The sequence below is a fragment of the Pituophis catenifer genome, unplaced genomic scaffold (genome assembly GCF_029215685.1).
Source record: "Pituophis catenifer annectens isolate HBS135680 unplaced genomic scaffold, rPitCat1.0.hap2 SCAF_2, whole genome shotgun sequence".
Taxonomy (NCBI): domain Eukaryota; kingdom Metazoa; phylum Chordata; class Lepidosauria; order Squamata; family Colubridae; genus Pituophis; species Pituophis catenifer.
In genome coordinates this window covers 77,491,627-77,613,522 of record NW_027256882.1, presented here as the reverse complement: position 1 = coordinate 77,613,522, position 121,896 = coordinate 77,491,627, and the positions used below count along the sequence as shown (strand labels likewise).

Below are 121,896 nucleotides of genomic sequence, written 5' to 3'. Positions count from 1 at the left end.
TGGTACGTTGTTGGGCTTGTGGCAGAGGTGAATTCCAGCAGGTTCTGACAGGTTCTGGACAACTGGTAGTGTAAATTTTGAGTAGTTAGGAGAACCAGCAAATACCACGTCTGGCTGGCCCCAGAGTGGGATGGAAATGGAGATTTTGCAATATCCTTCCCCCAGGAGTGGGAGGGAATAGGGATTTTGCAGTATCCTTCCCCTGAAGTGGGATGGAAATGGAGATTTTGCAGTATCCTTCCCCTGCCATGCCCACCAAGCCACACCCACCAAGCCACACCATGCCCACCAAGCCACACCACGCCCACCAAGCCACACCCACCAAGCCACATCCACAGAACTGGTAGTAAAAAAAATTGAATCTCACCACTGGCTTTTGGCATTATCTGAGCTTGGTTTTCTTGTTAGAGATATTTCATTACATCATCATCATCAATACTCTGATGTATACACTAGAAATGATGTTTGTTGGCAGTTTGTATATAGTAGGAGCTTGGTTTTACCAACTTTGTGTGGATTTGGGCAGGGATGAGTGTTTTTGTTTTTGACACAATTATGATGTTATATAGGGTGATTGGGTGCTAGTTCCTACTTATCTGGATCTAAGCTAATGGCTGTATGATAAGAGAGGATTTACCCCGGGCTCTTTGATCTTTCTTTGACCTTTGAATAGATGATCTATTCAATGGTTTATAAATGGCATGTATTCCTGTATGTCTATCAAGGACTATTTAAACAGAATGGCCAGCTTCTAAGAACTTTCTTGCTTTGTTAGATTTGGCTTAATCTAAAACAGTGCTTTATAACCTCAGCAGCTTTAATGTCTGTGAACTCCTAGAATTTTTAGTGATGGCCATGTTGCTAAGGAATTCTGGGAGTTGAAGTTCACACATCTTAAGAATTGCGATAATTGGGAAACACTGCCTCCAATTGAAATGGTGGTGTCTTCATTTTGTGAAATGAATGTTCATATGTCTTTTGACTGTCAATTGATGATGGTGGATGTGTTCTGCTAATTTTCTACCTATTTATTCTACACAGTGGTCTTTGCAGTCCTTACATTGTGATAAATGACTCCTGTTTTGCCATTTTGGCTACCGGATCTTTGAGTTTGCTTAGGATCTTTGGACGTATTTTTTTGGTTTGTGAGGTAAGATGAGGCAAGGAATTGCAATAATCTATTAGTGGTTTCTGAGATGTTTCTGGTGCGTGGAAGGTGTCCTGTGACAATTATGCTGTGATTGATTGCGTGTATACAGATAATTTTATAAAATTGCATAGGTATCCATTGTACTGGAAGACTATCATATGTGTAATCTGTTTCTGCTTTTTGGAGTTCTGGATGACTGCAAGGCATGTTTGCTCTTCTGAACAAAGTTCTTATGCAATTTCTCTTGTGTGCTTGGTTTGGTCAATGTTCACTGAAAATATTGTGACATTGTTTTCTCTGCTGGGGATAATGTCCAAGAAGAGCTGAACTTTTTGCTTCTACTAATTCACAACTCTTTGCCAAATCTACTCAGAATATGAATATAGGTACATGTCAATCGTGGAATGTATGAAATAAATGATTCCACACTTAGATTCAATTTGTAAATAGCATTCAGTCCAAAGCCTTAAACTGCAAGTGTCATCCTATAGTAATCTAATCCTTACTGTCCTTGTGAGCCAAGGCTAGAAGATACTGAGGGCTCCGGTGCAGTCTATAGTCCAATTCAGTTTTACAGATTTGGCAAAATGGATCTATGACTTTCCAGATTAGAAGCGAGAGACTCTGCTCATCCAATCCTTTGTATTTTGCAAGACAGAAAAGTAACCTGAATGAAATTTAGATGTTCTTTTTGCTACCGAGTTGAAACAAGTTTCATTCCATTCCATTTAGTAATGCTGAGCAGAACACTATCCAGTTTTGGGATGAAAGATCGTCAAGACTTTCAGGACTCTTCCTTCTCAATTTTGCAGTCCTGGACATGACACAGAACAGGAAAATAGCTGAAAGGCAAGAAATAGCACCAAGCTGTTCCTCCCCTTGATATGGTTTTAGTAAATGCTTGCTGCCTTGACTAAGCTTTATCATTTAGTTCAGGCTATAAATCCTTCTTGACAGTTATGAAATATTCGCCAAAGGGTTAGAATGAAATTGTATACACCAATTTAACCATTCTCAGTGGATGAAAACATAAATCCAAGGAGAATTTTAATTAGATGATATAAGAATTTCAGATCCTGGATGAATTTAGATTGAGAAAAGACACAAGAAGTTCACTCTATTAGTCTTGGATAACTCTTCCATTGTTACCTATTTAAAGATCATGAATTAATTCTGGTCCAGCATTGTTCTTGATCCCATGCCAGCTGTAACTCAGTAAATACTTTCAGTTTTATTACCATGGCATTCTTAGGCCTTTAAGGAAGGGATTCTTTCAAAGACAGATGTTACAATTTGACTGTGATAATATATTATTTTGAGGTAATCCAGGCCAATATATCTACTGTAATTCTGATGTATTTTCTTTGTAATGATAAGTACTTAATAAATATCCTAAACTTGGAAGAGCTGTTTTGCAGTTCACTGTGACTTTCGTACGTCAATATCTTTTTTAGAAAGTGTGACAGGGTGATGTTTTACTGTACAAAACAGAGAAAAATTATTAATTTATATTTAGCTATAGTTTATCTACATCAAATGTACTTTCTAGCTGGAATTCCTTGCAATAGATGCTCCACAAGAAATTACTTTAAGCATTGGTATACATTAAAATTGAGAGACTATACTAATACAGTTGTATTAGTTTATAATTAAAATACATGGCTCTGCAAGAGCAGAGTCAACGACTGAAATGGAAAGAAGAGCCAGTGAATGAATTGGCTCCCTGAAGTCCTCTCTGGATTAAGGATAGAACCTGGGATTGCCCATAATGCTTCCTTCAGATGCTCCCCATGATAAAACAGTAAAACAGTGGTTTCCAGCAGGTTTTAGAGCTTTGGAAGTCAGGAGAAACAATTTGGCTCAAGCTGTGGTCCGGAGCCTTCAAGGAGCCACAGGACTTGCCCATTTCCTTTCTTAATCAATTTCATTTGAAAGGGCTTGTAAATTGCTGTATGAATAGTTAAAAACCTTCAGAAGGACAGGTTTTATTATCCTGACTTTTTGTTCAACTCTCAGCAAAAGACGTTCCATGTAAATTTAAGAATTTAAGGGAAACCTTTTGTTTTTAAAACAAAATAAATACATAGCAAAAGGGTGATTGGTACATTGATTTTAGAAAAATTTAAAATGAACTAGCAGGGCAAATTGACTGGATATAAGATTATGAAAAAATTATAAAAATACTTCCTGTGGTTTGTTTAAATCTTATTAAAAATATATGAAGATTTTTAAATTAAGTATAAGAAACCTTTTCCTGGGAAAATGTGGATTAGAGAAAAACATGATAACAGGAGACTTTGATGGCTGGTTACTAGAGGCAATCAGAAAGAACTGAAGATTAAATTTAAAGAAAACCCACTTATACAGAATGAAGAAAAGTATTTTAACTCTTGAATAATTCAAAGATATTTGGCAACAATATACTCAGAACTGCCCCCCCCCCCCGATTGTTAGTATGAATATGGCTTCAAAAGACAATACAAATACTAGGGTGAAGTGTTGAAGATTTTGACCTAAGGCTGGGGAGGTCTAGACTTAAGTACATCTTCAGATTTGGAAATATATTGGGAAACCTTTGGCCAAACCTTGTCCCTCGGCTGAATTTACTTCAGAGATTTGCTGTTGTAGGAAGAAAGAGCCCCATGTAAATTACTTTGAGTTCCAGGAGAAAAAGCAGGATACCAATCTAAAAATAAATGTAAATATGAATTGGAATTCATGAAAGTCAGTTTTAGAAATAAAAGTAAGAGAAACAGAAATGAATTGGTGCTAGCAGAGCTGAAGGTTCATCTTTAGGAAGTTTGACATTTGTGTGCAGTGTAACCCTATCACAAACTTATTTCAAGTTACTTTGATGCAGTGGTAGGATTCAGCCAGTTCGCACTACTTCGGGAGAACTGGTTGTTAACTTTCTGAGCAGTTTGGCAAACTGGTTGTTGGAAGAAATTATTAGGGCAGAGAACTGGTTGTTAAATTACTTGAATCCCACCACTGCTTTGATGTGAACATACATGTAGACTATAGGGCGAGCACTATGCTGCTCCTATAGGAACTGAATCGCTAAAGTATGCATTTAGTCATTCTGCATATGTCAACTTTTCATACCCCATTTATTGCACATTATTAAAACTTTGGCTAGGTATAACTCCTCAAGGAAATTACTTTTCTTTCCCAAGGAATTAGTACCCCTCAGATGTTGTCAGAGGTATTGATGTCAAATACTTCTGGCATAGAGCCTGCACTAGAGGTCAAATTTGAATGTGGGATCATATCTGTTGTATCTCTGGGACCCAGGCACTTTTAACCTGTAAAGGCAACTTATGTTGCACAGCATGACATTATCCTCAGATCTTCTATTGGAGTATGCTTTTATCTAGTAATGTGTTCAACTGTATTTTTGTAATATCATTGCCAGAGTTGGCTTTCAATCAGAGAATGAAGAATAACTAATACTGCAGTATTAGTTTGGTGTACGTGAAGTCTGCCTAAAAGAATGTTCCAAGAATTCTTGTTTTTATCTGTGAAATGTCATTCTTTGTAGATGTAACCATTTATGTCAAAGAAACAAATTCTAATAACCGTGCATCATGAGCTACAAAGTTTGTGTGGGAAGTGTAAGAGAAAAATAAGTGACAAATCACAGAAAGCAAGGAGTTAGTTCCATGGTCACTAAAATGGTTGGGGTGTAGTTGAAGAATATAAAAAGAAAATTGTATCTTATAAGCTGTGTTCTATCAGTAATCTTTTTTTCTTAACAATCCTTCAGAGGTACTTATTTTACACTGAATTCTAGCTGACCACAGCTCAAGAGCACTTATGTGCAATTCTTTTGTTGAATTTATTGTAAAAACACTGAAATTGAAAGAGTAAATGTGTTTGGTAAGAAAAAAACCCTGTACATTGTGATATATTGTATGTGTGTTTGTGTATAGACACCAACCAACCAGTATCTTGATCATCAACCACCCACAACACCAATAAGTGAATATGGTGCATTGTGATTTGAGAAAAGCAACATGTCAGCTTTCAGTAATAGCGAAGGAAAAATGGAATCTGATGAAGACACTTTGTCAAGCAACACATACAAAATCAACACTGTACAGATTTACCCCTAGAATCCTGATAAAGCAGCTTTTGTTTCCCAAAATACTGAAGACAAGTTTTAAGATACTATACAATCGAGAAATACTATGTGTTTCTGTTGGATTGTATGTGACAATCTGTTTGCTGATACAACTTTATGTGGAGGACTCCACCAAACTGAGGAACTGTTTAGAAAAAGGTTTAATTATTAATGTGTTTTGCCAAGGTATAACTTTAAAAAAATAGTTATTACTCTAGCTAGAGAAACAGTAGCTATACTTTCCATCCCATAACACCAATCTGCTTGGATTTTTAAGGATACAGTGCATAAATGACAGCCAGTTTAGTGAAATGGTTAGACAGTATGCTAGAAACTGGGGTGCTTTAGCCCTACTCGGGCATAAAGCCAACTGGGTGATTTTAGATCAGTCACATTCTTCCAGCCCTAGGAAGAAGACATAGGCAAATATGTTGCCAAAAACCTGCAATAAATCAGAGATAGTTGCCAGGAACCAAGGGTCACTCAAATATACCCATGCACATGCTAACTCATACAAAATGAATAGCGGTCTGGGTAAAAGGCAATGATCAATGCCATTTTTGTACTCTGGTCAATTGGAAGAGTGATGATTGGTGCATCATTTTATTGGTACTGTATTTTGAGAATACCTAGTAAGGAAAATTAAAGACAACTGCAGAACTGCTTCAACCTGGTTTTGAAAAAGTCTATAGAGTAGTTGCTATGTCTGTATGACATGATAGCAGTGTTCCAATATCTCAGGGGCTGCCACAAAGAAGAGGGAGTTAAGCTATTCTCCAAAGCACCTGAAGGCAGGGCAAGAAGCAATGGATGGAAACTAATCAAGGAGAGAAGCAATCTAGAACTAAGGAGAAATTTCCTGACAGAAAAATTAATCAATGAAACAACTTGCCTCCAGAAGTTGTGAATGCTCCAACGCTGGAAGTTTTTAAAAAGAGATTGGACAACCATTTATCTGAAATGGCACAGGGTTTCCTGCCTGAGCAGGGGTTCAACCAGAAGACCTCAAAGGTCCTTTGCATCTATTCTATTCTATTCTATTCTATTCTATTCTATTCTATTCTATTCTATTCTATTCTATTCTATTCTATTCTATTCTATTCTATTCTATTCTATTCTATTCTTTCCTATACCTATTCCATTCTATATTATTATTTTCCATTCTATTCCATCCTATTCTTATTCCTATTCTATTCTTCTCCGGTTTATTTTCTGTGAAATAATGGATTATTAAAATGTGAATACTGTCTCAAGAATTTCAGACAATACAGCAGTGACACCACGTAGTCTTTTTCTTGTGCTCATTTTTAAGTCAGTCTTCTATTTAGGATAACTTTCATTCATGTAAATACAATATTTGGAAAGATGAAGAGGAAAAGGAACACCCATCAGCAAGGTGTTCCAGCAGTATATTAGAAGATGTGAAGGATCATGTTGGGAACAGATTTTCCTACAGAATAATTTATCTATAATCAAATCCAGTATTTATTATATTTAATAATTAAAACATAATAACCTTCAAGCAATTTATTTGTTAAAAAAACATCTTTTTATTTGTGCAAGTCAGAAATATAGAAAAAAATGGCTAGTCTTTTTAAATAATAAAGTCAAAATCTTTATCAACACTGGGAACTTTTGATTTCTATGAAATGTCTTCACAGTTCTGTGTTCATATAGTCCATATATACATTCACAATTAAGCAGACTCAAAATCACAATTCTTACAGTGTTAGAATAAGAGAACATGACCAACTGGAGGGGTGCAGTTATAATGGCAACCCAGGCTCACCTATGTGGAAAGTTCTTATCAAGTGGTATGGAAAATCCGGATCGGCTGGCACCATTTTGTAATATGTTTAATCCATATTTTATTGCTAAAAGAGTTTCTCATTTATAATCTCAAAGCTGAAAACTGGTCCCATCACCACACACATGCTTCTGGGCTGATGTGAGTACCAGGTAGATGACCAGCTTTGCCATCCTTTTGTGAACCTATCCAAGATTATTCCACAATACTTTTCAGAATCTTATGGTAAATAATGCAAAAAAGAAAGAAAGAAAGAAAGAAAAAGAAAGAAAAAGAAAGAAAGAAAGAAAGAAAGAAAGAAAGAAAGAAAGAAAAAGACATGATAACAGACACTGTTTTATAGTACAAATAAATATCTTTAGAATATGTTTTTCTTGGAATAGTTTTTCAGTTGTAATCATATAATTGTAATGTGACAGCTATGTCTGAAAAAGGGGTTCTTTGTACTTCATAGGCAGTTTTGTTTTCTAGTAGGTTAATATTTGCAGTGACCCACACTCCGGCCTTATAGAGTGGTGATGTGTTGGTTTTTCTTTTCTTTTTTCTTTTTTTGTAAATCTAGAAAAAACCATGGAACATGGTTTTATAAGTCACATTTTTGACTTGGCTTGCACTGATTTTTGAAATTCTTTACTGATGTAACTTTCAGCATCTGTAGTTATGTTGCTGCAGCCAATGGATGGAAATATGCAAAAAGGAAACAGACTCTGACAACAGTAGCTGAGAAAAAAAGGCTTATAAAAATAATGTTCATACTTCAGACGGATTGCTTCCGAAAAGCAAATTTTGTCTGCGTACCCGTACGTGTTCTCATTTAAGACCTAATCTAATTCCTATTGTTGAGTATAATTAGTTGGCTTAGTATTAATTGTACCAGCTATATAGGTCATCAGGATATCTATACATGTGTTAAACTCCTTTCTGAAATGAGCAATAACTCTGATTTCAGTGGGAAAGGTAGCATTCACATTAACTCAGTAGTGCAAAGATAAAGTTCCCTGATCCAAGTTATGTTTACAAGTCACCAGTTGCATATGGAAAGTCTGCTGAGGTATTTAACACTACTAAAACACATAAAATGCAATCTTCTCTTTGTTAGGCTAATAATATTTTTTTAAGAAAAAAAATGATTAACTTTTTTTTTTTTAAAAAAATGCAATTTGCTATAATAAAGGATTTCTTTAACAAAAGATTGTGCAGTATCACCTGATTGAAACTATATTAATAATTTTATGGGAAATAACACCCCCTCTCTCACATACATATACACACGTGGTCCCTATCTAAATCTACCTACCTATATATTGGTAGGTAGGTATACCTATATATTTGTTATATATATAAATAGGTAACATAGCTATTGCAGCAAAACTACTTCCTAAAGCCAGAAACTTCAAATGCTAGTACTAAATAGTGCAAAAAAGGTATCAGTGCAGAACATGTCATCCCTGAGCCTCAAAAAATAAAATAATATAATCTGAATTGAAACAAAAAAATTCTTTTTCTTTTATGTTGGGGTTTATCCTTTCATTATGTCTCTGATATCAAGCCTTCTTATAAAATCATAAAGTCATTATTTCCACACAGTTGTCACGCATGTATAGCAATTTGATTTCCTAGCTGAAATTAACTGAAGCAGGTAAGCAAGCAGAGTGGCTCAACATAGGTACTAACTGAATTTTCTTCCCCTAAGGTTATCATGAATCTAAAGAAAATCTTTATAAACCAAGGTGTTACATGTTATGCTTCAAATGTCCATATTACTTAAAATCGAAACTTTTTATTTGTCAAAAAGATTTTCATTGTGAAGAATATGGAGGACTCCATAATCTGTTGGGAGAACTGTTTTGTTGACTTGAAGATATAGGGCTGAAGTGAGTTGTAGGAGTAACAGGCGCTCCAGTATCTGTAAATAAGCAGAATGATGAGTATGCATCAAAAATCATCAATGTAAGTGACTATGATATCTGGTTCAGAGCAATTAAAATGCAGATATACAGAAAAGCCATGCTACTGCAGTCCATGGATAAACACCCACCAAACTTTACACTAAAACTGCAAACTACATTTGTTTTTAATTTGGAGAAAATGCAGATGTAGAAGGCCTGACCCAGAGCATGTTTAGTGGCTGAACTGGAACAATTTAATGATTTTGTGCTAAGAATTGTCCTCCACAAAGCGACCTTTGCCACCGAAGATCTTGCAGCAAACAGCATTTATCAAGGGCCAATGGCTTATCTGGATTGGAACATCTATAGCTTTTACCCTTCCCAAATTGAAGCAGACAGTTAAAGCTAACTGTTCAAATGTGGGATTGATATTTTCCATTTAGGCCTTCAGGTAACTAGAAGCAAGCAGCCACTGAGAAAGTATGACAAAGTGGGAGCCCACAGTAGGCAATGCTCTTGGTATACATGTATCTCTGTGTGATATTTTGATATTATTGTATCTTATTTCAGCATCTTACTAGAGTTATGTACGATGCACACTCTCCTGAGTATTCAGAAGGCCCTTAAAAGGTGGGCCTGTTCCCAGGCCTCAGTTTGGAGTATTGATGGAACCCCTGTTGTGTTTTCTGATTGTTATGGCTGCTTTTTAATCTGCAATGCTGTGTTTTGTTATTACAATAATAACAATTACAATAAAATCTCTAACAGAATCAATTTAAATAACAATAATACTGTGTTTCCCCGAAAATAAGACCCTGTCTTATATTTTTTTGAACCCTGAAATAAGCGCTTGGCCTTATTGCCATGCGCTCAAAAGCCTGATTGGGCTTATTATCAGGGGAAGTCTTATTTTGGGGGAAACAGGGTAAGCAGTACATCTCTTTTCATCACATGTTTACTACCTTTACATGAAATCTCTACCATTTACAAGTAGAGAGGATTTAGGTCCCCATTTGGCTCTGATTTGGTTTTCTCTTTTCCTTTTACCAATTTAATGTCACCATCAACTCAGGTGAGAGCTGTACATGATGATAATACAGTTTCTTTAATTATCTTATAAAGTACAACTATAGCATTTATCTCCAACTTTAGATGCAACATTATTAATTACCATGTTCCTTATAGCACAAAGTTTAATGAATATTATACTTACGTGGTCTTTGAGGACTCGTCTTTGTGATAAAAGCTGGATGTATTTGCTGTTCATTTGGTGAGAAAAGAGTATAGTGCACTAAAATACATAATGGAACAAATATATAAACTTGGTTCTATTTAAAATTGCTATTTTTTTTAAAAAAAAATTGAATTTGAAATACTTCAAATTCCAGTTGATATACTTACCTATGATCATAACAGCCATTCCAGCCAAAAGTGCAAAAGCCGTAAAAAACATAACTTGATAGGAATCAAGAAAGTGTTGGAATAGACTTGTATTATCTGAAGAATAAAAAATAGGAAATGTTGACTTTAGTCTTTAAATTGTACTCTAGGTGTACTTTTTTTTTTCCTTTTGGCTTTAATTTATTACTTTTTCTCATACATTTTTATCTAATTTGACCCAATCTGATTCAATCCTACATTTTCAAACAATGTTCAGAATTTGCTTGTGAAAACCCAGTACTATAAAAACAAACGAATCTTTATGAATAGTGGACCAATATGTTGAAAAATCAGTCTGTAATAAAATCTCTATGTCAACAACAGGTTACTAGTAAAATTACAAATGTTAGCAAGTGAATATAGCATATTGGTTATAGTGCTGGTGAGACCCTCAACATGTTAGCTCACTGGCTGAATTTGAATTAGTTACTCTTTCTTAGTCTATACTAAGAGCCGTGGTGGTGCAGTGGTTAGATTGCAGTACTGCAGGCTACTTCTGCTGACTGCCTGCAATTTGGCAGATCAAATCTCACCAGGTTCAAGGTTGACTCAGCCTTCCATCCCTCCGAGGTCGGTAAAATGAGGACCCAGATTGTTGGGGGTAATATGCTGACTCTGTAAACTGCTTAGAGAGGGCTATAAAACACTGTGAAGCGGTATATAAGTCTAAGTGATATTGCTAATACTATCTCACTGGATTTTTGTTGTGGGGAAGACCTGGAGGAGAGAGTACTATGAATGCAGCCTTGTCCCTCTTAATGGAAAATAGAATATAACAAATAAATAAAACATATAACTTTGTAGATAAAATATACCAATCCAATTCTAAAACAAAATCTCAGAATGCATGAATATTTTAGAGGAATAAGAACTTACATTTCATTGACAGTGTTCTGTCAGACCCATAAGTAACTGTCACAGGGATAGTAAGAGACTGGTCAATCATTGTGCTGGATATAGTAAGTACCGCATTTAAATTTGTTTTACTTGCAATTTCTGGGTCTGATAAACTCACAGTGTAGGTTACATAACTAGGCAAGTCATAGGATCTGTCTTTCTCAAAAACCACCACCAGAGGTGAACTGGATCTCACCTGTAAGATAAATATTTGGTATCATTTACCAAAAGCATAGTTTCTCCCTCAAGTCTTATATGATACACTATTTCAAAAAATAGAATCAAATATATCATTTAATTTCTGATTTATTTGCAAATTGCTCACTTCGCCTCAATTTGATCATTTTAAATGGAGTTTTTCATTTTGGTATGATGCCGTTTTTCCTTTAGAAAAAGTTCATTATTGAACATTAATTGATTATTTACCAGGGATAGCTAAACTGCTAGTGACAATTAACTAATTACACATATAAAGGTATGTGTTAACGGTTAACACATATAAAGTTGAACTTTGTCTTTTATTTTCAAAGCTTTTAAACAGAACTAACAGTAAATCTGTGTTAGATGGCCTAGAATCATCAAATCACATGAAATCAAAAAAGAAGGAATTTACTTTTTTAATTAATATAGAAAATTTATTTGGGCAATCATCTTACATTTGAACTCTTTTGTTAACAGCAATTAACAAAAACAATCTAATAACACCTCTGTAAACCAAGTGGAAAAGAATTAAATAATCATAATTCAATAACAGAGGCACCATATAATAGATTCAACACACAAACCACACTTATAGTGAAATATTAAATAATGAGATGAAAGCCAGAAGCCAAACTATTTAATGAATGTTTTGATCTTCAGTGGCATCTCTAGATGAATAGAATACATCTCAAAGAATTGGCAAATTTAGTTTTAATTTTTGTTCAAAGGCAAGCAATATGAATAAGTTATTACTTTTTAAAGTCTGGTTTCTATCCGTGGCCAAAATCCAATTTGCTTTAAATTTTTCATCACAGCTAAAATATTCATATGCTTTATTTAATCGATTTACTACCATTTATATCTCACCCAGCTCTAGAGATTCTGAGTCTAGAGACTACGAGGTGGTTAGTATTTAATTAAAATCCATTAACAAACCAACAAACATATTGACATAAATAGGAAAAACACAAAGGTTAAAAAGAATCCACTGTGTATCTTCCCATTCTTTTAAAGAGTCAGGTCCATGCTCTATTTTAAAATGATAACACAATATCATTTGTGTCTGGAAGTGAGGAAATTCTGGAAAAAAATACAAAAATGGATCCAAGAAATATTAAATGAGGACATTAACTTTCTGCCTGAAATCTATCTCCTGGGAGTGCTAAAATGAAAATTTGTTAAGGAAAAGAAATATCTGATTATTCATATTGTCACAGCTGCTAGACTCTCCTATGCCAGTTGCTGGAAAGAGAAAGGATGTCCAATTGAGGAACAAGTAATCAATAAAATATTGGACTATGCAGAAATGTGCAGATTAACGTATGTGTTAAACAGAAAGGAAGACTCAGAATTCTACACGATTTGGGATCTGTGGTATAGGTGGTTGAAAAATAAATGCAAAAGTTAACTTTTATTAGGACAATGTATAATTACTAATTAAATCTATATATTATTGTTGTATTCAATCTTAGAAATTTACGTATAAATTGTATAATACTTAGATAATTGATTAGATTCCATATTTGTAAATATACAAGATGACTACACGTTGCCGAACCGTAGAGTTTGAAATGTAATACATTCTTTATTCAATAAAACTTCATTAAAAAAAAATAATAATAAAAAATAAATAAATAAAAAGAATCCACTGTGTATCTTCCCATTCTTTTAAAGAGTCAGGTCCATGCTCTATTTTAAAATGATAACACAATAAGTCAGCTTCACAAAAGATAAAGGAGAAATTGTGTTGAAACTTACTTCAAGATTTTTAAGAACTTCAGCAGCTCCAAAGATCTTCACGTCAGAACTTGTGTAATGATTATTTAGGATAAATTCAGTTTGATTAGCATAGAATCCTGGATTAAATGGCACTTCAGTGCTAATTTGCTCTAAGGAATGGCTGCCTTGGAGAGAAGGTGTGATTGTGATGGCAGTTTTGCTCATGGTGAGTTGTTTTAGATGCTTGTCGGCTAGTCTGAGCACTCTGATGGAACAAGTATACTGTCCTTATAGAAGAAGACCAATCTGAATGTTAACATCTTTCTACTTCTTCATTTTGTAGATTATTTTATTGCTGAACATTCTTCATGCTAGTGCTAAACCTGGTCACTTAGAGGTAAGTGGCAATTTTAATGACGATTAGACAACATCAGTAGGAAGACATCACAAACAATATTATATTTACAGTATAATTGCTAATGACCCTACACATTCACAGTGGGAGGAACAGGTGACAGAAGGTGACAAATGACATGACTTACATAGTTGCATCAGAATCATGATACAATTACATAATGTCAATTTGATAACATTATGATATATTTGTCACAATGTTGGCACCATTGTGGCTTCTTACAGTTCTGCTGCAGATAACAAATGGGACAATATCCATTCTTTTAAATTTCATTGAAATATTTTTTCAACATGCTATTTTTAAAATTTTATTTTAAGCAATAATGGAAGAAATGGATGTTTGTCAAGATTAATTATTAGACTTGATACCAGTTCCAGTTCTGCCTTGATTGTAGGCCTTATTATTAATAAACTGGTCTGGCATTTTTCTATCTTTATTTTTGCAGGCTGCTCATAATTACTTCATTACTTACTGTTTGAATTATTTTTGCTCTTTCAACTAATGATCTTTTATTAAATTAACAGGAGAAATAGCAGAAGGTATGTATCAGGAATCCAAGAGTGATTCTGAGATTCTTAAAGTCTACCATGAATTCCTCTTATAATATAAGTTAAACATTGTAGTAATTTACAAAGCCAGCACCAACAAATAACTATTTACATGGCTATGTATAGGAAAGTTGAAGCACTTTTGCTGGAAAGAATGCAAATTGTCCACAGAATGAAATAAGTTTAACTAAACCTGGATTTCTGATTGGAAAGGGCCAATTTTGGTGCCAAATCTTTATATTTTATGCAGAACTAAGAAATAAATTCAATTAAGTGGAAAGCATTTTCAAGGCTTACAACCTTTTAAAGATTTTTAATATACCATATCAATATGATGGGTCACAAGTTGCTGAACTTTTGCTAGTTTAAAAGATTATGCAAATTCCTGAAAGACAGTTCTATGAGTAAACATTGCCCATTATACTCAACTGGAAACAAGCAATGCAGAAAACTCTGAATATTCTCAGTTTTTCTTCTCATAAGATTCTCAATCTAATGACCACCATTAGAATTCATAGTTGTATTCTTACTACAGCTCTGTCCTTTTATCTTACCTAAAGCTGTATCAAACATGGGTTCAGCTGCAACAATTTCAGAAGCTTGGAAATCAAATACATTGTTGTTGAAATTAAGCTGACAGTTGATCATAGATTGAGGTTTCATTTTTTCAATTACTTCCTTTTGGGCACTTGAACATTCTCCTAAGAAAAATTGAATAATAGAATTGAGAATTAACAGTTCCACAGAAAGTAGACGTAACACATATATTATTTGAATGTCATATATATAAGAAAGAGATCAATACCCTAGACCACACATTAGAAAAACAACCCACTGCTATCCTTTTATTAAAACAACATATTTCATATGCAGTCAGAATTTTAAAAATTACATATATTATATGGCACTTTATTTGAATAAAATGGTTCAGTTCAGACCTGCATATGTGCATCTAATTGGGGTAAATTGTATGAATGATACAGAAATACGATTTGCATTCTTCATTCTCTTTTTTTTTTAAAAAAGAAAATTGTTTCATTTTTATATATGGTCTTATTAATCTTGTTTTATTTTCTGTATTTTGATAATGTTTAATGAACAATTACCTATTGAAAAATTATAAACGAAAAATCTATTCAAAATAAGCTGTAGCAAGAAATGTAATATCATGTAGCGATTTCAGAATTTTTAAAAAGTGCCATTGATTAGAGCAATAACACTTAAATGGACAAGCTTTCTTTCCTGTGTTCAAAGCACTTAATAAAAAAAACTTTTATAACAATATTTGTTGAGAATGAATTATATATAAAGCATTTCCAGGTGATAGGTTATACTGAATGACATGTAATCTCACTTTATTTAAACTCTGGATAAAGACATAGTAATCAAGAAGTGTGAGTATTCTATGGAAGTCTCATTAATGTGTTTTTCAGAGGTTGTCAGGAAGATAAATTGTGTCATTTATTATTGAATTGTAATGGGACATTAGTTCTTCTGAAAATATATTCAATAGATCAGAAACTGCTGAGTGTTCTGCAATGTGCTGTTGAAATACACATACTTATAAATCATTCAGTATTTGTTATGCCATAAAAGATATTATTTATGTCACAAATTGAAACATAATTTGAACCTATCAAGGATGAATTTAGCTGGGGCATATACACTTAGACTTTACTGTATCAAGCAGGCATGTCTAACCTGTGGCCTAGGACAGCTACTAAGCAGTCCCACAAGATTGTAAACTTTTAACATTATGTGATTTATATATAGTAACTATATTATTTCTCAGTTGCAATGTATGGTTGTGAAAGTTGGATCATAAGAAAGACTGAGCACCAAAGAATTGAGGCCTTTGAACTATGGTGCTGGAGAAGACTCCTGCGAGTCCCTTGGACTGCAAGGCGATCAAACCGGTCAGTCCTAGAGGTGATAAACACTGACTGCTCTTTAGAAGGCCAGAGCCTGAAGATGAAACTCAAATACTTTGGCCACCTAATGAGAAGGAAGGACTCACTGGAGAAGAGCCTAATGCTGAGAAAAATTGAGGGCAAAAGAAGAATGGAACAACAGAGAATGAGGTGGCTGGATGGAGTCACTGAAGCAGTAGGCGTGAGTTTAAATGGACTCCAGAGGATGGTAGAGGACAGGAAGGCCTGGAGGAAAATTATCCATGGGGTCACGATGGGTCGGACATGACTTCGCAACTAACAACAACAATTATATTATATATTTTATATGCGGTCAAGACAACTCCTCTTCACTTAGTGTGACTCAGGCAAGCCAAAGGTTAAACACTCATGGTTTAAAACATACGTAATTATGATTTAAATTATCTTGTCTACTATTTGGTAAAGGAAAGTGTTCAAGTAAGTAGAATTTCTGCCTACATAGTTAGCCAATTTACTGATTTGTTCATCTTATACCCAGATTCTCAATATATCTTGCATAGACTGCAATCCTGTGATTTACCATGGATATTAAATTCAGTGGGGACCTCTGCACAATATTAGACTCTTTGTGGCAATGAGTTGGGTTACAGTGTACATGGCAGTTATGCCATTTAAGGTTGGAATAAATGTATATTAACATTCATCTATAAAACATGTCCAGGAAAATGTCATATAGACTTATTTCTAGTTCTTCCATACATGTTGAAGTTCAGCTTCCAAAATTTCCATCTTGCTGGGATTTCTAGAAGCTAAAATTCAACCCATATGAAATAGTAGTTTGGCAAAGACTGCTTAAATGGGTATCCATAATTAAACATTAGAAGTTATGCAGAATAATAAAAAATTAGACAAAAATATTTATTGTAAAAGTAAGCTTAAGTTTAATAAGTATACCTTTCAAATTTTTACTTCTATCTCCAATTTGAAGTATAACTTTTGAAGTATCCTGAAGATTTGTTTTCATTCCACTTATATGTGTTATCACAATCCTTTTAGGTTCGTTAATTAACACCTAAAGGGGAAAAAAAGATTACACAATACTCAGTGACAATTGTTTGGACGGGTCTAATTTTCTCTTGAGTTTAGAGCTCATAAAATCTGGCCACTTGGGTATTTTCTGAATTAGCCTGTGTCTCACTTTAATCTCAGTGGTATATAAATTTAAACATGCTGTCTTATTATTTACTTTAAGCCTTTGAAAAACTTTGAATCAAACAAATCATGTTTATCATTTAACAATAAAACATTAACAAAAAAAAAGAACACACGTGCATACACATACACACTCTCTCTCACACACACACGATTGCCTGTACAAATACCTGCAGTTTTCTTGCCATGATTTTCATAAGTAGTTTGCCACTGCCTTCTTCCTAGGGCTAAGACAGAGTGGCTGGCACAAGGTCATCCAGCTGGCTTGTGCCTCATAATCTCCTGGTTTCTAGTCTGGTGCCTTAACCACTACAGGAAATTAACTGTATTTTATATATTAAAACGTTCTAATTTATACTCATGCTCTTGACTTCTGTTCATTTTTCAGTTATGTTGAAATAACTAAGGATAATAGTATAAACTAGTAGTCCTTAAACTCCTTGACTCAAATATCTCTTTTCATGCTGTTGGATTGGATTACTTATAGTACTGTTTGAATTAATCTCACCAACACCTCCCCCCTCAGAATCTTGTTTTAGCCAAGCATTTCAGCAGTGACAGTCCCAAATTGGATCACTGACTCACAAACAAGCAATTACAAATTGCTGCATTACTCCAGGGATATCCCTGGTTTCTCCCTTGGGTGTAATTATCCCTGTTTAAGAACTACTGGCATAAACATTAATTTCTTACAATTTTCAGTATCTCTTGCTCTATGGATATATTCAACATATCAACTCTTATATACTATCTGTCCTAATATACCTTTCTCTCACACACAAAATCAGAATTTGAAAGACATAACTACAATACTGTCGGATATATGATTTCGAGTAATCTTCGATTTATGCCACAGTTGAGTCCAAAATTTCCATTAGTAAGCAAGACAGTTGTTACAATCTTTTTTTGCCACAGCTGTTAAGTGATTACTGCACTGGTTAACAAATTGGTTGTTAAACAGATCTGGTTTCTTTCATTGACTTAACTTGTCAGAAGCTGTCTGAGAAGGTTACAAATAGTGATCACATGACTCTGGGGCAGTGCAAGTTATCATGTGAACATGGGATGTCTCAACTGGTTCTGAGCTGGCAAGCAATAAAGCCTCTGCTTCAATCTCCTGTTTAGTTCCACTGGCTCATTCTATGCAGATAAAGTGACCTATGTTTTGCTGGTTGATGTTTTAGGAGATGCTGATGCAGAAATCTGGAAGATCCATGCCATGAATCAAGGTACATTCTCTGCAGAGTTGTCAGGAATTGTTTGATCTGTGAATATTGTGGCTTACTCTGCACAGATTGATGCAATTTGTGATTTCACATCGGCTTTTGGTTGGTCCCAAATTAATATTAATGATCCATTCCTCTGATTTATTGCTGTGTCATCATGGTGGCAGCAAAAATCATTGGCAATCTATGACTAATGGGTCTTCTAAAAATCATGAGGTTCCACGAGAAAGGATGATGTCTCTTCAAACAATTCGTTGCAATTTTATGATTATAAATTATTCTTTTTTTATTTTAGGAGCTATAACCTCTTTGGCATGAGCCAATAATGAGTAATTTTAAAATATTTGCTGTTATAAAATAATACATCTTACAGGGGTGGCATAAATATTTCAGTTATAATAATATAAAAACAACTCTAAATATACAATAAAATAAAAGTGTAATGATGAGGAATTTCAGAAGTGACTTACCTCCCTATATGTCTTACACAACCCAGATATGTCATAATATATTATAACACTTCCAGAGTTCCTTGCTACAGCCACTCCGGCTTTTGAATCAATCTGAAGAATACTGTTTGAAGAAGAACTCCATGTTCCTGATAAACCTATGAAAAAGAGTATTTGTAAAAATAATCATACTGCAACTGCCAATCATAAGAGACTTATTTTCCACATAAGTAGTATTTATCATGGGTATATCCAGCTTTTTAATTAAAAAAAAAGGTTTCTAATATATTATTCTACTTTTATAAATTCAGTTGTAGCATTATGAATATTCTTATAAAATTGAATACACATTCATAAATGCAGATATCACATTACAAAAATCTTTCTTTTGGAATAGAGGTAATCTGCTCCCTACAGTGAAGTTGAAGCATTCACAGAATAGTACTTCAGGATCTGCGTCATACCTATTTCTTTATCATTGTGCTAAGGCCTATAAAAGACCTGCATCTGCCCTACTGGAATTATCCAGCATCCTAGGAAAAGCGCCTTTAATCCATTGCTTTATTCAGCTAGCATATCAAATCTGTCACGTTGAACAAAGGATTGCTTTGCTTGTAATGACTGTGGCATTAATATTTATTTGAGGGACTGCTTCTTTCTGATTATGTCTGCCTATGTCCAGCAGAAGGAATATGTAACAGGTCCCAATTACTAATGAGTTATATCTGGCAACACTCGGGAGAAATATCTTTTCTTTCAGGCACCTACCCTCTGAAACATCATTCTCCCTGAGGTGAGACTGGCCCTTTTTATGCCAAAATCCAGAAAGCCCTTAAAATGTGGCTATATAAGCAGGTTTGGGAACCTGACGAAAATGGTGAACTTGTAGAGGACTACACTATAATCATATCAAGATGCTCTCCCTAGTCTTGTTAGTTAGTGCTTTTTCATAATAGTAGTCATCCTTCTGAAAGCAGTATTTTTGTATATAGAAGCGCTTTTTCTTCTGATAAAGCTGACATTAGGTTTTAGAAGGTCCAACTTTCTCCCTGCTTTGCTCAGTCTGTGCTACTGCTGCTAGACTTTCAGACTCAAGCCCAGAGATGAGACAGTGAGATCCAATCATGTCCAATTCTTTATTTGATTACACCTATTAGACAGAACTTTGCCAGACTAAAGCTAAAAACGTCTAATTTAATATTTCCTGAGAGATTGTAAGATATGGCTTCTCCAAACCTCTTACCATCTCATCCCTTCTAGCTTGGGACGACACACTCTCTTGATCTGTGTCTCCCTCTGGGAAAGCTCCGAGTTGACCAAATCCTTCCTCACTGCTGCTGCAAGTGCACATTCGATCACACAGATTGAGCAATGAGGGCATAGAATACCTTCCAAATAAGAAATCCAGTTGGGCAATACTAAGTCTTGCTTTCATTAGTATTTTCATATCTGTGCATCAGTTCTTACATCAATTCTACAGAGGTTATTAAAACAAGGTCCAGCAAATTATTCTTAGTATTCATAAAGGGATGCATTACCAAGTATAAATGCTGTTCCCTATTTCTTTCACATACCAATTGTGTTGTATTAAACATAACTTTAATACATTTTATATATTATATATGGTTATTTTGAATATGTGCCTTGCATACAAACACAAAAAGTTTCCATGACAACTTAGTTTTTTTTTAATTCTCCGTTAATGCCCATTATTATTCAAAATCATCTTACCATCTTGGTTTACCAGTGAGGAGGTTAAACATATGACATCACCTACAATAATATCGGTGAGCTCAGGGGAGATGGCATGTTGGACAGGAAGAGGGACATAGTCTGCAATATTGTGTTCCGCATCCCAAACCTTAAGCAAACTTAGTCCAACGTTCATTGTTCGAAGTACCAAAGTATTGTTAGAGGTCCCTTTCCCAACCTGTAAAAAATCATCTCTGTAGACAAAAACAATTTATTAAAATAAATAAATAAATGAATAATTATTAAGTCAAGAGAACAGAATTGTGTGAATGTCATAGATACAAAGTGAAAAGTTAGATCACTTATACCCATCTACTGTGGTTTGGAAATGTTTTTCATTTGTTCCAAGTAGCCCAATTTTTAAGATAGTTTTTAATTCCAGCATGTACAGTGTTACACAGAAATTCACTACACTATTACAGAATGTTTACTGTATATAAATAAATATAAGATCAAATATCAGTCATGTATTAATTGCTTGTTGGGGCGACTTACAGATTGTTTGTTTAGGTCCACTTACAAATGACTAATACACTTGATCATATGTGCTTTTCTTGTAAGTACTATAAAACAAATGGGATTTATTCCAGCTAAATGAGTTTAATTACTATTAAAAGAAACTGGCATGAGTTTTAAACACAAGAGCCTTGGTAGTACAGGGGTTTAAGGCACCCTGTTATTAAGCTGGTTATTAAGACCAGCTGCCTGAAATTACTGCAGGGTTCGAATCTCGCCAAGGCTCAAGGTTGACTCAGCCTTCCATCCTTTCTAAGGTAGGTAAATTGAGGACCCAGTTTGTGGGGGCAATAAGCTGACTTTGTATAAATATACAAAAGGATGAAGGCTATTGCTGAGCACATTGTAAGCCGCCCTGAGTCTTCGGAGAAGGGCGGCATATAAATCAAATTTAAAAAAAACAAACATAATACAGATGCATTACCTTGATTTACAGGATTATGCAAATAATCTTGAAAAGATGCTTTGAAGTGCACTGTAGTCTGAATATAACATTTGCCTACAACTCTTGAAAGTAGCAGTAGCTTTTCTGGCATCCTGCAGCTGCCCTTGTGGTTGCCAAATGGCCCTAGGTAAACACTAGGCTGATTTAAACACTTTGATGACAAGTGCTACATTTATTTCCCCATACTCCAAAAGCACCTTTCTGAACCTAAAGCACTGTCTGGTATATATTTTCCATCCACCAATCTTGTAGGGCCCCATGTACTCTATCAATATGTTAACTGTAAACTACATTCATCAGTTTCTTCATCCAACTCATGGATGTTGGCTATACAGCGATACAACATTAGTACATACACCGTTCTACTGATATATATCAAGCACCTGACAATTGCCGTAGAACAATCAAACTAACATCAGGTACCATAAATGATAATTAGAATGTTCTCTTTCACTGTGTGTCTTCATGTAGAGGCCAAGTAATAGTCAAACTGAAATGCTTTAGTAATGTTCACGTAATTTATGATAATCAAATGCTAATCAAATTACCTGTTGACTGCAAAGTGAAGCATGGAATTTTGTGAGTGGAAAGTATTTCCATAATTGTCATGGAAGTGGATAGTCAAACTCAAAGTGATGCCCAATGGTAATGCCAGTAAAGGTTCATGATTTTTTGTATGGAAAATTGGGTTCATGGATATTCTCAGGTAGGAAATAGGAGCTACCTGCATGATACGTTCAGTAAAAAATTGAAGGTGAAATCAGTTTCCCATTGCTCAAAATACATGTAAGCAGTTATATTGTATATGATTATCTGGATTACTTTTTACCCTACTAATAAACACGTTTTTGATCTTACTGCATTGTTTGGGATTTTGACTGTGTCTCTCAGAAATATGAGTTAATTGAAGCCAGTCCAATTTTTCTGACAGATGTGCAGCAAAAAAGACATCTATCCCATTCTTTATTTAGAACCCAGGACAAAAATATCTTTCCAGCTTTTGGCAGGATAATAACAACCCCCACTGAAAATAGTTGGTGCCTTTTATAACACTTAAGCTCAAGTGCCTGAGATAACCACCTCATACTATCCAACTGCTTCATTTGTCCATATTTTAACCATTTAAGGATAGTTACTCAAGAAGCACTCTTCAGTTTTTCTACTGTTATCTTCCCCAAACTCTACAGAGAATAACGTCAGTATTAATTGCAGCAAACTCTTAAGGGAGTTGCAAGTGTTTTATGAAAGGTCAAGTTTGCTTGAAGACCTGAAAGACCAGATTATGGAGAAAAATCTGTCTTCCTGGTTGCTAAGAGTCAACACCACCTCATGGCAAATAATGAATCAATGAATGAATGAATCAGTCAATCAATCAATCAGCAACATGCAATTATATTTTCTAAACTCTGCTCATCACTACCACATTATGTATTTTACAAAGTTAATATCAGAGAATAAAATGAAAACAGTACTTTGTCATCATCTTTAAGTGATTCAAAGCTTCAATTATTTTCTTGAGCTGGAGTAATGGAAATTTTAATTTTAAATATAGCAAAATGCCTTGAGCAAGTTAGCATTCTATTTTCATTCAAAGGAACTGAGACATAGTACCTTGACAGCAACAACAAGGGTCTGGTTGATTCCAAATGATTCTTGGGAAATTATTTCTATTGTTGATAATCCAATGTGAGAATGGGAACTAAGATGACCACTTTCATCAATTTCTACCACAGGAACCCTGTCTTGACTATCCAGTACATGGTAAGTTAGAGAAGCAGCTCCATCCCTTGATTTTTAAATAAATAAGAAATAAGCAAATAAGCAGGCAGGCTGTAGATCTCTGAAACTCAAATGATAGAATTCAAAGAATAACTATACAAGATACATTCCCATTGTCTTGTTCTTACAGTATATACCTCCAAAGCATTTTTAAAATCTAAGATGAATTTGAAATTTATTTTTTCATTTACTAAACATATTTCTGTGTTACCAGATTCAATCATAATTTGAAACACACATTTATTTTGTACCAAGTTTCCTTGTAAGCTACTTTATCTGAGGGCCTTTCTCCATTTCCATCTAAATACCATATTTGCCTGTCCTGGAAATCTCTTTATTTTGCTAAAGATTAATGACATTGCCTTATTTTGTCCCAATCCATGAATGTGGCCATCCTTCTGTCTCTTGATTTTAAAGTTTCCCATTAATCTAGAAGCAATCAGCAATTTTATAATGAGATGGCCACTGTGAAAACAGATTACTGGTCTAGATCAAGGGTGTAAAACTCAAGGCCTGGGAGCTGGAGCTGGCCCGCCGGGTGCTTAGATCTGATCCACAGGGCCACCCTGGAAACAGCCAAGGACTGGTCCACAGTGCCTCTGCCAGCAAAAACAGAGCTTAGAGGGCTGCATGCGGCCCTCCTGAGCTCTATTTTTGCTGGCAAAGGGTTGCAGAAGGCCATCGCTTGGGAACCTGTGTTCTCTGGCAGAGTGCTCGGTGCTTGGGCCACCACATGCGCCCCAAGTGATGTTGAACTGGCCACACCCACCTCAGCCACACACATACCCCAAGGTCAAACACAATGCTGATGTGGCCCCCAATGAAATCGAATTTGACACCCTTGGTCTAGATGGACCAGGAGTCTAATCCAGCAGAGTGCTTCTTATGTAATTATGTCCAAGAGAGGATATTCTGATGCTTGTGGGTGATTATTTGTTGTTGGACTGGTCTAGTAACCCTGAGGTGGAGAGAACTTGAGGCCTACTGCAGACATGGCTCTTCCGGGGCACCTTTCTTTTGGCACCAATCTGTTTTTGTTCCAGGCAGAAAGAACTGGGCAGAGCTGCCAGATGCCAAGACTTTTGTAACTAATCAGCAGCTGATTGGTTTGTTTACTTACCTGTTTGTTTGAACTTTAAAAAAGGAGTTTGTTGACATTAATATCTGCCCTACTTCTATTCCCAGAATAACTAGTTTCTCAAATACCTAGAAACAAAAATTAGATAAGTTAAATAGGTATTAGTGTTATCTTCAAAATACTTAACATAATAAAGAATGGAATGCACTAAGGCATTTATTTTAAAATGAAACACACACATACATACATACACACACCTCTGCAGAGATTTAATTCACAATTACAAGGGACAAAATATATACTAGGTTTGCAGGAAAATATCTCCTAAATCACAATTAACTTCCCAAATTTTATAAGTTACAAAGTTTAGCAAAAAATGTTTTTGTTTTTCTTTCAAATGATGCCCAGGGTTATTAGCAAGCAGTTCTGGAAACCAGAGTCTCCATCTTTGGCAACAGTCTGAGAATAATATTGGGCAAAGAAAACAATATGTGTTCTTGTGCATATCGCTTACTTCCTATTATTTATTCTGGGAAAATGTAGAAGCACACTAACATTTAAGTGAATATGTTGGTTTCCTTATATTGTGCATACCTTAAAACTTCATTTGAGCTAAATAGTGAGAAAACATTCAACACAATAAAAATGATCCCGGTTTGTTTTCGTTTTAGATGTTACATAGGCATGGAAAGGCAATAGTGTGCATCTCCGCAGAGTAGAATGAGATACATGTCATTCCCTGGTGGGAATTGTGAGAATCTCTGGAAATAAACTAGAAAGTATGCACAATAGGCTAAAGCATTATCCACCAACTTAGAATCTCCCAGATATATCAGGACTTTGTACCTCCTGGCAATGAACTCTGGAAATTGCATAGATGAAAGGCGCTAGACTAGAAGTGATGATTTAAAAAGAATTACACTTCCAGATTACTCTATGAAGACAAATTTGATCAATGGACTGTATTGACAATACTATGAACTTTACAAAGTATACCTCCAAAATGAAACATCAACATCCAAATAGTTAGGACTTGGGGAAGATTAAATAGGAAGGGAAATAGCTAAATTGAATCTGACTCAACATTATTCCAGTTGTATTGCCCCTATTCATTGAAAAAATGCTTCTTTTTATCAGAATGACTTACAGACATCATTTTAAAATCCCAAGTAACAGTATATATAAAGTCTTTTTCAAACCATATGTACCTACTAAGCAGAATGCAAAGTGGTATCATTTAAACATTTAGTTATACTTATTTATAAAAGGCTCTAAGGTTGTAATTCTGCTTGCAAACAATTGTGTGGGAATATGGTGGTGTTTCTATGTGCACATATACATATAAGCTTATACAGCAGTGGTTCTCAACCTTCCTAATGCCGTGACCCATTAATACAGTTCCTCATGTTGTGGGTGACCCCCAAGAAGGCATGGGTTCTAAAATTTTTTACTATCGGTTCTGTGGGCGTGGCTTGGGCGTGGCTTGGAGGTCATGTGACTGGGTGGGCGTGGCTAGCTGGTCATGTGACCGGGTGGCCATGGCTATGTGTATAGGGACTACTCAGAGGGCTGAAAAAAGTCATTTCTGACAGATCCTCGCACTTTTGACTGGTCCTCACACTTATGACCATCCTCACATTTATGCCCGTGTAGCATTCTTAACAACCATGTCACTCATTTCACAACTGCTTCTCTTCACCATGGTGATAAGATAGGGCAAAAAACATAAAATGTGAGGACAGTCGTAAATTCGAGGACTGGTCAAAAGTGCGAGGACCAGTCAAAAATAACTTTTTCAGCCCTCTGAGTAGTCCATGTGCACAAAAGGACTATCCAGAGGGCTGAAAAAAGTGATTTCTGACAGGTCCTCGCACTTTTGACCGGTCTTCGCACTTATGACTGGTCATCATGCCCATTGTAGCATTCTTAACAACCATGTCACTCATTTCACAACTGCTTCTCTTCACCATGGTGACAAGATAGGGCAAAAACGTAAAATGTGAGGACAGTCGTAAGTTCGAGGACTGGTCAAAAGTGCGAGGACCAGTCAAAAATAACTTTTTCAGCTCTCTGAGTAGTCCATATGCATAAAAGGATACAGCAATAGAGAGGGATGAGGGAAGGGAAGGGAAATTAGAGTAGGAGTGAGGGTAAGAGAGGGAGGAAGAGAGGAGGAGAAGGAGAAAGGAAGAGGAAGTAGGGAGGAGAAGAAGCGGGGGGGGGGAAAGAAAGTAAAAAGGAAAGAAAAGAGAGAGGTGGTAGGTTTGAGGAGAAAGATTGCTGTACAGTAAAAAAGATGAAATGGAAGAAAGGCAACCCCAAACAAATATAAAGATATTAAGATAAAGAATGAATTGTTAAACTTTAAAGAATAAAAGAGAACAAATATGAATAAATAGCAATAATTAGAAACACACACACAAACATACAATGTATTTTCTTTGAACAGAGTATTTGGCCGGTTCACAAATTTAAACTGTTTAGTCATTTCAATTAAATTTACAATTTCTAAATTTGCTTTTTGCCGTATTTATTCCTCATCTATTTTTTAAAAAAACCAATATTACCCTTCATCCTCATCTCTAATCTTAATCAAATTCAATTTTTCCCTTCTATTCTATATTATACCCCTTCCCATTGTCATTTATTTTTATATCCATCCTCAAATTGGTTAATTATGTAATATTATAGTTGTTTAATATATTCAACATTTTAATATAAATCAATTGGTTATATAACTATCTTTTTTGTATATTAATCAATATGAACATGAATATTCCAATTATTTCCATGCAATCCAATTTCTTACAAATCAATTAATTATATTTACCAATAATAATAAACCAAATAATTTCCCCCATATATTCCTCCAAACCACAACTTAACCGTTTCTGCTTTCAGCACAATATACAATTAATAGTATCTCTATTATTACAATTCCCTAGTTAAATAGAGCTTTTTTTCTTTTGTGTTTTAAAATCTTGAACTCCTCTTTTGCCCTAAATTTCCCATTGTTTGCACCTACCTTTTATGGTGAGGAAAAAGAAATCTGCTGCCTGATTTTCCAACGTTGCAGCAAACAGCAAAGCCAACAGCCTGTTTTACTTTCAGTTTCGTTTTGAGCTTGGTTTGCACAACGAGAAAAAAAAATCTGCTGCAGCAATTTAGCAAGCAGCAGAGCCCTGCGCAAAACAGCTGAGAGCAAATCAGCTGAGCGTCGGGAGATCTAATCAACGGGCTAATTAGCCTATGCTGAAGCTCTGCGGGCCAATAAAATTACAAAAAAACACCGAACTGTTTGTTAAATTGGTGGCTCGCCTGCCCCTCACCCACCACTATTTATTGGCAATAAATAGTGGTGTGGAGGGGCGGGGTAAGGGGCGGGACCAGCCAGCAATTTAGCAAATGTTAAGGCCAAACCGCCTAGAACCGGCAGAATCCCACCACTGGGTGAGGGTGAGTGAAGACGTGGGGGGGGGGTGAGAGAGGGCTTTGGCGACCCCTGTGAAATGGCCATTCAACCCCCATAGGGGTCGCGACCCCCCAGGTTGAGAACCGCTGTTATACAGTAATTTTTTCACTTTTATCTATTTTTGACACATACTGAAGTTGTTATTATTCTGACTAGTAGATGCAATCTTGGTTTTTTTATATATGTGTCAGCCTATATAAACAGAAATTTTGTTTCTTGTTATTTATTAAGTTTAATTCCCAGGTTTGTCATGATGTCATAGTACAAAAAGGCAATTACTAGGCAAAGATGTGTACCAGAACTCCAGGTTTCCGCACTACCTGTCATTAGAGGAAAGAACATTCAATGTTTATTCTGTATTCAGTGTCCCTTTGTTCAATTCTTACTGGGATAAGAAATGGATTGGTAATTGCCTAATATACAAAGTGCATTCTTTAAAATAATTATATTTAAACTTTTGAACATATTTAAGACCTGAAACTATTCCCTCCACACCCCTTCCTAAAGTAATTACTGCACTTCAAGAAACTGCTAGTTACTATGTATCCAGGGGAAACATTATTCCATCTAGATAATTCACATGCATATGATTCAAAGCTGGGATAATGTGCACTAATTGTTCAGTTGATAGAAATCATTCAGAATATATTTAATCTTTATAGCCAACTTTAATTATTCAAGTTGTTTAGCTCTCAGAAAATGCCATTCATTTATTTCAGAATAATCCTAAACACAATTGCTTCTAATTAGATTCAATGAAATCAGTGAAGTTACATTACAGTAACTCTGCTAAGTATAATTTGACTACTTTCTTAACAGAGCTCACAATAGATACAGTTTGTTTTAAAACTTGAAAGTTATTGCTGATCTTATTGCATTAACTGTGCATATCTGAAACATGAATTTTGTAGCATTGCTCTGATACAGAATGATTAAACTCTTCTCTGTGACTACCCTATATAAAAAGAAAGTTACATTCAGTATCAAAAGAAGTAAAATTTGAAATTTGTAGTGTATTCAATGTTTAAAATAGCATTTTTTTTCCTTAAATTTATTTGTATTTCCTCTAATCTGAGAGAAAGACAAAGAAAGACAGCTAACTATCTCTAGATGTATAGCTCTTGTGGCTTTTGATATTAGATTATGCTTCTCAGTTTCTCACTGGGATAAACCAAAAGTTTCAGATTCTCATGGCAATGCAGGTAGTCCTTGACTTACAACTATTCCTTTAGTGATCATTCAAAGTTACAACAGCAGTGAAAAAAGTGATTTATGACTATTTTTCATATAACCATTGCAGATCCCTATGGTCACGTCATCAAAATTCAGGCGCTTGGCAACAGGCATATATATTTATGAGCTGCACTATCCTGGGGTCATGTGATCATCAATTGTAACTTTCCCAGTCAGCTTCCAAGAAGCAAAATCAGTGGGGGAAGCTTAATAACCACGCATTTCACTTAACAACTGCAGTGATTTGCTTAATTACTGTGGCAAAAAATGTCACAAATGGGGCAAAACTCACTTAACAACTATCTTGCTTAGCAGTGGAAATTTTGGGCTCAATTATGATGGTAGGTCGAGGACCACTGGTACCAATTTGATAAGCAATACCAATGTGCATGCTTTCTTCCTGTGATTATGCAAAATTATGATTATACAAAAGTCCTTCATTTGTGGTACAGGCACACAAACATCTCTTTTTTCATTCTGATTTTAGCAGCCTTCTGTAAAGGGCTAACAATGTTTCAGCTACAGGATTGCCAATGTGTTACCTGTATTTGAATTTCATCTGTCAGTTCTTTTGCCATGTGAGAGAATTGTCCAGCTGAAGGATCAAGGACTTTCACAACAACCTTCAGTCCCGTTTTCCCTTTTCCTTTCCCATAAACATCCACTGCAAAATTATTTTCCACCGAAAGCTGAAGGGAAGCCTGAAAGGAAAAGAAAAAGTATTAATGAAGGCAGTAGTGGAATTCCATTCACTATCTCAGGGCTGGCACTCTCCCTTTCTATTAAAAAAAAAAAATAGCCTTCCAATGACAAAAGAGGTTTATTAGAAACCACCCCAGAATGCACATATAAGAATCACAAAATCGAAAGGAGGTTCTTATTAATGTAGGAAAATCCTTATTAGAGCAACTCTTAGGGTTAGAACTGGAGATATTATTCCCAAATTTCTCCTTTCTCTTATATTTTTGTAGGTGGCAGTTTCAATATCTTCAGATCAAGGTACTTACCTTTACTACCGGTTCACATTGTGCCCACACATGCTTCTGCACATGCGCAGATGGCCTATGATGACATCTGGGTCAGTGGGTGAAGCCTCCGTCGGTTTTACTATCGGTTCTTGCAAACCGGTCCAAACCGGGGGCAACCCATCCCTGCTTCAGATGCCAAGGTGGAGAAGATTGTTTTACATCAAACCAGATACAATGATTTATATATCCACTGCTGAAGAAGACAATTCCCCCCCCCCCACAAATCACACTCTATGAAACATTAATTCCAGTAAAGTTGTAAAAAATGAAATCATAATATGGAATTAGCATTTACCTCACTGAATCTTGACTTGACATCCAAGATATCCCTCGTAGTGACAGACCAATAAAATCGTAAGCCTGGCACCGCATTTCCAAATGAAAAAGGGGTCTGATTGCTAGCAATGCCCATCACATATACCGGCATCTGGAAAAAAAGAAACAAAGACTAACTTAAGGAAAACTTTTATCCTTTTCAAGGGATATGACATTTTTTTTAAAAAAGGAAAAAAATTAAAATTAGCTGAGTATTAAAGTGCTACATTGAGGGCCAATCACATTTGGCTATTGGAGCAGCCGCCTCAACAGAAATAATGTTATACTTTGATTTACCTGAGTTCCAGTTTTCATTCGAGTAATAGGTGCATGGATTCTGACAGCTTCAAGCTGAATAACCTCAACTTCAACTTTATCCTAAAGGAAACATCAGAAAGCATTATAACGATTCAATTAATTGTGCTGTATGTCTGCATTTTCTTTCATATTTGTTGCTATTCACCATCTGAATCTAAACATTAAAAACACCAATAATTATTTATTCAAAGGCACTCCAGCTAGCTTTACAGTGTCAATAAAAGGCACTCAAGGTGACCCACAAAAAAATTCAAAATTACAAAAAGTGAATGTGTGGCTCAAATCAACTAACCGACTAACCAATAACATAAAAAATAATAAACCCAAATCATATAACACAAAAGAATTAAGAGAATAACCAAAAAAATCGAAAAATTTATTCTAAGCTATAGAGATGCCTGATATAGGTAAGTGCCATTTTTTTCCTCTGGGATCTTGGGAATTATAATTTCCTTTTTGAAATTAAAGTAGAAACACCTTGTATGTTAATCTAAAGGGTGGAGTTTGATTAGATGGGATTAGCAGTTTCAATCTAATTTTTAATCTTTTATAGTTTATTTCTGCACTGAATTAGAAAAACAATAAAAGACTTAAAGCCTAAGTGAGATACAACACATAATGGATGAAATTTCAGATGTGATATATAAATCAGGACACTATAAAAACTCAAAGACAGATCAAAGCCATGTGAGTGTGTGAAATCTTTGCTCATCAAAATCTAGCCAAGCAAAGCAATACATAAATAAATAGAAGAGGATTTATTTGAAAAGTATATTTAAAACTGGGTAACAGATTCATGACTACAGGCTTGTTTAGAGTTTTCTATTTGTATTTAGCAGCAAAGATAGTAGACAATATTTATGGGACAAAACAAGTACAGATAGATAATAAGAGATTGAAAATAGATCTTTAATTTGATGTGTGTGTGTGTGAGGGAGAGAGAGGGAGGGAGAGACACAGACAAAGACACACACAGACACACACACACAGATTTATAAAGGGAATAAATATTGACGTAAGGCAGGATTGCTGTTCAAATGAAATGAATAAAGATTGCAATTCACTAAGCATTCTTTTCATGAACTGCAACACAAGTTACATGCTTTTTTAAAAATGTGAACATTACTGTATATGGATAATGTTGCATTGTGAAAATATAAAATCTATGAGAAGTAATTATTTATCATACTGCTAATAATAGTGCTATAGCCCAATAATCAAAGTTCTCAGAACAAATTACAAAGTTATTAAAAAAGAGGAAAAAGGATAAACAAAATAAAAATAAGAGTGCCTTTTGTCCATGCTCCTGGAACATATTTACTGGTTTGGTACAATTAGGTATGGTTTTATGCTTTAGACGTTTAGCATAAAAAGTCATCAATGTCATTAAGGAAACTGGTAAAACAAATAATGTTATCTAACATAAAACAGACTGTATAGGCAAAACCCAGCACTACATTGTATACAGTGCTGGTAATCCTTGCTTAATGACAATTCCTTCAGTCAGTCAATTATAACAGTATTGAATTAGTGGTAGATACAACCAAATCTTGAAAATATGGCCATCGTTACCATCCATCCATGAAAAAGTTTGCCTTGACCTAAACTGTCATTTTAAGGGTTAATAGTAGTTTAATATCAAATCTGGATGGCGATCCAGCTCAGATTAAAAAGCACATTTTTGAATTGGTCATGTCTACCTTTTCCTCTGATTGGCACTAAGGCTTTGAACATAGTGATATATCTACTAGTCCATGTCTCTTGTGTTTCCCACTGATTAAGTACTGTATTTGTAAATAGCCTACATATGGCACATCTACCAACAATTAACTGGAATCCATTCTTCATTTTAAAATAAGAGATGCCTGAAATCTTTTCATAATACACTTCAGCTCAGAAGTATTATATATACATGTATCAAGATGTTACCTGGGATGCAATCACAACCTTGCCAGCTTCCGTGTGAACTGCTTGAACCATTCCCAGTATGGTACTGTTGCCCACTGCTTTGCCAGTTATAAAGCCACTGTTGTTTACGGAAGCAATGCTGGCATCGTGGATGGAAAAGATTATGTTGAACTGAGGCTGTGGCCCTCCCTCAGAAGTAATCTATGGTTATTTAAAAAAAAAATTACTTTCTCATTTGTTCTCGATTTATAGGTTGAATAAGATCTGGTAACAGGTACTTATATTCTAATAATACAACAGATGCAAACTGACGTTGCTAGTGATACAAAGCTATTTGTCATTACATTGTTCTTTAAAGAGGACAGAAGAGGAAAAGACAGATTATTAAGCATATAATTTACCCTCGCCCAACTGTATGGTTTCTAGGCTCTAGGTCCCCCCCCCACACACACATTCAAAGTTATCAAGGTCTTGGACACGTGTGGGATTATGCACATGACTTGTGACTTTCTTTTGGCTACTGACTTTTCTTGACTTGTCAGAAGCTGGTTCTGAAGGTCACAAAGGACAATCATATAATTGCAGGATGCCGCGACCATTGTTAATGCGTACTGACTTCCAAGTGCCTGAATAGTGATCATGTAACAGCAGGGACACTGTGACAGCCACAATTTTGAGGACTGGTCATAAGTCTCCTTTTTCAGTGCTAACCTAACTTCCGACAGTTGCTGAACTAGTGGTATAATTATTGAATAGTTATTGGAATGGATGAAAAATGTTTTCCACAGTTTTTAAAGTTTGATATGTGTGGAAATGATGATTTTTTTAGTTCTAACATTGCCTTCTAGTCATCTCATCAAGAAATTGCTGTCTACTGAACATTCAGTTTAAGAATTCTGGAATTTATAGCAGCCAAGCATTCGGAAATTACCAAATCGGGTAAAGCTGCTACGGAGATAGATCGAAAACCACACATCGAGGAATAAGATTAAGATTACTTTCTATTCATGCATACACTAATGTCCCATTTAGGAAATAATTAGTTCAGCATAATAATTTAAAAACAACTTACTTGAATCACTGCGCCTATAAGTAAGGTGACTTTTTTTGGTATCAGTTTAAAAGGAGGAAATACCTAGAAGTAAGACAAAAATTAGTGTTTATTTATAAAGTTAAAATTCAACTATTTGAAACAATATAATGATTTTCATTTCAACGTACCTTCCTGCTCTACATGTTTTTTTTAATTTTTCTTTTTAGAGTGGCTTTATTTTGTCCTTTTAAATTTCTGCACTCAAAGTAGTTTGCCATTATCCCTTCTGCCTTGTTATTATTTTTCTCTTAAATTTTCCCACCTTGAAAAGCATTTTAGTGTTTTTCCCCCTTGTTTGTGGCTGTGTTTTGCCAATTCCGATCCTTGTTGTCATCTTTTCTTTCATTTTAAAATTATTTTATTATCTAGCAATTTACCCGTGTTCTATTGCAACAGCTTTGGAGCTTGAGCATTTTCATGACATTTATCTTATTAATCCTCAGCTTCTTTCTGAACTATTATCTCAAGTGCATTTTTCCTCTACTTTCTGCTTGTTCTCTCCATTCTCATCACTGCCCAACATTTAATTCCATGCACTCCTTTGTTTGGATAAGTGCAAAGAAAGCAAAAGAATCATCCAGGCTCTGATATTACTAACATGATTAGTAACATCTTTCCTGATTTATCAAGCTAAGTGCAGAGCATTACCACATCCGTATGTCTGCCTAATGATACGGATATTTGTCCATTAAAATAATTTTGCTTTCGGTTTTTAAAATCATTTTGAGTAATGAGCTTTTCTGGCTGAGAAGTATGATTATAAAAAGTCACCCTAAAAGCATGAATACCTAACAATGAATATATTTACTTCAATCTGCTGTGGAACCGAATAGATCTTTTCACCGTATCTGTCAGTGACAACTCCTGTAACACTGGTTTGACCAATGGCCATGCCTTGCACAAGAAAAACAGCTGTGTATTCATCAGAAGTTTCACCAAGGGCTCTGCAATAATAAAATGTATGAATTAGTAGACATCTGAATATGCCTTTAGAAGCACTAAAGAGCAATTGCCTCAATTTAATTCAATGCAGAATTTTCAGTTGTGTCCATTTGCAATGATGAACTGATAACATAGTGAGAAATATCAACAAGACTATGTGATGAGCTGTATGAAACAATTGTTGTGGTCCGCCATGGCCTGTAGAGCTGGCAGCAGAGTCGGAGGTTGGGGAAGAACATGGGGCAGTCCTAGAGTCTGGGGAAGGCTCAGACGAGGGCTCTGCATTGGAGGCAGAGAGTGTAGCAGGGCCATCTGGGAGTTATGTGCTGCCTCCGGAGCCTTCAGAGTTGGACATCAGTGAGGCAGAGGAACAGGGGGAGCCTGTTCCCAGTGTGCGCATGTGCAGAACTGCCAAAAGGCAAGAACAGTTAAGGCAAAAGGGATGACTCGGGAGTAGGGCTTGGAGATGACTGACCCTTCCCATAAGACATAAAGGAGGAGCAAATGTGAGCCTTTGCAGGAAGCAACTTTGTTTGTTCTGGTTGGTTTAAATTTTGAAGCTTCATTTTGACTGCTCTGTGTGGCCTTGCAAAGCTAATTGCCAATTAGGTCTTTGGCAGCGTGTCAAGGGAGATAAAGGTCAGCCTTATCCTGAAGGACTGTGGCAGACTTCTGTCAGACTCTTTACAAACTATTTGTGACTCATGATGGGCTGTGAATGAACAGAATTCACAGCGTTGAAATAAAAAGAGGGTTTTGGGGACTAATCATGTGCTTTTTACTGTCTCAGGAAGCCTAGGCCAGAACAACAATGTAAGACATGGGAAAAGATAACCAAAAACTTCATAACTGTGTTATTAAGTGAGATATCATGTGACTGTGATGGATTTACAACCTCACTTCCATTGTGGTTAAAGAAATTACTGTGTGATTCTTAAGCAAGACATTGCTTGACTGTGACTTGGAATTTCCTGCCAGCTTCTCTATCAACTCGGCTTGTCAGAAGCCAGCTGTGAAGCACTGAAAAGATGATAATGTGATCATGGAATGTTGTGACAGTCATAAATATTCACTGTTGTATTTCTATAGTACTTAAAGCAGAGTATAACAAATGAACATTGCACTTACTTTAAGGAAATAATCTGAGATGCTGCTTTTAGAGTTAAGTCCATGAATTTGAAGTTTTTACTGTGAAAGTATTTCTTCGAAGCATCCAGCACTCTGACATAGGCTTTAACATTTTTGCCAATTTCTACCTACAATATATATTTACAGAGTTTTGCATTTCAATTCAAACAATACATTCTGTTTATCTGTAGCTTAAAATATTGTGCATCACGATCAGTCTACTAGTACAGAATTACTGCAATCAAAGTGATTTCACTATCTCTTAGCAACTGTAGATTGCAATCAAACTTGCTTCTATGTCAGCTTCCTTAGATGTACTGGATTATATCTACACCATTCACAGCCAGTATAATCCTGTTACCATTCTAGAATAAGCTGTGGAATAAGTCAAGGCTAGGAAAGAGGTTTCTGTGCAGCTCCTCAGCAATAATGTGATAAAGGCACTATTTTATTTATTTACTGTATATCCTTTTATTATTTTTAAAGTCAAGGTAGAGAACATAGGAATATGACTTCTTTCTCCTATTTTCTCCAGAACAGCAACCCTGTGAAGTGAGGTGAGGTGAGGTGAGGTGAGGTGAGATGGAGTGACTGGTCCAAAGTCACCCAGCTAGCTTTCATGGCTAAGGTGGGACTACATCTTACCAGTCTCCTGGTTTTTAGTCTGGTAGCCACTAGACCAAACTAGCTGAACATACTAATTGAACTTCTGAACTGCATTTAGTTTAGTTACCTAAGGTTTATCAAATACACCCCTTATGTAAAGACAAGGCCTGTTGGTTGCCTCTGTTCCCAAAGCATACCTTATGACTCTGATTGCATCATTGAAATTTGGCAACAATATGGTAATTTTTGGTAATTATAGTTTTTCCCCCTTCCCTTTTCTTTTATAGAAATAAGAGTAGAGGGATGCCTGTTTAAGGAGATTCTCAATCCTCCAGGTCATGGTTGCCCAAAGCTGCTTTTCAAAAAGCAAGTGTGCTTTCTTGGTTTTTTTTCCTCTTCAGTTCTGACTGAATGGTGAGGGATGTCTTTTTGATAAAATCAGTCCCATTCCCCTTTTTAAATTAACTCTAATTTGTACTATCAAAATTTAGGTTATTTTTGGAGAGGTTAGGCGGATAGATTAGGGAAGAAAAATAAGTTAAGTCTGCTTCTAAGAGCCTTTCAAATTTCATCCCCATTCTTAAGTGTACCCATATGTAACCCCTCTACCCAAATATGTTAGATTGTTAGAATTAGCTCTCATATTGTGGGATAGGCCACAAACTGAAATGCATGCTCAAGTTGCATGAGCTTCTTATACCCATGTTCAAACAATATGACTTGCCAATATTTATTAGAATTCTGATTTAGTTGTTGGGGGAAAAGCCATTAATACTGCTTTCATTTGTAATATGTTTATATATTTATATATATATATGTTTATATATATATGTTTTCTCAGGTTTTCGCGGGTGTTTGTATGTAGGTCTTTGGTTTGAGCACAACCAACCCCCCATCCAATCAGAGCACAGCCAAGCCCCTAACCAATCAGAACACACCTCCACCCAATCAGAACACAGCCAAGTTCCCACCCAATCAGCTCACACCCCCACTAGCAGTTAAAAGGAAGAGACAGCTGCGATCTCACATTGCTCCTGGAAGCACGAAACTGAGAACACCAGCCTGAAGATGACGAATGAGACTTCGTCGAAACGTCGCCAAGACACTTCCAATTTTATGTGGGAGAAGACCCGAATAACCAAAGACCTACATATATATATATATATATATATATATATATATATATATATATATATATATATACACACACACACACACACACACACACACACACATACATACATACATACATACATACATACATACACATATACCTAATTAACTATAGATCTGTTACATATTTTAGGCACCTTAGAAAAGTCTTTATGGCTTATCAGTAGAACAGAATATGGTCTAGAAATATTCAAAGTGCTCTCAAGTCCTTGGTGCCTGCTGGGCTTGGTTGTTTTTTTGCCAACTTTCATTACCAAACTAGATAACATCATAAGCTGTTAATGAAATGTCTGCAAGAAAGCAACCATGCTCAGAAAGCACCAAGGACCCCAGAGTTCAATCCTGAGCTACAAATATTCTCTTCTATCGGTACTCTTAAATGTATTCCTTGGAGCAAAATAAATCATAAATGAAACTCCAACCACTTGCCTATAATGAATTAATCTTGAAGAATCTTTGAATAGAATATTTTATTGCCGCAGTAAACAGTGTAGCAAACCATTCATTTAGAACTGAATACTAACCTTATCAACAATTCCAACATATACTTCTTGTATATTAGAAACATACACGTCAGTTTTAGCAATGGTGGAAGATGCAAGACACAAGTCATGTACCATTACAGATACTAACCCTGGATATAAGGGATATATCTAAAATAAGGAGAAGAAAATGGAATCAAATGTTCTTAATTAGTTATTGTGACTATTCTTTACTTAAAGCTATTGTGCTTTAAGGAAATAATAAATGGTAAATAACAGTGACAAAAGAAAATTGTGTAGTTAAGATTAAGGAGGACATTTTTCCACAAAAGATGTTCTTTCCAAATGAAGTTTTAAAATATATTCGAGGAATCTAATTTCACTGAGACAATAGAAACAACCTGCAGGTAGCAACTGAATTCAGCTGCCTCTAATGCAACTATTAGCCTCCAGTCTTGTATTACTTCTTTGGAAACAGGAAGAGAAAAACAAAACACAAATCTTGGCGAGAAAGGATCTTATAAACAAGTCCTTAAAAGGGAGTATACAGAGTGAATTTACGGAAAAAAGAAAGAAAGCATCTGTACTGAGTATTTTATTCTTAATGACACCACATAAATTGATGGAGGTTATGTTCTTGAAGAACAATTTCACATTTCAGTGAAAACTTTTAATCACAATGGCTTTTTGTCATATCTCGCAAGGTATTACAATTTTCTGTAATGTCTTTAACCCATTTCTTTTAGCTTTGGCTGTCACTGTCTTTGAGCTCACACATTTTTTGAAACCATCTAAAGCAGATAGCCTATGAAAGTCTGACACTTTGTAAAGGGTTTAGTCTAATTTCATTACCTAGACTCAGAGAACTTCAAATGACATACAAAGCAATGAGATTTATCAATTGATTTAGCTTTACAATATTTCTATTTCATGCTCCAAATATATTATCTCCTAGAGCTGCTCACATCAGCGGAGACAAGGGTGATCTCTGTCTTCAAATTTACAGCTCTCACACTCATCCCCATGTAAAGCAAGTTATATAAATAATGAGGGAAAAACATGAAAGGAGAGGAATTAATTTGATGAATGTCAGACTGAATTGTTAAGTTAATTGGTGTTTACTCAGTATGAAGATAGTCACACTCAAGACAGAATTTTACTTTGCTGAATATAAGTCTAACTTGAGCAAAGTAAATTTATACAGAATATAGTAAAGGTCCATAGACAATTAAGAGACTGCCCCCATTCACCCCAATGGATATTTTTTTTGTGTGTTTTTTTTTGTGTGTGTGTGCTTTCAAGTCAAGTCTTGACTTCTGGCAATTGCTGGCCTAAGCTCTTACAGTTTTCTTGGCAACATTTTGGGAGGTGGTTTGGCATTGCCTTCTTCCTAGGGCTGAGACTGTGTGACTGGCCCAAAGTTACATGGCTGGCTTTATGCCCTAGGCAGGACTAGAATTCACAATATCTTATTTTCTAGCCTGGTTCCAACTAGAACTAGATCAACAGAGTTGGAAGAGACATTGCAGGTCATCTAGTCCAACCTCCTGCCCAAGCAGGAGACCCTACATCTGCTTCTACCTAGGATTGAACTCACAACCTCCTGATTGTGAGGCAAGAGCTCCACCTGTAGGCCACAGCAGCTGGGCTAACTAGCCTGTTACTTTAGCAGTAGCAATAGCACTTAGACTTCTATACTGTTCCATAGTGCTTTACAGCCCTCTCTAAGCAGTTTACAGAGTCAGTATATTGCCCCCAACAATCTGGGTCCTCATTTTACCCATCACAGAAGGATGGAAGGCTGAGTCAACCGTGAGCTTGTCAGGACTGAACTGCTGCCCTGCACTACTGCATTCTAACCAATGCGCCACCACAGCTCCTTTAAGAATGTTTTTCACAGAGCTTTTTTGGAACAAAGCAGAACAGACTTATGTGTCTTCTTACTATCCTGACATAATTAGGAAGTGGCGGACTCTTATTCCATGATTTCTGTAAGTCTTTGTATTTTTAAGATCATTTTATTTAAAATTCTCCCAATACGCTTTACAAAATCCAGAGGATTTTCAATGTTTTTTTTCTCAAAAGAAAAAATAAATTATTTGCATCATAAATACTTACCAGAGCAATGTCTTTACCTTCTTCATATACTATTTTAACAATGTCAACAACGCTGGTATTAATAAAAAAATATCCAGAGCCCCCATTAATAATCAGTTCGGCCTGTGAAGAAAAGCACATTTTAGAAAATTCACACTGAGATATCAGTTATTATCTGTGTTTCTCCGAAAATAAGACTGGGTCTTATTTTCTTTTGGGCCCCAAAATAAACACTAGGGCTTATTTTCAGGGGGTGTCTTATTTTTTTCCCCATGTACGGGTGGCCCACTTCTTCTGCTTGCTTGTGGCAGGGCAGCAAGCTGCGTGGCACACTAGTGCCACTGCCGTGGGATGGGGGGTTGGAACTGCTCCACGTGCCCTGCACCAGCTTACCTCAGGATCCACTCAGCAAGGCCATCCATGCCCCGACACCTGCTTCATTTTATGGCTGCAGCTCCAACACACTATTTGGCCTCCTGCTCCATTGCAGCCTTGAGCAAACAGAAGAAGTGGGCCAGGAGCCATGTGGGCTCCTGCTGGATATAGCTGCCATTGCTGATGCCACAAGGCAGGTGTCAGGGCATGGATGGCCTGGCTGCAGAGGCCCTGAGGTAAGCTGGTGTGGGGCATGTGGGAAGCTCCACTACCCCCCCCCCACCTTGTGGCTGTGACACTGTGAGCAACCAGATGAAATGGGTGGGTGGCTGGCTGCGCAGGCTCTTAAGTAGGGCTTATTTTGGGGGGTAGGGTTTATATTGGGCGCATGCGTAAAACATGTTAGGGGTTATTTTTGGGATAGGTACACATATACAGATATAAACACACAGACCTACCTTAACTGCCTGATGATTATAAATAGTCACTTCTATAGGACTGATTTTAACATCTTCCACAAGTACTAGTTCAATACCTGCATTTACAGGTAAAAGAGCTTGATACTATAAAGAGGAAGCAAGAAAACAAAGTAAAATAGATATTGAAGATGATAATAATATGGAATAATGATTTAGAAAAGTAAGCTAGAATGGAACCATTGGACTAGAACTAGGGAGACTTGTACGTTCACCCTCAACTATGGAAGCCCACTGAGTAACTTTGTACCAGTAACTCTCCCTTAGCTCAATCTATCTTATTTTTGCTGTGGGAAAAATAGGAGGGAGTGCTGTGGACATCAGCCTGAATCCTGGAGGAAAGGCAGGATATAACTCTAACAAATTAAAAAATAATACGAGCAATCACTCTGAAAAAAGTAGATTCTAGAATATGTGATTCTAGTAACAAGTTCAGCATTACCAGATCTTTATTTTAACAACACATGCATTTGTATATTTATATTTATGAATGCCAATGTATTTCGATATGCTTTCCAGAATAATCCCAACCATCAGTTTATCATCAATACAAACTGCATTCATCAACAATGAATGCAGCTTGTATTTTATCTAATTGTGTTAGCTAACTGAGCTCCATGAAACATTGGCTTTATACATTCCTGATATTAATCTAATTCTAATTTCTTATCGAAATTTCTTGTTTTTTTCTCTATTTCCTTAATTTCATGATAATATCAAAACTTAACAAATGCATGGCATTACATAAAAATGAAATTCTCCTATCTTTTGTTATATTTGAATAAATGACACTGAATTTCATTCAGAGTTCGAGGGAAATGGGAAGATGTGAAAAATAATAAAAGAAAGAAAGAAGCATAATAGCTGGATAAATTGGTTTGGTAATTAAATACATAAATACATTTATATGTATTATTTAAATAATTATTTGAATTTTCTGTTTATATATTTGTATTGAAAAATACAACCCTTGGTGTAATAGCCAAATATATTTCAGTAATAAGGGAGACAGTCAGTATATCAATTTATAAATTATTATTTTTTAAAAAATAATTTATCTAAATACTATTTTAATTATTTCCTACTAAAGTGTACTAACAATCATCTGCATCTAGATGAATTATTCTAGATTAAATATAAATTTTGACCTTGGAAATACTTAAACATTTATTATTTGCGTGTTTGTGTAAACATAAAAGAGCTCCATCCCACAAAAATACAAATAATGGAGAAACTGTATGTCAACAGTAGAAGACAAGCTTTGCATGCAATGTGTTCCAAGTTTAAGGCCTGGAAAAATAATTTTCACTGTCAAGAATACCAAACATGAACTAATCACCTGACTATTTTAAGATTCTTCTCAAATTTTTGCTATAAGAGTTTAGACATACCATAACAATTAAGTTAGAATGTAGAATGGATTTGGAGTTATCAATTCAAGTTTACTCTACAGTCCTCTTCATTATTTTGTGACATGTAGGAAGGAAGTCCTATAATTATAATTCACATAAATTGGAAATATATGTCTACTGTTCTTCAAGAAAAAAAATTATAATAAGCAGGATGTCAAGGTTCCAAGTAACACCCCCAATGAAAAAAGACTCTGAGGCTTGCAGTTCCTCAAAGTTCCATTTTATTAATTATGCATTTTGGAGATGTATACGACTGCAGATCTTCTTGCGCTGTGAGATTCCCCCTTCTCGCAGATGTGGCCCTCCTCACTATCGAGGGCCCACCTCAAGGAAGGGTTTTGGGACCCAGAGAGGTGGCATGTGAAAACGAGGGGATTGAGGGGTTTTCTAACAAAATTTTTAGTCAAATTTTTAAGGGGTCCTAGGGAGGGGGAGGGTCAGATTGGAATTCGGGCTGTGGGTATGGGGGATAACCCACAAGGGGGAGGGTCGGGTCTGGCAGTGAAGCGTGGCATGGGGGATGGGGGACCCGGGATCGAGGGGGGGGTTAGAGCTTGTCCGGATAGTTTTTTGAACATCAGTACTGTAGGTGGGAGGGGTAGATATGGCGGGAGCAGGGGGCCATATCGTGTTAGGGGAGTGCGCACTCGCTGTCTACGAGCGGTGGCGTGCTCCGGCCCCCAAGGCTCTACTCGCTCCTCAGGTTGCATAGACCCTCAGGACCCAGGCCTTCGGCTGATGCTGTGCAATGCCAGGTCCGTAGTAAATAAAGCCCCCCTCATCTGTGATCTTGTTCAGGAGGGGGGTGCGGACCTGGCAGGTATTACGGAGACCTGGTTGGGCCAGGAGGGGGGGTTCCCCTCGTTGAAATGTGCCCGCCAGGTTTCCAAGCATTCCATCAGCCGAGGTCACAGGGGAGGGGCGGGGGGGGTAGCGGTTATCATTAAAGAAGGTCTGAGACCGAGGGAGGCCACTGTTCCTCAGACGGCCGGCTGTGAATCCCTTTTTGTGAAATGGGGTCATGGGGTTCAGATGGGTTTGCTGATCACGTACCTGGCTCCCTGCCACGTGGCAACAGCCCTGCCCGAGCTACTCAACATCATTGCCGCGGTGGCGGTTGATACCCCTAAGCTTATGGTCATGGGGGATTTCAACCTGCCGTCCGTGGGTGAGACGTCAGAGATGGCTCGGGAGTTCATGGCTTCCATGACAGCTATGGACCTGACCCAGTTAATTCATGGCCCTATCCACACAGGGGGAAACACGCTGGATCTGGCTTTTGTCTCTGGACAGTGGTTGAGGGATCTTGATATAGGGGATATAGTTACTGAACCCTTGTCATGGTCAGATCACTCTCTCCTTTGTCTCGACTTTCGAACCGCTGCACCCCGCCGCAGGGAGGCGGAGCCGGTCAGATGGTTCCGCCCCAGGCGCCTGATGGAACCTGACAGATTCCAGACGGAGCTTGGGCCATTTCCTGAGGTTCTGGCACACGCCTCGACTGGAGACCTGGTGGCCGCCTGGGATAGGGCGGCTGCTGGTGCTCTGGATCGGGTCGTGCCTTTGCGGCCTCTGACCCGGCGCCGATCTCAATTGGCTCCTTGGTTTACCGAGGAGCTGAGGGAGTTGAAGCGCCGGAAAAGACGCCTAGAGAGTAGTTGGAGGGCCAGTCTTCTTGAATCTGACCGGACACTAGTAAGATCCCACATTAGGAATTACTTAGTGGCGATAAAAGCAGCGAAATGTAGTTATTTTGCTGCTCTTATTGCGTCATCAGATAATCGCCCGGCCGCCCTCTTTAGGGTGACCCGCTCCCTGCTCCACCAGGAAGCGCGGGAGGACCCCTTGGAGGGTAGAGCCGAGGATTTTGTTCAGTATCTGTATGACAAAATCACTCAGATTCGGGAAGATTTGGACTCCGACTGGGTAGTCTCAGGGGGAGAGACAGGGGCAGGTCTTGAGAATGTTATCTGGGATGAGTTTGATCCGGTGACCCCTGAGGACGTGGACAGGATTCTGGGTAGACTGAACGCGACCACTTGTTTATTGGACCCGTGTCCTTCCTGGTTAGTACTGGCTTCCCGGGAAGTGACACGAGGCTGGCTCCAGGGGATTATAAACACTTCGCTGAGTGAGGGTGACTTTCCCGCCGCCTTGAAAGAGGCGGTGGTGAGGCCTCTCCTCAAGAAGCCTTCCCTGGACCCGGCAATGTTGGTAAATTATCGTCCGGTCTCCAATCTTCGCTTTGTTGCGAAGGTTGTTGAGAGTGTGGTCGCGCAACAGCTCCCCCAGCACCTGGATGAAACGACGTATCTGGATCCGTTCCAGTCGGGCTTCAGGCCCAGGTACAGCACGGAAACGGCATTGGTCGCGTTGGTTGATGATCTCTGGAGGGCTCGGGACAGGGGGTGCTCCTCTGTCCTGGTCCTGTTAGATCTCTCAGCGGCTTTTGATACCATCGACCATGGTATCATGCTGCACCGGTTGGAAGAGTTGGGGGTGGGAGGCACTGTGTTGCGGTGGTTCTCCTCCTTTCTCTCTGACCGGTCGCAGTCTGTGTTGACAGGGGGACAGAGGTCGACCCCGAGGCCCCTCATATGTGGGGTGCCGCAAGGGTCGGTCCTCTCGCCTCTCCTGTTCAACATTTATGTGAAGCCGCTGGGCGAGATCATCCGTGGTTTCGGGGTGGAGTACCATCAGTACGCTGACGACACCCAGCTGTACATCTCCACCCCGGATCACCCCAACGATGCCCTTGAAGTGATGTCCCGGTGCCTGGAGGCCGTACGGATCTGGATGGGGAGGAACAGGCTCAGGCTCAACCCATCCAAGACTGAGTGGCTGTGGTTTCCGACGTCCCGATATAGTCAGTTGACGCCATCACTGACTATTGGGGGCGAATCATTGGCCCCCACGGAGAGGGCTCGCAACTTGGGCGTCCTCCTGGATTCACGGCTGTCTTTAGAAGAGCACTTGACGGCCGTGACCGGGAGGATTTTTCATCAGGTTCGCCTGATTCGCCAGTTGCGTCCCTTTCTGGATCGGGACTCTTTACGCACGGTCACTCATGCCCTTGTCACCTCCCGCCTGGACTATTGCAACGCTCTCTACATGGGGCTCCCGTTGAGGAGCACCCGGAGGCTCCAACTGGCGCAGAGTGCGGCTGCGCGGGTGGTAATGGGAGCGACATGGCGTTCCCATGTAACACCTCTCCTGCGCGAGCTGCACTGGCTCCCGGTGGTCTTCCGGGTGCGCTTCAAGGTTTTGGTTACCACCTTTAAAGCGCTCCATGGCTTAGGACCCGGGTACTTGCGGGACCGCCTACTACCACCAATAGCCTCCCACCGGCCGGTACGCTCCCATAGAGAGGGGCTCCTCCGGGTGCCGTCAGCCAAACAATGCCGACTGGCGGCCCCCAGGGGGAGAGCCTTCTCTGTGGGGGCACCTACTATCTGGAACGAGCTCCCCCCAGAGATACGGAGGATCCTGGATCTGCGCACCTTCCGCCGCGCCTTAAAGACCTTACTATTTCACCAGGCCGGCCTGGCCTAATTTTCCCCCTCTTTTATAAAAGATTTTTAAAATTTTAAATATCTTTTAGTATTTATATATTCAATTTTAAATTGGTTTTAAAAGTTTGGGGTTTTAAATTTGTTGGGGCCAAAATTATTTAATTTGATTTTATTCTATTTTTTAAATTTTGTATTGTATGTGTTTTTATTGTCTGGCTGTGCACCGCCCTGAGTCCTTCAGGAGTAGGGCGGTATAGAAATCTAATAAATAAATAAATAAATAAATAAATAAATAAATAAGAGATGTCATATTGGCACATCTGGGAAAACCCGAATCTGAAAGTTTCCAGGTTTTCCCCATCCAAAGGAAAGTCCCTGCCCAGCACCCACAAGTTCATCACATGGTCCAACCAAAGCACCATCCCAACTGGAGATGCCTCCCAGCCACACCCCTCCAGATGGCAAGATGTCCTTTAATCTATGAGAAAGGAATGTTATTATGACTATATATCACCCCTGCTCCATACAATCCCCCTTCCCAGTTTCCCACAGCAGTAAATGTGGCAGGCCTGAAGGCCTAATGCAAAAGATGGCTTCCAGGCCTCACACAGGAACTTGGCCTGCTGAAATGTTAAGTAATGATGATCTGACTGTTTTCCAAACTTAGTATTTTCAGCATTCCCTCCCACCCCGTTCCAACCTGGGAACAAGAATATGGGAACAAGGATACAGTTCTTTTCAGTATATTTTCTTGAAAGATTAGGCATGCCAATTCATTCAGGGAAAATATATGCTACTGCTTAGAAGAATAATATTACTGAGTCTTCAGTAACAAATGTTACACCTTACCTTAGTTCTACAATCCCTTGTATTCAAACTTAAATGCACTAAATATAATTAAAAAGTATGTAAATATTAGGTCTGCAGGATCCAATCTAGGTTGGTCACCCAGAGTGACTTATGACCATTTTTCACATTTACGACCATTGGAGGATCCCCATCGTCACATGATGAAAATTTAGACTCTTAGCAACTGACTCATATTTATGACGGTTGCAGTGTCCTGTGATCCTGTGATCATCTTTCGAGACCTTCTGACAAGCAAAGTCAATGGGGAAGACAAATTCACTTAACAATTGGGTTACTAACTTAACAACTGCAATGATTCACTTAACAACTGTAACCAGAACGGTCATAAAATGGGGCAAAATTCATTTAACAACTCACTTAGCGATAGAAATTTTGGGCTCAATTGTGATCATAATCATAAAGGATTATACTGTTTATGGTTAACTCTAATACTGAAAAGTCAGTTTTTTGACAACTGAACCTTCTTCAGGTTAAACCTGCATTTACAGAAAAATATGCAAAGAACAATTTAGAGGCTACCAAAAAGAATAATGAGGAGGAAGGGGAAGACAGATTTCAAAGCTAGAAAATCCATTTTAGTATTTTGTTTTACTTCTACGGATCTAAATTATAATACTTTAGAATGATGGTAAAATACAGTATATTAATATTGTATTAGGAAATAGAAATAGAAGATATATCTTATTGGGGAGTAATCTGAGGTAAAAAGGTATTACCGGTTTCTTTACTTCATTAGTAATCAAATGAATAAGCTGATAGCCAACTGCGGTAGCTGATATTATTGTTGCTCCTGGTTTCTGATGAACTAAAACAGTTTGCTGACCTAAAAAAGGGCAGAGAAAATTGGAAAAGCAGTGTGTACTGCTGAATAAACCATCAAAACACAGGACCATAGCAATAAAGTAGCCTGTAAAGTTACACAGCCCCACACCCTGCCCTCCCATTTTTTAGTATCCTTAGAAAAATATGATACTTCTTTCAAAATAGCTTCCTGGGTCTATAAACAAAGTTTCATTCCAGAAAGCAAAGGTTGGCAGTGATGGAATAACTAGTATTGGTATCACAAGGAAACTTAATGAATATTTTAAAAAATGTGAGGGAACAGTACCTTGCATTTTCTTCTGACTGTTTCCATGATCTTTCATAGACAGCTCCATAGGCATCCTGGCCTCTGTGCTAGCTAGTAAATGGTCTGTTGATTCCCAGGTTATAGTAAGAGAACTAAAATTGTCAAATTTATTCCCTTGATGATCATAAACATCTAGCTCCAATACTGGATTGCGGAAAATTGAAATAGGGACCTAGAAGATAATTATTTTGTTTATAAATATGAAAAAATATATTTAAAAATACACATGTATCTGAGCGCAAAAAGATAATGCACAAGATTAAAAACAGGCCATATTCTACTATATTGAACAAACTAAATATTTCAGCAAGATTTTGGAATGTAGCTGTAGAAAGGCAGCTTGATTGAATGCAACTATATGTGTTGATATATTTGTTACCCCAGGTCTTGTGAATAGGGTTTTGAAAGCATCACAAAAGCTAACCCCAAACCCGATCAAAAGTATTATGGTGGTGTATGGCTAAATCATTTTTCTGAAGGAAAGTTCATGAAGTTGCTTCTCTCGATCCTTAATCTCCCAGGATATTTTCTACCACCATACCTTATTTTTCTCCAGGGCAACTGGGAGCCTTCTAACTAAAGCATTGGACAAAACCATTATGACTCTATTTCCAAAATATGTGTTGGGCTCTTCTGTAAGCAATTCTTATAAAAATGCTAGAAGTGGGAATTAGCATTGTATCAGCTTTCTCTCTGTCTGCCCTGTCTCTATAAAACTGTATTAGGCAGAACAAGTATAACGGTGAGCATCAAGAGAAGTATTTAGTGCTACCACATCGTCTTCCCCCAATTCATACCTACCCCTTGTTTGTCCTGATGAAGGTAGGGACAGGAAACATCCATCTCAGGATCTGCAGATACAAGTGCCAAGGAAAACCGAGAAGGAGTGGCACAAATCAATGTCACATCAGCTGACTCAACAGCTGGAAAAGGATTGGTTACAGTGGGCTTGTTGCCAATTGTTAGTGAAATTACCTGCATAAACATTGGTGAGAATAAATAATAATAATAAAAAGTTTGCACATGGCAAATACTTCTTTTTTATGCAATGCTGTTTAAGACAGATCATTAAGGTTGAGTATTTGTTTCAGTAATAGCCCGAAATGTTGACAAATAAAGATATGTCATTCTGACATTTATTTTCAAAAGCAGTGCTAGTCCATTATCAGAGTGCAACTTTATTGCTCTTTTACCCACTTTAACACTGCAAAATAAAATTACAATTTTGGGGTTTTGAAACAGATGGCTGATCTTTATGAAGACAAGGGGCATGTGCACATATAAGTGACTGCTTCAAGAAAAGCTAACTTATTACTGTATTTTAATGATAGAATTGGCAGATATTCTCATATTTACTGTTTATTCCAAGTAAATTTAGGTTATATGAATACTCGAGGTAGAATTTTCCATATGGTGCTGTTGCACAAAATGCATTAACAATACTTAAAAAGAAGTTTAATGTAGCAGAATGAGAATGTTATGAAACTATTTTCTTTAGTATTTCTTTTAATTGTTGTATTCATGCCTAATACCTGACTTCTATCATCACAATTTGTTGAATGAACCATACTGGCCTGCTAAATTGTTAATAATAAGAGGCTATTATTAAGAGAGCTTAATTTTTAGGGGGGGAAATCTTATTGATGCTATGTTTCCAGATTCAATTAAAGCTAAAGACCGTGTACTTAGATAATCATTAGCTTATTCTATTAGATTTTATTTTTGGATGGTGGAAGTGATAGTTATGGATAACTAAGAAACAGTGAATGTCAGGTTAAAAAAATGCATTACTCTTACAGTAAGGTTAAATCATCATTGATAATGATCAGAATCTACAATCTTGGGTTACTGTGGCTTTATAATCCAACTGTAACAGCATAGGAAATGGTTTTTGGGAGGGCATGTTACTTCAAAAATTTAAGAGACTATAATTCATATGAAAGCCTTATCCTTTTAGGGTATAACTGCCTAAATTTCTCTCCTACCACCAAATTTCAAGTCCTGCTCAGCTGCCTCATAATCAGGAGTGGGTTCTACTTACCTTTACTACCGGTTTGCAACGGGGCCACGCACGCACGCTCATCTGCACAAGCGCAGAAGCATTTTGATGACGTTGGGGTCGGTGGGCAGAGCCTCCCGCCGGTTTTACTACCGGTTCTATAGAACCGGTGCGAACTGGGGGCAACCCACCACTGCTCATAATGGTAGGGATGTTCCTGGAAGACCTGAGTAAAGAACTCTAGGAGCGAGTGACAAGAGTATTCCCAGCACTCAAGGCATGAAAGCAATCCAGCTGCCCAACTGAGGCAAGCAGACATTTATATTAGGCAGAAATGATGTAAGAAGATGCTGAAGGAGGGTGATCACTTTACTGATAATGCGAGACACATCCTTTCATAATGCACAGGAAGATACAATGATAAAAACTTTCATGTATTTTACCAAGAAAATCTAATAGATTAAGTAGCTGATTATACAATTCAGGTGATGCTCTTCTAAGATTGGATGGCACTCAAAATGCTACTGAGAAAGAATTGAGAATCTTCTGGAGGTAAAACATCTTACATTATGGCTACATTTAAATCTTTTGGCTGTCTAGCTACTGACGTTGCCATGCAGGAAAAGAAAATCTAAGGCTGAAAAGACACAATTACATGGAACAAGAAGTGTGAACATTGGAAAGTCAACATAGTGAAAGATAAAATATCAGACAGGAAGTAAAAATTGCCAAGAAAAGGAAAGCCAAGCCAAGAAAGATAAACTTAACAAAGGATTTCAGAGAGCTGTTAGAAAAGACAAGAAGCACTATTACAATGACAGCTGTAAAATATTGAAAATTGAAACAGACATGGAAAAACAAGAAAAATTTTCCAAAAAAAATCTCTGAACTCCCAAAGAAGTTCAACCTTCAGATTGGTATGGCAGTCAATAGTATTTGATTCAAAGAAGTTCAAAGAAAGATGGAAGACTTATAAACTTATATACAGATACTTATATTCTGTAAAGTAAAAATGTCAACATTGAAAGTAGCTTAGAACAGGGTCCCCAATCCCAGGCTGCACAAGCAGTGGGGGAACAGGTTCGTGCATGTAGATCCAGCTGTACGAACAGCTGGTACTCGCACTCGTGTGTGAAGCTCCTTTTGTATGAATGGTACAGTTGCGCACCCACTGCTTGTGCAAATGGAACTGCATACACAAGCGTGCACACCCACCGCTTGCACATTCCAGAACCATCCCCTCTCCCCCCTCACCTGGCCAGTCCGTAAATCTGGAAAGGTTGGGGACCACTACCTTAGAAGAAGATACTTAGAAGACAGAGTACCTATAGTACTAGATGGTTAGATGAGCACTCTGGTCATTAACAATATGAAGGTTATAAGAATTAATGTAATGTCAACAGAAATACCGCAAGCAGCCAAAGATACTCTAAATGTTCTAATCAAGCTATGTCAACAGATCTGGAAAATGACATAGGGACCAACAGATCAGTGCATATAGTATTCTTAAATTCCCTTTTTGGGTAATTAGTACCCCAAAAGGAAATCTAAGGGTGTGTGGAAACTATTATACAAGATCCTTGATGTCACATGCTAGCAAAATAATATTCAGGTTCATCTAAAAAGGCTTTCAATCCTACATGGAAAGAGAGATGCCAGATGTTCAACCTGGTTTTAAAAAACATTGATGCTGATATGCACTGGATAATTGAAAAAAATCAATCAAGTAAAAAAAAAAAAGTTAATTTGTGCTTCAGTAATTACAAAAAGACGTGATTGTATAAACTGTGTCAGGTAGATAGCATGTGAGAAGGAAAACTGGATCCCAGAATTTCTCTTTGTATTCAAACGTATACACAGAACACAGTTCAGGATAGAATATGGTGAAATAGACTAGCTGAAGGTTAGTAATGAAGGCAGATAAAGCTGTATATTCTTTCCTTGTTTATTCAACTTGCACGCCAGATACGTATATTGAGAGTCTGTGAATTTATGTGACTTGATAGCACATAATCAATCAATCAGTGATTACATTTGATCATGGCTTTTTTATTGCATTCACTCGTATTGATTTGCAAAAGTGTGCTATTTTATCTGAAGCATTAAAACTTAAAAGTCATACCTGCAATTTTTTTTAAAAAAAACCAATTAAGAAATTTAAAAGTTGCTGCATTAAGTGTACAGGGAAGAATTTTTTTGTCCTTTGTAAAACTGTAATCATTATGTTATTACTTTTATATTTGTTTAAATGTCTAATAAACTGAAAGATGCTTTTCAGATTTTTTTTTCTGCTGCTTTTTACTCTTATGAAAAAAAGATGGATCATTTCAGTTATGAGTCTGAGGAATTACATATAATATTATAAGCAATTATGTTCAGTCAAGAAACATACACTGAGTTAAAGCATTGGACTTTTCATGATATAAAAGCATTTGTAAATTTAACAAAATTTAATTCTTATGAGTTAAACAGCATCAGTATGCTTAAGAATCAGCAACTAATTCATGCATTCAAATGTCATAATAGTTATGATTACCATATGCAAGATAACTATTGAAAGCCTTATTTCTTGTACCGACTGTTAAAATAAACCATCTCAATTCCTCTCACCTAAATATCCAGCAAACTTTAGAATCAAAAATTTGTCTTACTCACATGATCCCCGAGGGCTTTACAAGTTGCTCTAGCCCAATGCTGGAAAGAATTCCTAGATGTAGGTGGTCCTAGTAAATGTAAGCCAACATTCTCTGGATGTTCTGTATTGGTATCTCTGAAGAACTTAGTTGGTTCCTGAATCCATGGTCTGGGTCCACCTTCAAAGAGGATATCTTTAGAAGAACCCAAAGTTACCAAAGCAGCAGAAATAGGATCAATAATCTAGGAGAGAAAGTGATAACGATTCAGATCATGATAATATTATCAGTAATCTTGTCAGAAATTATTAATCTTGTTAATTAACCTATACAGTTTCTTCATATTAGACAATGCACAGTACCCATAAAAAACCTGCAGTGATGTCAAAAAGATGACAAGATGTCATGACCTCACTATATACGGAAAGAAATTAATGCTTGTATATATCACATGTATGTACAGTAGGCTGTATATATTACATCATGAAGTCAGCAAGACCCCAAAATTGTGCAGATGATCTTTCTGAGACAGTGCAATTCCCATCTAGAACAAGAAATGGAAGGTCCCCAGAAACAGGAGGCTCTAAAATCCAGAGCCATTCAGTTTTACTAGATTTGAGTTGAAGCATATTGTTCCCATGTAGCCTTCAGACACCAAGACTTCCAAAATATCAGTCAGATAGCCTGGGGTAGAGATTCATAACTGAGTATCATCTGCATATTGATGAGACCAACCTTGAACTGGTGGATGATTCCACCTAGTGGCTTCATCTAGATGATAAACAAGAAAAGAGATCATACTAAGCTGTGCAGTGTGCCACATAGCAGGGTCTATTGGCTGGAAGTCTCCTCTTCCTATCAACAGCAGCTGGGCTGACCCTGGAGGAAGGAAGACAACCAGCATAGTACAGTGCTGGTTAACCCCAACTGCCAGAGCAGATCCAGAAAGATGCCATGGAAAGCTGCTGATAAATCATGGTGCTCTATTTATTAGTAGTGCAGCTATTCCACTTGAAGGATTAGAAGCGGATGCTCCAGTTTGCTTCAGAGAGGCAATTTGATATCAGCTAAAAAAAAACAAAGCACCCTCTGAAATATTTCCATATTGTGTAATCTAGAAGGGTTTTAGTTGTTTCCAATGTGTTCTTGCTCAACAACACTAATGCACTTTTTGTGCACGCTCAATTGTTTTCTTTAGCATTCTACTATACAACACTTGTAATTTGGGCAAGGAATAATTTCCTCCCCCCCCCCACAAAAAAAATTAATAGATTAGGTAACCTGCCTGCAGAAAAGAATCACATGAGGGGAAATTCCAGCATGTTTTGTTATCTTGTTCCACTTTTCTATATATAATAATATTATTTTTTGATTAATTTTCTTTGAATATTCTGTGCTCAAATTAATGGTAGTTATTATACTCAGGGGAAATTTTTTTCAGCTACTTTCAATAAAGTAAATCTTCAATAAAGTTTCTAGGGTTTCCTGCAAACAATATTCCAGACATATATAAATAGCAGCATTTGATGATGCAGCGCTTCATAAAATAAGGGAACAAATAGCCATAAAAGCAGACAGCTGTTTCAAGTGGAGAAGCTTAAACTGTAGGATCTGGTGTGAACTTGCCTTTGGTTTTGGTAAGTTCCAATTATTAATGAGCTGTCATAATTGTTTTTAAATAGCATTAACATTTTGATATAGCTATACACAATAGAAACCAGTCAGTTTCCTAGATCTCAGAGAATCATGAGGAAAATAGGATATACTGTACTTGGCACGTTATTTGTAAAAAAAAATAATAAAGGCAGGGTGCAAATAAAAACAAATGAACAAATAAATAACATCTAGCTATAGAAGACTTCTCACCCTAATCTTACAAGAAAAGTTCCATGTTCTAAGGCTTTATTTTTATTTTAAATGCTACTACAATATTTATGAAACATACATTACACATGCCTAAAAGTCGTGGTGTAAGTTTTAATAAATATTTCTATTCATTAATATTTATTTTATATTCTATTTTATTCTTTTACTGTTTTTAATATATTAGGGTTAGTTAATGTTATTGCTTATTTGGTTATGGAAGTGGTTGTTTGATTTGCTATGCAGTCTTCTGAATTTCCTAGAGGAAAGACAATTCAGAAACATAAACATAATAAATAACCCCTGCAGTGTTTTAAACACATACTAAGGATAATTCCAAATAGAACAGGGGTATCAAACTCAATTTCATTGAGGGCCGCATCAGGGTTGTGTTTGACCTCAGGGGCCAGGGTGGGCATGGCCAGTTCAATGTCACTCGTTGAGGCTCCGTTTTTAGCCGCAACAGTCTCCTGCAGCCCTCTGCTAGCAAAAACGGAGCCCGGGGGGGCACACGCGGCCCACCTGTTTTCCGTTTTTGGCCACAATAGCTTCCTGCATCCCTCTGCCAGCAAAAACAGAGCTTGGGGAGGCCACATGAGGTTCTTCTGAGTTTCATTTTTGCTTGCAGAGGCACCGCGGGCTGGTCCTTCGCTGTTTCCAGGGCAGCCCTGCGTGTGACATCTAAGCATCCCGTGGGCCAAATCTGGCCCACGGGCCTTGAGTTTGACACCCCTGAAATAGAAACTTCCATAAACTGATGTTGGAATTAAAGTTCATTTAATTCCAAGTGAAAGATTGGTCATTACATTTGTTTAGTTCACATGTTATCTTAATTTAGTTCATACTATATTATATTTTATACTATATTATATTATTATACTATATAATCAATGTATATTGAAGAAAGAATTTGTTAGAATTAGAAAGAAAGCTTTATTAAATTAAGGCTTACTTTTATTGGCAGATAGGCTGCTATGGTAATACTGGCACTGAGGTGAATATGGTCATGGGTATAACTAACAACAAGTGAGGAATACCCTTGAGTTTCAGCTTTAACTCTGATCCCACTGCAGTATTCAGGAGTTGGCTTAAGTCTCCCTGTTTTAAAAAAAATAGAGCATAAAAATTAATATTTACACTACACTTTTATATGTTTAGTTTTAAAACTTTCCCATGCTAATAAATATACTATTACAAGTCAACGTACTAATAAAACAAATAAACAAAAGGCAAAAGCCAGTTACAGAGAATAAAGTAGAACTTCTGTCAAAAAGGATACTGAGTTCAGTTTGTCTGGTTAACATGATGTAATCATCTTGCTTACAAATTGATGAAATAAGAAGTAAATGAAAACATTCCAAGGACAGATTAACAACAGGGTGCATATGAACACTCCGTATTGTCTGAAACATTTGCAGAAATGATGTCATTGATTTTTCTTGGAAGATACTAAATAGGACTTTTGAAAGCTATCTTAAACAGAAAGACAGCCCTTATATTGTGCTGCCCTCTGTGCCGACAAAATCTGCTCTGGGTGGCAGGACCATTCCTGGAGCAGCTTTTGGGAAGATAGAGAGGCCTGCAGGACGAATAATAACAAGATAAAGTTTCATTCTTCAAGTGCACAGGCGCTCTTAGAACTCTGCCTCTAACCAAAGATTATTTTACTTATCTCTAAAAAATTTCCTGGTGATAAAATAAATATGCAGAGTCCTTATTCCAGGTCTCTCCCCCCTCCCCACCTCCCCCCATATATTGGGATAGGGAAAACAAAAAATTATTTCTGGCCTGATATGACTTCTAGTTTTATTTGAAAAAGTAACATTTGCCTAAAAGTTTTCAGAAATATTAAACTGTATTAAATATTAGGTGACAAAGAGTCAGCAACAAGACATGTAGGAAAATGTTCAGCCCAAGTCCTAAGTGGATAAGTAATAAGTTATTTAAACTATGAGAGATATTTTATGAATTAATATAACATAGAATCATTTTTGTTTTGCATCTTAGACAAATTTTATCCATCCCACTGATGCATGCTTAATTATGAGATAAATGTATAAACTATAACATTAAACATTTAAAAGCATTTACTATTAATAAAAGAAATTATTACTGTCTCAGGAAGGAAATTTGTCCATTTATTTAAAAATTAAAATTTATTTTAAGTTACCTTGAAATGGACTGAACACATCGTGGTTTTCAATGTTGACAACTAAATCAAATTGTGAGCAATCACTTAGAGTGACCACCTCATTGGTTTCCTTGTTCATTACACCAATAATCTTCAGAGGCAGGTCCAGGGTGTGGCCCACATGTGCTTCAACTGGACAAGGTGTGAACTTCATATCACTGGGTTCTATCACATAGACCTAGGAGACAAAAATAAAATAAGACACAAGATAAAGACTGAGATGCAAATCTTGAACTGGAATTTAGAAACAAACACACAAAACCAAATCTAATTAAAATAAATTTCATTTTAATTGCTTAAACATTAATGGCACACGCTCATGATTGATTTATTGATTTGGAAGCAGCCTATTTCACTCTGTCAATCATACTAAATCACTTTGTGTCTAATATCTGTATTAGACAATATCTGTATGGTGCCCATCTTCATTATTTAGCCAGGCTTCAAACCAAACACTTCAGAAAACCTTGGCTTGTAAAATAATTATGCAGCAAGATTGGTTTATGAGTGGCAACTTACAACAGATTGTAAAGTGCAATAAATAGCGTATTTTCCATGGCATCTGTATGAAACTGTTACCTCAAATACAGGGGTAAACCAACACTTGGTTTGCATTTATTTCTTTATTATTGATAAAGAAAACATCACAGATGGATGGTAACATTTCATAACAACTACAGGATCAAAGATTTTCATTTGGCATGTCTAATTTTCGAAGCCATCTGCTTACTGCTTCAGGTTAAATTGTAGACCATATGGTATGGTGTTAAAATTGTAATCCTTGTGGAATTTATACACTACTTGCATAATCTGATAATCAAGGTCAGCGGGCAGATGCTTTGTTCAAGCAGAAAATGCAAAGTGTGAGCAATTTAAAATCTTAAACTGAAGATGTTAGTTTAATTTAATATTTGTTCCTTACAAATTCAAGTGGGGTAAAGTGCACTCCTATTGCTATGTGCTCTGAATCCTGAGTCTGAAAGTAGACTTTTAATTAAACATATCATTTCTAAACCTCCTGGAAAGAAGTCACATGAAAATTTTGGAAGCAACACTCATTTATTTGAAATTTAGAAGGAGAGGATTGAATATAATATTTCAGTACTCATAAAGGACATGTGCAGTTGACTGGAGGTAGTGTAGAAAGCATGACATTATTGATCAGTCATTACATTCACCTGCAATTTCTGAATCTGAGGCAGAAGTTTATAAGGTACATTATTTGAGAGAAGAGTAGATAATTTGGTAGGTCATTCTTCTGTCCAAATAAGATTTCAGGTAAGTCCTTTTATATGCTTGGGCTTGGATTTGAATTTTTGGCCATGATATTTCACATCCTATGCTGTTTTTTTAATTCTATCCTTGTTCTCAGTAGTATGACATTTTGTATGAAGTCTGCTTCTGAAATACTTACATTTACCTGTAGTTTTAAAATATTCAGATTAGACTGATGTTCTTTACCCTACATAAATAGTTCATCTAGGAAATTAAACTGCCAAGGAAGATTCATCAGTTAGGAACTTCCCTACTTCTTGGCACTACAATAAGTAGTGCCAGTATCAGAAGTAGAGAAGTATCATAAGCCTTTTCTGCAGTTCAGAAGGTACTTTCTTACAAAATTAATGTTCTTTACCTTCATTTCCCCATGGTGTAAAGGATTCTGAAAATCTCTGGCATGAATGACACTGACACCAATTTCATTCCCAGTTGTCATTACTCCTTTAATTGTAATTGACGCAACATTTTGCTGAGATGAGGTCCAAGTAAAATTTCCACTGCCACCATAAGCCTAGGTTCATAAAAGAAAAGCAAATTAAAACATTGGTGTCATGGTTCAAGTAATAACTCCATAGAAAGCAGAATTACGAGGCAGACATATTCCTCAAAGAACAATTTTATTGGAGATATCATTGAATTGAATTGAATTTATTAAATTTTTATACTGCCCTTCTCCCAGAGGGACTCAGGGCGGTCAACAGCCAGGATTAAAATATATACAATATGAAAATTAAAATAGTTTAAAACATAATTAAATCCATTTGGCTTCCCCAATTTAAAAACCCCTTACCCATAAAACAATTAAAAATTTTAAGCCAGCCCGGCTTGCTGAAAGAAGAAGGTCTTCAGAGCCCGGCGGAAAGTACGGAGGTCCGGGATCAATCATATCCCTGGGGGTAGCTCGTTCCAGAGGGCAGGCGCCCCCACAGAGAAGGCTCTCCCCCTGGGGGGGTCACCAGTCGACATTGCTTGACCGACGGCACCCTGAGGAGACCCTCTCTGTGGGACTGTATTGGTCGGTGGGAGGTTGTCGGTGGCAGAAGGTGGTCTCGTAGGTACCCAGGCCCTAAGCCATGGAGCGCTTTAAAGATGAGAACCAATACCTTGAAGCACACCCGGAAGACCACCGGAAGCCAGTGCAGCTCGCGCAGGAGAGGTGTTACATGGGAGCGCCATGTCGGCCCTATAATCACCTGCATGGCTGCATTCTGGACCAGTTGGAGCCTCCGGGTGCTCCTCAAGGGGAGCCCCATGTAGAGAGCATTACAGTAGTCCAGGCAGGAAGTAACGAGGGCGTGAGTGACCGTGCATAAGGAGTCCCGATCCAGAAACTGGCGTATCAGGTGAACCTGATAAAAAGCCCCCCTGGCCACGGCCGTCATCCAATTTGTATCATATTGGTACAAACTGGTGAAAACCCACTCTGAAAGTTCCTGCGGTTTTCACTTGATTAAAAAGTGAAAGTTCCCCCTTTCCCCAAACAATCAGTCACATTGTCCAATCAAGGTGCTGGCTGGTTGCATGGTTACCGGACTCCTCCTCTCTCCAGCCACCTGTTGGACTGTCCTTGGTTCCCATAGGATACTATTTTGTTTTGGCTACAAAATCCCCATCTAATATGTTCCTCTTCCCTTCTTCGCATTGTGGCAACCCTGAAGCCTCCAAAATGGGCCCAGCCAGGTTCGCTTCAGAGTTGACAATTAGCTTGAGTAATCATTTTTAAAATATACTTCTGTTAATTATTTAACTCAAATTAAGGAGAATACTTTGGAGTTAGAATGCAGTATTGCAGGCTAATTCTGCCCATTGCCAAGAGTTCAGTCCTAATGGGCTCAAGGTTGACTCAGTCTTTCATCCTTCCGAGGATGGCAATTGTTGGGAGCAATATGTTGACTCTGTAAACCACTTAGAGAGGGCAGTAAAGCACTATGAAGTGATATATAAGTTTAAGTGCTATTGCTACACAAATGTTCATTTCTTTCTGAGCATGTATCAAAACAACACAAGTTACTGCAGTATAATGCTATTTTTCTTTTTATCAGAGGTTGTGTTTGTTGATACATCTCTAAAACATCTAGTAGAATCCGCCTAGGTATCACATTGTTTCCAAATATGTTGGATAATCTGAGAGACTTCAGTAATTAACAATATCTGTAGTCAACATATTGCTTCCCAGGCCAGCACGTAAAAGATCCAGGTGATAGGAATGTCATAATTTTTAGAAGCTGATTAGTTTCCTTACAGTGAAAAATGGAGGCAGCCAACTGAATTACTTTGTCTCACTGCAACTAATGTGTCTACTGCTGAAAGTGTTTCCTAATGACAGAAATTATTTGGAAGTATAAGTGCCAAAGGGGAATGCAGTACAGAGAAAAAGAAGAAAATTGATTTTCTTCCTAACATACTATCTTTATTTTATCTCTAAGGGAAGACTAAGCTACATATATGCATGGCTATTGAAATTAATCAGAAGTCAGTCACTGATAACAATAAAGAGTAACTACATTTATTAGGATTCCCAGAGAGACTTGAATAGTTCTACACAATAGTATCTGCGGTATTTCCAAAGGTCTGTATCATTGTTTTCAAAGGCTATCAATAAAAGAAAATTTACTTCTTTTCAGTTTTTCTAGGCTGAAAACGAAAATGCAATTTATTTGTTCCATGTTGTAGCCTATGAATACAGAAAGATGGATTTGCTTGCAAATTAAGCAGCAGGATAGCTCTTTCTGCTGCAGCTATCAGAGATCTTTACCATCTGTTTCAACTCTGTAGTTGCATAAAAATCTAGTCTGAAAAGCATCTAGTAGAATCAGTCTAGGTATCACATTGCCAATATGAATATACAATCTGCATCAATAATAATAATAATGGACAATAATAAAATATCTCCTTATATTTTGCTAGCATGACTTCCCCTCCAATGTCCTTCCTACCATTCCTTTCTAATGCACCACCTATTTCTTCCATGTGGAGGGCCATATGTGTGGAAGGGCTGCACATGAAGACTAATTTGTCGTGAAATTATTCTCAGCAACATTAAGTTACATAAAATAAAGCACAGTAAAAAGCCAAGTGTGGAGGTTCTGTTTTAAATATAAACTTTATCCTTTCTCTTCCTAATTAATATAACATGCTACATCTAAAACAATAATGATGATCAAAATTTCATTATTTGCCAGAAAATTGCCTTAATCAGATCTTTCTACAGGTAACTTCTTCATCATAATGACTGATCCTGTTTCTAGCATTAGTATCTGAAACAGGAATAAAATATGATCTTTAAAGATATTTTAGAATAAATTAAGTCTAGCACCTAGTCCAGTAGTCTGTTCCCAAAAGGAAAGTTTCTCATAGATACTAAGATGCTTAAAGTGCACCTCTTAATAGACATTATTTAAAAGACCTCCTTCTGAATTTGTCTAATTGCCAGTCCCATTACAATAAGTCACCAGGCTAATAATAAAGATTTACTGTGGAATTCTTGGTGGTCTTGGTTGTTTGCTTGCAGACACTTCATTAACTGACCAGATAACATTATCAGTGCTAATGAGTGTGGAATTTGCTCTGTTTATATGCAGCAACTTGCCCTACCAATGGGCATCTGTGGTTTTCTGTTTGGTAATTGCTTAAGATATTATTTTCTGCTTGATTGTTTGTCTCCTTAGTGGTTCCTTGATTAGGGTATTGTTTTCTCTTTGATTGTCTGTCTCATATTAATTCCTGCTTATCTGGATGTTGGCTATTGAAGATGTGTTTTTGTTACCTCCTTGGTTTTTTTTTATGTCTCTTTTGAATAGTATGCAAATATAGTTTATCTCTATGTGACTCTTGATGGCAGATCTGTTTGAGTGTCAAGCTTCCAGAAATTTCTTAGTGTTTTTGGATTTAGTTTGGTCTAGGATGCTCAGTTTCCCAGTTGGATAGATGAGTTTATCGTGGTTCCCAATGCGATTAGGTTTGTCCATGTATTATGAGATGAAAGCATTTTCATCATTTCTTCTGACTGCTAGTTGGTGCTCATAGATGTGCTCTGCTAGTCTTCTGCCTTCCTTTCCTCCACAGTAGCTCTTACAGGGCTTACACTATGTTGTAGATAACTCCTGTTTTTTTTTTCCTTTTGGGGCTGCTGGGTCTTTAAACTTACTCAGAATGTTTTGCAGGGATTTAATTGGTTTGTGTACTATGGTGATTCAGTGGTGGTTGCAGCAGGTTGGTTGGTTAGTTGTTTCTGAGCTGTTTCTGATATATGGCTGTGTTCTCTTTTTCATACCTGAGTTGGTTGTGTTGTAGTGGTTTGAACAGTTGGGCACTTTTTGATAAAGTTGTATTGATATCCATTGTTGTAATATATTGTATAGGCAGGGTTTTTTTTTTCTGTTATTCTAGATTGCTACAGTGCATTTGTGCTTATCTGATTTATATTACAACAATATGAGTACAGTAAACAATATCCTGCTGTTCTGCCTCATGATGGTGGAAGGTTGTTCCTAGAAAGGATGATTGAAGAATGCTGGGAGTTATGTCCAAAGTACATATTTTCATCATATACTTCCCTCAGATGTGAAAATAGCTAAACCAAGCTGGTACCTATATTAGGAAGCTGTGATACAGGAAAATGCCAGAGGCAGTTGATCACTTTAGTGAGAGTGGCAGAGGCATCAATTCATACTGTGCGGAAAAAGACATTGATAAACCACTGCTGTCTTTTTACCAAGAAAACCACATGGATAGAAAATATTAAATTATTGAAAATATTATGCTGGATGATAGTCCTCTCAGGTCAGATGGCACCCAACATGCTACTGAGGAGAAGCTGAGGATATTTTGGAATACTAATAGTGTTTATGGTGGGCTGGATTAAAACCTTTGGAATATCTAGTTGCTGATGTTGCCATACAGGAAAAGAAAATCTGAAGCTGCAATGAAAGAATTAAGGTGGGAACATGGAAGTATGAACATTGTAAAGCTCTACAGTGAAAAATGACATGGACTCTCTTATTTCCATTAAGGTCATCTTCTGTGCTCTCTACATGAACCCAGAGTTCTCACTAAAGGCACAAAGGCATATTATGTGGAAAATTTAACTCTCTGGAGATGGCTATAATGTTGGGGGAAGATGGAAGGAAAGAAAAGAGGATGACCAGTAACAAAGCGGGTGGCTCATTTACAATGAGTTCACTGCTGGAAGACCTGGAGGGCTAGATTAGGGACAGATTATTATGGAGAATATTCATGTGATTACTAAAGGTTGAGCCTGACTTGATGGCACATTATCAATCAATCGAGCAAACAAGCAAGCAATTAAAGATCTAAAACAGCATAAGCCCGTGATAGCGAACCTATGGCACATGTGCCACAGGTGGCACACAGAGCCATATTAGTGGGCATGCCAGCTCAGCTCTGGGGTGCATGCGCATGCCAGCCAGCTGATTTTCGGGCCTTCTGGGACCACCAGAAGTAGGGAAACAGGCTATTTCCTGCCTCTGGAGGACCTGGGGAGAGTGGGGAAGGCCCGTTTTTCTTTCTTACCTGGCTCCAGATCCTCCCTATTTATCTGGGAAGGGCGAAAACAGCCTTTCCCACTCCTTCGGAGGCCTGAAAGGCCCCATTTCCCAACTCCCGGTGGAACAGGAAGTGACATTTTTTGCTGTCCCCAGCCTCCAGAGACTCCTAGAGAGGCTCTGGAGGCTGGGGACAGCAAAAAATGTCACTTCCTGTTCCACCGGGAGTTGGGAAATGGGGCCTTTCAGGCCTTTGGAGGGCCTCCGAGAGAGTGAGAAAGGCTGTTTTCGCCCTTCCCAGATAAATAGAGAGGATCTGGAACCAGGTAAGAAAGAAAAACGGGCCTACCAGGCCATCATGTGCCAGGAGCGGGGGGGAGGGGGTGCACGCGACCCTCCCCTGCCCCCCCTCTCCTGGCACGCGATGGCAAAAAAGGTTAGCCATCACTGGCATAAGCTATCTGAAAATCATAAATAATATTCCATCCAAATCGCAGAAAATGGCTATATTCCTATTAATGAACTTTATATGTAACTCTGAAGTGCAAACATTCAACTGATCTTCACTGAGGCTTTCAAGAATTCAATGCAATGCAATCTTGTAGAATTTACTTAGAAATAAATGAGGCATTAATTACTGGGTTTATTCCTAGCTATTAATTATCCAGAACTGCATAGTCTTATTCAAGATTATTTTTTTATATCTTTAATTAGACTAACTAGAAAAGAATCACCCACTTTTGTATCAACTTTTTTAAAAGCATGTTTCACATAGATATCTGTTTTGAGGAAAAGCATTTCAGTCATAGCCAAAGGATAAATCTTTCTAAACAATTCAAAGAGTTTACAACTTTAATTGAACTAACTTTGAAAAAAATCCTCACATAACAGAACTTTCTTGAAGAAAAGCACTTCTGTGAAAAAAACTTATTCTTGAAACTGAAGAAACATGAAAGTACAGAAGAAATGGCATGGCTGAAAGAATATATAAATAAAGCACAAAATTATAACAATATTTGTGAGTGAATACAGGTGTAGATTTAGAGAACCAATAAGTACTTAAGCAAGTACTTTTTATAATTGTCATTTGTTTTAAATTTTATTTTTTTGTCATTTTTATATTTGAAATTTCTATCAAAATTTCTCATTTGCAACTATACACAAGTTTAAAAAGATTTCTAAATTGTAAGGTAAAGTAAAATGAAGCTTTTAAGGACAAAGGTGGGAAACAGCAAACAAGTAATAACAAAACTGTATTTCCAATAGAAACAAGATTATAGTCATCAAAGTTAATAGCATATACTGGAACAGTAATGGATCCAATTGCTAAGCTTGCTGTATTCTACTTTTAGATGGCTTCAATACTTACCAGGATTCTGTACTTATAGGCTCCTGCTTTTGCTTGCCATGGAAAGGTCAAAATGCTTGGTTGAAGAACAATGGGAGCATAGATATCTACTTCTTGTTGATTTTGTGCAGGGACAGAAAATGTGTGAACACCTCCATCCTAATAAAATAAAAATACATTAAGTAAATATTTTACTTTGGTGTTCTTTAAAACCTATTTTTATTGGATAAGATAATATCCAATTATCCAATACTTATTGTATGCTTGGATTTTTACTTGGATGATATCCAATAATCCATACTCTGCAGTATGCAGAGAAGCATAGGGCTCCTTCATATACTTTGCCCTCCCCTTTCTGTCCTACCCCAATCATGAACATTAACCTTCATTTGTAAGAGGGTTCCACAAGAAGAACTTGATTCCTAGAGATTGCTCTTCTCTGTAGGGTCATAAGAACCCTTTTGGAGGGTCTATCATAACTTTGAATGGTAACTAAGTGACTGGTTGTAAGTTGAGGACTACTGTATCAGTTCCAAATGTGCAAATGAAACTGGCCAAAATTTCACCTTCAAAAAAAGTGTTTTTTCTATCAGGACTACCCAAATATGGGAAGGAGTATACTACTTCCCTTTTGCCTTTCAGCCCCAATCCCAGAGCCTTCGCAGGCAGTCGCTTTCACGACAAACTGTTTTGCATTACATTTATACTTTCCTTTATTTCTTTGTTGGTAAATATAAATTTAACACCTTTAAAAAAAGTTGGAAGTAGATTTTCCTGTGTGGAATGGGGAGAACATCATCCACCATGGAACTACTATATTTTAATGGGAACTGTACAAATACTGTTTTACACCTTAGTAATGTACAATAAATTATTTATGCATATGCATCAGTGGTGGGTTGCCCCTGGTTTGGACCAGTTCTATAGAACTGGTAGTAAAACCGGAGGGAGGCTCCACCCACTGACCCTGACATCATCAGCATGTGCGCAGCCCTGTTGCGAACAGGTAGTAAAGGTAAGTAGAACCCATCCCTGACATGCATGCACATGTATAGCAATTAAAGAATTCTTTTTAACTTTGTTTTTCCCCCAGATTGCTAAAGAAATCACTATAAATATAATTATATCCTTAAATAAAGTATTTGCTACATGTTGGTGAGAGGCAGAGGAAATGTCTAATGAATAAATGAGCATAATATCTAATTTGTCTCAGTATATAAAATTTATTCTTGTTTATCTGAAAGTTCTAATTTCAACAATTTCACTTCTTTATAATCCATTTTGAAATATGTAACATATTACAAATTGTAATTCTAACAAAATACTTCATATGAAGTATTTTGATTGGATTATTTTAAATATAAACAAGTAAATTGGCTAAATGTGGTAATAATTAGTAAAGTAGTCTACTTATTAACTAGATAAGGTTTACATAAAGCCACTTTTTTCAAGCATCATACCTGATCTACAATAGATGTTAGTTTTGCACTAAGAACAGTATGTCCTTCTTTTATTGCTTTTACATGGTGATATGAACCATTCAGAGAGGACTGCACAACTTCAAAATATTCTTTTGGGAAGTACATATCAATTCTGATGTTCTGAAATTTAAAAAGGAATAATTATCGAATACATTTTGAATAAAAACATTTCTTAATAGAAATACCATTAATATATTCTGATGGCAGAAGAAAAATATGTGCTTAGGTCTTTTTCTTAAAAAAAGCAGTCAGTTGAAATCAATCTTTCTAGTTTGTCACTTTTTTCAAAATAAGTTGTATTATGTATGTTGCACTTTCATAAGGAAATCGAAATGAAAGAAGTAGTGCAAGTTTTATTATTATCAAATCCATCCTGACTTGTAATGATTACCATGTTGCTTTTTAATGTACTTGCAGTTAATCTTTTCTACGATTTGCTCTATGATTTCCCAAATATTGACATTAGTTCACTATCGGATCCCCCTTTGGGAGATCAGACAATATTTTCCCTCCTTCAATCATCCATGATCTAAGGTTTCTCAAGACAATGAGAAGCTTGAAAAGTCAAGTAAGGAAAGTGAAAATATGGCAAATGTACAACCATTCCAACATCTGAAATAAAAAACCTAATTAACTGCTATGATGTTCAACGTAAGGTCATGTTGCCTAAACCATACCTTATAAGAACTACATATAAACTGCTATTAGGCACACTAAGAAATTGAGATTTTTACAGGACAAATCTTGCAAAAAGTGTGTGCCCTATAGTTTTATTGAAAGACTTTTCATTAGTATTTTACTTTCAATATACATATGCATAAATCTGTTGTCAATTCAAAACAAAGAAACTATAAAATGGCCATTGCCATTTTGAATATTAATAAGCAAGATTAAACATCTATCTGTTGTTTAATCTGTTCTATCTGTTTAAAAGGTGTGGACTTCTGCTTTTCATAGATGATCTATGATCTTAATTTTCCTAGAAAATATTACTGTTTCCATAAAAGAATGTCAAACTGCTGTTAAAAATGCAGCAGGAAAGGCCAATTTTTTAAAAAGTAGCAAAAAATTACTTATGAGCAAAGAGGATGGTGATTGAAAGTAATACCATATTTTTCGGAGTTTAAGACACACCTTTTTCCCCCCTAAAAGGGGGTAAAAATTTAGGTGCATCTTATACACCGAATGTAGCCCCGCCCACCCACTGGCCCCCACCCTTTGGCGTGTGCCTCGCAGCAGTTACGTCCTTGCAAGCAAACAACAAGAAAAAACAGCTCCTTTCAGCTTCAGCCTAATTAGCACAAGTTGATTGGATCAGCCTCTTGACTCTCAGCTGATTCGCTCTCAGCTGTTTTGCGCAGGGCTCTGCTGCTTGCTGCAAAGAAGTAAATTGCTGGAGCAGATTTGTTTTTTCCTTGTGCTAATTAAGCTATGCTAAAAACAAAAATGAAAGTAAAGCAGGCTGTTTGCTGTTTGCTCCAACGAGGCAGGGGCAGAGGGAGATTTCTTTTTCTTCTTTTCCTCACCAAAAAAGGTAGGTGCGTCTTATACTCCAGTGCGTCTTATACTCCGAAAAATATGGTAAATTGTTTATCATTTGAGCTAATACCGGTTTCTTTGTTCACATGGTATCTATGTTCTGTTTTCACTTTAATCTTAATAGTATCCTTGACTGAAATCTCTCATCCTTATTACTATACTGTATATATGATGTGATTTTTCAGAAAAATGCTTATTTATGTTTCCCTTACCTCAGATAAATACACCTTATTGCTTGATTTGTCATATACTTCAATAGTGATTTCATAGAACCTCTCAGTTTCCAGCACCCATCTCTCACCAGGATGAATTGAAAATCCTGCACAGCAAAAGCACTGAAAGTCGTAGAGTTACAGAATATTCACCTGATCAAAACACATCAGAGTGGCATAAAATGTGATTTTATATAAACTTTTCCATAAGGGGGAAATATTTCAAAACCTTGCTGTTCACCAGAAAGTTATTTTTCCAATTAAAAAATTAGTAATATTATATATAATTCAGTAATCACATATTTTCATTTCAATGCTTGGAAATATGCAATTATTGAATGATAAATAAGATAACTGAATTTTTAATTGGGAAAATAATGTTCTGAATGATAGTAAGATAAATTGGAAAAGAACTGAAATGAAAATTGGCTGGTCTAAAGCAAGAAGAACTAATGGCAGGTGGACCAAGGCAGTCATAGAATGGATCCCACTTGATAAAAAGCATCCATGAGAGACATAAAACAAGATGGATTGACGATATCAGCAAGTATTGCGGGCCCAATTCGCAAAGAAAGGTCAGGCTTTTATCCTGCAGTGGATAGACAATGGCTAAAATGATGATGATGATAATGAATCACATATAAGGGTTGTGTAGCCATTTCAAAGAACTTTGAAGAAGTGGATTAAAGATAGGAACAAGGTTGAAACAAAGATAACATTGATTGCACTTTTGGACAATCTCTGATGTAATTTATGATGAGCTGTCCAAAATATGCAATGATAAGAGCATACAATATCTGAGTCACAGCCTTCCTTCCTCTGAAGAATGTAACAATGTGAGCAGTCAATTTAATAATAGTAATAATAAAATAGCAAGAACTGCTGAAATCATAAAAAGGACAAAGTAACAGGAAATGAAGAAGCTAAAGCGTTCTGGATCATTAGAATTCAAACAGAGAAGCGCCTGCCACATAATATCCCAGACTTAACAATTATTGATAAGAAGGGCAAAAAGTCTGGATAGGTAACATGGCGGTAGCTGGAGACAGGAGAATAGAAAGGAAAGAACTGTAGAAAATCACAAAATACAAAGATCTGCAAATAGACCTAAAGCAATTGTGGAAAAAGAAAGCAAAGATGGTATAATACTATAAGGAGTATCATATTAATAGGAGCCCTGGATGCATTTCCAAAACATCTGGAGCACTACCCAAACACCATTAATGTTGACAAAACTGCCATCAGACAATTGCAAAAGGCAGCTTTATTTGGAACAGTTTACATCCTCTTTAACACCATCAAACAACATCTGCCATTCCCGAGGTCATTGGGAAGGTCACCATAGGTATACAAAAATGCCAATCCACTCTAAACATCTGGCTGACTGTGCAACCAATCATAACAATTTCAATTTCTATGTCATACGGCTCCCAGCAAGTCTACAAATTTATTAAGTACATGGCAAGATAAGTATACATTTTTATATGGAATTAATTAACTTTGGTTATTTAAGAAAATGTATGAAGTTGTTTATTTCCAAAGTCAATTAGTATTGTGTACTAACCTAGGTATCCTGGGTCCACAACAAAAATGGTGCCATTTGGTAATTTAGAAGCCCCTTGCATAGATACGCTTATAAATCAGTTAAGGATCCAAAAGTTAGACAATGATAACAAATTAATATTAATAGTTATATGAGTAAAATCTATGAAGTGCCTAATTTTTTAACATTAGAAAGAATCAAAGAAGTCACACTGAAAATTTTGTTACATTAACACATTATATTCTTTGCTGTTTGAACAAGTCAAGAGTATTGCTACTTAATGAGTAATAGCGCTAGTATAGAATATCCTGGAAGGCCTCTAAATACAGGGTGGTTAGTTCAATGATCATTGATTGTGCATAATATGAAAAACCACACACAAAAAGGATATTTTTGTGGGAAAGTACAAGGTTTGCCTGTCCCCGCTGCAATGCAGTAACTGTGCATGTTGCCTGATCCAATCTGGCAACTGGCCAGGCTGTATCTCCCCCAGGGCTGAGTGTGCTGTTCTGAAGTTGTAGCTCATACTGATCAGAATGCATGATTAGTTCTGTCCAAAATGCAAGACAACATTAAGAAACAATCAAAGCAAAAAAAAAAAAAAAAAGTGCCACCAAATGCTTCCAATAGAAAAAAAAGCAAAACACAAAATGCTTTTGTGCTCATCAAAGTATTTTTAAAAGAAAAACACAACTTAGAAATGCTTGCTTTGTACTATAAAATATCACTTTACCTATTTACTTATAAGGAGTCAGAGTACAAAGTTACATAAAAAGGCAACAGAACAGTAACAAATTTTCTTACTTCTGAAATCCTCACTACTAAAGCCGTAGGTTTTAGGAAGATAAAAATAAATGGATTCACGTTGTTGTTGTTTTTTTTTTTAAAAAAAAACACCTTTCATTATGATTATATTGCTAATATAGGTAGTTACTTTATTCAGCCTCTAAGAAAGACTTGTTTTGGTTTTTTTGGCTTTCTGCTCCCCAAAGCAAATCTCTTCTATCCTTTGGCACATATTAATGAGTTCATCTCAGCTTTTAGATATAACAGAGCCAAAGTAAATAACAGATGCTAACTAGTGAAGTGAAGATGACTTGATGTGGTTTTATTAATAAACTAGGAAAATATGAATATAAAGTTTATATGAATATTTTATCAATGGATATGGATCCAATCACATCTGTTGTATTTTAAATCAATGGAAAATATTTACGTGATGAATTATTTCTCCCAATGATTTAGAGGTAAATTAAGTTATCCTGATCTGAATTAGTCAATATTACCTGTATTTTTAATTTTGTTTCAGAAGTACTTCTAAATCTTGAAAATGGGTTTAGGTTTCTTAACATTAATTCATTGATGATATTTCTTACTATTTTTTCCACTTAGCATATCTCCTTATAATTTATCCTTTAAGAATGTTAAACTTGAGAGAGAATCAGGAACCATAAAAATTGAGTCCAAATAGCAATTGAGTGAAACATTTTTAATTTTGTTTTACAACCAAGTTGATATTTCTAAACCAAATGCCATAAAATGTTGCTAGCTTTCTCGAAACAGAACAATTTCTTCTGACCTCATATATATTTCCACAAAGCTGATTTGAATAGCAGATTGGAAAACGATTGAACATTACAGTATCATAACGAATTATTGAGATCATATAGGAACTGAAGTATGGAAATGTTGCTTCACTAACTCCTTAGAAGAATAGGCCAATAACATAGTAGAAATTTAGTTCCAAGCCAGAATATACAGTTCTATGTTACCTAATTTTTTCAGGCAATGCTTTATTACCCCTAAGTAACAAAAACACAATTTGCACAATATTCCTGTTATTTTTGTTTGTCTTCTCTCTCCTCTACCCATTCCCCATACACAACATGGACTGACATTTGCAGGTTTATATGACGAAATTTAATTGATACAATCTTTTAACTTTCAAAATGTGTTGACCAAATATGTGTTAAATTAATTATTAAAGGACACAGGAATTTATCTGAGCAATGACTTGTGGACTCTGTTATAACTTTATTAACTTAAACATAGTTGACCATTATATAGATCTGCAGGAAATATATGTAAAATATTACAGCTGGACAAAAAGACATACCTGTCATTTTCCCTCGCCTAATTTTCATGACTTTATATTGTACTGACATTCCTACCAGTAGGTAGACATCATAAGCAGGATTTAAAATGATGTTTTCCAAAATAAATAATCTGACTTCAGCTCCAGGCACATTCTGTTGGTTAAAAGAAGAATGTAATTTAAAGAAACAATCATACCCATGCATGTAATATTTATAAATATTATAATCCACAAAACGTGAATTTTGAAAAAAGAAAGCTGCTATGCGAAGTTACTATTTTTTTACTAGTACTATAAACTTACTGCTTTAATCAAGAGTAAGATCAGCTTCTATGATTTTTTGGGAATAAATATTAAAAAAAATGGAATTTAAAAAATTCTGCTGTATGCTTTGCATGGCACAATGGTTATAAACTGAAGATTTCTAATCCCTTACTATAACACAACAGTGTGTGTTTTGTGCAAACATGTCATCTATGTATGAACTGTTTATATAAGAACAAATTTCAGTCATTATTATTATATGTTGGCCTATTATTGTAATAATGATTGAGTAGATATAGTCATTATATTTAGAATAGAATAGAACAGAACAGAACAGAACAGAACAGAACAGAACAGAACAGAATAGAATAGAGTAATAACATTATTGTCACTTTGAATTTACACTAATTGGCATACATTAAAATGAAATTTTGTTGCATACAGCTCTCAAAGGGTCACCACTCTTTGTGAGTTCATTCAATGCAATTGTGGAACCTGATGCAGAGTGGGGTAATTTGGGATATTTTTAAAAACTCATTTGGGGTGAAGATCTTCTCTACTTGTTCCAGTAGGATGGCTTTCCAGAAGCAAATACAAGTCTTGCAGAGTGATTTTTAAAAACTCGGCTTTAGAGTTTAAATCTTTTATTCTGGATGCTTTATATATGTCTTTATAATGTTAAGGGTTTCATACCTGCAGCAGTATTAAAAAAAATATCAAGCAATCATCTCCTGTTTAAAATACTCCTCAGAGCTATGTTTCTGATATTTAACATGGAAGTTCTGTATTTTGGGGGGGGGTGTAGTTTTAATATGAGCTCCTTCTCATAGGCTTTTGCAGTATTTTAAAATAAATATTTTGATAACACAAATACATGAGACAATTGCAAAAGTAAAGATGTAAATTCTAAGGAAATTTACATTTACCTTAGTTCCTGAAAAAATTCCAGGACAAATTATAAAATTTTTGATCAGAAAGCACCTTCCCAGTTTAGATTTAGGAGTTAGCTTAGAATTGTTAAACATCAACTAATCTTATCTTTTATTAATTTGAACAGTACTCTGAAGGAATGCAATGGACAGCTCAACTATTTAGAATTCCCCAGCATAATCTGTAATTTTTAGCCACCAATGACATAGTCTTCATCAATGGAACCGCCTTTTCCAAATTATAGGTGTTACCTTATGCACTAGGCCCAGTCCTAGTCATTAAATGTTAAAAAAGGAAAGGACTTTAAGAAAGACAAGAAAAATACTTAGGGCTTAGAAAGTGAATGTTCAACCCAAATGGAATCCTCCTGACTATGTTATACTAGTGTCAGAGTTACAAAATCAATATTTGTTATAGATAGTATATTTTTATCTGTGAGGTATTTGAAAACTCAGAGGAACTATACTTGGAAAACAATGCTTTCAATTTGCAATTTTTATTCCTTAAAAACCAAGAATCTCACAATTAGCTTTCCTTAATGTTCTATTTACAGTATAATATCACTTACTGAGCAAATTAATTAACAGTGACAATAAAAAGCATTGTGGAAAAAAATAGCAATAGTTAAGTCAGATATAAGTTTTGTCCTTATTTCTGGACCTCCTCTAATTCTAATAATTAGCTTGCAGGTAATAGGTGCAGATTCAAATAACTGAAATGAGCTAAATAAATAAACAATCTAGCTGTGATCCACCTGTGGCTGCTAAAATTACAAAGCTAGACCACTCTTAACAAGTGACTCCAGTTTTCTGCTTGAAGGCCTCAAACTCAACATTACTGTAAGAAACTGAATACATGTTTTAAGAAGAATCAACTTTTAACTCTGGCATTTGAAGATTAGACTGGATTTGACTAGAGAAATACTGTAGCTGGTTAAATATAAGGTTATTTACTGTTGATAATGTGCTGTTACAGGATATCAAGAAAAGAATACTTTGTGAATATTTCTGTTTTAGTATGATGACTACTAGGTTTTTAAGGTATTTTATAAATTGGTGTTAATTGTTTAAACTTAGACCAGGGAGGGAAATTAATTTTCCCAAGGGGTCACATGAGAACTGGGACTATTGTAGAGCACTGCCTCAATTCTGCTGCCAAAGCTGCCCTGGCATCCTGCCCTTGGCCACCAATGCCCATCCCGGATGCTGATGCTGCACCAACACCCCACCCCCACTAATGCCCCACCCCTCTGCCACTACTGTGGGCGTGATTGGGAGCTCCTGTGGGTTGGATCTGGTCCCTGGGCTGTAAAATGTTAAGATTTGACTTAGAGGGAGGTGGTTGTATTATTAATATCTCTTTACTAAAAGAAAGTTAGAGGTTACTTTTGTTATATTTTCTTGATGCATAATTCTTTTTTTCACACTTTAATTTGCTTTGTTATTCCCTTTTCTTTTTTGCTTTTATGTTAGTTTGCGCTTTAATGGATGATGTTGAAATGTAATAAATATATTTTAAAAAGTTGAATGAGCTGAAGAAGCTTCTTGCATGAGAAGCAAAACATCTTCAAAGAAAAACAAGCAATTCCAGTTGCCTCTTGAAAAAGCATTTTTGGTACAACCATGACCTGGATGACTGAGAAAAAACAGAATAACAGAGTTGGAAGGGACCTTGGAGGTCTTCTAGTCCAACCCCCTGCTTAGGCAGGAAACCCTACACCACTTCAGACAAATGGTTATCCAACATCTTCTTAAAATCTTCCAGTGTTGGAGCATTCACAACTTCTGCAGGCAAGTTGTTCCATTGATTAATTGTTCTGTCAGGAAATTTCTCCTTAGTTCTAGGTTGCTTCTCTCCTTGATTAGTTTCCACCCATTGCTTCTTGTCCTGCCCTCAGGTGCTTTGGAGAATAGCCTGACTGCCTCTTCTTTGACCCAATTTGAGATATTGGAACACTGCTATCAGGTCCCCCCAGTCCTTCTTTTCATTAAACTAGACTTCAGCCTTTCTTCATATGTTTTAGCCTCCAGTCCCCTAATCATCTTTGTTGCTCTTCTCTGCACTCTTTCTAGAGTCTCCATATCTTTTTTACATCGTGGCGACCAAAACTGGATGCAGTATTCCAAGTGTGGCCACTGTATAAAGTGGTATTAACCCTTCACAATCTCCACGTATATATTTTAAAAGGAAGAAAATTGGCCACATGTTTTAATACTATTAGAAAGTACTTCAAATATTTAGGTTCAGAAAAGGCCAAAAAAATAGTTATGAACAAACAACGAAGTGACCTTGAACAATACAAAAGGATAAAAATAAAACGGCCAATATATCCAATGGATATTAGCATTAATGGATGTTGATATTCATAAATGAATGATAACAATTTCAGATGAAATTTCTTAATGCCCAAAACCAGACTTACTGAATCTTCTGAGATGTCCAAAAAAATTCCACCAACACGACGCTATATTCTGTTTCAGTAGAATTTTATAAAATAGGAAAAAGTTGTTTTCTTCACAATATTTCTGTTTACATAGCTTGCATTCATAGTCTTTTATAATCTTCGCTACAATAACTTTTGTATTTGTAGGCCTTCCAGTCAGTCTTGACTCCTGGTGATTACCTGGACAAGTTCTGGAAGTTTTCTTGACAAGGTTTTTCAGAAGTGCTTTTCCATTGCTTCCTTCCTAGGGCTAAGAGGAAGTTAACTGGCCCAAGGTCACCCAGAGGGCTTTCATAACTAAGGTGGGACTAGAACTTATTAAACTTATTTATTATTAAACATATATAAACTCGATTGCAGAAAATACGACTTCAGCAACAGAGTAGTCAATGCCTGGAATGCATTACCTGACTCTGTTGTTACATCCTCAAACCCCCATAACTTTAACCTTAAGCTGTCTACTGTGGATCTCACCCCATTCCTAAAAGGTCTGTATGGGGCGTGCATAAGTGCATCAGTGTGCCTACCATCCCTGTCCTACTGTTCCCATTTATTCGTACTCATTTCCTATGTATATACTTATACCTGTTTATACTGATATGTTTATATGTTATGTTCATACTTCTACTTGTTTTCTTATACATGCTTGACAAACTAAATAAATAAATAAAATAAATAAATCCCAGTTACTAGCCTGGTAACTTAACCACCACATCAAATTGGCCTTCAGACTCCAATATATTTGCCATCTTCCTGTTGAATTATGCCATCTTTATAATATGGGTATTGTGGTGCTGAAACTATTGTGCATATTGTGCAAGATTGCCCATGACATGCATTCTCTGGTTCCCTAGAAGATCCTCACAAAGCAATGCCAGAAGTGGGATCACCTGGATAGTTGAATTGGACACCCAGTTATAGGGCCATTGCCATACCCCCATAGAAGTTTGTACATAATTGTGTGTGTCTTTTCTTCTATTTTGTCATGTTCTCATCATGCACTAAATAATAATAAGTATAGGTATAACACTAATGGGCATCGCTTTAGTTTCATCGAAGGACTATAACCATAAAGGAAGAAAAATATTGGCTGGGAAATGACCATGATAAATGTAGCACCTAGATGTAACTTACCTTATACACAGTTTCCTCTATTCTTGCTTTGAGTTTTGAACTCCCTGTTTTCATTCCAGATACTAAAACAATATCTCCTTGTTTTGCAACTTTCTCCATCTCTAATATATATGACGGTGGTATATATGTTGATTCAGAAAATTTCAAAATTCTGTTAGAAATGTTAATTATTTTAAATATTAATATTATTTCTTTATAAGGCTGATAAAGCAGTTCCTTCCAGAAACTATAATGATAAACATTGTACAAAACACAATAGAATAAAATACAATATAAATGCAAACAATAGCAAACATTAATGAAATTGAATTTTTTTCTACTGTAGCTGATTAATCATCAAATAAGCCTTTCAGAAAATCCTGGCTTAACTATTCCACAAAAGGCCGTAAGAATGCGGCCATTCTTGTCTCAAGTAACTGTGTTCCAAAAGAAGGGAGGCAACTCACCTGACTCTTGTCATACCTGCTGATAAAACGGGACATTCAGCAGGCACTCTCTTTTCATCAGGGTTGGATGGGCAGAATATACTCAGAAAAGCAATGTCTAAGATACCTTCTTCCAAACCATGTAGTCATTATGGAAAGCTGTTTTAATACTTTTAAATTATATTACACTATCTTGTGTGTTATATATCTACCAAAACAGAACAAATGTGGAAGGATCCTTGGTGTTTCTAAAAATTCTTTTGAATGTTACTTCAGGAGGAAGATGAATAGAAAAGAGAGAAATATAGTTTAAAAATTGATCAAAACCCAAGTTATTTTAGATGTGGATGAAAATATATTTAAAATCATGTCCAGAGACCCAGAGTTATCTAGAAATAATCAAATGGAATTTAAAGTTCAGAGTGGCTGGTATATCACATTTATTTGGTAATTTTCTGGAATTGTTGATGAAAGTTTCAAAGATGCTGGTTTCCTTCAAGAATCTCCACTGGTTGCTAGCTGACTTCTAAACAATAATTCCATAAATCCAATACGATCTGAATGATGGCATCACTCTTTCCAAATGTTAAAATATCCAATATTCTCAATGCCATTACCAAGCTATTTATTTTATAATAACTAGCTTTAACTTTATTTTATTCACCTTTTTATCCAATTTAATTCTAACACATCTCTTCTGGGTTTTTTTTGCTTTTTTTAAAAGTGTATGTTAGCTAAAAAAAAAACATTGTGTCCTTATGAGCTGATACTCCTCCAAGATTATTTATTAAATTAGAAAATTGTATAAATGTAATACGTTGGTAACTAATAGTACTGATTTTAAAATATTACAATTAAAACTTCTCCAAAACTACTAGAGGCATAGCAAAACACCAGAAGGTTAAAAGGAAAAATACCCAAGCAGTAGTTAAAAAAAAAAAAAAATCCAAACAGCATTTAAAACAGATGAAGCTAAAACATTAAAAAAAATCATCAAAACAATAAAAGTTTGTCTCTTCTATGTGGAGAATGTAAAAATCGAATGGAATTTTATACAATTTTGTACAGTTAATAACCATGAACCTGATTCAAGATAGATAAATCAATAATGGGGAGGTCAATAGAAATTCCCAATTTTGCTAATTGATTTTGTAACAATTTGCCTGGCTCTGGCTGATGCATCTGGTTTGATTTTATCTGGAAGAAGATGCACTGAGTATAGTCATTAATGCATCTCTCAACTAGACTATTGTAATTTGCTTTAACAGGGTTGCCCTTGAAACAGAATACTCTACAGAATGCTTCTATCCATCTGATAATGGAATAAAACTATTATTGTCATATTTCACTCATATTTCATATGAGCTGCACTGACTACCAGTATTTTTCTAGGTTCTATCAGGTGCTTGTTAACATTTATAAAGCCCTATATAGTTTAGGATCTTCAAAACATTTATTCAGAATTTAATCTGCCCACTCAATAAGTCTAAGTAGAGTCCCTATTGTGATAGCTGCTACAACTGTACAATAATACAATCAAAATCAATAAATACAAAAAATCAGAAATGAATAGAGTCGAGTTAGATCTCATACTTATGGCATAGAATATTATTCCTCCAAAGCTTTAGTGTGCTTCCAAAAGGTAATGAAAGAAGGGCTACTTCTGCAGATAAGCTATTTTACAAGAGGGTAGATCCTGCAGAGAAAAGTATATTCTCATGAAAATTCTGTAGTTTGTTCTCAAAAACTCTTTGGCGAGCGATTCCCAAATATCCATCCCATGTAGGAACTGCAATTAATTACAACTGTGAATTCGTAACATCAACTATAATTAGACTAGTTAACTGGCCTTTAATAAAACGTTCAAATGACAAATGTATGAAGGCAAGGAAAAATACAGTCAAATATAGTGGGAATCTGGAAATGCATCTGTAGAACTCTAGAAAAATAAATACTTCCTCCATACCTTTTAAACAAATATTCTTGTAAAATAACTATATCTGGCTATTTTAAAAGCTCTGCAATCTCTATCAGAACTGAAGAAGCTTCTTCAATGAGAAGCTAAACATCTTCAAGGAAAAAACAAGGACAGTCCAGTTGCCTTTTGAAAAAGCACTTTTGGGTATTACCATAAACACATATACAGATGTGCATGGTAACAAAAGTTGTGGGCATCTAAAACAAAAGAAAAAATAAAAGGAAGAGAAAGAAGAGAGAATAAGACTGAGTTTTATTTTTTATGTAGGTAAAGGGGCAAAAGAAGAAGCTAGCACAAGTATGGGAAAAAGCTCACCATTTTCAAATGTAATCATTTACCTACAAGTCTACATTTATGCATATATTAACAACTGAATAAATTAAACTTACTGTAGTGCATTATGGAAATCTGAGAATTCATTAGTTGCAGAAGTTTTCACAATGGTCCACTCAAAAGCAAGTCCTGCCAGTGTGCTAAAAGTGTTTCCTTTAAATAATGGAACATCAAAACCATTAGAATGTAAAGACAGTTTTCCTTCATTTGTCAAACTATATGCACAACCACAATGTTTGGGAATTACAATGAAAATAAAGCAGAACTGCACACACATAAAATGATCAGGTAAACTCATTTTCAGGAGCAGTTGGCAACATGACTAAGTGTAATGACCTGGGAAAAGAGGAATAGAGGCAGAACACAATTCATTTATCTCATAGAAAATACAAATCCATATTAAATATTCTATAAATATAATACAAGAAGTAAACTATTACTATAAATATAATAATATCAGATACATAACATGAAATTTGATTTTTTTAATGGAAAGATTTAAAATGGCACTAGGGAAAATTAGAAAGGGTAAGGAAACAATCTTCTTTTAGTAGTACTGTCAATGCCTCATCAGCCACAGAAAGTGAAATTGCAGCTAATTATTTGCAAGCACATTTTCTATTCAATAGACACTATATGTAAATGATCCCAATCTGACTTCAAACACCAAATGATCAAATATCATGATCCAATGTATATATCCCTCTGCAACTTACGTTTCGCTTTTAAAATCCTAGCAATATCCCTATTACTGATAACAAACAGTTATGCAGAAAGTTCATTTACTCTAAAAATAAATGTTCCTTGATATTCGTCACAGTTGTGATTCATGAAGCAAATGAGATGCCTAAAGATAGTTTATTTGCAAAAAAGAATTATCTGTAAATAATTGCTTAATGTTTTTGAACTTCATCACAAATGGCTCAGCACAAGTTGCCACAATAAATCTTAGGAAAATTCAAATCTCTGATTGTTTTCATGATATAAACCATCTTCCTTCAACTTTGTTTGGAATAAAACACATAGAATTTCTATCCTGGAAGTTAATTCTCATATATCTGGAGAATATTTATAAATGTTCCCTATGTGTCACTTCCTGACCTTTAAGGAAAAATAATTTAAGATCATTAATATGTAATAATATAGTACAGGCGTATCCAATGTTGGCTATTTTATGAGCTTTGAACTTCAACTCCCAGAATTCCCCAGCCTGCATGGCTTGATGGGGAATTATGGGAGTTGAAGTCCATAGGTCTTAAAGTTGCCAAGGTTGGATGCTTCTCATATACTGTATCATAGAGAAAAGAGATTTCAATGAGTAAGTGTAATGGACAGGTATACAAGGTTGCATAATAGTAATTCACTATTTTCATGGCATATTTTTTAATGCCAGAAAAGTAAGACAAATTTTCTTAGAGTATTAATGATATCTAAACAAAAGTAAATCAGCAATATGCAAATATACACATGAAAGAGCAAAGTGCTATCCTTCTATGGATTAAAATGTTGAATCTGTGATACATTTGATACCTTCGGAATCTCGGGCTTGAATTTTCAGCTGCAGTGGTGAATCTTCAAGATATAATTCCTTTGTTGTAGATACTATGTGAATAGTATGAATAACATCAACTATAGCATCACAGCGAAGGACCTGGCCAGTGACTTGATGAAAAAGAAGAAAACATTGTTACTAATCCAGTGAACATTAAACTTTAACACAGCCAGCAGTTTAGCACAGCATTCTGTAACACATTACCTCTAGATGGTTAGGACTATGACTATGGCCTACCATGCTGTGCAGGAATTTTGTCCAGAATTGCTATATAAGAATAATCTTATCCCAAAGGTGCTTTTTCAAGAGGCAAGTGGACTTTCTTGTTTTTTCTTTGAAGACGTTTTGCTTCTCATCCAAGAAGCTTCTTCAGCTCTGATCGGATAGTGGGGAATGGAAGCTTCTTGGATGAGAAGTGAAATGTCTTCAAAGAAAAAACAAGAAAGTCCACTTGCCTCCTGAAAAAGCATCTTTGGGACAACCATGACCTGGGTGTCTGAGAATCTCTATAGACTTTTAGCGATATAATTTAAGATGAACACCTTTTGAATGGTGTGGGAGTAGGAATGGATTTCCAGAGAAAAATTGCAGACTATGGGAATCAGGAGGATTACTCAGGTGACCCTGAGGAGACAGATAAACCTCCACATGCTTCAATAACCCTCTAAAAGGATGCAAATGACCAGCTGTCTGCAAGGAATATAAATCCTTCCAATCCCCACCATCCAATCACAGCTGAAGAAGTTTCTAGGATGAGAAAAAAAACGTTTTCAAAGAACAAAAAAAAAGAAAGTTCAGTTGCCTCCTGAAAAAGCACCTTTGGGAAAACCATGACCTGGATGGCTGAGAATCTCTACAGACTTTAAGAGTGCCAATTCTTTCACTGCCCTGTGGGTTTATAATCTTACATTGCAACGAACTGAACTGGAGCATGCAAGCGAGTATAGATAGTCTGGATCCTTCAAAATAGCTGTGTTTTGAGGTATGAGCATGCACACAATTGGAAATCACTGTCAAAGCAACCATAGATAGATGGCATTTTACAGTCCAAAGGGGGCACTTCATACATGCTGTTACATGTACAGCACTGAATTTATCTTAAGATGGCCAAATTGGCCCCACAGGAATCATGGGTCCCAGATTTTGAATACATTCTGTAAACTAGCCCATTTGAAGTGTGTTGATTCAAAAATGGTTGCTCTATGATTCCCCATTTTATCCAAATGGTTGCAAATAATCAAACAGACACAGGAGTTTTAGTAGTATATAGATGTAGAAATCCTATAAGTGCTTAAAATTTAGTCCTAATAAAATCTTAATAGAGAAGAAAGAGAGAGTACTTACAAACATCTTCAGCCAAAATAATACTTGTGAGCCGTGTTATTTGTGATGATCTGGCTTGAATAATAGCTTTCTGTGAACACTGACGGTTATCTTGTTCTATAGCATCTATGCTAGCAACCTCTGGTCTGGTGGAAGACCTATTTAAAATATTAAAAATATTGGGAGTTATAAACCAATTATAACTGCTGAAACCCTTTGCATTTTAGTCTTGATAGCAAAGAGTTTTGGAAATTGAGAATTCTGTGATGGTGAGAACAGCTATTACTGCTGGAACAAAGAGAGCAGTCAGTTGTCATTTCCCCCAATTAAGCAATGCATTATAGAAACAAGATGAGCCCATTTTTCATGTTCAGTTAACAGCTGTAAAACACGAGGAATTTTTATAATTTTTCTGATGCTTTGTGAAGCAACTTTGAAAAGGTGACTTGTGCAAAGTATGCTAATGAAATTGGCGTAACAAGTAGTCCTCACTTAACGAACACAATTAGACGGGAACCTCTGTTGCTAAGCAATGTGTTGCAAATGTCATGTGACCACAATATGTCTTCTGATGTTAGCTCCAGCTACAGTCATTAAAGAAATCACTGCAGGTTAAGTGTGATGCCATGCAACTGAAAATTGCGACTTACAACTAACATTTGTGTGCTTGCCATTCTCCCATTGTGTTCGGTTGGTTCAAGCTGGGTGTGAAGGTCACAAACAGAGATCACATGAGAATGGGACGTTGTGACTATTGTAAATATATGCTGCTTGCCAAGTGCCTGAATTGAAATCCCACGGCCATGCGGATGCTGCAATGGCTATGACTTTGAGGACAAGTTATTACCGTATTTTCCGGTGTATAAAACGACTGAGCGTATAAGATGACCCCCGACTTTTCCTGTTAAAATATAGGGTTTGGGCTATACTTGCCATATAAGACTACCCCTCTTCCAACGCACACCAAATAAAAATTAAAAAACATCAACTGGCTCACCCACAATGTAAAAGCAGCTGTGCTAGACCCAAAATGGCCCCTGCAACAAGCAGGAACCTCACACAGCCACAAAAAGCCCAAAAAAACAACTTTCACACTTCACACACACAAAATTCCACATACAGCTTTGTGAGATTTTGTGTGTTTGTGTAGTTAGAGTGAAACATTACAGAAACATACTAAATCTCAGAAAGCTGCACAAATATTATTTTATTTTTATTTTTATATGAAAACTAAATTTAAAACTTCCTAAACTTTAAATGGCTAGGTCTAAAAAAGAACAACTAAAAAAAAACCCAATTAACTATTTTTTTTTAAAGCTCCCAAAGGGGGAAAAAACTTACCCAATAGAACAGGGGTCTCCAACCTTGGCAACTTTAAGACTTGTCAACTTCAACTCCCAGAATTCCTCAGCCAGCTTTGTTTTGCTGGCTGAGGAATTCTGGGAGTTGAAGTCCACAACTCCCTGCCTGCTTGATTGCAAGCAGGGAGTGGCTTGCTGATGGAATGGATTCAGGCAAGTGAAGCAAGGCAAGTGTTGCAACTAGCAGCTAAGGTTAGCAAGCTGGAGGGGGAAAACTTTTTTCCTTTTACATGGCTCTGGCAATCCCAGCTGAGTTGCCTGATTAGCAGGCAAAGCTGGGATCGTCAGAGCTTGGATTGCCAGAGCCATTTAAGGCTCGTCAGAGCCTTTCGGGCTGGTCTGCCTGGTTACAGGAGAACAACACCCAGCGTATAAGATGACCCCGACTTTTGAGAAGATTTTCATGTGTTAAAAAGTCGTCTTATACACCGGAAAATATGGTAAGTCTTCTTTTACAGAACTATTGCAACTTTGAATAGTTGCTGAATGTCGGTAAGCGAGAACTACCTAGATTGCTATGCACAAAATTAAAAACCATTTTGTTTCCTACAGAACAAAACAACACTACTTGAAATTCTCTGGCAAGTCATTTCAAGTTTAGTCTGTTCTGATGAAACAACACTTGAAATAGCTTTAGGTTACGTATTTCATCAGAACAAAATTCAAAGCATTCCCACCATAAGAAAGAATAGGAACAATTAGCTGTTCCTCCTTTATTTTTCATTTCAGAAACACACATAAATGTAATCCATGCTAAGTACTATCAAATACAGGTAGTCCTCAATTTACAACAATTCATTTAGTGACATTCAAAGTTATAATGGCACTGAAAAAAGTGACTTTTGACCGTTTTTCACACTTATGACTGTTGCAGCATCCCTATGATCAAAATCTGGATACTGGCCTTTATTTATGATGGTTGCATTGTTCTGAGGTCAGGTGATCACCTTTTGTGACCATATGACAAGCAAAGTCAATGGGGAAGCCATTTAATAATTATGCTACTAATTTAATAACTGCAATGATTCACTTAACAACTGGGGCATAAAATGCGGTAAAACTCACTTAACAGCTGTGTTGCTTAGCAACAGAAATTTTGGGCTCAATTGTGATTTTAAGTTGAGGACTACCTGTAAAAATAAATCCCCATAGCTTTTCTCACACAATTTAATTTAGAATCTTATCAAATTTCTGTACCTTTCTGTCTTCAACTGAGATCTTCTTTATTTCAATATATAAATATTAATTCTCAGAATGCTTCCTGAATTTTTTTTAAAAAAGCACCTCACCAACATTATACTAGTGCTCTTTAGAATTACTCAGCAGCATTAGTATCTGAATACAATATATACAAATACTACCTACCTGCAAAATAAATCATAGCACAATATATTTGCAATCCAAATAAATTCTAATTTCCCCACAGCAATTAAGAAGACAACAATAATAGGCAGGCTGGCAGCCAAGAATCACAGTCCTTTGCCTAGTCATGTTCTTAGCTTTTCTTCCTCTCTTCTTAACAACTTATTCCTGTATGACCTCATTCATACAAAGCAATAATAGCAGGGGCATGATGCTCCCTGGTTCTTTATTAGCTTGGGTGGAAGTAGTTTGGAAAAGCAACATAATCTTAAGCTTTAAAATAACCATCTAATCATATTGATGAGCTGCAGTGGCGCAGTGGTTAGAGTGCAGTACTGCAGGCTACTTCTGCTGATCACCGGCTGCCAGCAGTTTAGCAGATCGAATCTCATCAGGCTCCAGGTTGACTCATCCTTCCGAGGATAAAATGAGGACCCAGATTGTTGGGGGAAATATGCTGACTCTGTAAACCACTTAGAGAGGACTGTAAAAGCACTATGAAGCGGTATATAAGTGCTATTGCTATTGCTCAGAATTGGGATGTTCCAAACGATGCTATTCGAAACAGCCACATTTTTGTTTCACAGAACAATCTCTAAAAATGCATTTCTTCTGCCAATAAAATTGCTGATTTATTTTGTTTTTTAATTTATACTGTATGTCAGCTTTTTTAAAAAAAAATATATGAATTGCCTTAATCTTATACCAGAACAGTAAAATACCATATAAATCAAATAAATGACACAAAATTTTGTTTTTACAAAGCAAAACTCTTGAAACATTGTTGTTTCATGCCAGAATACTGAAGGCAGTCATTTCAAGATCAGAACATTTTGAATTATGATTTTCTAGGCATTTTAACATAAGAATAGTTTTCACAGCAAGAAGTAATAGCTCTATTTAATTCTGCATTGATCAGACCCCACTTCAATTATTGTTTCTATTTCTGAGCACTACCCACAAGTTCCACAGATGAGCCAAAGGAGGAGAAGCCAAGTCATGTGAATAAGGATTGAAAAAAGTGAAAAAGTTTCACTTTGCATAAGAAGAAATGTGGGTGGGAGTGTGGAAGGAGGGTATGACAGAACTGTTCAAATACCTGGGGGTGTGTCACAAACAGGTTGGTTACGATATGTGTTCCATCATTCCAGAGAATATGACAATGGATTTGAGTTACAGGAAGGAATAGAAAACCTTCTGAACATTAAGAACAATTTGAAAACCAATTATCTATATGAGCTGTCAGAAATTCTTTAATTTAAATTATTGCATTGGCCAGGAGGTTTGATTTCATGGCCTAAATAACTATTTCCAATGTTATAATTCTGTCCCTAGTAAAAAAAAAAATATTTACTGTGAAAGCCAATTTATGGGTATTCTTTGCTTAACAACCCTAATTCTGTTTGGAAGTTGAAGTAGTTATTAGGTAAAATACCATGTGACTGTACTATTTAGTGGTAGCAATTCCAGTAGTCCCAGTTCATTAGGCCAGGACCTTATACTTGTCCTGCCCTGCCATGCTCACCTCCACTTCAGTTCCCTAAATCCAGCTATCTCATCTATTTCTGCCCATTTGGTCATCCTGAATTCTACTACTGACCTTCAGCTGACCTTTACTCTCTTCTTCCCTCTGCTGATGAGGCATATCTGGCTGTGGCTGAGGCTGTTCCCTTTCATAGGCCTTGTGCAGCCTTCTTGAAGGAGAACAGCCTTGCTGTCAGCATCAAGACAGTGAAGGTCAACAGAGATCAGTGATAGAATGGCAGAGATAAGTGATGGTAGAATACAGGCCAAAAGGGCAGAGACCAGAGGAAAAAGGTGGGTAGGGGAATTAAATTTATAAGCTGCAGTTGTAAATGTGGAGGCTTCCAAGCACCTGAATTTTCGTCACATGACCTCAAGAGTGCTGCAATGTCCACAACTTTGAAGACTGATCTTAACTCTCATTCATTCAGCTCTATTGTAACTTCAAACAGAATGAATTAAGTGAGAATTACCTGTAGTACTTAAAGCATCAGGTTAGAACCCAAGAGTCTAGTCCTGCCTTAGGCACAAAGCCATCTGGTTGATCTTGCCAATAGTTGTCTCTCAGCCGTACGATGAAGGGAATGGCAAGCCACTTATGCAAAAAATCTTGCCATGAAAACTGCAACTAGTCCAATGACTCAAAAAAGTAAAAATATTTTTTTTACTGCAGTTAGTAGCAATACCTAGCTGATGTTTGTGAATCTAAGAAAGCATCAGCCTTCTGAATAAATAGACAGGAAACATGACTAAATAAGTTACATTGACTTTATTGTAGAGTACATTAACTGAATCTTGCAAGTTTGATTCCATTTAGGGCAGGTTTCCATCAATTAGGACAGGTCCTTCCTAATTTTCTTTCTCTGACCATTAACTCCTTGGGGACTCCTCTCTCTCTCGGCTGATTGTTTCCTAGGCAGCATCTCTTTCCTTTGGGCCCAAGATCATCTACACATTCCATTTCATTGAGCTAAGCAAGTTAAACTAGTTAATTCTTGGTGAGGGGGGACTACCAGGAATTTCAAGAATGTACACTAGAATGTACACTAGGGAATTAAAAATAAAGTCCGGGAAGAAGTCATTGACAAAAGGGTGACATACAAGTTTAATTAAATTATTATAATGACAAAAGGCCAAATGACTTCCATAGTGCTGTTAACATGGTATGAAGTCAACAGCTGTCAGGTTTGACAGAAAGAAGTTTTTATTTCAGTATTTAATAAGATATTTTTATGAACAACCCTTTCCCCCCAGAAGTCAAGAACCAAACTCAATGGTGGAAACACCATCAAAGCCATCAATATCTGGGCCATACCTATAATATGATACACTCCTGGAGTTAGTAACTGCACCCAAGCTGAAACATAGAATCACAGGGCTGGAATAGACTTTGGAAGTATTTTAGTCCAACTCCTGCCCAAGACAGGAACTTTATAAAGTAGAAAACTAATGACAAGAAAACTGATCACTATTCACTATGCATTACTTCCTTGTAATGAACCTGGAAAAGAAAAAGAGGTAAAGCAGAACAAGTAGCACCAGTATCTACAAGAAAAGAAGACAGCTTCTCATTTATGTTACAGGAAAAAAAGTGACAAATGGCAAAAGTGGAAACAAATAGAAACAGAAAATAGTTATTCTCAGTCCTAATTTGACTACTGGATTACTGGTTCAGGCAATGGAGTTTGCTAAGATTTGGGTTTAAAATTCTGAGGGAAGTATCTTTCAGTGACCTTCCTTTCCATACCTATAACAAGCTTGAATTGGGACCAGGGACATCCCTTACAGGGACACAGACCTGTAAGTCTGTGGCTGTGATCACAAACATAATCAGAAGTTACCCTATGGCCAATATACTTTATAAATAAATGAATAAGGTGAAAAACCAGGATAAATAGGTTAGCCATAAAAAATGTTTTCTATATATAGTTTGTACAGCCATAAAGTTATCTTTACTTGCCTTCTGTCTGGATTTAATTTCATGAGCACAATGGATAGTCACGTTCCGCATTTGTTTATTGATTTAACTTGATTGCTAACTTCAGGTAACCATTAACACTAAAGCAGCAAAGACTGACTATGGAAAAATGTCTGTGGAAATTCCAGTATGCTGATTATTACAAGCATTTGTAATAAACCTGCACACTTTTCAGGTGTCTTGCTTGCAAGAATGGATTTTAATCTAGTCAGGTTGTACAGAGAATATTTTATCAACAGGATCCAAAAAACTCTGTTGATATTAATCAATATTTGTCACTGCCAGCATCTGGGCTGGCCATTAACCCAAATACTTGATTGAAGAACAATGCTTTTATTAAAATAGCCCCTAGATTTACATCTGCCCATACAGCATCAAGAACATCAATGCTAGCTTTCGGTTTCTTGGAAATCATAAAACCACAAGTCATAAAGAATTTCTTAAGTCACAAAGGGTCCATGGGACATGCTAAGTAATGCATTTCTTCAGTTGGACTCAGGACTTCCTATATAGGAAACATCTGGATGTTCATTTGGGAGATGTTTTTGAGGAGACTGACCTGGCAATATTGGTTAACATTTTCTCAGAGTAAGCAGATACTAGGACTGGCAGTGAAATGTCTAGACCAGATCAGGAAATAAGACACCACAAGAATTACTGAAATATTATTATATGGTATAATAATAGAATCTTGAAAACTGGACAGAGATTTACTGTCCGTCAAGGTAGGGCAATCTTGATTTCCCCCACTCCTTATTATTCCTGCCTACATGGTTACATGAATGCTTATATAATGGCTATTGAATCCCTTCTTCAAAGCCATGTCCATACTCCTCTTCCTACCTAAGGAGATGCTGGAGAGAGGGGAAGGTGTGACAAACTCATTTTCCCCATTTGTTTACCAAGAATCTCTAATTACAGTGTTTCAGATGATGTGCATTCATAAGGAAATAAACCTTTCTTTTTGTTCATTTGATAATTGTAGATAAAGATAAGTGGCAGAATGTGAGGGAGACACAACAGAATTAGGTACCAAAGATTGTTTCAGTTCAGTCAAGTGTTAAGTCAACTATTAGCATCCTGTAGGTTTGTAAGACTCAAGTTTTCTAATAAATAACATAACATTGCTTCACCCACTATGACACTTATCAAAAAAATCACTTAAGTATAAAATCTTTTCCAAGTTAAAGAGACCTGTATTTGGAACCTGCCTGGAAAGGGCTTTATATGTGTGACTGCCTCTGAAGGCAATCTGCTGAGAGGCTAATGGGCTTCCTTGTAGTTGGATCATCACTTTGAGAATAAACTGCTAAATCAGATGGGCTGTGAGCCTGATCCAGAAGGGCACTGCATATATTCTTTAGTTCTAAGGAACTGAAGAAGGTAAATGTTTTCAAAGAAAAAACAACAAAGTCCAGTTGCCTTTTGGAAAAGCACCATTGGGATAAAACAAAAGAGACCAACAAAATAAGGATAAAACCATTTGCTTTCTGGATGAGAACTGCAATAAGCAAATAGGCAGGATCTTTGTTCCATCTGACCCAGATGGGTGAAAGCCAGGTAGGAACTGGAGAGATGGAAGAAAGAGAGGATGAAGGGGTGGGGGGAGGCTGTAGGACATTGGAAAAAATGTTGGTTAGCTGTACCTGTAATTAAATCTTGTTTGGGTGCTGCTATTTGACATTGGGTGATTGGGAATGGGACTGGATAGATAAGGAGGGCAAAGATGAAAGGATGAATGGCAATGGTAGGCAGTGAAAATACTTGCATTTCAAGAAAAGAAAGATTGGCCCAAAATTTTGAATCTTTAAGGTGCCCCCATTTTTAAGAGAGGGCCATGGATTGATGCATGCCTCAGACTCAGACTACTTCCAAACATCAGATCTGTTTATAACCCAACCTCTTTCGCAATGAAATCATGGCACACACACTTGGCATACATCACTGAAACTTGGCTGGATGATCAAAAGGAAATATCTCTCACCAAGATCTGCATGTACTGGCAAGGAAATAGTGATGTGATATACCATTTTACAGTACATTGGTTCCATTCCTACATGAGTGAGTGAATTCAGTTGGAAGTGACAGTGGGAGAAAGCTGAACGTTCTGTTATAAGGTGCTCCAGAATTCAACTCTGTCTCCTGTGTTGCAAAATATCTAAGTGCAGTCACTGGAAGAAGTCATGTGAAGGCTTGGGGTGAGACATCTTTAATATGCTGTTGATTCCTAGCTAATAGTCCAATCCTACTATGTGGTTTGTTAGATATTTTATTGATATGAATCCAGTCAGTTATAAATGCTTCAACAAGCTACTGCTTAGCAAAGTGTGTCTTAGTCCTAAATGTGAATTCAGATAAAGTAAAAAGAATCCAACCATTTATGTGTCTTTCTTGTCAGCAACTATTTTACAGTCCTGATCTTTTGAAGCACAGATGGCATGTCAAATGAATGCAGTTATACCTATTTAAAACTAAAGAAAGCATCAGGATTAAGGATCCCTAATAAAATAAGGCCAAGTTATCTCACCTACAGATTTAGACGCGTGATAGATTTTTGACAAGAAATGTCACTTTAATCATATCCTCTGTAAATGTCTTACTCATGTGCCTGATCAGTTGGCAAAACCAGTTTGCTTTCAATATCTTAGGCATGATAAATATGGACTTGTAGACTGCACTATTGCATACTTTCATCAGGGAATAAATTCCATTGAACATTCAAGAGTTGTTTCTGAATTAACATACTGATGAATGATTAAACTGTTAGGGCTGCAGTCTTAACACATTCCATAGTCTTAAAAATGTAAGAATCATCTATACATCCTGCCTATTTTAAAACTTATTTTGCGTACTGGGGGTGGTTGGGTGGGTGGATGGTAAATCACAGTCAGAAGTGCAAAATATTGATCTAGAGAAAAAATAGCTAGAATGAAAGAGAATAAACCAACTTACTGTGGTGGAATGAAGGTAAATATACATGTCCCAGGCTAATGTTGCAGGATACAATCTGGGTCCCAATGACCGACCCAGATTTGACTATTGAGGTGGGTTCCTGGCCAATTATCTCTAAACACAATCATTTTTAGAAATGATTGCTTAAATAACTAAAGACTTCCCTGACCAGCTGTTGCTAGCCATATTAACTAATATTTATATGAACAGAAAATTATCAATCCATCTGAACAATAGGTATGTAAATCTGGAAACCACTTGCCAAAATATATTTTCAAGAGCCTAACCTCATTTGGATCTTTTGAAAAACATAAGCATCAATTGTTCTCCTTTGAATGTATAAAAATCTCTGTTACAGTATGATATATCTGAATCTTCTGAAATATATACACAATTTAATAACCTTTTATTTAGATAAAATGTAACACGTTGTAACACATTATTTAAAAACAACCCTAGTTGTACAATCCCTACTCCTCAAACTGGAAGACTGAAAAAATCTAATGTCATGTGATGTAAGTAGATAATTGTACCCATGGCACATCTGCAAATTTCTCATTTCCAATCTGTAATGCAGACTTTCAGATAGTATTAATGATTAGCAATCCTGGAGAATATATAGCATGTGTGTGTGCATTTATAATTCTATATTCCGTCACGTTGCTTTTTCAGCAGACTCTACAAGGCAGAACCACAAACAGTACAAATAAAAATGTAAAGCAGCCTACTTTAGTAACTACAAACGAAGCCCTGATTGTTAAAAGTTTATTTCCGTTCCTTGTTTTACATATAGAATTTGAGATTAAACAGAGGTCTGGTGCAATAGTTCTTCCTGTTCTGTTGGTTTCTACTCTACATGAAAAAGGAACCTCTTTCAAACACCACATAAAGAATTATGAAGCAAGAAACAATGTCCAGATGTCTTACTACTAGAGTGAATGTAATAATTCTGTGAGATTTGTGCTTTATACAGACAGAAGATTAATACAGTATTTACACTAGCAGCAAAATTAGAAACCTAGAGGAATAGTGAAAATATTGTAATATTTCTAATTACTGAGGCTTTTGAAGAAGGTACATATCCTTTCTTCAAGTGAAAAGGATGAAATTCCAAAACAATGTTTTTTAAAAAAAATGTAGCACTTTTAAATTTGGAAAATTCTGCAGTAATAGATTTTTCTTGGAAACTGGTTTAATCTGCAACGTTTTTACAATTAAAAATATCTTTCATTCCTTCCAATCTGTTTCTACCAACTTTCATTACCCTTAGATCTAACTCAGGCATGTTTTGGTTTGCCTGGGCCGCATATAAAATATATAATATCGTTAATGGATATAAATAACAAAATTCAATTTTTTTGGGGGGGGAGTCTTGTGTGTGGCCTCATTATTAGCTGTCCAGGAATGCATGCAGCCTGCAATCTTTAAAGAGTTTTAAAAAACATACAACATTTTGAGATACACACACATCAGCAAGTGTTGCAGGCTTGATTGGCAAAAGAAAGCCCAGGACTCTATTGGTTGGAAACATGTGGAAGAGGCCTTCATCCTGCAGTGGATAGACAATTGCTAAAATATTTTATAGATAGATAGATAGATAGATAGATAGATAGATAGATAGATAGATAGATAGATAGATAGATATAAAATTTATATTTTGCTGATAAAGAAATAAAGGTGTCTCAATAGAAACACACACACACACACATACACATATAAATCATACATACACACGTATATATGCTTGAAGATACTGACAGGTTGAATTAATACTAACACCTGTTCACATTTTTAAAAAGACTGTTGAATGAACTGACCCTAATTATACTTCCTGAACTCTCTAAATATTCTCAGGTGATGATTGATTGATTGATTGATTGATTGCTATATCAGTTGCTTCATTTTGGCTGAATCGTGCATTACCACGACTGTTAATTATATAAGAAATTTAAGATTCAATTCCAGTAATTGCCCAAAACTATGTTTATCTGCTCTAACTTACAAACATGCATATTTTTACCAAAGGGAATTGGTTTACTGGTAGATCATTCTTTTATAAGAAATTAATCCAATAACACAATCTTATTTATTGTACTGTGCATTCAGGACAAATGATCGATAACATGTAGCCAATCCAGGTAGTTCTCGACATGTATGTTTGTTTAGTGACCGTTCAAAGTTACGACACTGAAAAATGTGATTTATGTCCGTTTTTCACAATTATGACCTTTGCAGCATCCCCATGATCAGGCGATTAAAATTCAGATACTTGGCAACTGGTTCAAATTTATGCTGTGTCCCAAAGTCACATGATCACCTTTTGTGATCTTCTGACAAGCAAAGTCAATGAGGAAGCCAGATTCCCTTAACAACCGGGTTACTAACTTATCAACTGCAGTGACTCACTTAACAACTGTGGCAAGAAAGTTCATAAAATGGGGAAAAACTTACTAACAAATGTCTTACTTAAAAGAAATGATGGGCTCAATCATGGTCATAAATCGACCACCTGTAGTACAAGACTACCATAGGTGGGTTTCAGCAGGTTTTGACCAGTTCTGGAGAACCGGTAGCGGAAATTTTGAGTAGTTTGGAGAACCGGCAAATACCACCTCTGACTGGCCTTGCCCCCATCTATTCTCTGCCTCCCGAGTCCCAGCTGATCGGGAGGAAATGGGGATTTTGCAGTAACCTTCCCCTGGAATGGGGTGGGAATAGAGATTTTACAGTATCCTTCTCCTGACATGCCCACCAAGTCATATCCACAGAACCGGTAGTAAAAATTTTTTGAAACCCCCCAATGAAGACTACCTGTACTCAGCAGGAACTAGTACCAACATTACATATAGGCAGATAACACATCAAAAGTCAGTTGTCCAACAGTTCTAATGAGAGAAAACTCTGAACACTACTGTTAAGATAGTTGTCAACATCTCACGAGCACTAGGATTGTTGAATTCTGAAAGGTGATTTGGAGCACACATAGGTGTGTACAATTCACATGCTGTTATCTCTAGAAATTAAGCATGTCTTTTTTGTGGCATCGAACAGCTACTTCCTTTTTACGAAGCTGATGATAGGTACAACTTGGGTATTTCTTCACAGTCCAAGTCATCTTTTCTCCTTCAAATCTGGATCATTGCACAGCTGCAGTGAGCACTGCTCTGCTGTACGAATGCGATTAGGTCAGTCAGTCATGGATGGTTAACAGCTTAAACATGCAAGCAATATTAGATTACAATATCAGGGTTCTAAATCACAGGAACAGCCTGTAGGAACAAAAGAGTTCTTCTGGTGCAGTTTATTTTCATACAGGACGACAATACGTTGAACAATAGAAGAGCAACTAATTCTCCTTCCTCATTGCATGTACTGTAGAAGCTAAAAGCATCTGAATGTCTGAAGAAAGTAAACTCTGATTTTACGGCCATAGTAGTACAACATTTATATAGGTTCTACACCTTTTTCATAAAATCTAGAGCCAAGCTATAAATCATCATCTTCTTAGCGTTATTCCTGCAGGTTCAGGGTCTGCTTACATCAAAATATATTATATAGGCAAATTATCTATCATAATTGCAACATAGGTACAAACGGTTAAATAGTATCTTTGGCAATTTATTTTTTTTAAACAGACTGCATAAAGAATATGAAGAAGTATCTCACATCACTTTTAAATTTAGTTATTTCTGTCTTATCAAGATTTATAGGAAATGATTGGTCTACGTTACATGGGAAAAATGAAAGAACAAGGCCCCATTTATCTTTTTCACAAATTATTCACCCAGAACATCAGAGATGGACAGCTAAATACATAAATCTAGATTTGACTTCCCCTACTCTATTGTAAGTTATGGTTCATTTTAACCTTTTTTTTTTAAATGAAGAAATCGTGGTTGTCTAGTTTTCTGAGTTGCAGTGGGTAGATTTGGCATATCATTTAACCTGGTTTCATGGTTGAAATTATGTTTAAAAAGCAGACCCATGTTAGATGCCGCTTATTATGCTTGCTTGGTCTGATCATAACTCCTATGTCATCTGGAATGGAATAAAGATTGTCCATTATTTGTCAACTGTTTTTTCATCACTAAAACAAACCATAGCAAAACAAAAACAAAAACAAAACCCACCACCACCAAAGGAGCTTTGTTCACATGCTTTGTTTAACTCAATATTTACACAATAGGCTTATTCAACTCTTCTTTTTAAAACACTGCATGACATACCAAACCATAGTCTAAGTTCACATAAAATACAAGGCTAAGATGTGATTGTTAGCTCATCAAAAGTCCAGTATGTCATTGGAATACAGTGAATAAGTAGTAACTCTGACCTCAAATCAGGCTGTCATGGCTCTTTTCTTTTTTTCTTTTTGCAAAATGAAAACCCAGAAGCATCAGCCACTTCCTACAGAGGATAGTTCATCAGCCAGGGAGCATAAAAACAGCAAACCATTGGAGCATTTTTCCCCCCTGCTGTCTGGAGCATCATCCATAGATAAATAACCACTGGCAATAATAAGCACAATTTAGAATTTTAAATGTTAGGTTAAATGTTATTGTTAACATTAAAGGTTAAATGTGCCTAGACCATAACTTTGGTCTCATACCATGCTAAGCTACATTATGCTTAAGGCCAACATGAACTAATTAATTTTTAATGAAATTTTGCAAAGAAGTTTCAGTTAATTCTTTGGAATTTATTTTAACAATGTGCAAGATCAGACTGCCAGTTAAGCTGACTGACAGTTCTTTTTTGACTAAAAAGTACAATTACATTGTTACCTGATCTGCATTTTAAGCAGCTTTGTTCCTGTTATGCTTTCCAATCAAATTTTAACACTACCATCTTATTGCTGTCTGATCTAATTATGTAAATACATTTTAATTAAAATTAACTTTTAAAAAAATGAATATATTTATTAATCTTGGTTCTAGCATGGCTTCTAAGAAAGAAATATGATGAAGATAGCAATATATTCACTTCTGTTACATATCTGACACTGAATAGAAAGTACTTTTCAATAATGAATTGTGAGACAATGCTCATTCATCTTTATAGACATTGTACTTATTAAACTATGAAAGAGTCTGGAGATTTTCACAATTGAATAATTCAAAATATTGTCTGAGTAAGAAGTAATATAAACACTATCATACCTGCACATTCTGTATAATTAAGGACATATTTCAAACCCAAATAAGTCGCTATGAATACTTAGGATTACAGTATGCAATAGTCACTAAAGTTTTAATCCAATACAATTTACCTAACTATATACTAACTATACACAATCAGGCTTACTTCTGATAAAATCTGCAAGTTGGTATTGGTATTTCAAGTACTCTTTATAATCGCCAATAGAACTTTCAGAATAATACACAGGAAATCTATTAACATCACAGACAAGTTATTTTTACTGTTAAAATGAGTTGACTTGGACAGCATGTAAATATCTTAAATAAAAATAATGCATGAAAAGATCAAGATGCATAAAGATCTCTCTCTCTCTCTCTCTCTCTCTCTCACACACACACACACACACACACACACACAGTTAGGGTGGCATAATTGTTTTGGAAATAATCTGAATTTTTCCTTATCTGAGAGCAAGAAGGCCTTCCACCTAAGAAAAAAAGATGCTTCTTTTATAATTAAGAAAAATGATTATTATACTACCCAGTCTTTTATTTCAGAGTTTCAACAGAACTGTCCATTTCAATAGGGCTTGTTCTGTACTGAAAACAAACAAACAAACAAAAGCGAAACCAAAAAAAACCCAGGGTAATAAGTACAGGAAAGAGATGATGAAGACAGAATCAACCAGTTTTATCACTGTCTCAACTGAACGAGCAAGGACTTGTAACAATTTCCTTTTTATTCCAACACACTTTCTAACAGCAGCCCATCCTAGCTTCTTAAGAAAACCAGCACGTTGACATGGAATTCACTCTGTTCCATAAAGTTTTGTAGCATCGTGAGGCCCCACTGCACATATTCCTACTTAGTAGGAAACAAAACCAACAATCCAATAGCGCTGAAGCTAAAGAACCGAGGATCCTCGACTAGTGAAAGGGAACAGTCTGCGGTTCAAATCATTGCCTCGAAAAAACAAAACAAAACCCAACTTTCTCGATCGATGAGCTGATTTTCCGATTATCGGAAACAAGGTGTGAGTTTCCAACGCGGTCGACTCTCAGGCAGTGCGCAAGCGCCCAAGAGACTTAATCATTACTCTGTCGGGCTGCAAAGCAAGAGCTATTCTACTGGAAGCCAGTCAACTCTCCTCCTTTAAAACTATCCGGCGGATTAACCGGTTCGGCGTAGGCCAAGATAGGATCTCGCTTTTGCGAGCGCCGAACTAAACACCAAGCTTTCCCCCCCCCCGTGTTTTGCCAGCGGTTGCTGCACCTGCGCCATGTGCCTCAGCCTTCCTCCCCTCCCTTCGCTTACCAACGGTAGCAGCCTTCGCTTGCCTCCAAAGTGAAGTTAATCCTTGCGCTCCGAGAGAAGGGCAACAACACTTTAGGGATGTTGAGTTTGGAAGGCGCCGCGGCCCAAGGCAGGAGGAAAAAAAGGAGCCAAAGCGAAGCTCCGGGCGCGGAGACGGCGGGTGTCATCCTCTCAGGAAGCTGCGACGGAATCCCCTTCACCTGTCTCGAGAAAGACCCGGTGTCCGGCGCGCTTTTTCTCTCGCGCTTCTTCAACCCGAATATATAAATAAAGACGAGACGCTTAAGTTGCGGCACTTTTTCTCCGCCGGGGTCCTCGGCATGGAATTAACCCGCTTGGAGTTGCTTATTCGAAGGGACGTCACAGCGCGGGCAAACCGAAGCGCGGCCCCCCGTGTGAGAGGCGGGGTGAGAAGGACTAGGGGCTGTGAGGCGGGAGAACGAAAGCAGCGGCCTCAGGTGCCAAGGCTGCCTTCGCTCAACAGCCGCTGGGGACAGTGCAGCCGCTCTTCCGGACCTCGTGGGAAGGAACTTTTTTTTTTTTCTTCGTTATTTTCGGCAACCGCTAATGAAGCGGGGAACTTGCTTTTTATCGGAGACCGCGATCGGGAGGAGTGGAAAACAAGGGAGTTTAGAAGAAAGCTGTCGAAAATTGTTTCCTGGGCCCGCCTTTCCCGCGCTGAACTGTACCGATTTTGGTGGAAAGACAGCGCAAAAGTTGGTACAATGTGTCAGTACTGAAACTGGCTTGGGTTGATTTTTGGTTTAAGCCTATCTCAATGGGGTAATTTAATTTTTCTTAATCATATCGCCCACACCTATGATTTTATCTCCCCATAATATTGCATTATAATCTTAATTCATGCCTTTTGATTTATAATTTCTATGATTTTTAGTAAGATAAGCAAATTGCAATGGCCAGACTAAATCCTCTGAACCCCTGCCTTTCCAATGTGCTTTAGCTACACTGTTGAATTTGGCAGCAAAAACTGGGGGCAGGTTACAAGTTCCCCTTCCGTTCCCCACAACTAGAAATAATGAAACAAATACCTTGTTCTTCCTCTTTTGCATAGTTGCATTACTCTTATGTCCCTCAAATGCTAAACGTTGTCCTAATAAAATTACCCACCTGTATATTTTGCTTATTCAGCAATATATGATTTAGCATCCCCCTAACCACAGCTAAATTCTTTAGTAGAGCTAAGGTTTTCCTTGTCCGTTAAAGGGACCACAAAAGAACAGAGATTCTCAAACAGTTGTAGAAGATAACTAAGAAATGCAGTGCTTACGTAGGACAAAATTTGTCTTGGAGCCTGTTGCATGATGGTGATCTGTTTCTGATGCATCTGATCAGAGCTCCTGTGAAACTCTTTTTAAGAGCAGCACAAAACAAAACAAAAACAAACAGCCAACTCTTTTATTTCTTGATCTATAAGGAAGAAGAAAAACGCTTGAATCACTGTGATCTGTTTGCAAGACACTTTATTGATAGGTGCCACTATATCAAAATATATGGGATCTTCTTGTATCAGGCAAAGTTGAACATGTCCAGCCTGTCTTCTCTATATCAAGTAGTTTCTAGGTGATTTCAAATATATCATTCAGAGTTGAGATGTTGATTGAAGAATAAATTGAAGAATAGATTCTCAAAGCCCCAGTCCCTCTGAATGATATGGGCTATTTCAGTTTATGGGTGGAGTCCATGTGTGACATGAAAACACAGATGCTGAAATTCATTGGCAAATTGCTAGGGAGGGAGATAGTTTTAAAAACAGCCTGAAATAGACATATTATGAATTTAAAGGGCTTAATTTGCATTTTTGGTGGACCCCCTCAGGAATTGAAATGGCATCCCTTGTCACTGTCATGTTCCCTATAAACATTTTAAAACTGTAACCTTCCCTTGCATCCACATCTGTTTCAATGTAGCATCAGCACTAATTCGTTGTTTTGAGCAGTTTGTTCAAACCCCAAAGAAGGTTAATTTTCAGGATTGCCAGACAGCATTGGGACATTACTATATATTGGTGGCCCCATACTTTCCTAAATTTTAGAAGGTAGCACTGGATAATTTTTGTTTCTCCTACAATATAGCACTAGAGACATCTTCTACATGTCTTTTCAAGTCCTGTGCACATGTACATGGAGACATACATAAATGTGGTGCTTCTTAGTTCTATTCTTTTTTTGTTTGTTTAACTTCTACATGAAGCTGCTGGGAAAGGTCATCCATCAACATAGAATATATTTTCATCAATATACTGATGATCTCAATGTATATCTTTGCCCCTGACTGACCAAGTAATGTTACTGAGCCTTCGTCCCAGGATCTAGAGATTGTGTGGTCTGAATGAGGACATACTGAAATAAGTCTGTACATGCAAGGTTGGAGAATGCTGGTATAAAGGAGAGGTTTTTTTTCTTCAAATGGACACTGCGTGGTGGCGCAGTGGTTAGAATGCAGTACTGCAGGCTACTTCTGCTGTCTGCGAGCAGTTCGGCAATTCAATTCTCACCAGCTCAAGGTTGACTCCAACCTTCCATCCTTCTGAGGTGGGTAAAATGAGGACCCAGATTGTTGGGGGCAATATGCTGACTTTTGGAAACCGCTTAGAGAGGGCTGTAAAGCACTGTGAAGTGATATATAAGTCTCAGTGCTATTGCTAAAGATTATTTTATTCTACAGATTGATAGTGACTGTAATCTCTTGAGAAAGTCTGAAAGGCTAGAAATGAAAACTAATAACAACTTTTCCTTTCCAGAGAAATTTTAATTTGTATCTTGAAGATTTATAAAATATGTACAATTGATATTTACAAAAACTTCAGACTTCATTATATCAGCATTGCAAAGTGCCAGCAGAATGAAAAATACAAGTTATTATTATTAGAATTTGATTGCAGGCAAGGGATTCCAGTACTTCATTAGAAAACATGAAGCAAAGCAACATAAATATAAATTTTGCTGTTTAAGGAATAAAAGATGTAATTGACAGTATGTAAATCAAGGCTTTGAAAATCAAATGAGTTGAACTGAAAAATAACTACCCCAACAGTTATCCAGATTCAAGGTTATTTTACCGGAAAATGTTAATATCTTGAACTTCTCTGCTTATAATGTTATGCTTATAGGGTAGAAAAACCCTCTTTGCCTAAACCCTTGATGATACATGAAAGAAAATATTACTGAAAGAAATCTCATTTGTTTCACTACAAGGATGCAAAATTTTCCTCTACAAAATTGAAACGGTTTGCTTTCTTTTTTGATAGGCTGTACTCTTTCATTTAAAAAAAAAATATTCAAAATACAGTAGGTGTTCTTACACTATGTCTTTTGAGGCTTATTTTCCTGGGAAAAGTTGTATGTATGTATCTTATGTATGTATGTATGTAAAATTTAGCCGTACAATTTTGAACTTCAAAAATGGGATTGAAGCTTGCACGTAGTATATTGTTTTACTAAGAAAATTTGCTCCCTATCTTAATCTAGAATATAGTTTATATTTTGTGGAATTTTGCAACAGTTCAGCTGACTTTAAATTATTAGCATATTATATAGAATAGTGAAGTCTGAAATTAGAAAAATATGCTATTAAGTCTGAAATTAGAAAAAATATGTTAAGTAAAATAATTCCACAGTTTTATTTACAGAATCCATTTTTAATTTTTGCAAGCTGTCCAGATGAGCCCTTAGAATGCCTTTACACAAACAGGTACAATATGTGCCATTCAATTACAACCATTAGAATAATAACAGTTTTTGGAAAAAAAGTTGTTTCACTCAGCTAATATTGCAGGCCTCATTCTCAATTGCCTAGATACCATGATACTGCATATCTGAGAGCTACTGTTCCAAAGAAGAAAAAAATATACAATTTTAGCAAATATATTTTCATATGAAAATGGCTTAGGCACAGTATATCTTTTCCAGTTAAACATCAAATTAAGAAAATGAAATTAAACCCTAAAGCTTCTCTGGGAAATGCATGGCTCCAAATTGTACAGAATCTATTCAAGTGAATACAAATTTTCATTGCTACATATCTAATAGTGGAATTGGATTGATGCACTTTTGAAATACAGTTATGTATTCCTGACAACATTCATGGAACAGAGAAAACCAAGTCAATATTCCATGCTGGTCATCCAATAGTGAATGTAGCCTGCTGTTAACAAGTAGCTTGAAACAATCTGAGGGTAAATTAGGACCTCTCCTACCAATTAGCAAATATGAGCATGACTATCACCTATTTACCTGGCAGTGCCTCATGTATAATATTCTTTCCTTCCCAGTGATTACAGCATGATTATTTTGTTAATTACAATGACTATCTTCAAATTGGGGTGAGTTGGTTCCAGAGCATTGCATTTGGAGAAGATTTGAATAGCAACATGGTAGTACATCCAGCGCTGTGGAATTTGTTGGAATAATAATTCAGGCAAGGGCAGTCTATCTGGGGAGATCATACTGTGCAACTGACTTGCTTACAAGGACAAACCTTTCATTAATAATTGTAGTAGTAATAAAAGCCAGGCATGGCAAGCAAGAATCAGTCAAGTACCAATCTTTTGTTATTTAACTCATCTGTTTTCTTCCCCAACTTGCTGTAGTAGATTGGAACTAATCAGAACAGAATTAGCTCATTATTCAGCGGCTGCCTGACATAAGAAGTCAGATATTTTTTTTCCTTAGGTAGGAACTGGTATCTCTTAGCTAAAATTTCTATTCTAGTGTTTATGTACTGTACAGATGGGTATAATGCACAAAGCAGTTTTCCATTAGAAAAGCAATAAATGTAGAAACAGATGGGATATGAGCATGGAGGCATGGGCCAAGCTTCCCCCATACAATGCACTGCTGATGTCTGGACTTCCAAACACATACTTCTAAGCCAGAATGGGAAAAAAAACAAGACTTTATGATTTGGTCCTGGGAAAAGCTGATAACTCCCAAGTCAGACATAAGATACAAACTGTTCAATATAATCTGATCTACACAGTTTATTTGTAGAACCTATATTAAATTTTTTATAACCTAGTAAGAAAGCATACTGCATTTATATGTAATCTTTTTAACTTGGTAGAATCTTATAAATATCAGTCTGTACATTTCACATCCAATCAATTGAGTAAAGATAGCCGTCAACTTAGAACAGTTCATTCAGTAACCATTTACTGAAGGTACTGAAAAAAGTGACTTATGACCATTTTTCACATTTATGACTGTGCAGCATCCCTGTGGTCATGTGATCAAAATTTGGATGCTTCACAATTGGTGCGTATTTATGACCGTTGCAATCTCCCAGGATCATGTGATCATTTTTTGTGACCTCCTGACAAGCAGAGTCAATGGGGAAGCCAGATTCACTTAACAACCATGTTACCAATGTTAATAGCTGCAGTGATTCACTTAACTGTGGCAAGAAGGGTCATAAAATGGGGCAAATTTAACAAATGTCTCACTTAGGAACAGAAATTATTCAGCTTGTAAGATGAGGACTACCTGTAATAATTTAAAGAAAACCTTTTTTTGGTTCCCCAATGTCCATTGTTTGAAAGAATATAAATAGGTCTATTCATTCAAGTTTGAAAGAGTTATTTTTGATACATTTTCCAAATGCAGCATTTTTTAAAAAAGAAATCATGCTTGTCAGGGTTCCAAGTAATACCCCAAACGAAAGAAGACTCCGAGGTTAGAAGTTCCTCAAAGTTCCATTTTATTAGAGATGTCATATTGGCACATCTGGGAAAACCCAAATCTGAAAGCTTCCAGGTTTTCCTCACCCAAAAGAAAGTCCAAGTCCCTTCCCCTGCACCCACACATCCATCACATGGTCCAATCAATGCATCATCCCAACTGGAGATGCCTCCCAGTCACGCCACTCCAGGAGCAGGGTAGAATGTCCTTGATTCTCAGAGAAAAGAATGATGTTATGGCTAGATATCTCCCCAATTCCATACAATCCCCCTCCCAGTTTCCCACAGCACTAAATGTGGCAGCCCTGAAGATCCAAAGAAAAGATGGCTTCCAGGGCTGAAACTTGCACTGAAATAGCTATTTATGATGAAACCAAACTTTGAATTCCTATATATGAACTTCCATAGTTGAATAGTTTCTATTACTTCTAAGACTTACACTATTTTTCCCATGTCAGATTATTATAATCCCTTGCTGCGTCACTTCAGGGTCTGAAGCAATCTGGGTCTGCAATTTTCACATTCCTCTCTCTCATGTATTTGAATGAAACTTTGTAACTTGTATTTTATTATTCAGATATGATTCCATTTAGTGATATGTGCCCACACATTTCTGCTGAAATATAAGTAAAAATGTTCAGCTGTTGCAAGATATCACTCCATAAATATTTTTTCAATTACTGTAACTGAGGGATTGCCTCTTCGAATTTTCTAATTTTATTTTCTTCACTTCTGTACATAACTCGCTGGGTGTTAATTACACTATTTTTGTATTCCCTTTAAAGATTTTAATGAAGAGACTTTATAGGAAACTGGAACACATATTCAATCTCTGTTTATTATTTATATTTTCTACTTCTAAACTGCCCGTCTATACATTTTTAATATATTTATAACCACCTGTAACTCTTTTCATCATAGTATATATGTGCAAGTAAATAGAGTTAACCTGAACAATCATTCAGGTATTTCCCCAAAACGAAAAGAAGCTATTAAAACGGATCAAACTGGTTAAATGGAACACCTTTCTTATACTAATCGCAGGCTTAACATGGGTAATTATATTTTTCTTAGCTCCTTCATTACAGACTATAGGCAGCACATGTTATATTATTAAATGTTATTAAAAAAATCATCACAGTAACATTTCTAATGAAGAAAAAAATTGTTGTAATACCCCCATTTTGTTTGGGCTAAAGGCATAGTGAAATAAAAAGTGTTTATTTGCAGAAAACCAGAGCTGTGAAACTACTACTGAGAATTCTTATCCATAGCATACTTTACCAAAACCCCATGACCTTCCCAAAGGAACTGGAGTCTCAGCAGATCCTTTCGCAATGATAAAAAATGAATGGCCAGATTTTGTTCTGTCAAGGAATTGCCTGTTGCAGCCTGGTGCTGCTCTTTGTAAGACTTTAAAGATATTTTAATTTGAGCCCAGCAGTAAACTGATCTCAATGCAGTAACTCTACAATAGTAAAATTACTATTGTAGCAGCATTCTGTTCCTGCACTTTGTGCTTAATTTAGCTTCCAGGTTGTTTCCAAAGGCAAAGTGGAGATTAAGGGATGAATTTATTACTGTTACTAAGGCAGTAACTTGCACCTTAATTGCTACTCAGCTGGACTAACCCATTGCATTGAGCAACGGGCTTGTACTTGTTTGCAGAGATATTATTAAAAATTCTGTCTGCAATATAATACATGGTAGAGGCACTAAAGATGCCAGGGTGCTAAAGATGGCTAGTAGACAATATTATCACAAGACCTAATAGCACCATTGAACAACAGGAACATACATTGCTTCATCTAAAATGCCATTTATCATTATCAGTGCTGCCTTATTATACTGTATACTGGAAGAACAGGCCAATTTCAATGCTAAATAGTAGATATAAATTTTATATCAAAAGCAACAATATACTTAATTTATACTTAATTGGTGGGGAAATGCTTCAGCCTGCCAGGATGGCAGCCTTTGGTTTTGAGTCTTCCAGATGTAATGGTGGAGGTGATGGCCTAGAAACTAGGAGACCTTGAGTTCTACTCCCACCTTAGCCATGAAAACCAGCTGGATGACTTTGTGTCGGTCATTCTCTCTCAGACCGACTCACCTCACAGGGTTGTCATTGTAGAGAAAATAGGAAGAGGAAGGAGTACTGTTTTTCAGTTATGTAATAAAGGTGGGATTTAAAAAAAAATTCAAATACTGGTTTTATTGGAAAATAGTCTGACTGATTTTTTCACTATTAAAGTTCAAATCCTTTTATCACACAGCCTATGTTTACCAACTAAACATTGGCACAGTAATTGGCAAAGAGTTGTCTTTGAGCAGTATACAAATTTGATAAATAAAATAAGGTCTAACGCACAAGCTAAGACACTGAGCTTGTTGATTGAAAGGTCGGCAGTTCAGCGGTTCGAATCCCTAGTGCCACGTAACGGGGTGAGCTTGTCCCAGCTTCTGCCAACCTAGCAGTTTGAAAGCATGTAAAAAATGCAAGTAGAAAAATAGGGACCACCTTTGGTGGGAAGGTAACAGCGTTCTGTGCGCCTTTGGCATTTAGTCATGTTGGCCACCTGACCACGGAGACGTCTTCGGACAGCGCTGGCTCTTCGGCTTTGAAACGGAGATGAACACCGCCCCCCTAGAATTGGGAATGACTAACACATATGTGCGAGGGGAACCTTTACCTTTACCTTTTAGACCACATCTATTTTCATTCCCACTTTATTTTTGTTTTGCATGATTTGGTTTTGTTTTAGACATTGTTCTGGTTTATTTGTTACACTTTCGGTGTTCTTTTTTGAGATTGTATCTTGTCCAGAATAGATAGAAATGTATACAGACATGCATACACATAAGTCCTTATATGTGATTCTTTCTAAAGCTGTTTTGTCTTTCCTATTCCAAGAAACAATTACGTTACATATTCTTGTCACAGAACTGGACTCTGTTCATCTGAGGCTTGTGATCTATGAAATTGTAGGCTATAATAAATCAAAGGTGCTATAAGATTATTCATTCCAGTGAGTTTTCAGAATGGAAGATTCAATCTTTTGTCCCACCTAATAAAAGGGTGGGATAACCTGAATAGGAGACAAGAGATGTCCTCCAAGCTATCTGCAATAAATCCTACAGCTTTGTGATTCTACTAAATGTCTGATAAGAAAAAAGAATCTGCTGGAATGGTAATGCTTTGTGTGTATGTCCCATATCAGTTCCAATTCTTGATGCTATGGATACTAAAGCCAGCTACACAGAGAGAAAAAGAATTAAACTCTCACCACATTCCTCCCATGCTCTTTATTCCTTTTATCACAACCATTTGTTGTTACCATTTTAATAACATATTAGGCAAGCAATATCATTTGTTTTAACTCTTTGCAATTAAAAGATAATGGCAAAAGTATGCCACATAAATGGTATCTGAAATGCTAATTCAAGAAGAAAGAATTGAGTTTTCAGAGAAACTCGGGAACACATGATTTCCCTTTGTGCATTTTTCTTCATCTCCTTTATGCATTAGTTTCGCAGATTAATTACTATAGAAGATTTCTCTTTTAGCCCTACATTTGTAGAATAAAATCTCATATTTGGCTTCTAATGAAAAATGCTTTCCATGTAAGTCTGTTTCTTTTAAATAAAAAGTAACAGTTATAGCAATATGTCTAGGTTTATTAGATTTCATTCACAAACTGCCAGTAGCATTCAGAACTACAATATGACATTGTTCATAGCCCCCTACTAACAATTTTGTAATACTTGAAATGTGCTATTTGATTATGTGTTCTCCTGGTTACTCAGCAATAGACATAAAAGATTATCATTTACATTCTGATGAGTTTTGCTTCAAATATTATTTCTTAAGGATATTTTAAAATAAAGATTGGAAGCAATTTGAGATAAAATCAGTAGCTTACATGATAGGATTTTTAAATCACTCAGAAACACACTTCTAATCTGTACCATCATGTGCAGAATTAATATAAAATATGATATTCATGGCACCTTCTAATGTGCAATATGAGGAAAAGGAATGACATTTGCATTAGCAGGATTGTTTTTACAGTATTTTATACTAAATAAATGCATCTTAGAAAACAAAAATCTCTTAGTTGTCTTTTTGGGATATTTGGAAGATATTAGAAGCAGCACTATTGGTATCTAGTCTCTACTATATTAAAATGCTGTGTTTATTATAATTATCTATTTTTAAATGTGTTGTTTTTATAGAAGCTAGGAAATGACTTCATAATGGCTCTACTTCTTTTATGTATAAATCTTTTGCCATCTTTTAAATTTTTTATTTTTATTACCATACATTTATAGGCTGCTGACCCTGTTATGACTCATGCAAAATACAAAACACACGTCCAGAGCAAATGACCATCATTTCACAAATCAAACAACCCAAAAGGGACCCATCAGCCACTTTAGCCCAAGGCTGGAAAAGAGCCAAGCCTTAAGGTCTTCTCTAAGTATAGTCAAGTTATGGATCATATCAATCAGGGTGAAGGATGTCATTCCAAAGGGCAGGACAGGGGCTACAAGAGGCTACAAGAGAGAAGGTCAGATGGCATTTAGAGGAATACTCTGGTCAATGGTATCACCAAGAAATCAAGCAGCACCAGGAGACTTGCACTCCCAATGGAGCTACCTTTGAAAATCACCTGGAAAATCACACTGGGTACAGAAAACAGCAGCTGAAATAGTGGTACACTTATTTATTTATTTATTTATTTATTTATTTATTTATTATTGATAATTATAAAAATAATTATTTATTACATTCTTATGCCACCTATCTCATTGATACAGTGACTTAGGGCAGCTTACAATATAATAAAGAGGTAAAAAAGGTCATACGATTAAAATTAAGAGGATTAAATAAGAGCTAAAAACCAAAAGGCCATCCCACATTATAGTGCACCCTTTATCAGGGCAGGTGGCAGAGCCAGATTTTCAGTTAGTCACCAAGCACACATGTTTGAGGCCCTATGTGGGTTACTAGAAGCATTATAGTTTCAATCAACAATCAATCAATTAAACTAAAAAACCCCATCTCAACTTTACAATCCGTTCAATTCTATTCTATAACATTCCACTCCACTCCATTTCATTCCATTTGGAAACATTCCATTCCATTCTATAACATCCCATTATATTCCATAAGATTCTATTCCATTTCATTCTCTTCTCCCATCAGCCCATTCAGTATGTTCTTGAGACAAGATTTTGGTCTCCTTCCACTTTTTTTCCGCAGTTGATGCTCTGAGGTAGTCTACACTTGGAGTTCAGACTTCTCAATCCTTTTTAGCTTTCCAGAAGCTTACTGAAGATGGCATTTTTCTGAAGAATATTTGGTTTAGTAGTTTGTTATCACCATATTAAGTTTATTTCTCTTATTAGTTAATTTTTGATATGATTAGTTTTGTTAGGATTATTTTTTAAATAAAATAATAGTGATAAAAATTAAAAACTAATTGTGAAATATTGTGCATGCCCCTTACTATATTTTAAATAAATTTATACCCATCATGACTGGAAGAGATAAAGAAATGAAAGCACAGTAACAGTTCAACTTTGTTTTGCTTCATTAAGCTTTTTCTCATTTCCCTTCCCTTATTAATTTGCTTCTCAAAGCATCTACTGATCACTTCATTTGAAAATAATTAATGCAAGTTTTGTATTATTCCCATTTGTGATACTGCATTGCTGTATATGCATTTCTGCTATGGAGATGCTCCTTCCAACTTGATTTGCATTCTTAACATATGCTTTAGTTAAGTCTGCAAAATGTTGCTACTGGTTTTTTCATGCATAGGCAGCTTTCAGCTAGGCTTGGTCAAAAAGTTCAAAGATGCAAAACATCATATTTGCTGAATGAAAGCTTATATCAATAATTCAATCAATTTAGCGGAAGTTAATTTTGAGTAAGCATACATAGGACTAACATGAAACTGCAATGGTAAACATAGGTAGGATAAAATAATTGAAGTGGACACTGTGACTTTGCTTTAAATACATAGGAAGGAATTGCCTAAGGAAATAGAAAGTAAAATTATTCTATAGTGTTTTAATAGTGAATATCAACTATTGTTTATACATTTCAGAAAAAATAAACCTCAATATAATCTGAATTACAGATTTTGGTTGCATAATATGTTACATCCTGTATCTATTTTGGCCTAATAACAAAAGTAATTTCATCTATTTGTTTTTTTTTTCATTTCATTCTTCTATAGTGTCATTTCTCTCTCTCTGCTTCTTCAACTATATATATATCTGTTTAATTATCTAAATGTATTACTATTGAAAAAGGGGTTCAAATTCACCAAATTTAAATTCACCTGATGGACTTAGTTTTGTGTGATAGAATGATGATAGACTTGATAAGTCTTTCAATTCATCTTCTAGCACATTTCTTAAATAGTGTTTAATATGCTGTAAAACTCTTTTGCTTTTAAGAAAATGATTTTTTACTTCAAAAATGGATTGTAAAAGTAAATAAGTAAAAAGTGAATATGTGTGTAGTTTTACTATGACTTGTACTTAGTAAGATAAATATAACTGAATACTAATTAGAAAACAGATTCAAGCAAACTGCAATAAAAGACTGTCACTGGAAATAATCTGTAATTCTGAAATATAGGGATAGAGGCTGCAACAAACAAAAAAGAGATTTTAATTAAAAGTGAAATCCCAAAGAGTTAAATATATTTGGAGGATAATTTCCCCCTTTCTAAATAAACCCCAAGGTGAAGTCCAGACACCCAATGAAAGAACTCTAAAATAGTAACACATAAGAAAGATTTTAGATTGATGGCCTTTTTTCTGATGCTTCTGTGGTGAAGTATATTTTTTGTCTCCAGAAGGTTATAAGTCTTCCTATCATTGGTTTGATTGATGTTGTCAGTCACTGTTCTTTATAAAATATTTTTATTGATCAGCTATGCTACCAAAAGATTTCTTTCTTTCTTTCTTTTTGGATGTATGTCACAGTGTTAAACAAAGGTTTAATGCTGCTGACAAAATGTTAATCCTGCTGTTTCAATGTATTAAGACAGGTGAAGCTAAATGCCATTCAGGCTAGTAACCCTTTGGAATTGAAATCTAATACATGGAAAGCATGGTTTAGGGAAAGATGTCCTAATAGATTTTAAAATGTGTTCTGAGTAAAGGAAAATTGGTAGCAAAAATCTAATAGAATAGGTAATTTTTATGAAGATCTGCAAAAATAAAAAAATCTACCTCCTGATAAACTCTAAAGATATTTGAGACCCCCACAGAAAAACTAAATTTTATGACAATCTTATTTAATACCCAAAGTTTTTTTTTTAAATCTATGGATAAGTTAAAATACATATCAAGATTTGTATTTCAAATAAAAATGGAGTTGTGCAATAGTTTGGATTGAACGGTAAAATATAAACAATACTTCAAAGCATTCAGGAACTCAGAGGTAGCACTTTTTGCCAGACATGTTGAAGCTGGTGAGCTAGAGCCTGAGGTTATAATAATAATAATAATAATATTTATTTTGTCAAGCATATATAAGATAACAGATAAAAGTATAAACATGATTATGAATACATGAAATGGATACAATAAAAAGTTACATTGGGACAGGGACGGTAGGCACTTTGGTGCACTTATGCACACCCCTTACAGACCTCTTAGGAATGGGTTGAGGTCAACAGTAGACAGGTTAAAGGTTAAAGCTGTGGGGGTTTGGGGAAGAAACCACAGAATCAGGTAGTGCATTCCAGGCATTGACCACTCTGTTGCTGAAGTCATATTTTCTGCAATTGAGTTTGGAGTGGTTTACCTTAATTTTGTATCTATTGTGTGCTCATGTATTGTTGTGGTTGAAGCTGAAGTAGTCATTAACAGGTAGGACATTGTAGCAGATAATTTTATGTACTACGCTTAGGTCAGACCGAAGGCAGCGTAGTTCTAAGACTGAAATTTCAAGTCTGGTGGTATAAGGTATTCTATTACATTGTGAGCCGCCCTGAGTCTTCGGAGAGGGGTGGCATACAAATTGAATAAATAAATAAATAAATAAATAAATTGTGAGCAGAGGAGTGGAGGACTCTTCTTGTGAAATATCTCTGGATTCTCTCAATTATATTAATGTCCGATATGCAGTGCGGGTTCCAGACATATTCGAGAATTGGTCTAGCAAATTTGTATGCTCTGGTTAGTAGTACAATATTACCAGAGAAGAAGCTATGCAAGATTAGGTTAACAACTCTTAATACTTTTTTGGCAATGTTGTTACAGTGGGCTCTGGCGCTTAGATCTTTAGAGATGAGTATTCCAAGGTCATTGACAGAGTGAGGATCATCTACAAGGTCATGCCCATCTAGCTTGTATTTTATGTTCTGATTTTTTTTTTATTTTTTTTGCCAATATGTAAGACAGAGCATTTGTTGGTTGAGATTTGAAGTTGCCACTTGTTTGACCAATCTGACATATAGTCAAGGTCTTTTTGAAGGGTAGCAGCATTATCGGTGGAGTTGAATAGTTTTACATCATCAGCAAAGAGAATGGAAAGAGAAGATAAACCTGTTCTTAAACCTTGACTAAGTCTCTTCTGCTTTTTAGGTTGGGGAGAGAATGGCCAAATTTCCATGGCCTTGAGGGGGACGGGAAAAGCCTGCAATTTAAACCTATTCTGTTCTGTTCTGTTCTGTTCTGTTCTGTTCTACTCTACAGTACATAGGACTTGGTTTGTGTGTTCTGCAGTGGGTTGATCATCTGTATGTAAATAGCTTCTATCTTTTTTTTTTTTTTGCAATAAAGTGTCTTACCTAGCTGTGTTATATCTGTGATGTTTCTGTTGTAGGAAAGTTCCTGTATATGGGATTGAGATACACTACCATGCCTGGAGAGAATACTGATACCTACAATTGTGCTGCAATTTCAGGGGGCAAGGCATTGCTCAACACATGCCCCTTTTGCCTTCAACACCTAACCGTACATTTTGTATCATTGTTTTATCTGTTCATCTTTTCTTTTTTAATTAATATTCGAGACCAACTTCTGCCACCAATAGCCTCCCACCAGCCAGTTCACTCGCACAGAGAGGGTTTCCTCAGGGTGCCATCGGCAAGTTATGTCGGCTGGCGACACCCAGGGGGAGGGCCTTCTCTGTGGGAGCCCCAGCCCTGTGGAATGAACTGCCCCCGGAAATACGTAAGATCCCCGACCTCCAGGTATTTCGCTGTGCACTGAAGACCCTGTTGTTCCGCCAGGCCGGGCTATCGACATGATAATTTTAAATTGGGGTATTTTAAATTTCTGGGGTTTTAAATGGAGCCAAATTTATTTAATAATTTTAAATTTTAAATTGATGTTTGTCTTGTGTTTTTAAATAGGCTGTACACCGCCCTGAGTCCTTCGGGAGAAGGGCGGTATAGAAATAAAATTATTATTATTATTATTATTATTATTATTATTATTATTATTATTATTATTATCATCATCATCATCATCATCATCATCATCATCATCATCAGTTTATTTCTTTGTGGAGAAGCTATTACAAAGGAAGAAGGTCACAATAAAAGGTAACTAGTTGAGGCAGAGGCATGTCTGTTTGCCTACTGTAGAATCTCAAACCTCAATGATCAAATGCCTGAATATAATTGTGTTAGTAATCATATTGAATAAAAGCATTTGAAAAGATTCAAGCTCATTTTTTCTTGAATTATACAAAATACATCCACAATAGAAGTAGACTGTCACCTTTGGAAGAAAAGGAAAAATTTAATCAGCAAAACAATTACAATACATCAATACTCTTTTCAGGGCATCTTTGACATTGTTAAAATATACAATATTTATAAGCTTTATTATCCTTTGCTTCTCTCTACCTAATCTGAGGACAAGGCAAGTTTTTAAAAGAGCAAAGATTGTTTATCAATTAAATTAAAGCAAAGGCTAACAAAAAAAATCACACTAAGAGGAAATATTTAACACGTGTGGGTTTATTAATACTATATTTCCATCTGCAGTTATTCAGATGTAGGTTCCATTGTATTTAACTTCCAATTAAGTGAACATAATAGTTGAGGTTTTGAAATAAGCTTATTGAAACAAGTGGACTTATTTCTGAACAGACATATATGCAATTGCTTTCTAGTTTCCTGTGTGCTACTATTTCATAAAAGTTAAGTCCATTTGAACATAATTAAAAATAGATATGAATCACTTTTATCCTTTGTATACCCATTATTCTTTCTTTATTTATAGTAACTACTTTAGGCAACAGTGAATTATTCTGGTAAATAGCTAGGTAACTGCAACATTAACTTTCACCTCTGTATAAAGATGCAGAGCATCTATCATTCTGAAATACTTCATATCCTATCAACTCTGTACAGAAGACATTTAACCTTTCAGAAAATGGGATGCAGAAGCTGTTTAAAGTGTTCAATGGCATCACAGCAATTTTAGTGCAGATGAAGAGAAAACTATGTTGGCAGTTTAAAGTACATAATAATAGGCCATGGGAAAGTATCTATCACTTTTTGATATTGCAAAACATGGTATTCTGTGTCTGAGTTCAAACAATATTTTCTAAAGTATGAGTATTTCAATGAAGAACAAAGCCATAATGTACATATAACTATCAATCTTTTCTTTAATCTAAAAGAAATATAAAAGTTTATAATTCTCATTATAAACTTTTACCTTACTCAATCCTAATGATGTTTGCTTGAAATGAAATCCTGCTTAATTCGAAAGAGCATATTCTCAGTATGGAATTTAGGTAGGTTTGACACAAGAAAAAGGTGAATTAGGAAAACTAGAATTAGAATTGTTCAGCTTTTTGAATACAGTTTTTTTTCATTCATCTGCTGATGCTTACATAGATACTTCTGGCTTTCTTAGGAATAGTATGGAGGGAGTCTACCATTTCCACCTTCTAGAATGCTTTTCCAACTTTTTAGTCTAATCTATAACTGGGATTTCAGGTTTCCAATTTAGCAAAATAGACCCAATTTCTCATCTGCTGTCCTCCTGGACTTCCACTTTTATTGCCACATGGTTCGCAGTTGTAGGTTATCTTGCTCTGAGGGGAGTTTTAGCATGACATGAGGTGCCAATGACTGGCTGATTTCTGGCAGAAGAACACTTGTCACTAGTCCTTATTACATCTTGACTAAGACTCAGTATCTCCATGTCAAACTTCAAAATATCAAGGAGAGTTAGGATAGATGCACTACCCCTATCTTGAGCTAGCCAAAGGTAATCAACAAATCAACAAAAGCCATCTCTATATTTGAAAGGCTGACAATGCCCAGGTATGACTCCTGACTGGAAGGGATCCAGATAATCTGCTTCCTCCAAGGTCCTCTGAAGCTGGAAGCCAACCACCTTCTCAACATCCTTCTTTAAAAAGGGAAGGTAAGAAACTGGACAAAAACTTGTCCAAACTGAATAGATTTAAGGATGATCTCTTGGAGGAGAAGGTGCCATTTCAGAGGCAGAAGCACTATTCCTTTTCAAAGGAATAGGCATTTACTTTATGCATCTATCCACATGTTCTTGCCCTTGCAGTCTTGACCAGCCAGGAGGGGCATGGATATAATACTGTAGATGGCTGCCCCTACATCTCCAAGAACCCTGTTCACTTCTTCAAGAATAATAGGCTTGAACTCCTCCCAAAGGAGGAGAGATTGTGCCTCTGTTTCCTATGCCTCTGTCACCTCTGTAGCTGGAGGTGATTCCAATTCCCAACAGACCTGAGTAATTTTATCTGCCAGGTAGTGAGAAAAGTCCTCATAGTGATCCCACAGAAGGTCCATTTTCTTTCCTAACCCAGACGCGACTGGCTTTTCCTGGGGTCCATTAGATGCCTATAGTGGGCCACTGGATAGGTTAGGGTTTCAAATTCATGCAGAGTTATTAGATAATAATAATTTACTCAAGACTGAGTAGATAAACAGCAAATGAGGAAAGTAATGAAAAGTGTCCTTGCTTATTGTAGTTTTCTTTTCAATAGGAACACATATGAGACAAGTCAAAATCGGACCCATACATTGGAGAGACAAGCCAGGTTCCTCAGCCAGTGCCAAGGCCAGAATTTCAATGCTTTTTTTTTACATATATATGCAGAAAACACACCAGAGCAACAGATCAGGTTGTTTCCAACATAGAAACATGGATCAGGAATGCCTCTTAACTCAGGCTGCAGCCAGCTGTCTTTAATTTTAATTTAATTTAATTTAATTTAATTTAATTAATATTTAAGATAGTTACTCCCTTTTTTGACAAGAAGCCTCACTGACAGTTGCTCTGCTCTCTGCTTTGAGGCTGTATTACATCATCTCACTGATCCAGCTATTGTCATGGGACTGATGATTTCTGGCTTGATGTCCTGAAGCTAACAATCCATTGTTTCCTATGAAGCAGCAACTTCAAAGTTAGAGTCTGAGTCCTGAGCCATGACACTGCTTCTTCCTAAGGCTGAGGGAAGACACTGAATAGCCCAAGCTTGCCCAATACATTTTCTTGTGTAAGGCAGGTTTAGACTTCAAGTTTTTGCACCTCTGCTCCAGCACTTTAAGACTAAATTAACTACAATATGTCTCATTTTATCCTTATTGTTGTATTTATTACTGATTGTAGGCTACTTATTCAAAAAAAAAAAAACTTCCTGCCAATATTAACTGAAAGCGACCATTCAAGAACAAAGGAAACCACTGTAAAACAGCACTTCCCTCTTCCACTCATCATAGCAAATCAAGAAGAATATACTGTATAGTATATTCACTGTATACTGTATACTGTATATATATTCACTTAGTGATCATTCAAAGTCACAATTGAATGTTGCTGAAAAAAATGACTTATGACCAGGGATGGGTTCTACTTATCTTTACGACCGGTTCGCAATGGAAGTACGCACACGCATGCACAGAAGCTTCTGCGCTTGCACAGATTGTCCATTATGACATCTGGGTGGGTAGGTGGAGCCTCCCGCCACTTTTACTACCAGTTCGCAAGAACCAGATGGAACTGGGAGCAACCCACCACTGCTTATGACTAATTCTCACACACCAAAGGCCTCATGATCAAAATTTAGTATCCTTGGCAACTAGTAGGTATTTACCACAGTTGCATTGTACTGGAGTCATTTGATTTCCATTTGTGACATTCTTCAGGGGACATCAAACAAACAAAGTCAATGAAGCTTCACTTAACAACTGGGTGATTCACTTAACAATCATGGCAAAAAAATATAAAATTGGTCCTGACTCATTTAACAATCACGTTGCTTCACAAAGGAAGTTCTTGACCTAATTATGTAAGTCAAAGACTGCCTATACCATGGTCAACATTACTGAAAGTCTCTCTTAAATGACCAGAAAGATTTCATTCCTTCCATCCAGGTCCATAAAAGGTCATCTACAAGAATGACTAACACTATTTCAGTTCCATGACTTCGTTTGAAGCCCATCTGGAAAAGATTTCATCTAGGATTCTCTGCAATATTTGTCCCACAACTTTCTCCAGAATCTTTCCTAAGAGCAGGAGATTGGAAGTCTATTGTCCAACACTGCCAGATTGAAATATAGCCTCTTCAGGCATAATTGCCTGTTCTGAAACTGACAGAACTACCCCTTGCTGAGAGAAGCGTTAACCACCTAGAATCCAATATTCATGCTTTCCTCCTGCATCTCTGAAGGAGCCAAGTGGGACATGGATCATACTGCTTTTAACTCCCTCAACAAAAAATAATCTCTGTTAAGTTTACACTGAACATAAGTCACGTGTGATTCAGAAATAGGAGGTATAAATAATAGGGGGTCTTTTTCCCCAGGCTGTTGCAAATTAAATATCAATGGGGGATGACAATGCAAAATGTTCCAATTAAATCCAAACATTCACTTATTATCATACCTTCCTAAGTAATTATTGTTCTTTGAATTTTGGCATTTTCTGCTCTAATGATTTAGTGAATTAAACAGTGGTATTTGACTTTATGTTTTGCAGTGAATCAAAATAAAAATGAAAGTGAATAATGAATGGCAGGAGGCTAGAGCTGACTGCCTACATTACAGTATCTATCTTGGCATTAAAAAGCGCTTTAATATCTTTTCCACCTCATATGTTTTCACCTCATATGTGCATATGTTTATGCAGTTTTGCATAAATACAGTTTATGCAGTTGATACAGATATAAAATATGGTAAGTGATGTAGTATAAAACAAACTGCAATCATTTGACTGCTATGAGGATTGATCACAGGTCTCCACATTCAGCACCATCATAACTTCAAATGGTCACTGAACTAATGGTTGCTGAATGAGGACTATCTATATTTTCGGTTTTTTAATTTTCTGTTATTTTCTTATTTACTTCTGTATCTCAGATCTATGAATAAAAAGAAGCATAGCCATGCATACCCACCCACCCACAAAGATAAATATAAACGTAAATATTCCGGTAAGTACAAGTGAACAGTTACATGTAGTAGCTATAGGATTCTATTATCCAATATGGTGTGGTAGCTGAAATTTAGCTCACGAAAAGCAACCAAATCACTTTGAAGATGCAACATAATTTTATTTGCATGCATACAAATAACAGTATAAAATGGACCCCCAGCAAAGCTTTAATACTTTGTTGAGTGTCCATGAGCAAAAGCAGAACCATGGCTTATATATCTTTGACCCACTACATTGCAAAGCAAAAAAAGGCAAAAGTAAAGGCAGACACAATGGAAATTACAGCATGAGATTGGAATATTTTGAATCTCAATGACTTCATTATTCTTTATCTTTCTTCCTTGGTTAGTATGCTGGCCATGCTGTCTTTGTGATACAATCAGTCAATGCAAACAATTTGGTTTATTGGGCCACACAGTTCCTGACTGACTGTTCTCCCAGTTGCCACACAGGGTCAATTCACTTGTTGGGTAATTTTTTTCCTATAAGGGCATATTTTATTTATTTTTATTTTATTTTATTTCAAATTTATATACCGCACCTTCTCCCAAGGGACTCAGGGCGATGTACAGCCAGATAAAAACATAGAATACAAACATTAAGAACAATTAAAATATATATATTAATTTGGCCCCAGTTAAAAATGACAAACCAATTAAAAATTTAAAAATATGTTAAGCCAGCCCGGCTTGATGAAAAAAGAAAGTTTTAAGGGCACGGCGGAAGGCACCGAGGAGGTGCCGGAAGGCAACTATTCATACGTATGGGGGCAGGGCATCTCATAGATTTGGTAATGAATGTAGTTTACATTGTATGGGGTGGGTACCTTTTACCATCACACAGTTATTTTTAAAAAGTGTAAGGCAAATTACAGAAAAAGCTGGTATTCAGTGTATGCTAAAAACAGAATTCTGCCATGCAATATTTTATTATATAAAATAAAAGAGGAGGCAAGGAAGGCAGCAACATCCAAATATCTCTAAAGGATAAGATAGATCTCAAAATCCAGCTCAATGGCAAGAACAAATACCACATCATCAACTTGTAACCCTTGCCACTCATCAGATACCCTCCCAGTATAGTGAGCTGGCCAAAGAAGGACATGGAGGCTGCTGATGTGAAGTCACAGAAGTTCTTCACAATATACTCAGATTCCTATCGCAAGTCCAACACTCAGAATGAATTCCAACTGGAAAGAGGGTTCTGGTGAATGCCAAAGCCACTTGTCTATGGAGATTCTCAGTCATCCAGGTCATGGTTGTCCCAAGAAACATGGCATATGTGGTACAATGTGTAGATCTGTACATTGGGGAAACAAAACAACCACTTCATAAATGCATGGCACAACATAGGAAAACAAACCCATCAGGACTAAATTCAGCAGTCCATCTGCATTTAAAAGACAAAGGCCACTCTTTCGAAGATAGCAAAGTCTGCATTTTGGATAGGGAGGGCCACTGGTTTGAAAGAGGGGTCAAAGAGGCCATCTATGTCAAAACTGAATAGCCCTCTCTCAACAGAAAGGGAGGAATACGAGATTGTCTATCTCCAGTCTACAACACAGTCCTTTCAACAGCTCCAAGAAGGCTCCACACCCATTTGCATCACTCAGGTGACCCTGATGACACAGATAAACCTCTAGGTGGCCTTAATGACTCTCAAAAAGAATGCAAATGACCAGCTGTCTGCAAAGAGTACAAATCCTTCCATTGCCTACCATCCATCAGAGCTGAAGAAGCTTCTTGGATGAGAAGTGAAACATCTTCAAAGAAAAACCAGAAAGTCCAGTTGCCTCTTGAAAAAGAATCTGTGTCAAAGCCATTGTTCTGGTTAAAATCAAGAGCATCCTGGAATATCTCAGCAAGATGGCACCCGAAGCTGAGCTGATGAGAGAATGCCTGAGGCAGTGGCAAACATAGCACCCTCCATGGATTGTTACTTACACTGTCCCTTAAGACTCAATATCTGGGGCAACAGCTAGCACCTAGTTCCCTGATAAGCAAGAAACTATACTGTGTCATAAGACTATAACTATTATGAATGTTTTTTCTAGCATTGATTCACCTGTTTAATATTTAAAAGACACAGAATTCAGAAAAAATGAAGTATTTTTACTTGTAATATTATAAATCTGAAACAGGACAATTACTTATAGTACTGCATAACAGTAATCAGATAGGATAATAGATGTGCTTTTACAATTGGACAGCTAGATATTATTAATAGTTTTAATAACTGCTGAAATCAATCCTGTTTTTTTTTCTCTTTCCCATCCAGAAACAATTAACTTTAACAACTCTCTAGGAATATAACCATAGCCCCATGGATAGTACTAATTGTTGTGAAAATCTCTGCCAGAGATGACCATTATGCTATTAAAGCTTTTTTTCTTTTAAACACATTGCTATTTGGGATTAATAAAGAAACACAAACAATTTTTCCCCCATGGTACTCCCCCCCAATATATTTTATTTTATTTTTATTTATTTATTTATTTGATTTGATTTGATTTTTATACCGCCCTTCTCCAACAGGACTCAGGGCGGTGAACAGCCGAGATAAAACATAACATATAAAATTTAAAAAACAGTTTAAAAGACATTAAATAGTTTTGGCCCTCAATTTAAAACAATCCAGTTAAAACCAATTTCAAATTAAAACCAAAAGGATGGGATCAAGCCATTTCATTTCTACTTCATTTTCATTTTCATTTCTGCTTCAAACTTTGTATGAAATTTCAATATATATTGCATATATATTTTAGAAACAATTGTATATTCCTTTAATAATGTGCCTGTGACAAAGAGATCTGCAATATGTGAAATATTGTAAGAGAAATTAGAATAACAAGAAAACCGGGCTGAATTCATTGGAATGGGTAACAATAGAAGAAAATTTCTGTAGCTCAGGGTGGAACTGTGGAGTCCTTGGTACTCTCTGAGCTTGGTTGTTTGCTTGAATGTGTTTCATTGCCCAAGTAAGTAACATCATCAGTGCTGGTTCCATTCATTGAAATGGGCTTTAAGATAGTCATTATTAAATAACCTCATTGAAATAACAGGTTGACTCTAGGTTTGCCCAGATCCAGATGCAAGCCAGTGTTTTTATTACCAGCTTTCCATTGAACATTGTTAATAAATATTCTAAAATAAAAATAGCAATAAAATATTGCTCCTATGTTATATTATAAGTGACCTTTCAGAAAGGGCAAGCCACTTCTTAATCATAGGTGGAATTCATTAATTTGTTTGGTTGTGCAATTCACTAAACTATGATGAGAGCTTCTGACTAGGTGGTATTAGAGGTTTGAGGTGAGGGAGAGGACATGTTATATTTTTGTCTTTAATATGTATCCATATTTTGATCTCTAACTCTCTTCTTAACAAACTTAGCGAACTTCAGAAGTCTAAAATGACTTTTCTATTTTATTAATGGCCATAAGGCAAATTTCTGAAAGTATTAATAGAGTTCCTTTCACAAAAGTAGCAAGATTGCATTTTGAATATATTTTATATATAGCAAACTATACTTTTTAAATTGGAAAGTCATTTTAGACCTTTTTTTTCTTTAAGATCAATTATGATATTTCCTACTTCCAAAAAGGAATAAGGAATAATAAGAATTTGATATTTCAAATTTATACTTCTTTTGTTATTTAATTGGTTCCTCTAGGGCCTGAAAACAGTGAATCACTGTTAAGCATTTTTCAGCGTGACTACTAGGGGTCAGTGTTCAACTTTATATAGTATTTATTATTTATTGTAAAATCATTTATGTAGTTGAAACACAAATTTTCTTAAAAGTAAAGTTTTCGCATATATTATTTTGAAGAATTTCATCCTGCATATTTTTCATTAGAAAAATTAAATGATTTGGGCTTTGATTTATGTTAATTAAAAATCCCCAGACAGAAAAAACATGTAACAG

The 121,896-nt window shown here is 36.3% G+C and overlaps 1 protein-coding gene across 1 annotated transcript; it reads right to left on the bottom strand.

Annotated features, from left to right (window-relative positions):
* Positions 1 to 6,837: 6,837 nt before the first annotated feature.
* NUP210 (nucleoporin 210) lies at positions 6,838 to 98,327 on the bottom strand. Its single transcript, XM_070936982.1, has 40 exons — positions 97,806 to 98,327; positions 82,197 to 82,333; positions 80,831 to 80,962; positions 79,357 to 79,453; positions 76,565 to 76,715; positions 71,815 to 71,947; positions 70,077 to 70,248; positions 69,720 to 69,787; positions 68,156 to 68,262; positions 66,384 to 66,524; positions 64,945 to 65,082; positions 58,427 to 58,582; positions 56,773 to 56,971; positions 55,555 to 55,700; positions 52,762 to 52,983; positions 48,909 to 49,082; positions 48,082 to 48,279; positions 47,695 to 47,796; positions 41,167 to 41,271; positions 40,355 to 40,456; positions 38,279 to 38,407; positions 35,976 to 36,103; positions 34,714 to 34,849; positions 33,885 to 33,947; positions 32,834 to 33,013; positions 30,884 to 30,964; positions 30,567 to 30,698; positions 29,786 to 29,944; positions 24,581 to 24,666; positions 23,293 to 23,467; positions 22,230 to 22,405; positions 20,700 to 20,914; positions 18,990 to 19,126; positions 17,036 to 17,153; positions 14,744 to 14,890; positions 13,266 to 13,513; positions 11,286 to 11,502; positions 10,371 to 10,466; positions 10,183 to 10,260; positions 6,838 to 8,986 (listed from the first exon to the last, which is right to left on the bottom strand). The coding sequence occupies exons 1-40, from the start codon at positions 97,970 to 97,972 to the stop codon at positions 8,880 to 8,882; spliced, it is 5,655 nt and encodes a 1,884-aa protein (XP_070793083.1). The 5' UTR covers positions 97,973 to 98,327; the 3' UTR covers positions 6,838 to 8,879.
* Positions 98,328 to 121,896: the final 23,569 nt, after the last annotated feature.

Coding starts and splice junctions, on each gene's coding strand:
- NUP210 (XM_070936982.1), bottom strand. CDS start 97,972: ATGACACCCGCCGTCTCCGCGCCCGGAGCTTCGCTTTGGCTCCTTTTT. Junction 41,272..47,694: donor CTAATGAAGTAAAGAAACCG/GTAATACCTTTT, acceptor TCCTCTTTATAG/TATCAAGCTCTTTTACCTGT. Junction 19,127..20,699: donor CTCACTGGTAAACCAAGATG/GTAAGATGATTT, acceptor TCTTTTTCATAG/GTTTATCAGGAACATGGAGT.